Source organism: Sarcophilus harrisii, chromosome 3 (assembly GCF_902635505.1).
Source record: "Sarcophilus harrisii chromosome 3, mSarHar1.11, whole genome shotgun sequence".
Taxonomy (NCBI): Eukaryota; Metazoa; Chordata; class Mammalia; order Dasyuromorphia; family Dasyuridae; genus Sarcophilus; species Sarcophilus harrisii.
The window spans coordinates 457,684,068-457,828,246 of record NC_045428.1 but is presented as its reverse complement, the minus strand read 5'-3'; the positions used below and the strand labels follow the sequence as shown (position 1 = coordinate 457,828,246).

The window sequence follows — 144,179 nt, the reverse complement described above, 5'->3', positions numbered from 1 at the left end:
GGATAGTTTACCTCTCAGACCTGTGGAAGGGGAAGGTCTTTATGACCAAAGCAGAACTAGAGATCATTACTGATCACAAAATAGAAAATTTCGATTATACCAAACTGAAAAGTTTTTGTACAAACAAAACTAATGCAGACAAGATTAGAAGGGAAGCAATAAACTGGGAAAATATTTTTACAGTCAAAGGTTCTGATAAAGGCCTCATTTCCAAAATATATAGAGAATTAACTCTAATTTATAAAAAATCAAGCCATTCTCCAATTGAAAAATGGTCAAAGGATATGAACAGACAATTCTCAGATGAAGAAATTGAAACTATTTCTAGTCATATGAAAAGATGCTCCAAGTCATTATTAATCAGAGAAATGCAAATTAAGACAACTCTAAGATACCACTACACACCTGTCAGATTGGCTAAGATGACAGGAAAAAATAATGATGATTGTTGGAGGGGATGCGGGAAAACTGGGACATTGATGCATTGTTGGTGGAGTTGTGAACGAATCCAACCATTTTGGAGAGTAGTTTGGAACTATGCTCAAAAAGTTATCAAACTGTGCAAACCCTTTGATCCAGCAGTGTTACTACTGGGATTATATCCCAAAGAGATTATAAAGAAGGGAAAGGGACCTTTATGTACACGAATGTTTGTGGCAGCCCTTTTTGTAGTGGCTAAAAACTGGAAACTGAATGGATGTCCATCAGTTGGAGAATGGCTGAATAAATTGTGGTATATGATTATTATGGAATATTACCGTTCTGTAAGAAATGACCACCAGGATAATTTCAGAAAGGCCTGGAGAGACTTACACGAACTGATGCTGAGTAAAATGAGCAGGACCAGGAGATCATTATATACTTCAACAACAATACTATATGATGACCAGTTCTGATGGACCAGGCCATCCTCAGCAACGAGATCAACCAAATCATTTCCAATGGAGCAGTAATGAACTGAACCAGCTATGCCCAGAAAAAGAACTCTGGGAGATGACTAAAAACCATTACATTGAATTCCCAATCCCTATATTTATGCCCACCTGCATTTTTGATTTCCTTCACAAGCTAATTGTACAATATTTCAGAATCTGATTCTTTTTGTACAGCAAAAAAACGTTTTGGTCATGTATACTTATTGTGTATCTAATTTATATTTTAATATATTTAACATCTACTGGTCTTCCTGCCATCTAGGGGAGGGGGTGGGGGGGTAAGAGGTAAAAAATTGGAACAAGAGGTTTGGCAATTGTTAATGCTGTAAAGTTACCCATGCATATATCCTGTAAATAAAAGGCTATTAAATAAAAATAAATAAATAAATTTAAAAAAAAAGAAAGAAACCTATCTATATATACCACTCTCTTAATTGATCCCATTAAATAATGAATCCTTATTTCTTCTGTTTTACACATGTTCAACCACCTCAGATATTGGATAACTGATTTTGCTTCAGCATCCTCACATTTTTACTTTTATGTTTCATATTTATTGGTCTTCAACTGACCTTATCTCACCCTCTACTCTATCTACTCTTTGTCCTCTTTGCTAGAGACATTTAGTGGCTAGTTTGAGCAAAAGATCAGAGATTCTGGCACTTGTTTTAGGATAACTAAATTGTTCCTTCACTCCTCATTGCTCTATTAACCTCTTCATATTAATGACTGCTGGTTCTCCTGATAGTCTCACATGTTCTGTATGGCATGGATTGTACCAAGGATAACAAACATCTCTATCTATCATAAAAGGACCCATTTCTGAGACAGATGCCTTTGTATTTTTCCCCCATATGAGGAACATATGTAGCCAACATATTGTGTTTCCTTACACTGCATATTGTCAGCAACTTATATGGCCCACGTTTGAAGCCTGGGGCGTTTGCTTTTATCATGGAAAGACCACTTAAGACTGTAGCATGTGTATTTGTGACAAGTGGACTTGATTTATAGGAATAAATCAAGGGTCAGACATAAGGCACATGGGATGTCCATGTTCCTTGGCTGTATTTTGACTTCTGTTCATATGGACATTTCATACTACAGATTCCTATGAGTTTCTTCATTGCTAGTGTGAAGCACAGACTAAACAAAGATGCACAAAGCTGTGGGGCAAAGCTAAAACTGAGAACACAAATGTATTGCAAAGAAATACTGCTGGGAGCAGCTGTTACTATAATACCAAGTGCCACTTATTTTAATTGAGGGGCAATAAAATAATAATACTTTTAAAAAATGAGAGCACCTGTGTAGGAGGTTCTTGGATAGTTTCCTAGGAATGATGTAATGCGCCCCCCGTCCTAGACCCAAGATGTCATTTGTAACTAGCCCCAGTTTTGGCCAGCCATGTAATACTGAGAAACAACCAAGTAAATGCATTGTCCAAAAATTATCTATGGGTATGTGCATATATGACTTGTGGGTGGATATGGACCAGGTTTACCAGGTAGATAAACAACAACAACAACAGCAGAAATAATCATGGCAGTGATTGCTTAAAAAATCATATCCCACAGGAATTCAGGAACCAACACTGGTAAAAGGAAAAGCAAGGGATATTCCAGGAGTTTAGGAATTCAAATTAGAAATTCATGGGTTGGCATTCTGGGATCATAGAATTTAAATTAAGAAAGGTCATTCTGTTATTTATTGCTTTTTATTGTTGGGGAATTGAAAATCTAGACATCATATGACTTATGCTAGGTTGCACAAATAATGGCTTGAAGAGGTGGGAATTTTAATTCAATTCCTTTGATTCAAAATACTGTTCTCTTTCCATGACATCATTAGGGCAGATGAAAAACCTAAAATCTATACTGATTATAAATAATGCCAAAGTATTGGATTTGATCAATGTTTGCAAAGTTGAGGCAAACTCAGTCTTAACTAAAGGCTTTTTGATCTTTTCCTGTAAAGACACGAGTGGGTTAGAGCCTACAAGTTTAGGGTTAGGGAAGTAGAATCATTTGATTCAGAAGGAGACTAGAGAATAGCTTCTATAAAGAAGGGGAAATATATTTGCGCATGATATTTTTAGTTATAATAATCTTTTAGAAGACTAGAAATGGCTAAGAGGAATTATGTCCAAATACCTAGAGTTATTTTCCTTTTTCATGAGAAGAAATGGGGAACAGTAGAAACAACATAAGTTTTGAAGTCAGGGAACTTGTGTTCAAATCCTGGCTCACTCCTTATTTCAACAATCATGGGCAATCATTCAATCGAGGTTTTTTTTTTTTTTTTCTAATTTGTAACATGAGGTGTTAGAGTAGGTAACCTTTAAGATCATGTTTAGTTTTAAATCTATAATCCTATAATTTTTCTTCAAAATGTTTTTAATTCACTATTTTATTAGTCACCTATAATGTATGAAGCAGTGGCATAGATTCTGTTGATCATGTGAAGTATTTGACCCTGTACAGCAATGCATTTTTGCAGTTTTTCAAAAGCACTGTGCTAGATTCTAGTGATTTAAAAAAATGTGAATGACACAGATCCTGCTTTCAAGAAACCTACAATTTAATAGAGACCTTATGGTCTAGGATGTACTAGGGATACAGGCAAGCTTAAATCAAAGTATTCTTGAAAAGCATTGGAGATGAAGAAGTCAGTTTTAATAGGTGGGAAGAAAGAAAGTTACATTGAGTAGGTGACCCTGTTATAGATCTCCAGAAGGATCTCAACAAGCTGAGAAAATGTGTGAAGTGGGAGTAGAATGGGAGTAGAGAGGAGAATGTGATCCATGTCTGGGAATTCATGGAGGTAGAAGAACAAAAATCATGATAAGAGAACTGTTAGTAGTTCAGTTTGGTTGGGAAATTGTCTTTGTATGTGCTAGAAAGGTAAAATAGTGTCCAATTAATCAGTCTTTTAAATTATATAATTTAATAATAGAGAGAGAGAGAGACAGCATAAGAGAAAGGACTTCTGAAGTCACAAGTTTATACCTCATCTCTTCCTTTTATTCCCATCATTGTAACATCTCTCTTGATTCTGTTCCTCAGTCGCCCTTTTCACCCATTTAAATTTTTTTCTCTCCTGTATTTGTGGAATTATTTTTTCCCCCTTTGAGGTAAATTTTACTAGCAAGCTTTACCCACTGCTCTTAATAAAAAGACCATTTCACAAATCTGTTTAGATAAGGATTGCTAGGTCAATCAGGGTAACAACTTGGAAGAATTTCAGGTTGTTAGACTGTTTCCAAAATAGGTGGAAATGACACTTCAGAAAAGTTCCACAGATTTAAATGAAATAATTAAAGCAGATTTGGTGAGCAGAGGAGATGCAGATTTTGCTTTCCAATTTAAAAGACAATGATTTGAGCTCAAGAAACTGGATTGAAGACCTCAATACCTTTTTGGAGGAAGGGTAGGTCATATTAGGAACTCTCTATGACTATGGCTGGCTGTATGTCTATTTCTGACTATACTTATATACACATGCACAATATTTATATATACATACATATGTACACATGTAAGACACACAGATATTGTTCGATTCCATTGTAGGTACATATGCACATATGTGTATGCATGTATGTGGAGGAGCTAAATCTTTAATTTTCCTTGTATAAAGTTAGTACTTTTTCTGCAATTTATAGATTTAGAGAGTTGTGACCTATGGCTTGCCAAGGAGGCTCTGAGGCCTCAGATTATCTTTTTTGAGAGACATGAGAGAGAGAGAGAGAGAGACAGACAGACAGACAGACAGACAGACAAACAGACACAGATAAGAAAATCTTTATTTAGATCATCTGAAGTCAGATCGTGCAAGTATTTGACCCTGCAGAGCAATGCATTTTTGAACTTTTTCAAAACTCAAGATCTTAAGGAAGGCAAAGGGTCTTTAATTTGACAGATATCAGTTCCTTCAAGATGCTTAGGAAGGGAGAATGGGTGAGAGTGAAGGGTTAAGACAGATTGGGGAAGATAATAATTATGAGTTGATTGAAATGCCCGGAGTAGTATTTGTATTTGATACTGGAAAAAAGGAGAAGGAAATAAAGGTTATTGAGGAGAAGAGTGCTTTGATCAGAGAATTAAGAAGATCATAGGCCAGTTATGGAAAAATTGAATTGGACTGGGGAAATGTTAGAGGAGGAGAGATCAATTAGGAATCTATTACAATTGTTTGTGTGAATAGTGAAGAGCTGGATAAAGTTGACATATGTGTTAGTGGTCAGAAGGGGAGTTATGCGACAGATGTTATATAGATAGAATCAATAAGACTTGATAACTAATTAGATAACAGGAGGTGAAAAAGAGGACAGAGTCAAAGAGGATTTCCCCCCTTCTTTTCTGGTTACAAAACCATTTGATAATGTGATTATACAATGGAGGATATTCCACATATTTTTGTGGAGGTTTGGTGTCACCTAAGCTTTCTACATTTGACTTTCAAGTCTATACAAAAGATAAACATGTGGACAGGAGGTGATCAGAATTAATTTCATTGATATGAAAGCAAAATACTGAGGCTTGTCTTTGACATTATACCCTTTGACTTTCATTTTTGGATACATCTTTTTCTCTTTTGATATTGGCCCCCTTAGGGGTCCAAGCATCCTTCTCTGGATTCTTTCTGTCAATTCTCAATGTGCTAGAACTTACCCCGCTTGCCATCAAAATATATTTCTCTAATGCCTTAATCCCTCAGCTCTATGCTAAATGGTCAATATGCTATCTATACTATGTAGCATATTTATATTTTTGAGGAAAAAGAACGGAGTGGTTCTTTTGATACCTCAGTCTCAACTCTCAGGTGATTGTAGCAAGGTAGCAAAGGAGCTATTACCAGATGGATGGCCATACTCTTCACCTGTGCATAGGGTAGGGACCCTGGGTTGGATATGCACAAGAAATGGCCTTGCTTTCTCTCAGAGAGAAGTTATCAGGAGCAAAAAGATTCTGAGCTTTCTCTCTCTCCCAAAGGGGCTGAGCACAGCTGTCACCTGCAGAGTAAATGAGAGCTGCTATCAGCCAGAGGAGCGGTGACCTCCGATCTTACACGGAATAAAAAGAGACTGGGAACAAGCAGAAAAGCATAGTTTAGGGAAATACATGTAAATTGGATTCCCCATGGAAGGCAGGAACGGTCAGTGTTATTCTGGGTATTTATCTTCCTAACAGTCGTTTTTATCCTTGTCATGATAGCTGTATTTGTTAGTCACACTGTATTTGTCTTACTCTGGCTGCTTCACTTTGGGGGACGTGGTTTATTCCCCATAATTCTCAGAAGTGTTGTTTTTGTGATTTATTGCCTTTTGGTGTTTATCTTATTCTCCCAGTTTTACCTTTCCCCCCCTCCAACCATTGTCTTACATTTCAAAGTTTCACTTTCTATATGGCCCAAATTTGTCTTCTTTTCATATTTATTTCAGTATTTGTCTTGTTCTCCAGCATATGTTTTATTCTCAGAATTTATCTTTCTTATTTCAAGAATGTGTCTCAGAATATGGTCTTTTTCTTTTCCCTTCTTGGTCTTTATTTGTTTAATATTTTACATCTTTCTGTGTTCTGCTGTTAGCCCAGAATCTAGGCTTTGGGGGAGGGTGCTCTCTTGGGGAAAAAGAGGCTGCTAGCACAGCAGGTTGGAGTGTTTCTGGAAACTAGGATTGGGAGAAGCTGTTTATAAGTTATCATTCCTCAACTTTTTGATCAGGAGAAATGGGGGAGATGAAAGCTCTGGAGACTCATCATGATCTCTGCTTTACCTTAGAATAGCTGTGAGATTCAAAAAATGGAAGGAATGAATATTTAGCATGAAGAGGGTAAAAAGAGGAAGTTTTTGCTAAGGATATAGCTAGTTTTCTCATTTTTCTTATCAGCATTGCAGGGAAGGCAAGTAAACGTGATTCATTTATACTCCCTTTCTCCTTCCTGGATGTAAACTACTGTAGGTTTTTCACTGTGGATACATTTCTTAAATCTTCACTTTCATAGTTTCAATGGAGAAGCAGATCTATGTAGGAAAATGCAGACTTCAGTTGAAACATGTACATTTGGTTCTTTATTCATTGCTGGTGTTCTTTCCTAACTTGAGTTTTCTTTTAAAAGCATTCCCCTCTTGAGTTTTAGTTTGACTTCCTTTCCTACTAGTTTCCTTTCCTTTCCTACTGTCTTCTCCAAAACCCAACTTCTGTTGTGCTTATATGATTGACAAAAGGTAAATGAAATTTGGTCTCAGACACTTAACACTTCCCAGCTGTGTGACTCTGGACAAGTCACTTAACCTCTTGGGGAAAAAAAAAAGATAAATGAAATGGCTTTGGTTAGCCAATGTTTCTACCTCCATTTCTTTCCATTTTAACCTCATATTTCTCTCTTCTTAGAAGCTCCCTTTTCTATTTTTTCTTTGAGACTGAAAGCAATGAAACAATCAAGAAGGGGAGAATTGGTGAAATTATCAAAGAGCAAAGATATCTTCTGAAAAGTTTTCAATTAAAGCCAATTGAATGAAGAGAATAAAGTCAACTTCTGGGTCACTGTGGCTATGCATACCTAGTTTGGAGGGCTTCATTCATTTAGTTATTCTGTCTAGACTGGGATCTGAGATTAGCAACTGCTTGGTTCTGCTCTGGAGACATTAATACTAAGATGTCCTCAAACCAGAGTCTTGATGTTCCTTGGTTTTCAAAAGGCCTTCCAGGCATTATTAGACAGTTCAATCCCAAGTTACACGTGAGCTTACCCAAGGGACAGTTGTTAGAGAATTTTTATAATCATTCCAGATGTGGAGGTGATGTTCATGTCGTTAACACATCTGGCTGATTTTTTTTTTTTTTATCATTTGAGAGGTCTTTGACTATTAGTACCTGAATGTTGATTCTTCTGGTTAGAACCATTAGTCAATATTATTTAGTGAATATAATATCCCCACCTGAGATATGGGCCCTTTGTTAAAGATCTCTTCCCTTCTCTCCCTTCATCCTACACTCCATCTCTCTTGCTCCTTTTTTGGTTCTTCTTTCCTTTTCTCCCCAGTTTTCTACCTCACCCTTTTCCAAGAAAGAAACAAGGAAAAATCGTATCATAAGCAAAGAAGTTTCATCATACTTAGTACTCTCCAAGCTACCCAGTCAAAGGCTTGCTTCTCCAAATTTATTGTCTAAAGGTATTGTCTTGATCTCTTGGTTTAGGGATCAGTGCTATATCTCCTCCCCCGCATCATCTGTTAACTTTATCCCATTTTCAAATCCAGTTTAAAAATTTCCTCTAGGATCACATAATTCTCCACATATAGATTCTCACTACCATATTTCTCCAAGCTTAAATGCTTTTATACTCTAAAGTCACCTGCTTATTTCATTCTTTTCCTCCTTCTTTGTTTTCCTCTATGGAGTATTATTCACTTAGTATCTTTGTGTAGTTCTTTGTATAGATGCAGAAGGCATTATGGTAACATATCACTCACTCATAACAGATCAAGGATATGGCAGGAAGTCATTAGAATAGCATAAACCAAAGTGGTTTGCTAGGATTGGATTCCATGTCTCCAGTGCAATGTGCTTTTCACATTTGGTTGGATTGCTGTCTTTCATTAAATAAAACCATTCTTATAATCATGCCTGTATACCTGGAGCTAACTAGGTACTGCATGGATTTAGAATGGTCTTTGCTCAACAGTTCCTCTCAAAACTTAAGACATGCTAAGTCTATTTTGCTGAGGGGCACTGAGGTCTCAGGGTGGACAACTTTTGTTTCCTTAATGCAAGAAGCATGAATGGAGAACTGAGATCTCTGCTTTTCTCTCTGAGTTTTTTTCCCTCTGAGTGCTCACTCCCACTCAAAGATGATCTCTTGACCAACCACAAGTACCCAGTACCATTATACTCTCTCTGTGGTTCCTTTATATGACCTTACTCCAAAGATAATAATATCAACTATCATTTATATAGCCCTTTAAGGTGTAAAAGTGCTTTACATTAAATTACATTAAATTGTCATTAAATTGTCAATTTCATGAGTTAGGTAATGTTATTTCCTCCATTTTACAGGTGAGACAATAAGAAGTTAAGGAAATTTCCCTAGATCACATAACAGACAGGATTTCAATTTAACTCAGGACTTCCTGATTCCAGGTCCTGTGCTCAATACACTACCTCGCTGCCTAGGAGAAAAGAAAAAATGTGATGCAATTCATGAACAGTTTAGCATAAATTTGAATGGCTGTGTCAATTGATAGGGGAAGAGGGGTTGCATGGTTTTAAAATTGTGGAGTGGAAGGTTTTGATTTCTGCTAACGTAACTTTTGGCAATAAGCAATGGATTTTTAGGGGGCCAAAAGTTAAGAGATTGTGATGTGAAATCAGATATGTTGTTACCTCTCCCCCACATGTAAGTTAGATTCCACAGATTTAGTCTGAAACATTGAGGTCTGAGCTAGTGATACAACATGCTTGACAAAGTTCTTGTGGGGCTTGCTAGGTGACAGTGTTTTACTGTGACAATCTGCATGATCCAAGTGCAAATATGGTTTAATGTGGGAGGGGAATAAGCTTATTCAGATGCATTTTTTTTCTCTTTACTTCTTCTCTGACAGCTCCTGACAGTTGAGAGAATTTACCTCCTATAGTATTTATTCTCTTTCTTCCCCACATCTTCCATTATCTATTTTCTGGACTTTTTAATGGGTTTGGGGGTACTGTTTTTTTTTCTGACAATTTTCAGTACAATGGAGTGCTGATTTTCTTTTAACCAAGACTTAATCACATCAGAGTTTAGATTTTCCAAGGATTCAAAACTGGGACCTAGGGATATATGTGGACGGGCTTCATGTGACTGTAGATGGTTCAGGGGTTGAATTCTCACCTGCTAAATGGCAATCTCCAATTCATTTTTTTGACACAGATTAATACTTGGGAAACAAAATGGTACAATGCTAAGAGATCTGGATCAGGAGCTAGAGCACTTGATTTCAAATCTTGAATCTGTTACTTACTATAGATGTGACATTAGATGATTCACTTAATTTCTCTGTGATTTGATTTCTGCATTTGCAAAAAGAAAGGAATGAGAGAGATACAGACACTGTCCCAATCCTTTCTCGCTCTCTCTTTTTAGTGAGGCAGTTGGGATATGATCTTGGGATTGCCCAAGATCATATAGGTAGTAAATGTTGAGTGTCCTAGGGCAATTTAAATTCAGGTCCCTTGACTTCAGAATTGGTGCTTTATCTACTGTGCCATCTAGCTGCCCCCATAAGGTCACTTCTAAATACCAATTTACAATCCAGTGGCACAATCAGATGTGATTCAGTTTGATGTATCAAGCACCTAATATGTGCCAGATGATATACTAAGTGCAAGAATAAGAAAAAAACAAAACAAACAAACAAGCAAAAAAACAAACAACCCTTGTTCTCAAGGAGCTCATATTTTCCTGGGGGAAGGACAACATGCAAAAAGATAAGCAAATACCATATATTTATATATTTGAAGAACAAATATCAAATAACTAGAGGGTGACACTGAAAAATCAGGGAATTGCCTTAAGACTTCTCATAGGAAGTAGTACTTGAGTTGACCTTAGATCAACCTAGAGATTCCAAGAGGTAGAAATATGGAAGAAGAGTAGTTATGGGGGTTGCCCTGTAAAAGCTCAGAGATAGGAGGTGGAATGTCAGGCCAATTTGGTTGGCATGTAAAGGGCATGACAGGGAGTAATGTATAACCAGTCTGGAAAGACTGAAAGGCATTGAGTGCCAAAGAGAAGAATTTGTATTTTATCCTAGAAGTAATAGGCAGGCTTTTTTAACAGAGAGGTGATATGGTCAGATCTATGCATTAACAATATTACTTTAGCAGCTGTCTGGAGTCTGGGTGGGAAATGGCAGAGTCTGGGTTGTAGGAGTCCAATAAGGAAGCTATTGACAATGAGAGGAGGCAGAGCTAAGATGGGGAGTGATAGGAAACAACACAATGAGCTCCCTGTACACATTCTCCAAACATATCTAGAAAATATAGACCAAATACTAATGGGGAAATCCAGAAAATAAATCAGAGTGTTATTTGTCAAATCTGTATAGGCAGTCAGACAGAGAGTTCTGACAGTATTGGTGCTGAAGTAGAACCAGGATCATTGTGCAGGAAGAGATGGTGCTCCAGAGCAAGAGGACCCATCAGACCTATATTAACATTCCAACAGATCCATACAGGACACCGAGATGGTGATGGGTAAGAACTGTAAGCCTTCTTACCTATTACTCAGGTTCTGGTCTCAAACCCAGGACAAAATAAGAAAAGTTGGGGAGGGAGTGTTCTCAAATAGGCAAACCCTAGGTAATATATACTGAGAAAGGAAGTAGCAGCAGCTTTATAGCTCAGACTCCATGTACAGAGTAGGGTCTTATTCCCAACATCTATCTTAAGGGCAGGAATCCCAGAACAAATAGAGCTTTCAATCTAGTTGATTGAAGTAGAGTGTAGAATCTAGCAATACTTTACTCCTTTCCCGCCCCAAACCTAGGTCAGAAACTTGAATAGCACAGGTCAGGGAGGCAGCAATCAGACTTTACCCTGGATCAAAACACTTGAAAAGCCCTAAAGGCTTACAGGTCTCCTTGAAATCCAGGAGTAACCCAACACTCTATATGCCAAGAAAGTAGTAATAGTACAAGCAAAAGCATTCCCTTTAGAAGTTTTGCAAAGCCCAGTCATTGGGTCTGAAGTCAGAAAACAGGCAAATATACTAACAAAATCCTACCATAAAGTGATATTATGTTGGCAGGGATCCTTAAGACAGAAATGCAGAAAATGAGAATGATTCCAAAACATCTACAAGGGAAACTATATCTACTCAGAGAAAAACACAGCTTGGGAACAAATTCAACTAGAATTCTTAGAAGAGAAGAAGAAAGTGTTTTAAAAGGGAGAAATGTTTATTTAAATGAAGTGAGAGATTTTAAGGTAAAAATAAAATTAGAAATGAGAGTGATGGAAGAAAGAAGTAGAGAGGAAATCAACAATTTGGCATAAGAAGTACAATAATGAGATATTCATTTAAAGAGGTTTCTCAGAGTAGAGAGAAATGGACAAACTCAATAAATGTTGCAGAGGTAGAATTGAAAAAGACTTCTTAGTCAGAATCAGATTGTTTTGATGATTTTCAATTTATTTAGTTTGAAATCTGATACTGTGAGTTCACCTTGTTTCACATTTTTTTATTGATTTCCTTGATATTCTTGATGTTTTTTATTTCCAGATTATTTTTTAAAATTGTTTTTCTGCCTCAATAAAAAATTCTTTGGTAGTATGACTGGAATGTCACTGGATAAGTAAATTAATTTGGATAGAATTGTAACTTTTATCATATTGACTCTGCCTACCTATGAGCAATTAATATTTCTCTAATTTCTTAGATCTTTATTTGTATGAAACCTGTTTTGAAACTGTGTTTACATAATCCCTGGGTTTGTCTTGGCAGAGAGACTTTCAAGTATTTTATAATGTTTGAAGTTATTTTACGGGGAATTTTTTCCCTGTCTCTTACTGTTGGGTTTTGTTGATAATCTATAGAGATGCTGATGATTTATGTAGCTTTTAAAAAATGTCCTGCATGCAACTTTGCTGAATGTACTAATTGTTTCACCTGGTTTTTTGGGGGGTTGACTCTGCAGAGTTTTTCTTTATCATCTGCAGAGACTAAGAGGTTTGTTCCTCATTGTCTATTTTTATTCTTCAGTCTTGTTTGTTTTTTTTTTGTTTTATTGCTAAAAGAAGAATTTCTAATATAATATTGGATAATATTGATGATGAGTGATAGACTGGCTTCACCCCTTATCTTATTGGAAAGGCTTCTTGCTTTTTATTTAGATGCTTAGTTTTAGTTTTAGATAGATATAATTTACCATTTTAAGAAAGGATTCATTGATTACTTGCTAATGTTTTTTTTAAGAAGAATGGGTATTGTATTTCATCAGAAGATTTTTCTGCATGTATTGACATAATTATATGATTTTAGTTGTTTTTAAACTTTATATGGTAAATTATGCTTATAATTGCTTAATATTGATCAGTCCTGCATTCCTGGTATAAACTCCAGCTGTTGATAGTGTATAATATTTATAATATATTGATGAAATTTTCTTGCTAGTATTTTATTTTAAATATATATATTAATATTCATGAAAGGAATCTTTTCCTGCTCATCCTTCTCTTTTTATTCTTTCCTTACTCTGTTTTGATTCTAAAAACTATCTACCTTACTCTGTCCTCCCTTTTATTATCTCCATCCCATTCCCATACTTCTCTGCAGGGTAAGATAAATTTCTTTACCACGTGAATGTGTATAAATGTTTGCTCATTTTTGAAGGAATTCAGATGAAAGTATGGTTCAACCATTGCCCATACTTTCCACCCCCATTCTTCCCCTCCATTGTACAATGTCTTCCTTGCATTCTTCTTTTATGTGAGATAATTTCCCCCATTTTTCTCTTCCTTCTCCTTTTCCTCAGTGCATCTTTCTTTCTCCTCCATTCATTTTTTTTTAAAGATTATCCTAACCCAATCATCTCACTTTTCTGCCTTCTCTCTTGGTAGAGTCCTTCTAACTTTTAATGATAAGATTGTTAGGAGCTACATGTGTCATCTTCCCAAATAGGAAAGTAAACAGTTTAACTTTATTCAGTCCCTTATGATTTCTCTTTCAAGTTTATCTTTTTATGCTTCTCTTGCATATTGTATTTGAAGTCAAAGTTTTGATTCAAATCTGTTCTTTTCATTAGGAATGCTTGAAGGTCCTCATTTTCATTAAATGTTCATTCACTCTACCCCTAAAGAATTATATTCAGTTTTGCTAGGTATATGTATTCCTAGTTCATATGAATTCCAGGATATATTTCAAGACTTCCAGTACTTTAATGCAGAAGCTGCTAAATCTTGTATTATCCTGGTTATGGCTTTATGATATTTGGATTGTTTCTTTATGGTTGCTAACCATACTTTCTCTTTGACCTGAAAATTCTGGAATTTTGTACTATATTTCTGTGGATTTTCATTTTGGGACCTCTTTTAGGAGGTAATCAATGGATTCTTTCCATTTCTCTTTTACTGTTTAGTTTTTGGAAATCAGGAAAATCTCCTTTGATAATAACTTGAAATATAATATTTAGGTTATTTTTAAGTTATGATTTTCAGGTAGTCCAGTAATTCTTAAATTATTTCTCCTCAATCTGTTTTCCAGATCAGTTGTTTTTCCACTAAGATATTTCATATTTTTTCTATTTTTCATTCTTTGATTTTTAAAACAAAATATTTTTTTAAAAGGCAACAATCAGAATGCCATTTGAAGTGCTTTTGTTGTAAGCAGTATGAAGCTAATAAAATCAAGAAATGTTGTAGAGGCAAATTTGAGAAGACTTAGAAACTTGTTAGTTATGATGGAGTTAATATGAATATGAAAGTCAAAGATAATCTTAAATTATGAAACTCTGTGTCTAAAAAAAATGTTGAAGCCCTTGACAAAAAAAGAGAAGTTAGGAAGAAAGATGGGCTTGGTTAGGAACTCTTGGAAGAGGGGAGCAGGAGTTCTGAGAACTTTTAGAAAAGTAAAAAAACAAAAATAGCCTTGATAATAAATTCCCCTAGTTGGCAAATAAGTCCTTTCCACATTCAGTAAAACAGCTATAATTTGGACGAGTTGTAAGCCAGCCACCTAGACTTGAAACTGAAATGATTCTGGGATCTTACCTCACCTTCTCCTCCAAGAATGAAGCAATCATAAAGTTATTATGATTCTTTCCCTCAGCATAATATCTGTATACTCTTTTTATTTTTTATTTACCTCATTGAAATTAATATTGGCATCTTTCTTGTGCTTATTCAGTCACATCTTAGGTGGTCTATCTGCTTGAAATCTCTCTTCCCATCCTAGTACATATTTCCCACCATTTCCAGAGACACCTTACTAAGGTAAGAGTCATCAATTAGTCTACTTCCCAAAACTCTTTATGGCATTTCATTTCCTGTGAAATAAAATGTAAAACCCTTAGTTTGGCACTCAGGATCCTTCACAGTGGTGCTTCCATCTATTTTTCAGGGTTGTTTGGTAGAAAGGATGCTTGAACTAAAATCAGAAGCGAGCTGTGTTCAAGCTCTGCATACAATACTTCCTAGATGACAATGGAAGTCATTTAATTTCTCTTTGCTTCAGTTTCCTCATCTGTAAAATGAGGACAAGTTACCTCACAGAGTTGTTGTGATGTTCAAATGAGACATGTGTAAAACATGTTGCAAACCTTAAAATACCACAGAAATGTCAATTATTATTATTTCACGACATTGAGTTTAATTCAATTTAATTCAACAAGCATTCGTTAAATGCTGATTTATAAAAATATCTATGCTAGGCACTGGATCTCAAGGTCTACTTTCTCAGTGAAGCCTTTGCATATTTTAATAAAAGTCATTTTTCCCATACTGAAGTCTCTGAATGGACTCTATCTGATTTCTCCTATATGATTTTCATCATGTTAATGTTATTTTATTCATGGAAATCATTCCATCCCCCCAAAATTACGATTTTCATCAAGGCAGGATTTATGTCATTTTTTGTCCTTGTAGCTCCAGGGTCTAGCATATAACCTTGTCTTATGTATCGGGGGGATTCAAGAAATGTCAAAAATGTCTTTGTTGAGTTGAAATACTGATGGTCAACTCACTGATTATAAGAAGCATATCTTCTTCAGTTTTTTCCACACCTCTCCCAATAGCCTACCACAATACTTCATGTGATCTGTGAACTCATATAATTATTGTGAAATTTGGAGTATGGAGCATTTTAAAATAAATTAAGTTTTATCATCATCAACCACTTACTGAGTACCTGTTAAATGTAGCACATGAAGGGCTAATATTTTGGGGTCCAAAAAGACACAGATAAAGTTCTCATGCTCCAATGCCTTAACTACAGAATTAGAGAGACAGAAGAATACACATCGTAGAATAGAGTATTCTTGAAGGCAAAACCCCGTTCAGTTATTATATTTCTATTTCCAGTACTGGAATGGGGTTTTATACCTCATAGAAATTTATCAATGTTGAATTAAACTGAAGGAATGTACAAAGAAAATCAACAATAGAAGGCAACTGATTGTTGATGACTATAATTAGTGAGAAAGTTCAGAGGAAGAACCTAGGATGAAGGTTTCTGGGAGATGAATTTTGAGCTGGGTGTTGAAGAGATGGCAGGCCTTGGATGAGAGAGAGGACTGATTGAAATCTCAGAAGCAGGTATGTGCATGAAGTAAATGGGGAATACTAAATACTAAATAGATCTAATAAAAAGATCCATTTTGTTTGGAGGGTTGTGTAGAAGCATAGTGAGTTATAAGGTTAGATAGGTTAGGCAGAACAAGATTGTGCACAGCTTCAAATGTCAGGTTAAAAGATTGTTCTGTAGGCAATTGAGAGCCATTGCAGGTATTTGAGTTTGAACTGGAGTTTGGGATGTCAGATTCAAGAGGAGGGGCTGTTTAAAGCAGTGTTTATTTTCAAGTACCATAATTTGGAACTAATTACTCAAGTATTTATAAGATGAATATTTGAATGTCATTTGCATGCAAAAAGATGCAAATATTTTTAAAATTATTTGTTCCCTTAAGCAGGTTAAATATGCTCCTTTCAATCTTGCAAATATTATGCATTTGCTTAATAAATTATTTTTAGATGGAATCAAAGTTATCTGCAGCCTAGTCCATGTTAGGGTCATCACTGATTCTGCTTCGTTAGGTAGAATCCTGACTTAGGGATTTAACTACTATGGAAGAAACCAGGATTTTAAAATTATAGAAATTCTGCCTCATTAGGAATTAGGAAAGATGAGTTTTTGATTTCTCTTTGGTATTAACTAGTTGTAGAATTTTGGATCCATCACTTCTTCTTTTGATCCTTACACCCTATCTTTGTAAAATTGGTGGTTGGATATGATTTCTATGGATCCTTCCATGCCTAATATTCTATAACAATTGACACTTGTTTCTTCTTACTAAGTAATGGTTTGCAATTCTTCTATTTCTCTGCAGCTAGGGGACCACAGAAGCAAATGCCCTGCCTCTATCTTTCTGCTTCTCTGACAAACCGTGGAACATCCAAGATAGAAGCTTGTCTTTCTATTCCATCAACTGTGAAGTGGCAGACATGTGCCACAGGCTCACAAATATCTCATTGAAAATCTCTGAAGAAGCCCAGCACCTCATAATGGTCCCATTCTACTTGCTGCCATCTCTGATATTTTCCAACTAGTTAGATACAGATTCTTCTTCCCCATTGACATTCCCCCCAAATCTCTTCAGTCCATTCAAGGCCTTCCTTTTATATTTCATTCTTAAACTTTTCACCCTCATTAAATTAAGCTCCATTTTTGGCAAAACTCTGCTCCTGGGGGAATTCTTTAAAAGTCTCACATGGAGATGAAATAAAACATTTCTTCAGCAAGTACCACAGAAGCAGAGCTTGTCAGCATTAAAAGACATAGAGAACAGAATTATGCATGTACTGTACCTGCTTTTGTTTCACATTCTAAATGGCTCTCTCTCTCTCTCTCTCTCTCTCTCTCTCTCTCTCTCTCTCTCTGTTTTTCTCTCTCTTTCTCTCTCTCACACACACACACACACTCATACAAACACACACACATATACACTCAGCAGGGAGGCTAGTTTGAAATCAGTAGGTATCCTTAAATTTTCTCAGGTTCTCAGAAATACCTCATTAGAAATCTATTCCTTGTCCAGCATTGGAGGGTGAGAGTGAGTAGGAGATCATATCTCCCAGACAAAAGTGTAGCCCCTTTATTCAGTCATTCAAACTCTCTGATGTCTTTCCTCTGTCTGGATCAGTTCTAGCTAGCGATGTCTCTAAGGACTGGCTCTTAAAGGTCTGACTATTAGAATACTGCTATTTACTCTCACTCACCATCATGCTTTCTTATTTCTTGGGTCGTTTTTTTCTTCACTAATAACTATGATTAGATCACTGGATTGGTTAAACTTAATCTCTTTTATTTATTGCATTTTTTCTAACACATACATTTTGTTATGACAAAAATTATTACTCAGTTTTTATAGAACTGTGCCTTTTATAGAACAATGCCTTATTATATGATAAAGACAGTGACAATGTCTTTGACTTAAAATAGGACAGTAACTAGGAGGTATGCTGGTAGAGCTTTTAACAATCAGTTCTTGGAGGATAGAGAGCAGTACATCTGACATATTTTAAAGTTTACCTCATATTGTCAGCATTTTTCCATTGTTTTCGTATATGTAGACAATCAACAAAACAATAAACCATACCTTGATTAGTAGCATTTGTTGATTTCTGAGGGGTAAATGCTAATACTGGAAATATAACAATTGTTTTTTGCAAGCTTTACAAGACAGCTTCAGCATACTCCTGGTAGGAGAGATTGGAATACTTGTAGTTAGAGTTCATTTGAATTTCAGACTATTTGTTCATATGTTATGACTTCTGTATCCAGCCATGTTGCATGTTTTCTGTTGCACATGAAAGATCTTAGCTTCTTTCCTTGTCCTGAAGCTCATCTGTCAAGTCTAACCTCAATTACCACTTATAAACTTTTTAGGCCTTGAAAGCTGGGAGGAACTTTAGAGAAAACTGAGTAAGAAGATCAGAGTTCTATAATTGGAAAACACATCTGAGTCTATCTAGTGTAAATCTTCATTTATAGCTGAGGAAATTGATATCTAGAGAACTTAAATGAATAGAATGATAAGTATCCTAGGTTTGAATTCATCTCTTTTGATTCTGAGTTTTTTCTTTCTACTACTTTCCTTGATGGGTCTGTGAATTTGAATATTGCTAAAATTCCCCTACTTTCTGGCGGTCAGTAAGATTAGAGCAAAAAAAAAATTAGAGATGGCATAAAAAAGAGAAAACAAATGATAAATTATTGGGAAAAGAAAGGGATATAGGTGAGAATTAAATTAAAAAATCTTTCTATGCCACTCAGAGATAGAGTGAAACTTATGCATAGTTGAAAATAGAGTACACTTATCCTCCTCCTCCTCATCCAATAATTTGCATTCTACACTCCTGAAAACAAGTATCTATTTTTTTTAAAAATAGAAGTATTCTTGATAGAGGAAACATATTTAGTTATTAACAGCCAAGTGTGAATTAGTTTATAAGATTAAATTTATTCTTCAATAGGAAGAAAAGAGGCATCTTGAGGGACCTGGGTACCTGAAAGACACCCTAAAATGCAAGATATGGTTACAGAAAGGTGAGTAAGGGTAGAATTACTTTTTATTCTCTCTCTGTGTGTCTCTCTGTGACTATGTCTCTGTCTCTCTCTGTGACTATGTCTCTTTCTCTCTCTTTTTCTATATGTATATTTTCAAGGGATTATTGAACCACTAAAGAGTTTTTCAAGTGTCTTTAAAAAGAAAAGAATCTAATTAATGGAAACCCTTTTAGAGTTGGGGTCTGATTTAGTCCTTAGAGCTAAATTCTGAGTCAAAAAGTTAAATAAAGACAAAGAACTGTGAAAGATGAAGAAAGAAATGTGTAAGCTTTAAAGCAGGAAATCTTGAGCACTCTACAAAAAGAAACCAATGTGCTGTATGTAATTTCTCTATCCATGAGAAGTTCTTTTATGATGGCAGACAGATACCCATGTTCCATCCTTGCTCCACAGTGCAGATGCTGTCATGTTTTGTACAGATTTGAGGTACAATGAAACCTGTCAGCAATGAGGTATGCTGTGCAGAGGAAGGTAGCACCCACTTTTCCAAGCAGATCTACAAAATTAAGTAAAGACCATGGTCAGAATAAATAATAGATCCAGAGAAGAATTAATAAAGGAAGCAAATTCAATTCAAAAAGCATACATTAAGCACTTAATATAAGCTAAATGTTAAGTATGAAAATAAAAATTGAACAGTCCCTATGCTCAAGAATCTGAAGATAAATCTGAACCTGGTATATTAGTCTCTAAGGGGAAAAGACAGGCATAAAATTCACATATCATTAGCTTAAAGTCCACATGCAGCCCAAGATGGAAGTCTGATAATATGGGTCCTTTCTTAGAATTATATTTATAAATGATTGAAGGAAATGTTAAATTTTAGTTAGAGGTAAATGAAAATAAACACGTGACTTTTTTCCCATTCAAGGTCATGGACTCCCTAAATTGGACACAGATGCTTTCAGTTGTATGGATCCTAAGTTAAGAAATTATATCACTATTGATCAAAGAAATACAAAGTAAGACAACTCTGAGGTACCACTACACACCTGTCAGATCGGCTAAGATGACAGGAAAAGATAATGACAAATGTTGGAGGGGATGTGGGAAAAGGGGGACACTAATACATTGTTGGTAGAATCGTGAACTGATCCAAGCATTTTGGGGAGCAATTTGGAACTATGCCCAAAGGGCTATAAAACTGTACATACTCTTTGATCCAACGGTGTTACCACTAGGCTTATATCCCAAAGAAATCTTAAAGGAGGGAAAGGGATCCACATGTGCAAAAATGTTTGTGGCAACTCTTTATGTTGTGACAAGAAACTGGAAATTGAGTAGATGCCATCAGTTGAGGAATGACTGAATAAGTTATGGTATATGAATGTAATGGAATATTATTGTTCTAAAGGAAATGATCAGCAGGATGCTTTCAGAGAGACCTGGAGAGACTTATATGAACTGATGCTAAGTGAAGTGAGCAAACCCAGGAGATCATTATACATGGCAACAGCAACATTAAGTGGTGATCAATTCTGATGGACCTGGCTCTTCTCAATCATGAGATGATTCAGGCCAGTTCCAAATTCTTCAGGTGATGAGAGCCATCTACACCCAGAGACAGGACTGTAGGAACTGAGTGTGGATACAACATAGTATATTCACTTCTTTTTGTTGTTCTTATGTTGTTTATTTTTTCTCATTTTTTCTTTTTTGATCTGATTTTTCTTATGCAGCAAGATAATTGTATAAATATGTAAGCCTGTATTGGATTTACATATATATATTTTGCCATGTTTAACATATATTGAATTACTTGCCATCTAGGTGAGAGGGTGGCGGAAAGGGGGGGGGAATTGGAACACAAGGTTTTATAAGGATCAATGTTGAAAAATTATCTTTGCATATGTTTTGAGAATAAAAAGCTTCAATAAAAAAGAAGTGATTCAAGGTAATTCAATAGACTTATGATGGAAAGAGACATAGGCATCCAGAGAGAAGACTATGGAGATTGAATGTGAATTACAACATAGTATTTTCACCATTTTTGTTATTGTTTGTTTGCTTGTTTTTTCCCTTTTGATCTGATTTTTCTTGGCCAGCATGATAAATGTGGAAAAATGTTTAGAAGAATTCCACATGTTTAACTCATATGAGATTATTTGCTGTCCAGGGGACGGGAGAAGAGGAGAGAAAGGGAGAAAAATTTAGAACACAAGGTATTGCAGGGATGAATGTTAAAAATTATCCTTGCACATGTTTTGAAAAACAAAAGGCTATCATTATTTTTAAAAAGAAAAAAAAGAGAAAGAAACACTATTTTACAATGTGCTAAGCACTTTGATAAATGTTAGGGACATAAATGAAAAAGAAGACAGTTCCTGTAAGCTCAGTAAGCTCATCTTAGTTAGGAGAAAGAATCACTGGAAAAGTTTGGGAATCTAGAGTCCTGGAGGCCAGAGAGCAAGTTGGTAGAGCAACATGCAAGGTTTGGTGGACTTTTGGGAGTAACAGGGTAGAAGATGCTTAGAAAAAGACACTTGGGAAGGGGTTGTGGGCCCTAGAATTGGAGTGGAGTTTAGAGTTACCTTAGGGAGGGGCAGGTATCAAGGGTGACCATCCAAATGGAAGTGTGCACAGTGCTTATGTGGAACAGAGCAAGAATTGTTGGGGTAGAGGAGGAGAAAGGTTCCTCAAAGCCCACTTTTATTTTGTCACTGATTATCTTCTGATGGTTTTATCCAAACATAGGGATCTACCAAAACTGAAGCATCAAACAATTTACTCTGCAATAGGAAGACAATATTATAAATTATTTTTGTGGTTAGTATTGAAGAGATTAAGTAATAGATAGAAGTAATATTGTAAGGTGGAAGTTTGATTTTTATGGGCAGATTCCCTATTCTCTAGGAGGACCTGGTGCCAAGAGAGTAAGGTAAGAATCTAGTTATTGGGAAACTGAGTAATGGGGCATTTCATTAATGGTAAAGGTAGGAACCAAAGGTACTGAGGAATGAAGGTTAGAATAGGTCTATCTGTATCACAGAGCCAAATCTCTTTAAATTCTAACAGAATAGAAACAGTACCACACAGTGTCAGAACTAGAAGCACTCTTAGAAACTACCTTGCTTAACCCTTTCATTTTATAGATGGGGAAATTGTGTCCTGAAGATGTAAAACTCCTTGACTTGAAACTTCCACTGAGTAAATGGAAAGAATTAGGCTTAAATTCACTTCTCCTGCTTCTGTAAGTCTAGTGTTCTTCCCATTACATCACACTGATAATTAACATTGGCTTTAAAAATCTGGGACAAAGCTCAGTCTCTTAGAGGAAGTTGAATGGCTTCTTTCTCACAGGGATCCAAGGTGACCATTACAAAGACCAGACATACAAAGATATTCAAGCCTGATCCACACATGCACAGCATGACCTTCCATTTGTGCTCTTTGTCCTCTCAGGGAATGAGGGGGGACAATAGCAACATCCCAACAGTGGTGCTATAAGAATTGCTTAAAATTCCACCAGCCTGTCACGAGAGTAAACTTCTTGCCAACTTAAAGAGAAGCACAATGGAAAACAGTTTTGATCAAAGTCTGAATCTCTTTGTGGAAGGCGTTTTCTCTGCAACGCACCCAAAGGCATTTTGTAAAATAGCAGCAGTCTCTGAAAGGAAAATGTGTTAATAGCATACAGTTTGAGTGTCATCAGCTCATTCCCAGAATGGATTTCTCGTTGAGACAGACGCCTATCAAATTGGAGAATAGAGATGAATTCAGTCACATATTGACACTTGATGGACCTAAGGTGTTTGAATGGCCTGGATTTAATGAGAGCTAGCCCATATATCATCCTAGCTGTTTTTAGCTTCAATTAGCTTCCTAAAAGTGGTGAAGTGATAAAATCATGCTGAAGGAATGACATGATTACTGGATATAGTCCTATTCTTTCTTGGAACTTGCTATGATATTTATCATATCCGACAAATATTTATTAAGTATCTACTATGTGCCCAGCACTATGTTAAGTATAGTTGGAGAAACAGGGTGTATCAAACAGAATCCAGATCCTCAAGCAACTTATAAATTTTTAAGAAACAAAAAGTTTGCTCCAGTAGAGAAAATGCTATATTTGCAATCAGATTACTTGCCTTCAGATCCATCTGGCCTTTGACACTTAATAAATGTATGATCTGAAGCTTTATCAGTCTCAGTTTCTTCATCTATAAAATGAAAGGATTGCACCAAAAGATTTCTCAAGGCTCCTTTCAGGACAAAATCTATAAAAATATGGAAAACAACTAATCAGAAGATACAATACACTTTGTGTCAAGGGAAGAATAATTTCATGTAATATTTCATTTCTGGAAATTAGTCTGGTGTTTAAAATTATCAGTGCATGGGAGTAACAAACTTAAGGTCAATTTGGATAGAATTCCAGAAAATTAGAGGTAAATCCAGGATGAGAAGTCAGGTATCCTTAAGTTTGATCTGAACAACATGCCTTTAACCCTCATTTTCAAAAGCAGTTGATGTTCCTTTCTCAGCTCTGTTTTTTTGTTTTAGTCATTTCACTTGTGTCCAATTCCTTGTGAACAAATATGAGATTTTCTTGGCAAAGATACTGGAATGCTTTACCATTTCCTTCTCCAGTTCACTTTACTGATGAAGAACTGAAGCAAACAGAATCAAGTGACTTGCTGAGTGTCACACAAACTACTAAATATCTGGGATCAGATTTGAATTTATGAAGCAAAGTCTTCCTGACTCCAGGTCTGGTAATCTCATTCACTTGACCACCTCTCCACCCTTCTCAGTTCTATAGGATGGGCTGTTTACTTTCTGGAAGACTACATCCAGTACAGATTGTGCCTGGGTTGTCTCATTTGAATTCCCTGTCTGTAGCCAGCTTCATCACTCATTATACTTGACCTGCCCCCAGTCAAAGTTCCTCTAGGTAGGGAGAGTAAAATAGTTTCCAATCACTAGAGAATGACTGTCTGCATCAGTGTAGACAGAGCAGAAGCTCTGATTCAAAACCAGCTGTTGGAGAATTGATGTCTTCCATTTATTCCCTGGACAAAGAGGAACAGAGGCAGGACTGTTATTCCTTCCTCCCTTTACTTTCTGCCTTCCCTTCCCTCCTGCCATAACTTGTAAGGGCTTGCTGTGGGGAGATATTGGGCTAGTGTGTCTGGGTTGATTTGCTGAGGGACATGGCATGGAGATAGGGCATTTTAGCTCAGGAGGTGACAACAGAGGCATGTTGAGGAGTTGTGGTGGCGACATACTGCTGTCCAATGAATTTATCACAGGGCATCTTGTTCCTATTTTGAGAGAAAAGAAATGCTAAGCACCAGGCAAAGAGAGTTAATCTGTGTCCAGAGCACTTTGAAATAATAAAATGAAAGCAGGCTCACTGGCTCCTATCCATTTCCATTTCATGCTCTCAGAATCTGAAGACAGACCAGTGAGTTGGCTGGCATGCTTCTTTATTTATTTAGCTAGCTAGCTAAGTTAGTTTGTTCACTCTACTTGATGGAATGAATAAGACCCTATCAAAAGGCCCCTAGATCCTTTATCTGGGCAGGTCCTGGAACCTGGCACATTTCAGAGAAAGTCTGAATTTTATAGTCCAAAGTACATCCTGAGGCAAGCAGGGAGAAGCACTGATAAAATTTTCTCTTTAAGTGGACCTATTGTTCTAAAGCAGGCCTTTTGAATACAAAATCATCATAATTCTACAGTAACTATATTCAGTCAGAAACCCAAGTTATCATGTCAACCCTTGAGGTTATATTGTCCCTATTAAAAACAATCTCCTGTTCTTCACTAACTCTTTTTTAGGATTATTCTGCTTGCTGGACTTCCCAATGATTAAATCTTTTTTTAGTAAACTTCTTTAAGAATTTAGTCCACCAGTCAATGGCACGATTCCTGCTAAACTCCTTTCTAGGAATTTCGGGGCCTTATAGAATGGAATAGTTCTTTAGGAGCTAGCCACACCTTAATGGAGACTTCCTCCTTAATGGCATCTTTCCCCTGATTAATTATGAGTTCCTAGGGAACTTTGTTATTGTGTTTTAATTGCTAAAACTCCTTTTCTTTGCTAAAAACCCCATATGGATTTAGCCTGTTAGCAGCATAATAAAATCTGTGCATCTTGATTTGGAGATAGTGTAAGCCTACAAATTCTTTTGAGGCACTTTGTACTCAGCCATAACCCCAATATACTTTTGAGATCCAACACTCCCATATCCCAACATGCAAAAATAATAGGGAAAGTTTGGGTGTCCAGAAAGTTTGATTTTAAAAAGTATTGGCTCAGGTATTAAGACTAAATCTACCCTTAAAGTATATTAAGATTCAAATGCTGCTTGCATTATTTGGAAATATGGTATAGCAATTGGGGGAGGACCTGAGTTCAAATTCTGATTCAAATGGTTTGAAATGTAATGCTGGAGAAACTGAAGCAAAACAGAGATTAGAAGATTTTTAATATTTTAATAGTGGAGAAGTTGGACTGGCAAAGCCATACTAGCCAGCCAGCTTGGATGGAACTTGTCTCAAAGCATCGAGCCATGAGCAAGTAATTCCAGTGACTTTTATAGGGCTCCCGTGATTAGAGAAACAAAGGCAAGGGGAGGACAGGGAACTAGTGAGTGGAAATTCTAGGAAGGACCATAACATTTTAATTCTGACAGGTGGGGGTGAAGAAGATGGGGATGAAGAAGATCAGGAGACAGGAAGTCGGATGCAGGGGTTTGAGATAAGCCATCTGGAATTTTATGATTCTTTGGAATGCCAGAATGGCCAGAGCTCTGCAGCTCTAATTATCTCAGTCCTAATGTCCAGGAAGGGAGAATTGCCACCAGGGAAACTGAGGCAGAACAATCCAGAGAAACTGAGTCAGGGAAACTGAGGCATTATACTATGTACATGACCTAGAGAATATTGATTAATATCCTTTTCAGTTTCCTCATCTATAAAGTGAAAGTGTTTGGGAAACAGCTTGGCAAGTGGACAAAGAGCTGTGCATAGAGCCCAAAAGTCCTGGGTTTGAATCCCACCTGTTATTTATTATCTGTGTCACTCTGGGCAAGTCAAGTTACCTCATCTATAAGATGAGAGAATTGAATTCTTAGACTCATAAAGTTCTTTCTAGACATAAAATCCATGACACTATTATTGAATAAGAACAGATAGGTGGTGTTGTAGATAGATCATTGGGCTTAGAAGACTCATCTTCCTGAGTTCAAATCTGCCCTCAGACACTTATTAGCTCTGTGATCCTGGGCAAGTCACTTACCCCTGTTTGCCTCAGTTTCCTCATCTGTAAAATGAATTAGAGAAGGAAATGACAATCCATTCTAGTATCTTTGCAAGAAATTCCCAAAATGCGGTCATGAAGAGTCAGACAAGATTAAAATGACTCACAACAACAACAACAATAACAACAACCATGTTATTTTTAAAAGGCCTCTGAGATCTATTCAATTCTCAATTTATTATCCTTCCAGTTTGTATAATAAAACCCACTTTTTTTCTAAGAATGATAGCATTTGACTTCTTGTTTTAAGGATGTCACTGTGTCATTTTTAACAGGCTGTCAGGTGGGAGACTTGTTAGAGAAGAGCTGCCAAAGCTAATGGCCAAAACTGGAGTTCCCATTGCTGTCTTTGTCTGTCCAGATGTATTGCTGAGATTCAAGTCTCCTTGATCTAGGTATACGAGCTTTTGGTCTCTCAGGGGAAGAAGCATACATGGACATCCTGGACATCTTGTTTGGGGTCTCAGCTTCTGTCCAGGTATGCCTTGTACCTTCAGCTTTTACTTAACAGCCAAGGAGGAATAGAACTAGAAAAAAAATGAAATCTGAATCCTCCTTAATCAGAGCACTTGAAAAGACTTGACATGCAGTCATTGTGCTCCCAATTTATTACTACAACAGGACCACAGTAATGCTAATGAAACAGCAATCTGCTGAAACACAATAGGCTATTTATGGAAATGCAGCTCAGCTGGAGCAAGGGGAATACAAAAGGGACCTAGTCTGTAAAGGAAGGATGATTATGTTTCTAGGTTTGCTATTGTCCTGTAGTAATTATTGGGCCCAGAACAACAACAACAAAAAATAGTTTGAGGGAAAACACCCATTTTCTAAGTCCTTGGAAAATGGCAATGTGTATTGGGGCTTAGGTTTAAGCAATTCCTATATATGCCATTTCTTAAGGCTTTTATTTCTTTCATTTTTGGTATAGGAAAGAGGATGAAGAGAAGGGTAAAGGAAGCATAGGATTCTAGGTCGATTTGTTTTTCTGTACGAGTGATAAGTTCCCAGGGGAGAAAAAAAAACACACCTCAAACCTAAAAACCACTTTCATTTGCAAATATTTTTCTTCATAGAACAGGGAGGGACCTTCTGATTTCCCATATTTGACTTTGTTTTGGTTTATCCACCTGGAATATACATAGATTTATCAATTATAGTTAATGAGTTAAACTCCCTCATACCATGAAGAAATAGAAAAGAATAAATAGAAAGTGAAGTCACATAAAGCTGGTCAGGTTTAGAATTCAGTTCTTTCCTGTCTCCAACTCCTTTGATCCTCTTTTCTTCCCTTCCTCCCTTTCTTTTTTGGTATCTTTCTTTCCTTGCTTATTTGCTTCCTTCCTTCCTTCTTTTCTTCCAACACACACCACACACACACACACACACACACACACACACACACACACACACATACCCATAACCCCAACCCCCCAGGAAAACTGGGCTTGAGAACTTAAAATGACCCAGCAATCCCAACCCCCTTTTTGCACTCCTAAAAGACCCTTGTCTCCTTCCCTCCTGCTTAACATAAGGAGCACAAATCTCATGCAAGATGTCTCTCTTCCTGCCCTTGTCTTTCATATATCACCTTAACAAACAATTGCAAATATGTCAGATAAAGAAGTAGGCTAACCTGTTCTCTGGTTTCTTTAGATCTTATAAAAGGCCCTATATCCTTTTGTTTGAGACCATGCACTTTAGATGCCAATCCCATGTGGCCAAAGTTGACTTTAATAAAGTCTCCAATTGAAAATTAATATTTCTCAATTCATTTCCATATCTTGGCACAACACCATACATTACAGTCATTTCTAGATATCATATTAATTCTTTTTATCTGCCCCTTTCCCCCAGCTTTTCTTGGTATCAATGAAAAAAAGTCACAAAAAGCCAATCTCTTCAGAGACATGGATATGATAGTATATGCAACTTTCTACACATGTAGGTCTCCCAGTCTCTGAAATGAGTATAACTGTGCTGATGTCCCAAATTCATCACTTTTGATTTTCCATGAAATCTTTTCCTTTTTTTGATTCTTCTAAATTTACTTATGTTGTGAATAATCTCATGGTCACCCATGCTCAAAATCTAAAAATTTCATATCCTTATTACTAACCTCAACTGATTTGATTCATCTAATGACTCTTGCATCAAACACCCTCTTTCTTTTTTCATTGCCTGTCTTCCGATTCAATTCAACAAATATTTAGTAAGCACTTAATATGTACAGAATACTGTTGAAGGATTTTGGAGATTCAGGGATGAAAAAGATATGGTCCTTGATCTCAAATCAATTAGTCAATATTTATTAAGTATTTAGTATGTTCTAGGCACAGAGCTGGTTTTAGGAATACAAAGACAAAGGTAAAACAGCTTTTAAGGGACTGAGGGAGCATATGATCTAGCTAAAGGAAGCAAAAGATACATATATAGATAAGTTTAACATAGATAATTTGTAGAGATAAGCCATAGTTTCTGAGAGAAAAATGGAAAGGCTTCATATAAAAAGTGGTATTTGAACTGAAACTTGAAGGAAACCAGAGTTTCTCAGATAGGTGAAAAAGGAATCAGTTTTAGGCATATGGAACTTGTTCAGAGATATGAGAGAATAATGCATAAAGAACAGTCAGGAAGATATTTGGGCCATGTGATAGTATACCGGAATGGGAGAAATATGTAATAAGACTGGAGAGGTATGTTGGGACCAGGTTGCAAAGGGATTTAAGTTCTCTAAAGAGGATCTTAAATTTGATTCTTAAAATAACAGGAAATCCACTTGAATTTATTGTGTAGGGGAATGGCAGTGGGTAGACCTGCATTTTATGATTGCTTTAGTAGTCTTATGGAAGGTAAATTAAAGTAGGGAGATACTTGAGGGATGCTTCTGTAATAGTCCATATAAAAAGGTAATGTGCCTCTTGAGCTAAGGGGAGTGGCTGATTGATGAAGGAGAAGGGAAAGGATGCTGGTTGGTTGGTTTTCCTTTGTTTTCAAAGAAGACCAAAATTACATCTTTATAGTAGAGTTGAGTTACAGTGTGTCTGAATGTGGATGATCAGACCATTATGAACTTGGAATGCTCTGCCACAGGTTGGACGCAAATAGTGCATGTAAACATTTGGGGTAGCTTCTCTAACTTTGGCTATTTACTGTTTCTTCTGAGCTAATTTAATTCTGCTTTACTCATAGAACACAGCAACTTCTCTGATGAGTTCATTCCATGCTGGGGGTCCTGTGCCAGTGTCTCCCATGTCATAAAATTTATTCTAAAGTTCTTAAGAGACAAGAAAGTGTCCTTGTATCATTTTTTCTGACCTTCACATAAGCATTTGCCCTGTATGAGTTCTCCATAAAATAGTCTTTTTTGGCAAGTGTGCATTTGGCATTTAAATAATGTGACCAACCCAATAAAGTCACATAACTAATAAATTTCTGAGTTAGGACTTGAACTTATGTCTTTCTGATCTCAAGTTCACTGCTCTGTCCACACTACTTTTTACTTGTAGTACTTATATCACACAATTCTTAAAAACATCAAACGATCTAATCAAATGATCAAAAGCATGTAAAACTTAACAATATGTTACTTATTCAAGCAATCCATCAGTGGTGTGAGATTTGTCTTTCCCATGAATATTTTCTAGATTGTCACTGAACTTCTAAAATTGTGATGTCAGAATGAAAAATAATATTACAATATGTTCTGGTCAGAGAAAAATATAGGGGAAAAATAATATAATTTTGGATATTTTGCACAATTAAAATAGTCCAATATTCCATTAACATTCCCCCTGTCACCATTGTATCATATTATTGATGCATATTAAACTTTCTATCTAAAAATTACCAGCCTACCCTTAAAAATTTATATTTATCTATTGATATACACGTACATAACATATATTATATATATGTTCATATACATATATACCTACATATATAAGATATGTATGTTATGTATATGTACACCAATTTTTTTGCTATTGATTTTTTAACCCCAATAGAAAACTTTACTCCTATTGTTTCAGTTTATTATATTCATTTGTATTATATTTTAATCTGTAAACTTTTTTAAGGGGAGCATACTGCACCTGTAATCTTGTATATTACCTATTTCCTCACATCAGTTATGAAACTTGATAAGCATGCCATTTATGCTATAATATTAGTCATCGATCCAAATATTGCAGAAGATAAGACCAAATATAGAACCCTGTGGTGCTGCTTTAGAAATCAGTCTATTATGCCCCAGTACTCCATAAGACTCAGTCTAAATTGACAGCAATTGATTAACTTATTTTTTCCTTGTCAATTGAAGTAGTTCCAAATCTACTTAACCATGCTATTACCCAAATCACATTCTTCCCATTCATTCACAAAAATACTACAATAGGAATTAATTAAATGTCATGGAATTCCATGGACTCCATGGAATTCCATGATGTCCCTATATAGTAAGCCCTCTGAATAAAGAAAATGTTTAATTTGACATGATGTGTTTTTAAATGAACCTTAATAATCACAGTGTGGTTTTGGAAAGTAGAGTAAATAAGGACTATGACTTTGAGTCAGGAAGAGCTGGAACCAAATCCCACATTGATCCTTGCTAGGTGCATGACTATGGTTGGATCTAATAAACATTCTCAGCCTCAGTTTCTTTATTTGTGAAAAAGGAATAATCATATCAGTAATAAATATCTTATAGGTAAGATATTTGACAAGCCTCTAATAATATAATGCATATGAGATATATTCTTCCAACTCCCAATATTACTAGCAGACTGAGTCCCCACAGCATGGCTCTAGAAATATTCCTGAGGGATTGGGGATGAGAAATATTTTCTTTTTTATTATTATACCTTTTATTGACAAAACATATGCATGGGTAATTTTTCAACATTGACCTTTGCAAAAACTTCTGTTCCAACTTTTCCCTTCCTTCCGTCCACCCCCTCCTCTAGATGGCAGGCAGTCCCATACATGTTAAATATGTTAAAGTATATGTTAAATATAATATATGTATACATATTTATATCGTTATCTTGTTGCACAAGAAAAATTGGATTTAGAAAGAAGGTAAAAATAACCTGGGAAGAAAAACAAAAATGCAAGCAAACAATAACAGAAAGAGTATAAATGCTATATTATGGTCCACACTCATTTCCCAGTGTTCTTTCACTGGGTATAGCTAGTTCTGTTCATTACTGATCATTTGGAACTGATTTGGATCCTCTCATTGTTGAAGATAGCCATGTCCATCAGAATTGATCATCATATAGTATTGTTGTTGAAGTATATAATGATCTCCTTGGTTCTGCTCATTTCACTCAGCATCCCAGTTTGTGTAAGTCTCTCCAGGCCTTTCTGAAATCATCCTGTTGGTCATTTTTTACAGAACAATAATATTCCATAACATTCATATACCATAATTTATTCAGCCATTCTCCAATTGATGGGCATCCAATCAGTTTCCAATTTCTGGCCACTACAAAGAGGGCTGCCATAAGCATTTTGGCACATACAGGTCCCTTTCCCTTCTTTAAGATCCAGTAGTAACACTGCTGGATCAAAGAGTATGCACAGTTTGATAACTTTTTGAGCATAGTCCCAAATCACCCTCCAGAATGGTTGGATCTGTTCACAGCTCCACCAACAATGCATCAATGTTTCAATTTTCCCACATTCCCTCCAACATTCGTCATTATTGTTTCCTGTCATTTTAGCCAATCTGAGAGATGTATAGTGGTATCTCAGAGTTGTCTTAATTTGCAGAGAAATATTTTTTAAATTTTCTTAATCTTTAATTTCTAATCTCATGATGCCCCCATCAATTTTCTTTCTTATGTAATTATCAATTTAAATTAGACAGTCATACTTAGAATTTGGAAATAAATATTAATAATATCAGTATAGTTCTATGTAATATCTCTCTCAAAGTCTTTCTTACTGTATGTTGCCATTACAAAATTCAGGAGAAGTAATCTCAAGCTAAGAATCCATATTTCAAAAAATTCACAGCTCTTGGAAATCCTTTCACTGGAATTCTCAAGCTTGAGTGTGACATAGCTTTTGTGCTAGGCTCCTTATAGGAGTGTGTGTGTGTGTGTGTGTGTGTGTGTGTGTGTGTATGCCTTTTCTAATAATATTAAGTCCTGATACAGGCACAATGATGAAAATGATACAAATACAAATAATTTTGTTCTATGAAGGTCACAGGTCTTTCTCCAACCAAAAGTGGTGAGGTAGGGGAGGAAATTAAGGTGTTCTCCTTCCCCACAAAGTGCATTCTTTTTAGGAGCTATGCTGGAATTGTCTACCATTAAGCTCTCAGATGTTCACTTCCTAGATTCCAAATTAGCTCTCCGATTTTACACCAATCTCATAGGGCATGGCCTAGCACCAAGATGAAATGCCTTGATTGAATGATTGAACAATAGATGCTCAGGCCTTATTCATATCTAGTTCATACTCTGATTAATTGATTCAATTGGTATGCGTTCTTACCCACAGAAGTATTAAGGGTTATTGTTTTATCAGTAACTTTAAGGTAGGTGGAAGTTAGCTAATTGATTGACTCATGTAACCCCCTTACTCATATATCTGCAGGAATATGAAAACTTGAAAGCACTAGAGTGAGTCAGCATTATAATTATTACAACTACTTTTTTTAAGTACTCAGAAATTGCTCTTTTAATAATGTATTCTGGAATTTTGCCAAGAATCAATGAAAAATCAATGCTTGTAGTTTGATTTTTAAAAATTTTTTATCATTTATTATTTTTATCATTTTGAAATCAGGGTAATAGGTGTTCAGTCTCTATTTTAGTTCAGCAAATTTACCTTTCACTTTTTACCCTATACTTTCTCCAAAATGGATTACTCACTATTCCCTAAATTTGTTTCTTGCTTCTATACCTTAGATTACATTACTCCTTATATCTAGTATATAGATATCATTATTTCTACCTGTAGAAAGGTTGTTCCTGTCCTTTAAGGTCTAACTCAAATGTTATTTCTTTCATGAAGTCTTTCCTGACTCTCCCAATAAGGGTGTGATCCTCTTCTTCCCTTGAAATTCCCTAGTGCTTTGTATGCACATAACTCAATAGCATTTATTTATTATTGTGCATTCTATAATTATTTGTAGATTTGTACTTTTCTTTTTTTATTATTATAGCTTTTTTTATTTACAAGTTATATGCATGGGTAATTTTACAGCATTGACAATTGCAAAACCTTTTGTTCCAACTTTTCCCCTCCTTCCCCCCACCCCCTCCCCCAGATGGCAGAGTGACCAATATATGTTAAATATGTTAAAGTATAAATTAAATACAATATATGTATACATGTCAATACAGTTATTTTGCTGTACAAAGAGAATCGGACTTTGAAATAGTGTACAATTAGCCTGTGAAGGAAATAGAAAATGTAGGCGGACAAAAATAGAGGGATTGGGAATTCTAGGTAGTGGTTCATAGTCATCTCCCAGAGTTCTTTTGCTGGGTGTAGCTGGTTCAGTTTATTACTGTTCTGTTGGAACTGATTTGGTTCATCTCACTGCTGAAGATGGCCACGTCCATCAGAATTGATCATCATATAGTATTGTTGTTGAAGTATATAATGATCTCCTGGTCCTGCTCATTTCACTCAGCATGAGTTCGTGTAAGTCTCTCCAGGCCTTTCTGAAATCATCCTGCTGGTCATTTCTTACAGAACAATAATATTCCATAAAATTCATATACCACAATTCATTCAGCCATTCTCCAACTGATGGGCATCCATTCAGTTTCCAGTTTTTAGCCACTACAAAGAGGGCTGCCACAAACATTCTTGAACATACAGGTCTCTTTCCCTTCTTTAAAATCTCTTTGGGATATAAGCCCAGGAGTAACACTGCTGGATCAAAAGGTATGCACAGTTTGATAACTTTTTGAGCATAGTTCCAAATTTGTACTTTTCTAAATTTATGTTATTCATATTATTCTCCTCTAGGAACTCTGTTCTGGTTAAATTGCTCTGTTCTGTACCCTTCAAACCTGCACTATATTCTCTTGCCTATAAATAATATTAATTATATCTGTCATTTATATAGAATTTAAGGTTTGGAAAGAACTTTACATATTGGTCCCATTTGTTATCTCATTGTTATCCCTGAACTCTTGCTCATGTTATTCCCTCTATCAGGAAAGTCATTTATCTCTTCCTTTCAATTGTTGAATTCTAACTTATCCTTTAGAAGTTAAGTGAAATGTCACATTCTCCATGAAATTTTCCTTACATCCCATGGTCAGTAATTACTTTTCCCCTTGTGCCTTTTTGTACAATTCTTCCCCTTGGACCTTTATTTATAATGAATTTTACCTGTAATATTTCAGAATAGCACAGCAGCTAGATTTTCCTTTTGTTTTGCCTATTAGTTCATTCATTCATTCATTTATAGTTTTATTGATGCCTTTTAAAAACGTCATTTCAAAAGATATCCCTACTCCAACCTATCATGAAATGTTTATTTCTGAGTCCAAATGCAAAAATTAGGGGAAAAAAGTCAGAATAGAGAGTATGTCATTGTGTTAATAATAAACTAATAGATAATTAAAGTAGGAAGACATCCTAGGGTTCATAAATTGTAAGACAGCCAAGTAGTTACCAAAACACAAAATACTAAAAGCTCTGAAATATGGATACATAAAGGTAATATCAATTTTCACTCTAACTATAGAAAAATGACATCATCTCTTTACACTGCAAATTTTTAACTCAGAAAAAAAACAAGGTAAGCAATTTGATTAGTCTCTTAAGAGGTTCCCTTGTGCAAAGTTTAAAATCAATATATATATATATATAAAAGCAGGCAAACTTCACTTGCTGAGAAGGCCCAAGTACTGCAGCGCCCATCTGTCAGGTTGTGTCTGCCTCTGTCCATGTTCCATTTCTTTCCCCCATTCATTTTACATGCATTCTCTGTTGCTGCTATTTCCCAGGCCTTTGGCTAATGCAAGCAGTAGCAGCTGTGACCATCCAGCTCATGTCACTAATTAAATGGAATTTATGTTTCAAATTTGGAAACGAATGTTTTCCTGCCAAGGTGTAACTGCTATCTGAAATCAGGCAGCTGGACCTCCTTGCACAAGGAAAGCTTCAAATAATCTTCCTTCTGTTCCCCCTCTTTCTTTTTTTCCTATTTCTATTCCTCAATTCCTCTTCCTTTTTGCTCTTTTCTATTCTTCTTTCTAATATTCTTCTTGCTGCTCTTTTTTCCTTTCTATATTTTTTCTTTCATCCCTTTCTCTTGTTGTTTCTTTCATTTATCTTATTCCTCCTTCCCTTCTTTTTCTTCTTCTTGCCCTATTGACACATTCATCGTTATTGTGTGCCAAATTTGAGACAACTAGGTTCTGCCAAAATCAGTCATATATGGCCTCACTGACTTATCTCAGACAAATCATTTAACCTCTGATTGCCTCATTTTCCTTAACAGTAATAAGGGGATAATAAACACAACCTCCCAGGATTGTTGTTTCAGAATCAGATCAAATGAGATGCTATTTGTAAAGTGTTTAGCAGAATGCCTGACTCATAGTAGCTAATTTATAAATGCTAACTAGATATTATTGTAACCTCAGTTCTGTCTCAGTTTCCCCATCTGTAAAAAAGTGATAATAAAAGCATCTATTGCCAAGTGCTATTATGAAGATAAAATGAAATATTTATGAGCTCTTTACAAACCTTGTATTGAAAAATATTACAATTATAATAATAGCATTTATATTATGCATAATATAAATGCTATTATTATAATTGTAATATTTTTCTGTAGCATTTTTTAAAAAATCACAGAAGCTCTGCATTGAAAAAGACCTTGGTGACCATATATTCTTGTAACTAAGTTGCTAATCAAGCTTTTGCTGCTTATGTTCCATCTCAAAGCTGAACACAAAGTTCTTATATAGTATAATATTTCTAGCCCAAGTTTCCCTAGCCTTTCCTTGATGACCTCTAGAAAGGGAGAAGTTATTACCCCCTCAGGTAACTCATCTCATTTTTAGGTAGCAATAATTGTTAGGAAGCTTCCCTTACTTTCATGCCTCTTGGTGATTTTGCCACTTTGCTCCTAACTTTGCCCTCTGGCACTGAGAAAAATAAATATGACCATTTTTCCTTGTGACAGCCCTTCAAATACTCAAAACTTAGCTTTTATGTTCTCCAATCCTCCAGTTTTCTCATCTCTATACTTAAAATCTGGAGTTCCTTCAACTGGTCTTTAAATCCCCTGATATCAAGGCCCTTCAAGTATTTATCAAATGCCTATGCTATTAAAGGCATCAAACTGATCAAACCAATGTAAGAACTAAATATTCCTAAGCTTTAAGGAGCCTTCATTTTACTAAGAGGAGAGAGAAGTTTGTTCAAAATATAAACATATAAGTAAATCCACAGTGTATACAAAGTAAAATAATATTTGTGGGTTGAGGAGAATATTAACAATTGATGGGGGAATAAGAAAGAACTGAGGACTGCTATTAGCTTCCTGGGACCATAAATCCAGATGTGGTAAGAGCACCAGAAGGTATTGAGTCCAATTCCTTCATTTTAGTGATAAGGAAAGTGTGATCTGGAGAGGTAGTAACATGCTAAAGTCATATCAGTCAAAGAGATGACAGAGCTAAGTCTCCAGATCGTTGATTCCAGGCTCTCCTGGTGAAGGAAGTGGAATGTAAAATAATTTTTAAAGATAGCTAGGGATTTCCAAAGGTAACAGGAAGATATTCTAGGCATGAGGAGCAGCTTCTGTCTAGACTGAGAGGTAGAGATGGAATGTCCTATATGAGGAACAGTAAATGGGCCAGTTTGGCTGAAATATATCATTCACTGTGTAGAATAATGTATAATCATCCTGGAAAGATGAACTGGAACTGGAAGGAGAAGAATCAAACATGCCAAATGGAAGTTTGCTTTTTATCCTAGAGACAAGAAGGAGCTTCTCATGCTTTTGTGAGCAGGGGACTGACAAGAACATACCTGCATTTTAAGAATACCTCTTTGGCAGCTATGTGTAAGAGGGATTATAGAAAAAATAGACTGGAAGTCTCTGAGTCATCCTTTAAGTATTTCCCACCTAATTCTTTAATTCCTTAAGCTTCCTTCCTTAAATTCAGTGCTTTGAACTGAACATAATGCTCCAAATGTGGTCTGACCAAGAAAGAATTTAACAAGACTATCTCTAGTTCTGGACACTGTGTCTTCTTTTTAAAAAATCAATAAACATTTTAATGCTCTGTTTTAAATACTACTGTCACTCCCCAATGACCACATCCTTACCCTCACACTTATCCTCCCTCATAACAGGAATTATAGTTAAGCAAAATAGGCCAGCATACTAGTTTTGTCTAACATGCACATACCTTATCTGGCATCTGTAATACATCACCACTCTACCAGTAGAGGAAGATTATTTCATTAATTGTGCTCCAGCCTCATACTTGGTCTCTACAGTTATAAGAGTTTTAACAGCTTTTATTGTTATTTTCCATCACAACACCAAGGTCAGTGTTCTGGTTTTATTTCATTCTTGAAGTAACACAAGATCACCTGAGTTTTTTTTTCCAGTTGTCTTTTAAGCTACTTCCAGGAAAGGGACCCACATGTGCAAAAATGTTTGTGGCAACCCTTTTCATAGTGGCAAGAAACTGCAAACTGAGTGGATGCCCATCAATTGGAGAATGGCTGAATGTTATGGTATATGAATGTTATGGAATATTATTGTTCTGTAAGAAAAAATCAGCAGGATGATTTTAGAAAGGCCTGGAGAGACTTACATGAACTGATGCTAAGTGAAATGAGCAGAACCAGGAGATCATTATACACAGCAACAACAAGATTATACAACAATCAATTCTGATGAACGTGACTCTTTCCAACAATGAGATGAATCACGCCAGTTCCAATGATCTTGTGATAAAGAGAGCCATCTACACCCAGAGAGAGAACTGTGGGAACTGAATGTGGATCACATCACATCATTCTCACTCTTTTTGTTGTTGTTCACTTGTATTTTGCTTTCTTACTCATTTTCTTTCCTGTTTGATCTGTTATTTTCTTGTGCAGCAAGAGAATTGTATATATGTTTATACATTTTGGATTGAACATATATTTTAACATGTATAACATATATAGGATTGTTTGCTTTCTAGAGGATGGAGTGGGGGGAAGAGGGGGAAAGTCTGAAACACAAGGTTATGAAAGGGTCAATGTTGAAAAGTTATCCGTGCATATGTTTTGAAAATAAAAAGCTTTAATTAAAAAAAAAAAGCTGCTTTCAAACAGATTTCTGTTTCGAAGTCAGTTACTACTCACTGGTCTTTATTTTATTTTATACTTGTACAAGTCTTTTTGGTTGAACCCTTATCCAGGATTATGTATTTTCTACAGTCGTGTAGTCACAGCACTCTACAGGTAGAAGCAACCTTTCAAAACATTTACAATCTCTACTCAAATAAATCATGCTGTCTGCAACATCTCCTGCAAAGTAGCTATCCATTCCTCCTTAAAACGTTCAGGGACAAGCCACATGGAATGTATTATCTTCCTCTGGAGGGAATCATTTTTATTTTTGGATTCATCTAACATTTAGGAAATTTGTCCTTATTCTGAGCTGGTCTTCTTCCCTTTCACCTAGCTGTGTTCTCTGGGGCCAATCAATGGCAATCTCATTCCCCCACTATACAACATCATTTTATATGCTTAAATATCAGACAAGGTCTACGATTTCATTGTTAATGGGGAACTCCAGTTGAGGAAACGCCTTCTATCCATTCTAGTTGATATCTTCAAGAGTTGTCTGTAGTCATGAGAAGTCACATAACTTGCCCTGTCCAAAGAAGGTCTAGAACTCCGGTGTTCTAAAATCAGTTCTCTCTTCTGTTCTGAATGAATGCATATGACCAGGAATATTTGAAAGTTAACATCATAAGCTACTGAGTGAGTTTGTCATAGTGGAGAGACACACAAAGACTGTGACCAAGATTTGCCTCAGATACACTATAGTCAAGTCACTTAAAATCTCAGTGCTCCAGGCAATCATGATTGGCAGCCAAGGTGCTGATGTGCATTGGTGGAAGGAGTTGCCTTATGGGAAACTTTGTCATTATAAAATCAGAATGATAAAAAAATAAAAACACATACAATTATCCCTATCCAGGAAGATTCCAGATGGATAGTCTGAGCACTTCTCCACAGAGTCTTCCTCGGGTGCTTCGTCACACCGATGAGATGACACTGAGTCTTTGGAAGCTATGCCAGCAGATGGCAAACTCTGGCATGATCTGCCAGTTTTGTAAGTCTTGTGTACAATCCTGGCATCGGATATGTGTCTGTTGTCTGAAGTCCAGTCTCGCTATGTTTGGGGAGTCCTCATCAGAACATTGGCTTTCTAATGAAGAAGTGTGGAGGTCACAGTTACTCTGAAGAAGCTGTCTACTAAGACAGGAAGGGAATATCCAGGCTGGTTAAGCCATAGATCTTTTGTTGAAATATTGAAATCAAGCTAAGGAATAAAACCTCAAATGAATAATCAATAAAACAGTTGAAAACAGAACTCAGGGCCAGATGCTGCCAGCCCAAATCTCTCAATGCTGGATTCTAACCATTCCATTTTACTCTCCCTTGAACTCTAAAGTAGGGTTCCCCGATCTTGTTACTGGTAGACCTGACTCAGGTCAGTAACCTATTAGCTTAACTTTGATGGTGAAATGAAATAAAACATTCCTATTCAATAGTAAACAAAGGGAGGGTTTTTGTTATGTTTGTTTGTTGTTAACAATATCATTGAAAGAATATTCTATAAGGAAACAGCAGCACTTACTTTGGGGAGAGAATCCCTATATCTCAATACCATTTGGTCTATATGACAAGGTATGGTGACTTCTGGGTCTTAAAATATCAGCCAAGTCTGAAGGACTCTAATTGCACATGGGTAGATTTTTTACGCCCTTATGGCCAGAAAGTAATTTAAATATGGTCATATTCAAGGGAGGCACGTTTTTATGCTTCCTTACTTCAAGTGGACCAATCAGGTGTTGGGGAAAGCTTTAGTACCTACCTCTCAGGGTTATTGTGAGGATAAAATGAGCTATTAAGTTCCTAGCAAAGTGCCTGATACATAGTAAATACTATTGTTATTATTGTTATTATTATTATTGCTTATAATAATGTTTAATTATTTTTCCAAAGAAAAAATAGCCCAACTCTTACTGGGGAAATTAAATAAATGAACCTTGGTAGACAGTGTTTTTTATCACAGTTACTGATTTCCACTCCCAATAATGTCTTTCTTCCCTAGATTCTCTGCGTACAATGATTGTTTTTAATCTGATCCCCTATCATGCTTATTTGAATAAAGTTGGGCACAATATAAACTGTTTTGTATTTCTCTTTCTTTTTGTTAAATAGCATTTTCAATTATATGTAAAAACAATTTTAGATATTCATCTTAAAATAAAATTTTAAATTCTAAATTTTCTTCCTCTGTTCCTCCCTTTCTTCTTCCCTAAGATGGCAAGCAATTTAATATAAATTATATATATGCAATCATGTAAAACATGTATCTATATTAGTTATGTTGTGAAAGAAGAAACTTAACAAAAGGAAAAAAATATGAAAAAAGAACTTGAAAATAGTATGGTTCAGTCTACATTCAGACTCCATCAGTTCTTTCTGCGTATGTGGATAGTATTTTTCAGTATAAGTCTTTTGAAATTTTTTTGGAACATCGTATTGCTGAGAAGAGCTAAGTCAATCATAGTTGATCATAGCACAAAATTTTTACTGTGTATGGTATTCTGGTTTTGTTCACTTCATTTTGCATCAGTTATGTATTTTCTGGTTTTTCTGAAATCATCCTTCTTGTCATTTCTTATAGCATGATAGTATTTCATTATATACATATACCATAATTTGTTCATTCATTTCCCAATTTGTGAGTAGCTCCTGAATTTCTAATTCTTTGCCACCAAAAAAGAACTGCTATAAATATTTTTTGATATATAGGTCCTTTTCCTTTTTTTGATTCCTTTGGGATACTGACCTAGTACTGATGTTACTATATCAAAAGATATACATACACAGTTTAATAGTCCTTTACTCATAGTTCCAAACTGCTCTCCAAAATGATTGGATCAATTTTTAACTTCATCACTGCATCATCAGAGTCTCTTTTCCCCCACATTTCCAACATAGATCATTTCCCTTTTTTTGGTCACATTAATCTATCTGATAGGTGTGAGATGGTACTTCAGAATTGTTTTAATTTGCATTTCCCTAATCAGTAGTGATGGATCATTTTTTAAAAATATGATTATAGAACTTTGATTTCTTTATCTGAAATCTGATTGTTCAACTCTTTTGACCATTAATCAACTGGAGAATGACTCATATTCTGATAAATTTTACTCAGTTCTCTACATATTTGAGAAGTGAAGCCTTGATCAGAGATACTTGCTGTAGAGATTGTTTCCCAGCTTTCTGCTTTCCTTCTATTCTTGGTTGCATTGATTTTGTTTCTGCAAAACCTTTGATTCTCCATTTTCAATCTTGTAAAAATCTCTATGCCTTATTTGGTCATAAATTCTTCCCTTCTCCATATAACTAACAGCTAAACTATTCTTTGATTTCCTAATTTGCTTATAGTATCATCCGTTTTTTTCCCCTAAATCCTGTACCTGTTTTTGACCTTAGTTGTGGTTTAATTTGTTTTATATGTCAAAGTCATAAATCCTCAACCAAGCTGCAAGCTTCTTGAAGCTAAGGTCTATGTCTTTTTATTTTATGTTCCTATTATTGTCTAATACAGACTTTGGGGTAGGCATTGAATGAACATTTGTTGCATTCATTTATTTTTATTCTTTTGAACTTTAAAAATTAGGGTTTCTTTGCAGAAAAAACAAAACAAAATAATTAGGAAAAAAACCCATACCAAAACCCATAGACCAAAGGATGGTAATTTTATATTATAAAACATCACCCAGGTAATAAGTCTACAAATTTCAAATAATTTTCATAGAAAATATCTTTCAACAAATTTTATATGTTTTCATGTACAAATGAATTATTGTACCTTATCTAAAGGAGGGAGCAGGAAGGGACATTGAGAGAACAGCTTCTTGGATATAACTATTTGGAAGGAGAGTAGAAACAGAGGGCAAATCCTATCTTATTAATAACTATGACAAATGGTTTGTAACTGCTTAAGTCTGGATATATCTTCTAAATCCCCACTTCCCAGCTAATGGACTAATCCATGACAATTAGTTGTATTTAGTAACTTATATAATTTATGTGCCTTTTATTTCCACCTTATAAAATGATTCAATATACCCATTGCTGCAGCACAAATACTAGCTTACCAACTTGTCTGGGCTGGGAATAATCTAAGACTTCCTCATAGCTGCTATTATCTGTTGCATTCACTTTAAATGAATTAAATTGAAATGGATTAAACAAAATCACACAGAAGGGGGGAAGAGCAAAGTGAGTGTTTCTCCCTCAAAGATAGTTTTCATTCTTCTGCTGCCCTTGATATCTACGATGATCTCCTGTGACTCCTGCTTATGTAGTATATGTGTTAGGCTTTAAATAGAGTATCATGGGAATAACTCCTTTTAATAGAGAGTTAAAAGCACTTAAGATACCAGTGACTAAATGCACATCAAGTATTGTGTCTTTGTTGTGTCTTCTCAACAGGCATTGCTTCTTAAAACTGTTCTGATCATAATTTGCTACAAAAGTTCTTTTATTATGTGATTGTTAAAAGTCAGATTTTTTGAGGGAGAAGATGAAAGAAATATGAGAATTTGTTTTCAGAGACTGGGCTGATTCCTAGAGTCCCAGGAAACCATTTCAGAATTTAAGGGAGGTAAAAAGGGATAAGACAGAGAAAGGGTTATCATCATCATCATCTTCACTTATCATTATCAATCACTATTACTCTCTTTGCTCTCAGCATCTCAGGAAAATTTCAGAGTTAGCCATAAGATTTTAGAATGAGTAGAATTGGACAAACTCAAAACTTGGATTAATGAGCCTATTTGCCTTACTCTAGATAGACATTCAAATTGTAGATATTTAAATGTAGACATATACAAATTTAATTGCTGAAGTTTTCTATAGAAGTAAATATTCTGACTTTTTTAGGTCACTTGTATCAATATTAAAGATCTTAGTCAAGTAGTTCATCCTTATATATAAGTTAATCTTTTTTGTTCTCTTTTAAGGCAAGATTTCAATTTGTCACTTTTCCGTTCCAGCCTCTGTTTAATTTTGTAGAAGAAGGTGCCAGTGAGGCATCCTTTAGTAATTTGCTAAAACTTTTAATTCTACATTCGGGAAATTTACTAGATTCTCTCATCTTAATGAGATCTCTCTCATAAAGTTTTAAAAAAATCAGATTGTATGAAAAAGTTCCTGTATATGTGTGTTTACATATCTAGGTGCTATCCTAAAAGAACCAGATATTCACAGATTCTATGGTCGGTGATTATTTATTTTAGGTTCAGTTTCTGCCTCTATAGAATGGGTGAAAATTGTCAAGTGTCTTCATGGACCAATGGATCATGGATGCAGAGCTGAACAGGACTTTAAAGATCACCTAATTGAACCCTTTCATTTTACAGGTGAAGAAAGGGGGACCTAGTACAACAAAATAACTTGTCCAATATACAGATAGGAGGATTCCAAAGTATGTCATATTCCAAGGTATGTCATATTTCCTGTATCCATTTTTTCATTGTATCATGTATATTTTGAGTAGAAACAAGTCATCACTTAGAAGCTGCTGGTAGAGTACCTACTATGTGCAGAGCAAAAACCTAAACATTCAGAGTGGCTTTCCAAAACCCTGAATCTGGATTGGGAGGTATTATGCATATAAGTACAAGGTCCTGTTATCAGACATAAGACATCATCATTTTAATACCAAGAAAATCTCACCTCCAAGACCTGACACAATTTCCTACTAGGTTTTTTTTCTCCTGTTGAAAAATTGAGCACATTCTTTTTCTCATGACATTTCATCTACATCAAGTTGTCAGAAAGGTGTAATTTCTTCTAGGTGTGTGTATGAAAATAGATAGGCTGCTTTTTCCTTGGGGTCATTAGCACTTACCTATTTTCTGGATCTGTGGTTTGCTGAAAGCAACAATGGATGACATTCACAACCAGAGCAACTGCCTATTCTTATTGCCTGGGACCATCTAGCTTTTAGTGGTCATTCCTTAGGATGTTCAGTATCCTGACTTCATCACCTTAGCCTGACTCCCTTTTCTTAAAAAGGACTCACCAACTTCTTAAAATATTGCAGAACTTCTAAAAGTCAAGTTTTAGCCAAAATACAATTCCACATTGCCTTGGCTTTTGAGAATGAGTTCTAAGTGGCAATAGTGAGTTTGACAGGGTTTTGCAATCTTCCTGGAAATTAACAGGAAATGAATCATATTTTATTACTGACTTTTATTATAAAGTTGGAATTGTGATTCCTCAGAGTTGGAGGGAGATAGAGAAATACTCCAAAATATATCAATGATAATATAAAAATATTAACCATTTGAGTGGGAGATATTGTGGAACATAGGAAAACTCCCCAAAGAACAGTACCATTTTAAAAGACAGGATTTAAGAAAAAAAAATAGGGTCACTGATTTGGAGGCAGAAAGAACATTTCAAGTCATCTGTCTGAACTGCTCATCTTTCACATTCACCAAATAGGGTCCAAATAAGTAAAATAACTTGCCCAAGGTCAGATAGGTGACCAGCAGTGAAGGGCAGTTTGGAACCCATATATGATGGTGATTATATCTAGCACTTTTTTTTCATTCTACTCCATAGCTGAAAAGAATGACCTTAGATATTATGGATCCTTTCAACTTAATATCTTGGAAGATACTAAGGGAAATGATCAACCATTCAATTTGCAGCCACTTAGAAAGGCATACTATATAGCAGCCAGCATGGCTCAGTAGAGAATAAATCATTCTAGATCAAAGTAATTTCCTCCTATGATAGAGTGACAGACCACATAGACAAAGAAAAAGTGATAGATGTAATCTATCTTGATTTCAGTAAAGCTTTTTATTCCTGCCTATATTACATTCCTGCCTACAATCAAGAGAAATACCATCTTGGCAATTGAATGGGTGAACAGCTGATTTGAAGACCATTTTCAAATTATAATTAAATAATTTTGCATCAACCTGGTTGTCTCAGATATTAGTCCTCAGTTTTTATCTATTTAATATGTTTATTGATCACCTAGATGAAAAACACTATATCAATAATATGTAAAGAGGACTCTAAAGTAAATGGGGTGACTAATCTTTTGGGAGAATAGAAATGTTTAAAATGACATTAAAAAATGTAAATTAGGTTGACTTTCAATAAAAATGAGCACAGGTGATTCAATTCCAAGTAACAAAAGAATTTAAATTCAAATTCAAAGCAGGGAAGAATTGGATGCCAAAAATATTAAAGAAGAAAAAATAAAGAAGGGTTAAGTTATTTACTACCTGGGTGATTTTGAGGAAATCCCTTAATATCTCTGATTCTCAATGTCCTTTTATATTGGAGGAAAAGTGAAGGGAATGTGTATGCTTTAGGTGCCTACTGTTTGCTAGGAACTGGCTATAAATTGTAAAGCAAAACACTTTATAATTGTTATCTCATTTGATCCTCCCAACAATTCTGAGGGGTAGTTGCTATTATTTTTCTTAGTTTCCACTTGAGAAGACTGAAGCAAATAAAAGTTAAGTGAATTACCTAAAGTTATACAACCTTGTGATGTCATATTTGAATTCAGGGCTTCCTGACTCCAGGCCCAAACTACTCATGATACCACCAGTCTGGGTAAATGAAATTAGAAGATTGAATTAGTTGGCATTTAAGGTTTCTTTGAAGCTGAAATTCTAAGATTTAATGATCCTTTGACCAGAGGGACCACAACTTAATGTTATTTATGGAAAGATTGTAAAGTACCAAAAGATGAGAAAGTATTGTGACATTTATTTTATATCTTAACCAATACTTAGTCCAGAGCTTTGGAAATATAGTAATATTTAAGAAGGGCCTTTGAAATCAATGAAAAGTACAGTGGGTTGAAGTATGAGTATGATCTATCTAATGTATATGTGTGTCTACTGTAAGATAGGTAGATCTGCTCAAATAATCCAAATACAGCTTGTAGATATCATGAATAGATGTTTAGGAAATCTGACATCACCAAAATTACTATTTTCTCCCTTTAGAGGAATAAGAGAAAAATAGTAGATAAGTGCTTACTTTTTGCTTTGCCTATCTCAAGACAAGAATTTGTCTATCTCAAGACCAGAATTATGTCTTTTCCCATCAAATATTTCTGCTTTGAGATTATGAATCTGATATGGAACAAAAGCTACTAGTTGCTAGCCCTTTGATTTACCTCTCAGATTTAACTCCCTTCTTACCACATGCTGAGTACACAAAAAGCCATCAGAAATAGTAAATAGCCAGCAAATTCATTTATCCATTAAGCAGTTAATAGCTATTGAGGAATTTATACAGAATAGGACATACCAGAAAACACATGAGTGAATAAGTATTTTACTAGGAATAAAAGAAGAGTTCAATTCAAACTGAGAAATAGGATCTGATCCTGCTCAAGAAAAAAAAAATCTCTGAAATCTCTAGTGAGGCAAGCTAGACGTCAAGAACAGAGATAGGAGATCCATGAATATGGAAGGTCCATGGCTATGGAAAGTCTGTGGGGGACGCTCATATCTCATCTTTGGGTCCAAGGTTTTTCTTAGTTCAATTTTGATTTAGTTGAATCAGAATTTAATTTTGATTGTTTTTGATTGATAAACTTTCCATTTACAGTCTTGTGATTGTTGTCTATAAAATTTCTTTTTAATCTCTTCTTACATCATTTCTTTCATCAGTTCAGGTAAGTCTTTCCATACTTCTTTATAGTCATAATTTCTTATAGTGTAGTAATAGTCCTATTATATTTACATGGCACAGTTTGTTTAGCCATTTCCCAAATGATGGACATCTGCTTTGTCTCAGTTTTGTTTGCTATCATAAGAAGTTCTATTATAAATATTTTGGTGTTCAAGAGAATTTCCTTGTTTTTGATGATTATTACATCCTTCTAATAGATATGGGTAGCAACATGAATCAAGATGATAAACCTCTTATTTTTCAGATATTAAGTTCTCCAATTTGATATTTGAGACTGTGTAAAATGAATGTGAACATAACCACTTTATTAATGTGTTTATCAAAAACAACAGACACACACACATATATATGTATATTAACTATCCTGCTTGAAATGAAGCCTCATGAAGATATCCCAATAACTTTAGAAAGACTCTAACATGCTTTTCTCAGCATCAGTGGCATCCTGGAAAGAGTATTGTAATTAAATTCAGAGAAGCTTGGTTTAAAGCCAAGCTCTGCTACTGACTACCTTTGCTCTCTTGGACAAGACATTTAATCTCTACGGGCCTTAATTTCTTCATCTATAAAAATGATTGATTTGAACTAGATGATCTCTCCTAGAAGTCCTTTTCAATTCTAAAACTATGATACTAATGGCAAATCTTTCTCATACTTCTGAAGAATAGCCTTCACTGAAAAGCAGTGATTCTCAAACATTTTGGTCTCAGGACCCTTTTATAGTCTTAAAAATTACTATGAGCCTACTTCTCTCCAAAAGCTTTTGTTAATGTGGGATTATAACAATCAATATTTATTGTATTAGGAATTAAAATACCTTGTGAATATCATTATAAAAGCAGGTTTGACTTCGTGGATTTCTGAAAGGGATTCAGGGACCTCAGAAATCTCTGTACCATCCTTTGAGCACTGTAGGTATGACCTGGAATCAGTAAGAGCTGGATTCAAATAGTTTTAATGTTATTTATGTGACCTTGATCAGGCCACTTGGATTTTGGAAAGCAACTAGGTCTCACAGTGGATAGAGTACTGAAGTTAGGAAGACCTCAATTTAAATCTGTCTTAAGATACTTGGCAGCTAAGCTGAACAATCACTTAACTTATTTGCCTCAGTTTCCTAACTTTAAGTTAATAATAACTCCTTCCTCACAGTTTGTTGTGAGGATCAAATATTTGTAAAACATTGAGCACAGAACATGACAAATATGGAAACATGTTTAGAAGAATTGTACATACTTAACTTATATTGGATTTCTTGCTGTCTAAAGAAGGGGGTGGAAAGAGGGAGGGAGAAAATTTTGGAACACAAGGTTTTGCAGGATTGAATGTTAAAAACTATCTTTGCATGTATTTGGAAAAACAAAAAGCTATTATAACAAAGTATTGAGCAAAATAGTGAGCATATATATATATATATATGATATGATGATACTAAAAAACTATTTGTAACTTTTCAATGTTTTTAATTGTTAGCATTATTTGGAAAGATAAATGGTATGGTAAGTAGAGCACTGGGTATGGAATTTGGAGTCCTGGGTTCAAATCTACCTCAGATTCTCAATAGCTATGTCACAGTGAGCAAAACATACTTTCTTTAAATTTCAATTTTCTCATTTATATAGAATGGTGTTACTAAAATTTAGGCCATCTACTTTGTAGGTTTGTTCTAAGGAAAGCAGTTTGTAATCCTTGACGTGATAGTTGTTATTGTTTTCTGGCAGGAAAGTGCCTATGAATGGGAGCCATTGGCTAGCTCTGATTCATTAAAGACAGTGAATGCTTCTGACAGGGTAGCTAGGTGGCAAAATGAGTGCCAGACCTGGAGTCAGGAAGACCATATTGCTGAGTTCAAATGTGGCCTCAGGCAGTTACTAGCAAGTCACTTAGTGCAGGTTGCCTCAGTTTCCTCATCTATAAAATAACTGGAGATGGAAAGGGCAAACCATTCTAGTATCTCTGCCAAGAAAATCCCCAATGGGATCACAAAGAGTCAGACAGGACTGAAAACAACTGAACAACAACAACATTTCTGACAAGGGCTGGTGGATTCTTATAACTTTGGTTTTTAAGGTGCTCTTTTTTTATTATAGTAACGTTTTATTGACAGAACCCATGCCAGGGTAATTTTTTTAACAATATTATCCCTTGCACTCACTTCTGTTCCGATTTTTCCCTCCCACCCTCCACCCCCACCCCTAGATGGCAAGCAGTCCTATATATGTTGAATATGTCCTAGTATATCCTAGATACAATGTATGTGTGCAGATCCAAACAGTTTTCTTGTTGCACAGGGAGAATTGGATTCAGAAGGTAGAAGTAACCCAGGAAGAAAAACAAAAATGCAAACAGTTTACATTCATTTCCCAGTGTTTTTTTTTTCTTCCTTTGGGTTAAGGTGCTCTTTCTTGATGGATTCTGCAGTTAATGGTTCTCTATTGTTACCTGTTGTGGAAATCCCCTTGAGGCACTGGTTGACTCAGTACCATACCTTGTAAAAAAGTTCAATAAATATGTGTTGATTTGATTTAATTTAAAGTTGTGAAGCAAGTGCTAGTTCCTTACATTCATTACAATTGACACAGCCATTGACTACCTTATATACCCTTCTTGCTCATATTTATCACACAGCCACACAGGCCATTTTTTTGGGCAGAGTTCCTAGACTGCTAGATCAAGAGAATGCTATGACACAGTTTAGTCAATTATATTCAGCAAGCTTTCATTAAATGTCTACTGTGTATAAAGCATTCAGGAAGGTGCCAGAGATACAAAGGCAAAGCCAACATAGACTCTTTTGTCTAGAATCTTACTTTTTTTTTTTTGAGATGGGAAGGGGTATAATGTGCACAGATGATTTGGGGCAAAAGAAAACTGCAAAGAATGGAGAAAATCAGAGAGAACTTCAAAGATGAGGTGATTCTTGAAAGAATTCAAACAGGAAGAGTTATGAGTGTAGCATTGCTAGTATGGGGAAGCAGGAAAGAGTAATTTGAATTCTATAGGGGAAGATAAAGTCTTGGGAAAAACTAGCTAATTCTTCATCCTTTAATTCACTCAGGTTTGCAACCTCAGAATCATCCTTAATTTTTTGTACTCCTTTATTGCTGCCATTTCCCTTATAGTCAACTGACTTTCAATATTACATCCATCTGTACAACATCTCTCATAATTGTCCTTTTCATTAATGAGCAACACTCTATTTCAGATCTGGACCACCTCTTGTCTGGAGTTTTACAACAGTCTTCTACTTCTTTTGTCTTTTGAGAAGCTGTTCTCTGTTACCTGATTCTCATCTGTGGCTCCAAGAAGCTGTTGCATGTAGCCACTCCCCAGTAAAACTGTCTTGGCAGATGGACTAATCCAGATGAAAAGGTAAAAAGGCCTCCCCTGTGGTGACTGGGATTTTCGTTTTTAAGCAATAAGCTTCTGGTGGAATGGGCAGACAAGAGCAATTCATTACAATGGCCATGAAGATAGCTAAAGCAGGCACTGTGAAGCTCTTAAGGTCTTCTACTGCATCCTGGGCCATTGCCAGTCATCCTGACTTTTGTCTTGCCACTGGCTTTCAATGACTTTTTTTTTATTTTTTTATTTACAGGATATATACATGGGTAACTTTACAGCATTAACAATTGCCAAACCTCTTGTTCCAATTTTTCCCTTCCCCCACCTCCCCTAGATGGCAGGATGCCAGTAGATGTTAAATATATTAAAAAATTGAACACAATAAGGTATCATGACCAAAACTTATTTTTGTCAAAAAAGACTTAAAATTGTACAATAACTTGTGAAGGAAATCAAAAATCAGGTTATAAATATAGGGATTTAAATTCAATGTAATGGTTTAGTCATCTCCCAGAGTTTTTTCTGGGTTGTGTTCAGTTCATTACTGCTCCATTAAAATATTTGGTTGATTCGTTGCTGAGGATTGGTCCATCGAACTGGTCATCATATATTTTTGTTGAAGTATAAATGATTCTGGTCCTGCTATTTTTACTCAGCATCGTTCTTAATCTCCCAGGCCTTTCTGAAATTATCCTGTTGGCATTTCTTACAGAACATAATATTCCATAAATTCATACCCAAATTTATTCAGCCATTCTCCAACTGATGGACATACATTCAGTTTCAGTTTTTACCACACAAAAGGGCCCACAAACATTCATACGGTCCCTTTCCCTTCTTTATAATTCTTTGGGGATATAATCCCAGTAGTAACACTGGGATCAAAGGATATCGTTTGATAACTTTGGCATAGTTCAAACTACTCTCCAAAATGGTTGGTTCTTCACAACTCTACCAACAATGCATAAATGTCCCAGTTTTCCCGCATCCCCAACAATCATCATTATTTTTCCTGTCATCTTAGCCAATCGCAGGTGTTGGTATCTTAGGTTGTCTTAATTTGCATTTCTCTGATTAATAATGACTTACATCTTTTCAAGACTGAAATGGTTTCAATTTCTTCATCGGTTGTCTTATCCGACCATTTTTTCAATAGGAGAATGGCGATTTTTATAAATTGGAATTTTATATATTTTGGAAAGGGCCTTTATCAGAACCTTTGACTGTAAAATATTTTCCCAGTTTATTCTTCCCTTCTTTTCTGCATTGTTTTGTTTGTACAAAAACTTTTTCGTTTGGTATAATCAAAATTTTCTATTTTTGTGATCGTAATATCTCTGTTTCTTTTATAAAGACCTTCCTTCCGGTTTGAATTAAACTATCCTGTGTTCCTCTAATTTAATAATTTATTCTTTATCCTAGGATGAACCCATTTGACCCTTGGTGTTACGGTTTAAGTATGGATAATTTGTTTCTGCCATTTGGTTTTCCAATTTTCCCAGCAATTTTATCAAACAGTAAATTCTTATCCCAAAGCTGGGATCGGGTTTTAAAGACTAGGTTGTATTTGTTGACTGTTTTTCCTTGAACCTAATCTATTCCACTAACAACAACCTTTCCTTAGCCAATACCTGTTTTGGTAAAGCCCTCTATAATATAATTTTAGATCTGGTACAGCTAACCACCTTCGTTTGATTTTTTCATTAATTCCCTTGAAATTCGGCCTTTGTTTTTCCTTGAAGTTTGTTGTTATTTTCTAGGTCATTAAAATAGTTTTTTGGGACTCTGATTGGTATGCCCTAAATAAATAGATTAGTTTAGGTAATATTGTCTTTTATTATATTTTGCCCCATCAAACATTTAATATTTTTTCAATTGGTTAGATCAGACTTAATTTGTGGAAAAGTGGTCTGTAATTTTCTCAAAAGTTTCTGATTTTCCGCAGAAGATTCCTAAATATTTTTAAATATCGTAGTTACTTTTTTTTTTTATTTTTTTAATTTAATAGCCTTTAATTTACAGGATATATACATGGGTAACTTTTACAGCATTAAAATTGCCAAACCTCTTGTTACCTCTTACCCCCCACCCCCCCCTACAAAGGCAGGATGACCGTGATGTTAAATATATTAAAATATAATTAGATACACAATAAGATACATGACCAAAACATTATTTTGCTGTACAAAAAACAGACTCTGAATTATTGTACAATTACTTGTGAAAAAATCAAAATCGGTGTGCATAAATATAGGGACTGAATTCAATGAATGGTTTTTAGTCATCTCCCTTTTTTTCTGGGTATGCTTTCAGTTCATTCTGCTCCATTAAATAAATTTTGGTTGATTCGTTGCAGTGGCCTGATCCATCAGGACTGGTTTATATTGTTGTTGTTATAAACTCCTGGTTGCTCATTTCATACATCGTTCGTTAAGTCTCTGGGCCTTTCTGAAATCATCCTGTTGGTCATTTCTGAACAAATTTCCATAATTTTCATATACAAATTTATTCGCCATTCTCAACGTGGACATCCATTCAGTTTCCAGTTTTAACCACTAAAGGGCTGCCACAAACATTTTGCCTGGTCCCTTTCCTTCTTTTAAATCTCTTTGGGAATAATCCCAGTATTGGGATCAAAGGGTATACAGTTTGATAACTTTTGGCTGGTTTCCAAACTACTCCCAAAATGGTTGGATTCGTTCCAAACTCCCAAAAATGAATCAATGTCCCGTTTTCCCATCCCCTCCAACAATCATCATTGTTTTTTCCCGTCATCTTTAAATCTGACAGGTTTGTGGTATCTTAGAGTTGTCTTAATTTGCTTTCTCTGATTAATAATGACTTGGGCTTTTTCATATGATAGAAAATTTTAATTTCTTCATCTGAAATTTCTTTCATATCCTTTTAATTTTTAATTGGAGAATGGGCTTGATTTTTAAAATTAGTTAATTCTTATATATTTTGGAAATGGGCCTTTATCAGAACCATGAAAATTTTCCCAGTTTTTGCTTCCCCTTCTTTGTCTGCATTGTTTTGTTTGCCTTTTCGTTGTATAATCAAATTTTTTTTTTGATCATAATGATTCTAGTTCTCTTTGGTATAAAACCTTCCCCCACAGGTCCGAGATAAACTATCCTGTTCCTCTTTTTTTAATTTCATTCTTTTCCTGGTCATGAACCCATTTGACCTTATCTTGGTGTACGGCGTTATTGGATCAATCTGTTTCCCATATTGTTTCCAACCCAACTTTTATCAAACGTGTTCTTATCCCAAAGCTGGGATCTTTGGTTTGTCAAAACTAGGTTGCTATTTTGTTGATGTTTTTCCCCTTGAACCTAATCTATTCCACAACAACAATCTATTCCTTAGCCAATCCAAATGTTTTGGTAACTGCTGCTCAAATTTATAGTTTTAGATCTGGTACAGCGTATTTATTTTTTTTATTTTCCTAAATTTTATTTTTTTTTCCATAGAACTTTTTGTTATTTTTTCTAGGTTTAAAAAGTTTTGGGGTCTGTTGGATAGCTAAATAAATAAATTGTTTATTATTTTCTTTATTAATTTTGCTCCTATCAAACATTTAATATTTTTCAATTGAGATCAGACTTAATTTGGGAAAAGTGGTTGTAATTTTTCTAAAGTTTCTGATTTTCCCTTGGGAATAAATTCGATTTTATATTATCAGTGTTCTTTGGAATTTTTTTCGACTGTTGGTTTTGTTAGTGATATATAAGAATGTGATGACTTTTGGGTTTATTTTTAACCACAACTTTGCTAAAGTTGTGGTTATTTCTAATAATTTTTTTAGAGAATCTCTGGGGTTCTCGTATACCATCATTCATCGGCAAAAGGTGATAATTTGGTTTCCCTTTGCCTATTCTTATTCCTTTAACTTTTCATCTTTTGCTAAATTCCGTTTCAATAAAATAAATATAACGGTGATATGGGCACCTTTTTCCCCAGATCTTAAAGGGAATGGTTCGTTTGTCTCCATTACAATTGATGCTTTTGGGGTTTTAAATAGATGGTGCTGATTATTTTTAAGGAAAAGATTTATTCCTTATAATTTTTTGGGGTGGATGTTGGTTTATCGCTTTTTTCATCTTTGGATGATCAAATTTTTGTTAATTTGTTATTTAATTTATTGATAGTTTTCCTAATATTGCCAGGAAAACATCAATAATTCCTTTAAAACTTTAAAAAACAGTGTATAAATCCCAATATTTTATCTTGGAGATGATTTTCTGGTCTTTTGCTAATATCTTATTTAAGATTTTGCATCAATATTCGGGAGTTGGTCTATAATTTTTCTTTCTCTTTTTCATACCGGTTTTGGTATGTACCATGTCTGTGTCATAGAAGGAATTTGGTGGACTCTTCCCTATTTTATCAAAATTTATATACTTTGGGGCCAATTGTTCTTTAAATGTTTGGTAAAATTAATGTAATCCTTCGGTTGGGGTTTTTCTTGGGGATTGTTTAATTCCTTTTTTTTTCTGAAATGGGTATTTAAAAATTCTTCCTCTGTTATCTGAAGTCTATTTTTTGGAGGTAGTCATCCATTTCATGGGTTATCAAATTTTTAAAAAGTTGGCAAAATAACTTTTTATTTTCTAATTTCCTCTTCATTGGTGGAAAGTTCTCCTTTTCTTTTCTTAATTTTTTTCCTTCCCTTTTTCAATCAGATTTGGGCTTATCATTTTATTGGCTTTTCAAAAAACTTTGTTTTTTTTAGTTCAATGTTTTTACTTTCAATATTTTAATTTCTCCTTTTAATTTTAAATTTAATTTGTATTTGATTGGGGTTTTTAATTTGGTTTTTTTAGTTTTTTATTCAACCCAATTCATTAATCTTTTTCTTTTCTCTGTTTTATTCAAATAAACCCAAGGATATAAATTCCCCTTAACCCCGGTTGCATCCCAAAATTTTGGTATGATTTCCATCATTGTCATTTCTTAGTGAAATTATTAATTGTATCTATAATTTGCTGCTTAAACATTCTTTAAGATGAGTTTGTTTCCAATTACTTTTGGTCTATTTCCCAATTTTTGTTGAAGTAGTTTTTTGATCGATCAAAAGAAAGCATTTTATTTCTGCTTTCTTTTTTTTTGGTCTTTATGTCCTAAATATGGTAATTTTGAATGGTTCCATGAACTGCTGAGAAGTAAGTTATTCCCTTCTTCTCCATTAATTTTCTCCAAAGATCCAAATACCTAATTTTTTCTAATATTCTAACTTCTTTAATTTCTTTCTTATTTGTTTTGTGGTTTGATTTTTTTAAAGGGGCAAGGTTGAGATCTCCTATACAGTTTGTTGTCTATTTCTTCTTGCAACCCTCTTAATTTTTTGGAAGGTGGATGATACCACTTGGTCATATTTTTAATATTGATATTGCTTCGTTGTTTATCACCCTTTAGCAGGATTAGTTTCCTTCCTTTTCTTTTAATTAGATCAATTTTTTACTTTTGCGTCTGAGAAAGGATGGTTTCCCCTTTTTTGACTTCCTGAACATAATAGATTTTCCCAGCCTTTTACCTTTTCTCTTGTATCTCCTCTTTAAATGTGTTTCTTTAAACAACAATTTGTGGGGTTCGGCCTTTTGAATCTGCTATCTCCTCCTTTTGGGAATTCATCCCATTCCATTTACGTTAGAATTACTAAATTTGTTTTCCAATTAATAACCCCAGTTGTGTTTTTTTTTTCTTTAACCCTCTTTCCCCTTTTAAACTTATGTACCCTCTTGTAACACGATGCTTCCCTCTTTTAACCCCTCCCCCTTTCTTTTCCTTCCCCCGCCCTTTTTCCCCCCCCCTTTTTAAAAAACCCAAAAAATGTCAATTTTCTTTTAAACCTGATAATAAGATTCACCCGTGTTCCTCCCCCCAAACCCTCAGAATGATGTTTCCTTTTCCCTTTGTGGGTTGGTTCCCTCTTTTATCCCTCCTTCCACCTTTATTCCCTTATCCCTTTTCATATCTACTTCCCTTTTTGTTAATATCAATCTTTAATGTTTCTTTTCTATTCCCCAACAAAAACAATTCTGTTAACCTTTTTGCATTTCTTGGGTTTTTGGTTGAGCAAATTTTTGTTTAGTTCTGGTTTTTTCAGAAACAAAATGGAATTCATTTTTTCTTAAATTCCATCTTCTTCCCTGGAAAATCTCAGCTTTGTGGTGTTTATTCTTGGCTGCATCCCAAGTTCTTTGGTTTCGATATCTATTCCAGGCCCCTTTTTTAATGTAGAGGCAGCCAGATCTTGGGTGATCCATTTGTGGCACCTGGTTTTAAATGGTTTTTTTTTTGCTGCTTGTAAATTTTTTCCTTTTGTTTTCTGAAATTTGGCCCAAATATTCCTTGGGGTTTTTATTTTAGGGTTTCTTTCAGAAGGTGTTGATAATTCTTTCAATGCCTATTTTACCTTTGATTCTATTTAATCTGGGCAGTTTCTTTGATGTTTCTTTAAAAAGCTAGGCTTTTTTTATCTTTTTTGGAAAGTCCAAAATTCAGTTATTCTCCTAGATCTATTTTCCAAGTCTGTTTTTGTAGATAATTTGGTTTTTCCAGTTTGTCATTTTTTTGGTTTTTTTGACTGTTTTTTTGTCTCAATGAATCATTAGTTTTATTTGTTCAGTTCTAATTTTAAAAATTATTTTCTTCATTATTTTTCTTCTTTCTGTTATGTCCAATTGAGTTTTAAATGATTTTTTTGGTCTGTGGTTTTTTCCATTTCACTAATTTTTTTTAGTGAATTATTTTCTTTCAATTCACAAGATCCTACTTTCTTGAGTGTTCTTGTCTTTTCAATTCCAAGATCCTACTTTCTTGCGGTTCTTTGTCTTTTCCAATTCCAAATCCTCTTAGTGAATTCTTTATTTTTCAATTCACAATTCTTATTTCCAATTTTTTACTTTCAATTCATTTCAGGAAGTTGTTTTCTCTTGAACTTCTCTTTCCTTTCCCATTTTCTTCCAACCTCTTTTGAGACTTTTTTGGTTTTTCATAGAGCATCGTAAAAGGCAGTGTCATGTTTGTGGTTTGAGGTCTCTTCAGGTTTGTGACCTGCCTTTTTCTATGGGTCAATCGTTCTTTTTCTCTTTTTTATTCATTTTAAAACCTTTGGGGTGGGTCTCCTAGGCAAGGGGGTTCCCAAGCCCTTGCAGGCAGGGGGATGTAAAATTCCTCCCGGTATGGGGTGCCTGGGGGTTTTTTCCCCAACAGGGGTGGTTGCTGGCCCAGCACCTTTGTGGGCTGGGTGGGCAGCAGCCTCGGCGGCCGGGGGTTTTGAAAGTGTCCTGCCCCAAGCCGGCCTCTTTGGCCCAAAAGGCCCCCAGCCAGATTGAGAAACCCCCGAACCCTCTGCCCCCAGGTCCCTGCCCAAGGAAAAAACCCCCGAAGCCTTGGGGGCCCCTGGTCTTCCACTTTCGGTTTGAGCTCCCTGCTTTTCCTCCCTTGCTTCCCCCCCTGGCCCCGGACCTTTTGGGGCTGCACTTGCGGGATTGTTCCCTTCTTTCTTTAAATTTCAGAAACTTTTTTGGCTGATTTTGGGGGGAAAAACTTGGGAAAGCGCGTTTTTCTTAAAGTTTTAATCTTTTGAAGAAATAGACTTTTGAAACCCTCATATAATTTTTATAAAAGTGAGAGACTTTTAAAAAACAAGGGGCTTTCCTTTTCAAATTCCCTTTTCAATTTTCTTTTAAAAAAGGTTTGATCAGAAACTCTTCTTTAAACTTTATCCTTAATAAAAAGCAAACATCCCGGTGGATTTTCTTTTTTCTTTTAAACCCAAATTTTTAAAACAATTTTCTTTTTAATTCCATTTTATTCCCTAAACTTGTCATTCCATCTCAGAAAACTGAATGTTAAAGTTGGAAACTCAATGATCATTTGATCCAACACACACATGAAAAGACTCTCCAATTTCTAAGGAGAGGGAGCAGATTATCTTCTACCCCCATGTCTTTGTTTATTCTGTCAAACACACTCTTCTTCCTCACTGCTTCCTCTTTCTCACATGAAGACATGACTCTTCTTAGCATAGATAACCCCCTTCTTTACATGACTGACCCTTCTCCAGCCTATTTTCTTTAGCAGATGGTGTCTGTTATCACCTCTATTGTGTCAATAATCTTTAGTTTCTGTTTACTGGCTGCTTCTCTATAGCTTACAAACATACCCATTTTTTCATCCCCATCTTTTAAAAAGAAGCCCTTAATTGATCTGTTCACCCGGGCTAACTATCATCCTATTTCTCCTCCATTTCACAGCTAAAATTCTTGAGAAGGACATATAAATCAATACTTCCACTTCTTTCCTTTCATCGTCTTAACTCATTGTAATCTGGTTTTCAACTTCAGTATTCAATTGAAACTACTTTCTCTGATGATCAAATTGAGTAGTCCTTTCAAAAACCTTTAACTTTTTTACCTCAATGAAAACTTTGACAATGATGGTCACTTTTGTTAATACTTGATTCTTTCTAGGTTTTCATGACATTGTTCTCTCCTGGTTTTGCTATCTATCTGGCCTTTTTTTCCCATTCTACTTTGATGCATCTGCTAACCAGGCTCTGTCCTGGGCCCTCTTCCCTTTGCCCTCTATAATATTTCCTTTGGTGATTTCATCAACTTTTGAATTTATGCAGGCGATTTTTATATCTATTTTCCAGTTCTAATATTTCTGCATGCTTTCCAACCTTACATCTTAAACTGCCTATGGTACATCTTGAATTGGATATATCATAGACATCTTAAATGCAACATTGCAAAACTGAACTCCTCATTTCCTTTCTCCCCAAATCCTATCCTCTTCATAGCTTCCCTATCATTGTTGATGTATCACCACCTTCTTATCCTTCTCACTTTCTCCTTCACTCCTTGTATCTAAACAGTTGCTAAGTCTTGTTCAGTCTACTTTCACAACATCACTATATGTACAGGCTTCTTCCCTCTGATACTACAACCCTGGTTCAGGCCCTCCTCACCTCATCCTGGACTATTGCAATAGCTTACTGGTTGTTCTCGCTGTCTTACATCTCATCCTACTCCAGTCCATCTTTCCCTTAGCTATCAAAGTTATCTTCCTAAAATATATGTCATCTGTCTATTCAATCAATCTAATGGCTTCCTCTTACTTCCAGGGCAATATAAAAATCCTTAATTTATCTTTTAACACATTTCATTACATGACTCTTTTCTATCTTTCCAATTTCCCCCCTCCTCAAGTAACCTGCAGTATAGGTGACATTGGGTTCTTTAAAGTTCCTTTCCCACAACATTCTATTTCTTTTCTCAGGGCATTTTCATTGCTCCCTTTGCCTGAGGTTTCTTCCTTCTTATCTCCATCTCCTGATTTCCCTGGCTTCCCAAATTTGATCTTTTTTGGCTCTCTTTACCTTTGGTGCTTTACTATAAGATTACCTCTAATTTATCTAATATATATCTTTTTTTTTGTACTTATGTATTTTCATGCCATCTCATTAAAGTGTGAGCTTTGTAAAAGAAGGAACTGTATTATTGTTTTTTTTCTATCTTTGCATTATCAGTGCTTACACAATAAATGCGTATTGACTTGATATTTTTGGACCTTTTCCTCTAATAATTCTGATGTTCCTTCAAGACTCATCTGAGATGTCACCTGCTACATGAAGTCATTTCTGAACTGTGTTTCAGAAAGCAACTAGGTGGCACAGTGGAGAGAAGGCTGACCCGGGAGTCAAGAAGTCCTGTGTTCAAAAATCTTCCTCAGAATTTACTAGCAACGATGATATTTTTAAAGTGTTTAATACACTGCCTGAGTGGATGCTATGTAAACACTAGCTATTGTTAGTATCAATTATTTTTTACTTACTTCATGTTTCTAATTGTTAATACCTATTTGCTTATTTCTGAAATGATGATGTATTTGCATATTTAGAAACTATGGTGATAGGGAGTAATGATGTAAGGAATCAGTTATACTCCATGATTATAGTTTTAACTTCAACCCTTCTGTTTGCTACTGGTTCTCCACCTAATAATGTTCTCTACAATATTCTCAGATATTGGCATCCTATGACTACATTTGTCTTTGAATACTCAGATGTATTTCTATCTAAAAGACAATTTTATGGAAAACTCAAATAAAGTGAGCACTCACATGGAAGTCAGAAGAACTGATACAAAGACACTATCAAAATCTCTCTGAAAAACTCTGGAATTGATTATGGGACACACTGGCAAAGGACTGCCCAGCATGATGTGCCTGCATCAAAAAAGGCATTGTACTCTATGAGCCAAGCAGAATTGCAGTAGCTCAAAAAATGTGAGATGTACAAATTTAAAAACATCTTCACTTCAAATGTTCATGTGGTCTATTTGTGCCTCACCTGTGACAGTCTTCTGAACTCATCTAGTTAGACCTATGTAACTTGACTCTAATATAGTAATATTATTTTTGAAAACAATCAAAACTATACATTAGAATTGCTTATAAAGTAAATTTTTAGGGATGTTTTTCATTCTTGTCTTTGTATCATTACTTCTCTAACATAGTACTTGTGCAGTGTAGGTAAATAATAAATTGTTCTTGAACTGAATTGAAATGAAAAATAAATATATTTCAGAGAGATGTTCTCAGATGATATTGACAATTATAATACTGACTGGCATTTATGTTACACTTTAAAATTTATAAAAGTGATGTCATTATGTTATCTCTTTTCATCTTTATAATGTCCCATCTGTGAAGCAGGTGCTTTCCCCCCACCACTCAAATTTTTTTTTTTAATGAATGTGGAAACTGAAGTTGTGGGAGATTAACTGATTTTTCCCAGGATCACATAATCAATAAATGTCAGAGGTGAGATTTGTGCTGTGATCTTCCTGCCTCCAAGGCCAGTAGTGTGTTCACTGCTCTACTTAATGCCTCCCTGGAATAACATATGGCCTGGTTTTCTTAGTGAGGGCTTCTTTGTGTTAATATTGGCTTTGGTTGAGACTCATTACTTTTTGTTGGATGAGGATCAGTGTTGTCCCTATTACTAAAAAAGTACTTTTTATAGTATCTTGTCATTTTCATTTCATTGATGTAGAAACTGAGGTTCAGAAGAAATAAAGACTTTCTAAGTCATGATAATAAAAATAATGTACCCATGAACTCTTTGTTCCTAGAGCAGGAATCTTCATTTCCTAACTTTAGTAGGCCACTCTAATTTAAAAATCTAGTTTATTTCTAAAATTTATATATGTATCTTTTTCTGGAGCAGACCTTTCATCTATCTGTATATCTATCTGTCTATCTGTCTATCTATCTATTTATCTATCCATCCATCCAAGCTGTCTTTCTTTCTTTCTTTCTGTCTGTCTATTTATCTATCTCCACCATTATCTATCTATCTATCTCATTCTGTCTGTTATCTATCACTACCTATCTACCTCTATGTATTCTATTTATCTTTCTTTTTCATTATCTACCTATCTACCTTATTCTGTCAGTCTGTCTGTCATCTATCACTGTCTATCTACCTCTATGTATTCTATCTATCTCTGTCATTATCAATCTACCTATCTACCTCATTCTATCTATCTATCTGTCTATAAATCGGTGTCTGTCTCTCTCTCTCTCTGTAATTATCTATTTACTATCTACCTCATTATATCTATCTACCTATCTATCTCTATGTATTCTATGTATATCTATATATCTATAAATCTGTCTCTTCATTATCTATATACCTATCTACCTCATTCTATCTCTCTATCTATCTATCTATCTTTCTATTTTTCTCTCATCTTATCCCAAGCATAAGTTCCCACTTCCCCTATAACCCCTTACTCCAACTATACTTATTTGCACAAAACTCATGTGTCTGGACTAAATAACAAATTCCCTCCTCCCCCAGATGTAATTGTCACATATGTTCTTTATGAATTCATAATGAGAGCCTAGAACAGATGGCACAGGCTTAAAATGACTTATACTACTAGCAATGCTTCACCATAACAGGGCGGCTATAGCATCTGAATACACTATTGGGAGCAGGCATAGGTAGCAAGGTCTAGCCTGCCTTGGTGAAGTGCCTATAAGGGAGGCTGCCTAGCATTGACATCCCATTTAGCTGTCTCTCTGAACAGTGTGCCTTGGAAGTCGACCAGCTTCCTGGGCTTTCCCTGCAGCTCTTGTACTCTTAGTTCAGTCTTCTCTATTCTAGAGAATTCTTGTTTGTAAGAACCAAAATAAATGCAAGAGATTGGGCTTTCTTATGAGCTTTGGGTGTTGCGATCTCTATTAGTTATAACTTAGCTATTGATAATTGATATTGATGAAATTCTGAAGATGGAACATTTTTTCCTTAATACTTCTCATTCCATTTTCAGTGTTCCTGCAAACTCCCACTTCCTTCCTCTCCTGACCTCAAACAAAATGAAATAAAACTGAATTCCTCTTCAGGCAGTTAAATAACATAATCCATAAAATACTGACTTTGGAGTCAGGAAGCTTTTTGCTTTGCTGAGTTGTTTCACTTGTGTCTTACACTTTCTAATTCCATTTGCAGTTTTCTTGGCAAAGATACTGGAGTGGTTTGCTATTTTCTTTTCTAATTCCTTTTATAAATGAGAAGAGTGAGACAAATAGGGTTAAGTAACTTCCCCAGGATCACACAGCTAATAAATGTCTGAGGTAGAATTTGAACTCAAGAAGTTGAGTCTTACTGATTCTAAATGCAGTGCTCTATCTACTGCCACATAACTGCCCCAGAGTAAGGAAGATCAAAGTTCAAATCTTGCCTCAGACACATACTAGCTGTATGACCCTAGGTCTGTCAGTCAATCTCTTCTTACCTCAGTTTTCTCATGTGTAAGATGAGGATAATTATAATACTTACCTTCTAGGGTTGATGTAAGATTATATTTGTAAAGCACATTGTAAATCTCAAAAATATATTAATATAACTGTATATGAATAACAATCAATAGTAATTATTCTTCAGGGTTTTCAACTAAAACAACCCACTGAGTCTTAAAACCTACCATTATCACCTCCTTGACATTGTGCACTTTAAACTACTTTATACTGTATATTGATAACTGATAATAGCTAAATGAGTTCTCTCTCTCTTAAGGGGCTTTTAATATTAACAGAGGGTATTTGAAGGGAAAAAAGGTCTCATGAATGAATCATGAATGTTAGAATTTAAAGTAATGAAGCCAACAGAAAAGTAAGATTATTACTATTACTATTATTATTTTTCATTATTATTATCTGGTGGGTTAGTTGGAAAGAGCAGTAGATCTAGAATTAAAAACTTTGTGTCCAACTCTGAGATCTGCCTTTTAGTACTTGGGCCCCATTGGCAGATTACATAATCTTATTGGGGCTCAGATTCCTCATCTATTAAAACAAAAGCAAGTTTGTAGAAATATAACCTCTAAGATCCCTCTCAGTTCTTTGAACCTATGCCTCTTCTTCTTGGGTCTGTTAAATCACATCAGGTGGGAACTTTCTGCTTTCCCCATGAATAAAACTGCCCCTCAACATTTAATCCCCAGGCTCTTTGTGATGTGATAGCACTTACTCTTTAGAGGAAGTAATAGATCTCATTAGGGATGTGAAAAAGAATGATGACTTATTTTCTTATCTGGATAATGTCAAGATGGTGAGTTAGACCACTAAAAATAGTTAGCCCTACCTCTATATTCCCAGTTGATAACTGCTATAAACAGACACTGTAAGCTCACTCAGATATTGTAATTTATCCCCAGTGCCCTCCCTTATGAGATATTATATTATTTAAGTCATCAAAGAGAAAAAGCTTATCTACTGACTTTTAAAAAAATCTTCCTTTTTAGATGTCTTTTGTGAAACAGATCTTTTTAATTATTTTAAGAACAGAATATTAGAGAGAGAACAAATCCAAACATTTAAAGAAATTAATTAATTTAAAATAGATAGCATGGTGCAATGGAAAGATTAGTGAATCTGAAATCAGAGGGCTGAGATCAAAATTCTGCCTCTTGGAAAATGAGAGAGCAGCCCTGGATACATGATCCTGTAGGTTTTTTCAGATTCTAAATCCACTATAATCAGGCTAGGGGGATGATCAGTGACTATTAAGGGTATATTGTCTGTCCCCCTTTAAACTCTAATGCCCTTTAATTTTGGAGATTTCCTTCTTGTCAGACAGTCAGTACATCCTGTAATTGTTGGCAATAAATGTCTCTTACCAAACCACATGCTAAGAAATTGTTAAGTTGTGGTTCCTTGTAAATGTGTACTACTATAAAATCTGTGTGCTTGCTAGTAAGGTTATGTTGGTATAATTAAAGTGTAAATGAAATCACCTGGTACTAATGGGATGTCTATATTATAAAAATTCTGAGAATTCATCTTATACCAAAAAAAAAGAAAGAAAAAACTAGATAAATATTGGTCCCCTAAGAACCAATATGGTGTAACCTAAAGAACATCAGATTCAGTCACAAAATATAGATACAGATCCTGACTCAGACACTTCTCAGCTGTATGACTTGAAGCAAGTTCTCTTACCTTTTAAAGCCTCCCTTTCCTTATTTGCAAAATGAGGACAATATTTGTAAAACTTCTTTAAGAGACGGTGTTGTATAATCAATAGATACCAACCCTCAGGGACAGGAGACCATGGGTTCAACTCTAACACATACTGCCTATTCGACCCTTAGACAACTAATTCACTTACTACTTGGTGCCTTTGTTAGTTCTCTCAGATTGTGAGTTACACAAAGGTCCTGAATTGCATTGGAAGTTTTTCATCCAGAGCTACCTAGCCCTTTGAAATCACAGGTCCAGTCCTCTCCATAGGGAAGTTATATAGATGGTCCTTTAAGGAGAAATATAAATATGGGTGTTGTCATTAGTGGAACTGAGATAATTTAGGAAAAATAAGTGCCCCTGTAAGAATTTGCCCAATATCCATGTACTATTTCACTGTTTGAAAGTTGATGTTTCCAAGGCTATGGTACTATACAGTACAATAAATTCAGTTACCATTTTCACTACAAAGATTCAGGGGTCTTTGGTGGAATTTGGAAAATTAAGGGTAAAGGATGTTGAAAACCAATCTTTTTCGATGCAAACCAAATCTGGAAGTTTGAGCTATATAAGGAAATCAGTTTGATTCTGCCACTATTTATTGAATGCTGACTGGAGGAGCTAAACCTTGTTTCTGGTGCTATGTGAGGAATAGCCTTTGGCAAGAAAGAATCAGAGATCACAGGTGCTTCTTGGGACTTCCTATTTGGAGTTTTTGTCTTTCTATAAGACTAGTTACAATTGCTTTGTCTGAAGAAATTGGACAGCTCCTGTTTCCTCCCTAGGAGTACTCAGGTACTCCTGACCCTCTTGGCCTATGTGCAGACAAATGGCTTTCCCCCTTGAACAGTAGAGGGTAGGTTAGAATATTACCAAAAGACCTTTTACTAGAAATCAAAGGGAAGAAACAACAAATACAAAAACCTAAAACCAGATGAATTTATATAGCTCTGAGTCCGTATCCTAACCTAACAAATGTCTATGTGTAAATGCAGGGCCAATATTATGCAGAATATGGAAGTTGTCTGTATTATAGCATTTTAACAAAAGCAACAGAAAGACCTTTTCTTTTTTTTATTATAATAATTTTTTATTGACAGAACCCATGCCAGGGTACTTTTTTTTTTTTTTTACAACATTATCCCTTGTACTGACTTCTGTTCTGATTTTCCCCCTCTCTCTCTGCACCCCCTCCCTAGATGGCAAGCACTCCTATACATGTTAAAGAGGTTACAGTATATCTTAGATACAATATATGTGTGCAGAACCGAACAGTTCTCTTGTTGCACAGGGAGAATTGGATTCAGAAGGTATAAATAACCCGGGAAGAAAAACAAAAATGAAAACAGTTTACATTCATTTCCCAGTGTTCTTTCTTTGGGTGTAACTGCTTCTGTCCATCACTGATCAGTTGAAACTGAATTAGGTCTCTTTGACAAAGAAATCCACTTCCATCAGAATACATCTTCATACAGTGTCGTTGTTGGAGTATATAATGATCTCCTGGTTCTGCTCATTTCACTTAGCATCAGTTCATGTAAGTAGAAAGACCTTTTCCATATATTCAGGAGTTTCTATGAAAACTTTTGGCAACATACTTATTTCTTTGTCATGAACTCAACTCTGTTAAACATGCCATAGTGGAAAGGGTCCTAGCTAATGAGCCATGAGAAAGTTTGTATAGCATGTTAAAGGAAAACTAGCACATTCATGTGAGGACTTGATAAGCCCTTTTCAATGCTGATCATCTACCTTGTCTCTCCATTTTGCCCATGGCACCAATAATTTTAGCATATGCAGCAGCTAAATTTGGTAAATCATCTTGGCAGACAGACTAAACCAGGATGAAGGTAATTGATAGACCTCAAACAGATCAATAAATTAGGAGGATGTTTGTTCCAAGTATGTGAAGACTTTCCCAGAAGAATGGGTGGAAAAGAACAATTTGTTCCCCTGGCTATGAGAGAACCTAATACATAAGGGAATATTTAGATCTTGGTCAGACATCTAAGATGTCAAGGTCATCCACTGCATTCTGAGTTTTTCCTTGCCATTGAATTTTGATGACTCTGGAAGAGAAAGTGAAGCTTTTGACTTAGTAGTACTCTGTCTTATTTAAATCCAGTTCACTCAAAAGTCAAGACATCTGATGATGTAAATGATTCTCTTTGAAAAAGAAGGACAAATAGCAGCATTAACAACAGTCTCATAGAAGAAATACAAATGCAGATACAGATACACATACACAAATATAGACAAGTAAATGTAGAATAAATACAAAGTAAATTGAATATAGTCTTATAGAAGGAAAGGCATTAGGGATAAGTCACAACTTCTTTGGGCTTAAGTACCCTTAAATGTAAAATTTAAAATTTTCCCAAATATAAAATGAGATGATTTGCACCAAATGATCTCTAAGATTTTCTACAGTTCAAATCCCATGAAATTCTAACTGAAATTCCCAATTTTAAGTTCCTGTCCTCTAACATTACTGTGTTATTATCATGTCATCACTGAGGAAGAGATTGGAACAAGAGGCTTAATGATATGTGTTGGAAGACAGTGGCATGTTGAAAGAAATTGTTGTCCTGAAATTTATTTATCTATGAAATGATGGCGTTACAATAGATGGTATTTTTCATTAACAAATACTGATAATCTTTTCAATTTATAATGGGGGCTTATTTTCCCCCAAAACACAACTTTTATTTTACTTCTGGTAATGGTAAAGATCTAATTTCCCCAAATCCATAGTATTTAAAAACACAACATATTATTGAGACTGCCCTTAAGAAGATTACAATTTCCTGGAAATATTGCTTGAAAAGAACAATCAATGATCTTTTAAAAGATCAGTTTATGCATTGATCACTATGACTGGTCTCACTATTAAATTCTCAAAAGTATTATTTAAAAACAACCTATTTTCTTTCTTTTTAAAGAACCAAATGTAAAAATTTATGAATAAAGGAAAAAAAAAGAAAAAACCCTCTAATCCAAGGAGAATGGAATCAAAGATAGAAGCCAGTTAAAAAGTTCAACTAGAACAGTATAATAATGGAAACATCCTTTGACTTGGAGTTGAATTCTAATCCTATCTCTGCCTCTAATTTCCTATATGAACTTGGGCAAGTCACTTAGCTTTTTCATACCTAGTGTTCTATAAAATGGGAAAACTTTTGAGTTTGATATATGACTCTAAGTGCATTTGGGGGCACAGACATATATTTCTTTTTCAACTATGAAATGTGGTATTTGAAAGAAGGAATAAGATGTAGTTGGTAATGCAGAAACATAAGATTGGAACAATATATACAATGTATTTTGTTGTTTCTTAGAATTTTTTCATCTATATGTCACTTCAACAAAGTGCATTAATAAAAAATAACCTCAGAGAATTTGTCCAGCTACTGAACAAATAAAAATCCAAAAGCTCTTATTTTTACCATAAATGTGGATGAGTTCAAGGTTGTGTTACTATAATTTTATATCAACCCTTTGTTATTTTCAATGTGTTTTCACATATACTTCAGTTTTTTGACCCTTGCACAATCTGATAAAGTAGGTAGTCTAGAGTAGCATTATTCCCATTTTATAAACTCAGAAACTAAGTATCTTAGAGACGAAATGACTTTTTTTAAGGTCATATATTATGAGGTAGAAAAGCCAGTATTTAAAGCTAATATTTTTTTACTTTTTTCTAGATTTTCTTTCCCTTGTCAATTGAGACAGAAAGAAGTTTAAACATAATAATATTCTCCCATAATAACAAAATTGCATTGATTTCCATCTTCTCTTTCTTGGTAATCTTCCCAGCTTTTAATTTTTTTAAATCTTGTTTGTGTTTGCAGGGTCTTCATGGATTTTTTTCCTTCTCCTGTTAACATCTAATTTCTTCCTATTAATATCTACTTTCAGGAAAGAAAACTATGAACTCATTCATGCAAAGGTATAAATAACCCTTTCCAGGGAATATTTATATTTTTACAAAAATATATATATTGATGCCAAAGTCAAGTTTCTACTGTGTGGAAGGTTTTGTACTAAAACAATAAAAGCAACAACAAAGCTCTAATTGTGGACTTTTAGGTGGGATAGAAGGATGGGATTGCCTTCTGCTCTTGAATTAATTCACTAAATGTGAATAATGGTACTTCTAACAGAAAAAAATTACCAGGGATGAAGGTTTTATAAGAAAACATAATTATTCTGTGTTGGACTTGTTGAGTTTGACATGTAGCATTTAGTAGTAGATGTCTAATTGGCAATGGGGTAAAAAAAAACAGGGATTAAAAGAATTATTTGGTTTGGATACATAGAATGAGTAGTAAATAACTTTAAGACTGACAATAACAATGATAGGACAGATGAAATTACCTGGAAGAGAAGGAGAGCCTAAAAGGATAAATTTCAAGAATGCAGACAGTAATGGAGAACATGAATAACCTAACCAGAGGTCCTCAAACTTTTTAAATAGGGGGCCAGTTCACTGTCCCTCAGACTGTTGGAGGGCCGGACTATAGTAAAAACGAAAACTTTGTTTTGTGAAGCTTTAAATAAAGAAACTTCATAGCCCTGGGTGAGGGGGATAAACATCCTCAGCTGCTGCATCTGGCCCACAAGCCATAGTTTGAGGACCCCTGAAAGCAATAGGAACAGACCATGACTGGGAAAACAGACTAGAAGAACTGGAAGTCAAAGTCACAGCAATGCTGAAAGAAAACATATGAATCTAGATCCCTGTGTAGATCAGTTGTGGAATAACTGAGGAGAGTCCATTGTCTTTTGGACAGGTTTCTCAGGTATTGAAAGTTCACTTCCCCATTCACCTCAATAGATCCACCAACTTATTCCACCACTCAGTTTTTTTTTTTTTATTTTTTTTTCTTGCTGTATTGGAGACCAATTTCCAGTAATAAGTCAATCCTCATATATAGCTTCTTGGAAGACAGCAAGCATCTTGCTCCTCCAAAACATGCCAGCAAATACAAAGTTACTCTACTTCCACTTCCCTGAACTAATCAGCATTGCAGAGATTAGTCATTGTATCCTCTGGATAAGATATTTCTTTCCTTCCTGCCATTTCCTTGCGTGTTATTCCAGAAAGGTACCATGATGTAATGGAAAGAATTGAGATCTAGGATCAAAAGATTTGAGTTTAAATCTTGCCTTTGATACTACTTGTGTAATGTTGAGTAAGTAATTTACTCTGGACCTCAAAATTTTCATTTGTATAATAAAGGACTAGATCACCTTAAAGTCCTTCCCAGCATAAAATATTTGGTCATTCTGCTTTTTAGGCATGTTTCCCTTGCCTAGAAACTGAGGCAATATACTTAATATATGTTGACTTATTTCATACAGGCAAAATTCTGAACAATCACTAATGAAATGGCTCAGAAAGAGGTGAATATGAGGTTTTAGGGCACTTGATAAAGGAGGAAGAGTAACCTGTTTTATTGTTACTCTTGCTTTTTACTTTTTTTCCTCCTTTTGCAATTTTTTTTTCAATCAACAGTGTTTATAGCAATTGAGGAGAGTCTTACTTAGCCATCATCTTTATTTTACACTCTAATGTACAGTTGAGATAACTAGCTTTGGGAGACAAACTGGGAATTGCTGGGTGGCTTCAGGGCTGGCCAGAAGGAAGCTGAACCTAGGTGAACTCTTCAACAGCCCCAGGTTACAGTAGCCTCAGAGTGACAATTGCCTGAAGTCAGAGACAAACGTCCATCACAATCGATTTTCTTCCAATCGCAAAACTTCCTGGTCTTGCACTAAGTTTCTTCCCACAAATCTCAAGCCTGTTTTGTAGTTAGAAGTGGAGGGGTTTGAGAGAAGTGAAGTTCTAAAATGATATGACTACATATTCAGCTGTCTCTCCAAATGCTGGCTAAATGATTCTTTTTAGGAGAGTCGCACTTCAGGATGATGTCACACATCCACAGGGCTGTAGTTACAGCTGAGATGGCACTTCCATTATAAGCCCCTATTTTCAGGTGCTCATAACAGCCTAGGGTGTAGGGAAAGAGGCACTTTAGGGGTTGAAATTTCTCATATTTGTTCTTATCTTGGAAGTGAAATTCTTATTTTGAAAGTCTGGCCAAGGATTGAGTTGAGGTCCATGACTCACCATCCAGCATTAGCTTTGGTTCTTCAGGTGTTTATTAGGACCCTACTATGTGCAGAACTTTGTATTAGACGCGGGAATATACAGAATCTCAGTTCTCATGCAGTTTATTGCAATCCTATAACAATAAGATAATGGGACCAGGATTTAAATTTGCAGTAGAAACTTCACTGGAATGGAATATTATTGTATTCAAAGAAAAATATGATACATACAGAAAAACGCAGGCAGACATTTAAGTGATACAAAGTGAAGACGACCCAAGGAATTTATTCACACAAAAGCTACAGTAATATAAATGGAAAGAGTACCAACACTAAAATAATTGAAACTGAATACTGTTAAATCATAATAATTAAGCTTGTCCCCAAAGAAGAGATATAAAAACATGTTTCTCTTTCCCTTGCAAAGGTGGGGATCCATGGATGTATAACATTGCTTAGGATGTAAGATATTTTTGATGTGTTTATTGAGTAGTGATTTTTTTTTCTTTTTACCCTCTTATAAAAATCTTCATTACTATTAGGGACGGTTCTCTGGGAAGGGGTAATTGGAAGAAAATGAGAAAAACTGAAAGATTTCTAAAAGAGATGTTAATGAAAAGAAATCACACCAACTTTCTGTATTTTACAATAGACAAATTACTAAATTTGGAGTCAGAGGAAGAAAATTTGATTCCTATATCTATGATCTCAGGAAAATCATTTAAATTAGAACTATAGGTCCATAGATTTAGATTTGGAAGGAACCTTAGAGATAATTTAGTCTAGTCTCTTGATTTTACAGATGAGGAAACTAAGTTCCATTGAGGTCATTTACCTCAAGATCACAGAGTAGTAATGGCTTTTCTTACTCTAATTCAATCTACTATTTCATCTAGGTATTTGTTTCCTTTTCTTTGAAATGAGTTTGAAATAACAATCTCAAAGATTCTTCTTTGGGGACAAGCTTAATTATATAAGTAAAATGTCTCTTTGATATCATTGAGATATAGCAGTTACTCATCCAGCATTTTTGGGTATTTTTGAAGATGGTGGGGGTGGAGAGACCTCATAGGCTTCTCATGACAATGATGGGGTGCAGCTTCTAGGAGAAATATAGCAGTAATTCTGAGTCCCCCCTACCCTGACCCTACTTGTGGTATTAATAATCAGTTTTTCAATGATCCTAAAGTCTCCCAGGCTTAGGAATAAATATTGTTGACTGCTAGATAACAATCCATTGGTCAGTGATTGTAATGCCAGAGAAACTGAAGCAGGAGAGAGATTAGAGAATTTTTAATATTTTATTAATTGGTAGAGCCTAATTGACTGGACAGGAGTCTCGTCTCAAAGTATCCAGTCAGACAGAGATTAGAGATCAATTCAATAGTTTATTAAATAGAGAGATATACTGAGACCAATGGATCCATGTTGGTCCCAGGGCTGGACAATACTGTCATCTCAAAGAATCCAGCAATGAATGGGAGAATCCCAACTCCTTAAATACCTTTTACAAACAAAGAAATAGGGGAAGAAGCAGGAAAACTTCTTCACAGAGCCATTTGGTTCTGTCAGGATGGGGAAGCCATAAATTCTTACTAAAAGCCAGAGTCAGGATGTCTGAGTAAACAGAAGTAAAGATGTCAGTGAGGTATCCGGGATAGTCTTATCTCTTGGAATATTTTAGAAGTATAGTGTCACAAATTCCTGAGAGCAGAAGGAGCCAGAAAATCTAATTTCCCCCCTTATCTTGAGTCTTACATTAGCAATTTATAACCTTAATGGACCAGAGGGGGTTTTACAACTAAAAGGATGAGGCAGAATAATTAAGGAAACTGAGTCAGGACAGTTAAAGAGAACTGTGGCACAACATGACAACAAGGTTTCCAAGACAAATAGTGAAATGCATACCAGACTACTCGTCAACCCACTTCTAAACCATAAATTTAAATATTGAGGTGCATACCAGAGCACTCCTCAGTTTTACTTCTAAGCCATAAAACTAGCATGTCAGTGACATGAAGAACTGAATCTCTCTGTCTTTTCCTACAAATTTACCTTCTTGTTCCTGGTTCTTTGCTAAACCCTTTTGGAACTTAGCCCACTTCAATCATCATTACAATTACAATAAACTTTGGGAGATGGGTTCAAGCCTGAAAATTCTTTTGAGACCCTTCCATGACCCCAACATTTTGGGGTCTCCTTTGAATCTCAAAAACATCACCATGGTCTTTATAATTCAGTTCTCCAGAAGCCCTATTAATCCCTGAGTCTTGAATGGTTTTCCCTTAGAGCATCATCTTATTTTTACTGTTTCCCAGATGCTGCCAGAGAGTTCACCAAATGCTAGGAGAGAAGCAAAGACAAAAAAATGATTCAATTTATTTCATCACTATTACTACTTTCTGACATCATCATCTTCATGGAGTAATGGAGAAAGCACTGAACTTGAGGTCAGATGGCAATGATGAGCAATGAGGCAATTCAGTAAAAGGCTCTCCCCTCCTTGTGGCATCATTGTGATATAAGGGGAGATGTACTCCTAAGAAGGAAGTAAAAGCAGTGGACCAATGAAGAACCTACTAGTATCATAGTAACCTCAAATGAATGTCAAGAGCAGGAGTAATTTGGGGTGGAAGGTATAGTATGAATGAATGATTGAACCAGGCTATAGTTGTGGAAAAGAAAAAAAGTTGTGAGATATCTTATTCTAGAACATTACTTCTTTAATACCAAAATAGATCAGGGTACTACTGGGAAGGGAAATGGAGGAAGCACAGGAGAAACTTTGTTCCATACATGGAAAATTTCTTGAAATTGTAAAATGTTGTAGAGAAAATATGTAGCATGAGCTTGGGGGAGAGACCAGTTGAGGATGGGAGACTATATAGGAGAGGTATCTATAAGACTGGTCTTTAATTGCTTATCCTGTGTTATCATGGTGATGAAGATGGGCATTATAGTTAGAGGTTGTGTCTCATATTATTACAGATTCACCAAATGACCTTCTTTGAATCTAGGAAATTTAACAGTTTTAAGATTTGGGATGTTGAAATTGTATTTGCCGAAATAAACCCTTGATTTCCTATTCCTATGGAGGAGGATCCTATTTGAGCTGGGTTTACTTTAAATAATGGACATCAGGAGATAAAACCTTTTCAAAGAGCAGTTACTAGAGTTTTTAACTCATTTATATAATCATTAAATTGAACAATTCAATTCCAACAAATGTTTTGTAAGAACCTACTATTCACAGCTATTCAAGTATATTCCAGGGTTAAAGAATTTACTGGAATCAGGTTGTTAGTCCCTCTGGCTACAGCTAACCCCTGGAGCAAAACACTAGACCTCTATGAGATTTGGATTTTTCTTTATTAGGTGGAAATAAACATGCCTAGATAAAGATAAAATTCTATTGTTGCCATACTCATTTCTAAAACTAAATTTTACTTATTGATAGATATTGTTGGTTCTCTCTTTGGATTGCTCTATGTCACTAACATATTGACCTTGAAAACTTCTTTAATAAGAAGATAGCTTGAGAGGGAGAGGATATGAAAAACCAATCGGATCTAACATATATGTCCCTTTAATTTTTCCTGCCTTACTATTATTTAAAATGATATTAGAAGCCAGCACATGTATGGCATATTGTACATTTCATTCCTTTGGACAACTATTACTTTTTGTTCCCCTATTACCAATGATACTTTTCCTGTGAATGGAGTTCCTTTCCCATCAATTTTCAAATGGATTTGGATTTTGAAAGATCTTCTCGGCTTTTGTGATTAAATCCAGCTCAGGATTCAAAAAGCAGGCATTTTGTTCATTGAAAAAATTAGCCAAAGCTCATTCCATTATAGTCAATCCTTTTTGACCTATTTAAGGGACAATACTCACAACAGCTTGCTCCAAAGGACACATAGGAAGAACCAACCAGATTCAGTTTAATATGCCTACTCTCCATATCCTTATACTAAAGCTTTTTCAACATTTTTTTTTTCTTAGCGAGCCCTGCTAGATGCAAGCTTGACCTCACAATTTCTGAAGAGTGGTACATTAAAATAAAGGGAATGAAATCAGATAGCAGTTCTGGCTCACCTTGAAGGTACTGGCTGCTCCCATCCATGTGACCTTGAAAATGTTAAGCGTGCAGTCTGAAAGCAGAACAAGAAAAATGTCCCATTCTCTAGTGATGTCAACCATTACTCAGCTGAGAGTGCATGCACACACACATATACATATGAGCGCACACACATAAACACAAACACACACAAAGGTAAGAGAGAAGAAGAAAAAGAAGTCTCAGAGGAAGCTGGCTAAAAATGACTGAATGATTAGATAAGGGGGAAAAAAAACTCCAGGAATGTCCTTTCCACACCACTCTTTAACTCCCAGAGTTGGAAAACACAGCTAATGGTACAATTGTGATTTTGGGGAAAATAGCATTTGAAATAGGAGCAGAAGTGTGTGTGTGTGAACAAAAAGTCTTACCACCATCTGGCAAAATACCTCCTTCTTCCTTCCTCTTTTCCACTTCTTCGACCTCTGCTGTTATCTCTAGATTTATCAGCAATACTAGATGGCTTTTTCACATCAGTAAGCACCTTCCAAAATATAACAATCAAAACGAATCAGAAAAAATAAATCAATGTCCACAAACAAGTGACCAATTTTGGCAAGTACAATTTATTCATAAGAGCTACAGTGCACAGGGGATTCTCTTGTCTTGCATCCTCAATGCCCTTAATTTAGATACCAATGCAATTGAGCGACAGGTGGCAGCAAAAATGGGAAGACATGCATTGTTCCTTTCTGCCAGCTTTGTTCCCTTAATGCCTCTGATCGCCCTCTTTTTTAATCTCTGAGACCCATTTTCTGTCTGAATTCTAAGTGATTGCTATCCTAATTAATTAAAGATAGTAATTAAAAGTGGAGCTAGCCTGATAGTAGGGTTGAGGAGAAGCCTCCATTTATATTGGTATGATCATTGCTTCCACAGATGTTTGATGCATCCTTTTGATTGTATATATCATCACTCTACAGGGGTTGTAATCACACACCAAGAGAAATCATTTTAGCAGAAAGACCTCTGCATTTCTGCTCTGAAGATACTCCAGGATTAATCGCATATTTTTATTTCCTATATACCCAGTTTTCTATCTGCTGTTAAAGATATTCTGTTTAGAACCTCATTACCCCTCCCCTCCAAGTCTTGTATTTCATTTATATTTGATAAGTACTCTTCCCCTGACCTGTTTCCCACCTTCTGCTCTTGTAAATGCATTGTCCTCTCCAGGTATGAAGCCAAATGAAGTATCCTTGATAAAGGGAAGAGGCAGGATGGCAAGTAGGAAGGCATGAGAATATGAGAATTGTAGATTGAAAAAAGAAGAGAGAGAAGAACTGAGAGATTATTGTTTACAGCTGAGGGTGGGATTCTGGGACTCTAGGCTAGAAAACATATCAGAAAAACATCCTCTAACAAATAAACAAGAGCTCCTAGTCCTGAAAACACTGAGTGCATAATTCTATTGGCAATAATTAATTAACAATAATAGTTTGTACTTAGAGCGCAGCTTTCATCCAAGAACCTCAAAGCACTTCACAAACCATGCTTAATTAAACTTCCCAGCCCCCCTGTAGGAAGGTAAGCATATATTAATTGCACCATTTTCTAGAACTGAAAAGCAGACACTGGGAAGTTAAGTGACTTGTCCAGTGGCTTGTTATTTGCAAAGCCAGCTCAATAGGGAAGAAAAAAGCTTTCAGTCAGTTGAGTCTGGCTCGTGTTTTCATCACCTGAAATGGCAGGCAGTGACCTGTTGGAGTGACCAGTGTGTACTGTCAGTAATTAGTTGCCAACCTAACACAGAACCTGCTGTGTGTTCAATTCACTCTTCTCTTCCTTTCCTACTGTGGTTTTGCTGGCTTTCAGCCTCTTATCTGATACAGAGAATCTCTGCTCCTCAATCCTGGAGCAAGCTGGGAGGTGAACTCTCCTACACAGACAGTATTTAATTTGTGATGGCTTGATGGGGTTAGTCACCTTGTTCTTTCCTGTTGCGTGCCACTGTCCAGGCTCTCGCTAGAGTTTCTTTTGCTGGTACCTTGTCATCGGGGGTACTGATGGATGGGGATCCAGAGCGACAGGAGAGAAATGTGCTTGTCTCTTTGGGTGTTTTTCACGTTCTTCTTTGCTGCTCATCCTCCCTCTCACCCCAGCCCTTGGTTGGCGGTTTTTGCTGCACTGCCTCGCAGGCCCCCCAGATGGGAAGGAGGAAAGATTAGCACTCTCTGGATCTCATGCCAGTGTTGTGTGCTGGATTAAGCTGGCAGAGAGACTCGAACAGCTTCATCTTCAGGAGCCAGGGAGGTTCTTTCAAGGTCATTCAGCAAGGCACACATGTTTTAAGTTCCCACAGGATAAATGCTCAGGGGATACAAATATTATTTATTCTGTTTCCCAGGTTAGTGTGGGTCTTATTTTACTGTTTTAAAGTAATGAATTAAAAAGCATAATGCATATGGGATATCCATAAGTCTATGAATATCTGAAACCTCCCTGAATAAAGTCAGTCAGATTCCTAGAACTTAGGGACCATTAGGCTGAGTATCAGGTAACAGCTTCAGCCTTCATATCCTAAGAAAAATATAAACATAGGTTTCATATAAAATGTTTGATTCCTAGGGAGGAAGAAGAGCCTCACCCTGAATATGTAATATAAGGATAAGATGAATGGTGGAAGATACAGCTACAGCAACATTCAGCGATTATTCTTTAGGATAATTCAAATGAACAAGTGAGTTAAAAGTGGAAGTCACCTCATGTTTTTCCCTACCCCATATCATTTAACATAGTGATTCTCTTAGTTTTCCTTTATCTAATGATCTGAATGTATTTTACAAATAGCAATGCATTAAGGTTTGCAAGATCTCAGCAAAACAGGAAATATACCATTATCATCAATCTTCTTTGTTTTGTGAATATGTTTAAGGGTTGGAAGGCCAAAGCAGAGAGCTGTGGAAGAGATGGTGTATAGAGTGGGGTGGAAGCAACAGTCACAGTTAAAACTGCATTGTTGTAAGACCTGCAGACACTCTGAAGGAGAAGGCCCTTACTATATTTTTTGTGTCTGTTCTCACATTTTTTAAAATGCTGAAAACCTACATCATGAGTTTATTGTGAGGATCAAAGAAGATAACATGTATGAATGTGCTTTGAAGATCACAAAAAATGCTTGGCAATCTTAATATATTCTCATTATTTTTATCATTAGCCACTAGATATCACTACTGGCCAGCAACAATTCTCTCCATAAGGGGATATTGTGATCACTGCACAAAAAGATGTACTGAACAGAAGAAATGTTGTTGAAGCTTTGAGGTGAGTATCCTGTGAGGACATAGATATTCCAGCTTTTAGTCCCTGAACTGATCTAATTATATTGGACACACTCTTCCACCCATTTACTAAACAAACATGCCCTGAAAGCTCATTTAAAGCTGTTTCACAAGACTACACACCGAATACCCAGGTGCAGAATATTCAGAAGCTGGGATAGCACCCACTCACCTAAGGGGCACCAGAAACAAAATGGTTGCCCAGGAAATGCTTAGGACAGATCACATGACAGTTTTAATTAAAAATGTAGAGTACTCATATAAGTAAATACAGAAATAGCATTTCAAAGAAGTTCACTTCAATATGACTGAGGAGGAACTCATCCCCATGGCCTTACCTGGGCCCACCTATTTAAAAGCAATCTGACAATTTGATAAAATTATTAGAGAATAATAGTGTGAGTTGTCAGATAGCCACGTGAAAGCAGGAAAACCAGAATAAGGAGTTGATAAAAAAAGAAAAAAATTGGAATTTCAAAAGTGAAGAAACATGCAGCAGCAGAAGACGATGATGATGATGATGATTGTGATGGTGATGATAAAATCCTCAGAACCTTCATCAAGTTTGAGGTTAGGGAATACAGAATCCTGGACATTGGCTTTCTAGAGATGATGGTTGTCCCCTTCACCATAAATGAATATTCTATGGTGGGAGTGAAGACCCTACATTCATCACAAAATAATTAGAATGCAATTGCTTTTGCTTTTATTAGCTGACATTAAAGAACCTAAAGTGCATCACAGGGATAACATGTTGATTAAGATATAGCCTTAATGTAATGGAGAGAACACTGGGTTTCAGAGAATTCTGCTCTAGGTCTAGCTCTGTCACTGATGCCTATGACCTGAAATAAGTTATTAATAGCTCTTGACCTCAGTCTCTTCATATGTAAATTTGTAGAGATTCTAGAGTATTGCTTTTTCCATTTTTAAGATGAGGAGAAAAACAAACTACAGAGAGGTTAAGTGGTGAGCTCAAAGTAAATCGATGAAAGTCACTGCAGAGACAAGTTTGTGATCCAGGAATACTTTCTCCTAATCAATTGTATTGGACCACTCCTCCCATTCTTCCATTTCTCACTTATTTGACAGGATCCAAGCTAACTTCCTTTAGCCTACTTCTCAAGGTTCACTCTTTTTATCCCTCTCTTGTCCAAGAGGTTGTATATAGATAGTCAGCTAATCATAGATTTCCATCAAGAAATCTGTACAAAATAAAAAAAAAATAAAATTCATATCAATGCTAGTGCAGGCTCATGGAAATCACACAGCTCTCTGCAGCTGCACAGAAACTGGGCCAGAATTGCCATCCAAAGAGGCTTCTGAAAATGCCAGCAATAATATCCTATCACAGTGTCAGGTCTGGAGGTTTTCACCTTGCCACTTGCAAGTTTTGTCCAGCTGCCCTCAGGGTTTACTCAGCCAATGAAAGACCTGCAGGAAGATGAGCTATTTAAAATCTGTATCTTATTGGTTGTATTTGGTAACTAGGATTTTCAGGAGAACTGGACAGAACTGAAATTTCTTTTCTGATCATTATGTTACAAATACACTGAGTATGTAATTTTTTAAGCTCAGTATTCTTTATATCCTAATTTATCTCTGGGAACTAAACTGCTATTATTTCAATTATAGCCAGCTTTCCATTATTTGTGGTCATGGGGTGAAAGAGTTGGGGGCTGGGTAGCACAAGGAGAAATCACAGGATAATGAAAATCCACAGATTTGCTTCATTAACTTGTCTCTCTACTCACTCAATTGTTCTTAGAAAGTCTGTCCCAACATAGCAACTTAGTCTAATTTAGTTTGTGCTTCTCTTTGCTATCTATCAACTACTTTCAGGTGGAGGTGCTAATGAGCAATGAAGTAGCTGGAAATAAGGAGGTGAACAAGATAGGAAGGTGAAGCCAAGAGATTGAATAGTAGACACATTGGTTTATATATTTATCAATTACTAAGGGCTGGGTATAACAGGGATGTCTCTTGGAGAAGTGATCACTTTCTATATAAAGTCACAGAGTGAAAAAAACTCAGTGAAAACACAATGAAAATTCTTCTCTAAAGGATAAAAGGGGAAGGATTGGTCTGCTAACTTCTCTGATGAGCACTTACTGAAAACTACATATTACTACTTAGAATCCCAGGCAATAATTATTAGAGAAGAGTTTAGCCTGAAAGCAGAGGAAAGAGAGATGTTGGTTTATGTTGGTATATTCTTGTCCTTGAGGTTAAATTCTCTGGTAATAGGATGGTAAAAATCTCTGGACTAAATGGATAGGAAGGATTTTGAAATCCTGTCCATTTGATTATAGAAAATCCCACTTAAACGGCTGCTCCAAAGATCAAAATAAGGCCATTCAAATTCCTTTACCTATATTACTGTGATCATTAAAATAGATGAATTTTTAAAAGATATAATTAGATTTAATTGCCCAGTCAACAGTGCTGACATTAGAAATCAGACATAATCTGAAGGTTTGAAGAGCCAGGGGTAGCCCAGATAGGGATAACTTTTTGTATCCTTTTTGCATTGCCTTAGTTTTTAGCGAGTTCTCACGGTTGTAAGGCCCCTGGTGGTGACAGCTGGTATTTTGAAAGGCAGTGTAGTATAATGGAAAGAGTACTAGGTATAAAATTGTGAGACCAAGGTTCAAATCCTTATTTGGAGACTTCCTAGTTCTGTGATTTGGGGCCTGTCATCTCTTCTTTGTGATTCTTTTTTCTTTTCTCTATGAAATGGGAATAACACTTGAACTCAGAAAGGTGTTCTGGGAAAGTGCCTTGTAAAGCTAAAGGTGATCTATAGATGTGAATTGTAATTATCTGTGAAGTGATTTCTACTCTTCGTTGAGAAAATGTGGTTTTTCTGATAAGACTTATGTTCAGAAAACCTGTGCAACAGGAAATAGCTAGAGGCCTAAGTAAATTCACTTTTTTTGGTGGTAGTTTTTCTTTTATAGATGGCAACTGGACAGAGGGTGGACAGTGGGGGCTGGGTCTGTGGGAATTAGGGAGGACTTATAAAATTTCAAAAAGTCAGAGTTTGAAGGGGTCCTTAGGAAATATCTAGTTTAATCCCCCAACTTCACAGAATTTTACCAAAAATTGAAGTGATTTGATAAAGGTCACAGATCTATGATAGCAGAGCCTGCACAAATCTTTTGACTTTCATCCATTCTAATGATTTTCATTCTAATGGCTTCAAGTAGAAATGGAGTGAGATGTTCTTTGTTCCCTTTTAGTACCCATTATTATTGTGTTTTAGGACACTGGAAAAATCTTCCCAGATAAGACACTAAATCTTTCCAGTTCCGTGGAGGAAGTAGGGAATGGGAACTATAAATGATTAATTCTGAATTCTCCTGGTTCACCTCCCTTTGACATGGATTTTGTCAGATTTAAATCTACTTCCTTAGGATAGAAATAATTGGATAGAAAATATACATGCCTCTTCTGGGGGCAATCATATATGAGGCCCTTGGAGCAGGATGAGCTAGACTAAATGAGATCCAACATTGTACTGCCTGAATTATAGCTTCCTCTGGCATTCTAAACCCTTTCAGTGATTAGTTTAATGCTATTTCTGTTATCCAGAATCTTGAAATGCTCCAATTACTGAATCAGTGTAAATCAGGTTGTGCTTTGGTATTTCTTGCTCCAACTTGGGTTCAGCTATAGCTCTTGCCAGTGCCAATATGTGTTCCTGAGTCTTGATAAGTTATGTTCTTTATTGGGAGGCAGCGTAATGTAGGAGAAACAACTGAATTTAGGGACTAAAGATCTAGGTTTGAGACCCAACTCTAGCATTTATTAGATATATGATTTCTGACAAATTAGTTTCTTGTCATCATTGGTAAATCTAGAGCTAGAAGGAACATTAAAGTTCATATAAATTAATCTCCTTACTTTACAAATGGGGAAACTGGGTCTCAGAGCAGTTAAGTGACATGCCCAAAGTCAGACAGGTATTAAAAAGAAATCTGAATAGCAGTAGGAATAGCAATAGGAATATTAAGTCACATGAGTACAATGTTAGTGATTTTTCCACTGAATCACACTACCTCAGTGTTCATATCTGAAAAATGGGATAGTTGTTATATCTACCTTACAGGGTTCTTAGATAGGAAAAAACTAAAACCAAAACCAAAATAAAGCACTTTAAAATGTAAGATATACTATAATGTGCATCATTAACATTTCCCTTGACCTCCTGGCTTATTCTTGCCTGGAAAGGAATTGGTATTTCTGTTCCCAACATTCCATCCTGCTATAGTGATCCAGGCAGCTCTCACATAGGCTCTGGTCTCAGGGCCAAACAAACAAACACAAACCTCTTAGGGAGATTGTGAATCAATTCACCTCCCTTTCTCCTTGCTCTCCTCACCTATAATTGGGTGACTACTCACCTGCCTTAAAAATGCATGGGCACAAAAGATGAATGAGAGTTGAGAGCTAAACTCACTATTACTATTCTATTCAGCCCTTTTGTTTATTTTCCACAGAAACTAAATAATGGATCTAAAGTGTTAGCTATTATTTTAAAGAACTGCTGATAAGTCATAGAAATCTTTGAAAAACATTCTCTTTGGATTCATGAATCTACTTCAGATGCAGCCATTTTCTTCCCTTCTCCTGGATTCTTTTCCTTCTTTTCTTTTCTTCCTTTCTTTGTTTCTTCCTCCTTCTGTCCCTGCTTTCCTCCTTTCTTCCCTCCCTTCTTCCCTCCTCTCTCTTCCTTCCTTCTTTTCTTTTTCCTCCCTCCCTTCCTTTCTTTCTTTTTCCTCGCTCCTTTCCTTCCTTCCTTCCTTCCTTTCTTTCTTTCTTTCTTTCTTTCTTTCTTTCTTTCTTTCTTTCTTTCTTTCTTTCTTTCTTTCTTTCTTTCTTTCTTCCTTCCTTCCTTCTTTTCTCTCTCTTTTTTCTTTCTTTTTTCTTCCTTCCTTCCTTTCTCTCTCTTTTTTCTTTCTTTCTTTCTTTTTTCTTTTTCTTCCTTCCTTCCTTCCTTCCTCTCTTTCCTTTTTTCTCTCTCTCTTCCTGTCTATCTCTACTTCTTTCTCTCTCCCTCCTTTCTTTATTTTGTTCTTTTCCTTTCTTTTTTCCATCCTTTATCCTTTCCTTTCTTTTCCTTTTTCCTTTCCTTTCCTTTCCTTTCCTTTCCTTTTTCCTTTCCTTTCCTTTTTCTTTTCTTAACAAAAAGCCTCTTGTGGGAAAGACATTATTTTCTGCTCAAGCCTGTCATTGACATATACACTGAGCTGGAGCTATTGCACTTAGCCTGGAATGGTTCACTGGGTATAAAATTCATATTCCTGACTCTCATTCTAGGCAACATGGTATCTTTCTAACATGAATACTTTTCTTACCCATAAGGCTTTCTTTCATCTTTTGAGGCTTGTTCAAGGTTACACAGTAATTTCATGGCCCCATTAAAATTACAGATCTCTTCAGCTTCCTAGTCCTTTTGGTTTAAGGATGAGGCAAGGCTATTGATGTATTATATTCAAAAGGAGGATCACAATACTACTCTGTCCATTTATTTAATCAGAGAATTTTCATGCAGAAGAGAACTGAAAGAACATCAAGTCCAGCCTTTATGGATTCATTTATGGATTAGAAAACTGGGTCACAAATGAGACTAAAATAGCATAGTCAAGATTTTAGATCTGGTCTCCACTGAAGTGTTCTCTATAACATTATTGTGAGATGTGATATTTATTTGGGGGGCAGGGAAATTTGGTTATGCTTTATTTCGAGTAATTAACTTATACTACTAGGTACCAATCATTTTATAGAAATATAGAAGACACAATCCCTACTTTTTGTAAACTTAAAGGGTAAGAATTAAAACTCAAGAATGCAGCCTAGAATAGTGGGAAAGAGTAATACCTCTAATATTAGAAGAATTGGGTTTGAATTCTGAATTTGTTAAGTATTTTCTCTGTTTCTTTGGACGGGCCACTTAGAACTATCCTGGTGCTTAGTTTCCTTATCTGCAAATTAAAGGAACTAGATTAGATGATCTCTGAGATCTAACCTATTCCCCTAGCTTTAAGTTCCTATATATACTACCATGACATGTCTTGTTCTCAATTTCTTTATATATAATTTTGAGGAATTAGATTTGATAATAGAGTTTTTTCATCCCCATTTTCTATGAAATACCTCTTCCCTAGTCTATCCCTTATTCTGTTCCTTCTAGTATACAATTTTTGAGAAGGGGGAAGGATAGTAAATTAGAAGTAATTGGCAGAAAGGGAAGTTCAAGTCAGTTCTAAGTCTCTGATGGAAATACATCTTTTTTTCTTTGTTCCCTAGTGGCAACTGGGAAGAATTTTTAATTGGAGAAGAGGGGAAAAGGACAGATTGTCTAAATTCTTTTCTACCATCCAGTTATTGAATAAAATCCTTAATATGTATTGCCTTGCACATAGTAGGCATTTAAATGCCTGTTGATTTACATTGCATTGGGTACCTGCTGCAGAGGTCCAAAAGTATAAACCTTTCAAACATCTATGACTATATCATTCATTGTGCCTGAAGGTTTACTTTGGTTTTTAGAGATAGAATTACTGGCAATGGTACAACCTAGTCAAAAATTGACTGGATCTCTTGGATTTTATAAATAAAAGATAATTCAAGATTACAAATGAAAACCAAGACATCTTCTTTTCTTTTCTATTTACTGCTGTGGTCTCTGTCTCTTTGGGTCAGACCATTAAACAGTAAACCTGGGGCTGGGTTCCCATGGTTTGCCTGGATGGATGAAATGACCTGGGGGCTGTTTTCTGTTTCAAACCTTAATGATGAAAGGCTTTCACAGCAGACCCAAGGTGAATTTCCAACTAATTTGTTCATGATCCAATCCATGGACTGACAGCTTCTGTGAAACTCCAATCCTACCTTTTAATAGCTGCTCTTGGGCACTCCTCACTCCACCAAATCTAATATGTGTAATATACTGTGGTCAGTTTTCAGAATTGTGCTGACAGTTGATGAGAGAACAACACCAAAGAGGGAGAAAGAGAGTAGACATTCTTAGCTTTCCTGGTACAGTCATGTACATTCCTACCACCTTGGTATCTGTGCCAGGTATCTTTGTCAGACCTTTGACTGGCAGAAGAGGATTATGAAAGGAACAGGGATGAGGAAGAGGGTCTGTGGGAGAATTGACTAGAAATAGAGAGCTTTTTAAGTCACTATTCAAGTGTCAGCTATGAATCAGCAGTTCATTTTACTTTGATTCTTTAGGGAAATATCTTTCAAGCAGCCAGATTCTTGTTGACTGCTGCCCAAATAGGTTTATTTGGGATAGGAATAAACCATATGGCTTGGATCTCCTCTGAAAGGAAGAGATGTTCAATTTTTACTTGGGTTCTGGGTATTCCTTAGGTATTCAATAATCTTCTCCAATGCTAAGTCTGTCAAACATCAGGGAATGGAGGAAAAAGTGTCAGAAGCAAATTATCTTCTAAGAGAGTAAGGAGAGACCTGGAGTGGACATTGTTTTCACTCCCTCTCCCTACTTCCTTACACAGACACAGATATGTGCCTGAAGGTAGACACTGTTTCTTTTTAAATTAAAATTTTTTCAATCAGCAAAAAATTACTTTTCTTTTCTATTCTCCCAAATGAAAAAGAGAGAAAATAAATTCTTTGTTACAAATACACATAGTCAATCAAAACACCTTTCTGCATTAGCCGTATTAAAAACTATGTCTCAGATGTAGTCTGACTCTTACCTCTCTATAAGGAAAAAAGTGTCATGTTTGATCATTAGTTTTCTGGGTTCATGGTTGGTGACTATATTGATCAGTCTTTTTAAGCCTTTAAGAATTATTTGTCTTTACAGTATTGTTGTTATTGGATAAGATGTTCTTTAGCTTCTGCTCACTTAACTATGAATTTTATCAAACAAGTCTGGATTTTCTCAAACCATCCCCTTTATCCCCTTTATCATTTCTAATACCATAATATGATTCCTTCATATTCATATGCCAGCACTTGTTCAGTCATTCCTCAATTTACCACTGTTCTAGTTCTAATTCTTTACCACCACAAGAAGAGTTATGAATATTTTTGTATATTCTTATTGAAAGTTTGTTTTACTTAAGACAATTCCTCCTTTAATCTACCTTCCAGCAAACTTCCCTTTTTACTCTTTCCCTTCTATTTCCCTCTTTAATAAAATCTATTTCTGTACCCTACTGTGCATACTTGCATTTTCTACTTAAGGCAGTTCATAGGAGGGTGAAATTCTGCCTACCTCTTTCTTCCTTGTTTGTCAAGGCTTACATTTGTGGATCCAGATTATGAGATACTTTTCCCTAACATCTTCCTTTTTGCCTTTAGTATATTCCTCTTCCCTTCCCTTTCCATTCTTTTGAGATCATCAAGATATAACAAAACATTACCTCTATGAGCCTTCATGATGATGGATTCAGAGGGGATTCATGTATCATCTCTATATTAGAATGTAAGTGGGTTATCCTCATTTCTTTTGATAGTTTGTTCATGCTTACTTTTTAATGTTTCTCTTGACTCCTAGTTTTATATTTCAGAGTTTTTATACAACTATAGTCTTTTCATTTGGAATGCTTGTGATTCAGTTATTTTACTTGTATCCAACTCTGTGTCAGCATTTTGGGATTTTCTTGGCAAAGATACTGAAGTGATTTGCTGTTTCCTTCACCAGCTCATTTTACAGATGAGGAAACTAAAGTAAATAGGCTTAAGAGACATACTGCTAATAAGTGTTTAAGGTGGAATTTCAACACATAAAGATAAGTATTCCTGATTTAAATCCAGGGGTCTATCCACTGTGCCATCTAGATACCCTCAGGATTACTTGGAATTCTTCTATTTCATCATAGTAACTTTTTTGCCCCTCTAAAATTTGTAGAATGTAGGATTTCTTTAATGTGAAGTAGCAAAGCTGAGTATATTATTCTAGGTTGTTGTTCTATATTTTTTGCCTTTGAGAATATTGTATTCCAAAATCTCTATTTCTTCGTAGTGGATATTAAATTGCATGTGATGTTGAGTGCAGTTTTTCAGTTCTTTTCTTTCTTTTTGGCTGCTTGAAATATTTTTCTTTGATCTAGAACCTCTGGGTTTTGAGTATATTGTTCCTGGAAGTTTTCATTTTGGTATTTCTTTGAGGAAATGACTGATGAATTCTTTTTATTTTCACTATTCCCTCTCATTCTAAGAAATCTGGATAAGCTTTCTTTTAAATTTTTTTGAAATATGATAGGTAGGCTCTTTATTTTCATCATGGCTTTCTGATGGTCAAAAGATTTTTAATCCCACCCTCTCCCACTTGAACTACTTTCCAGTTCAGTTGTTTTTCCTCTAAAAAATCTTACATTTTCTTATGTGTTTTCTGTCTTTTGATTTTGTTTTTATATTTTTTCTCAGGAGTCTATTTTTGGGGGGTGATTGTTACTTTTGGACCTTTGTTTCTAAGTTGGTAATTCCAATTTTATTGTAACTCTCATGTTTTCCATTTTCCTCTAGTATATGTATGTATATATGTATGTAATGATATGTATATCACAAAATTTAACTCCTAAAAAATCTTATTTTATTTCTTCTAGGAATTCTAGTTGAATTTGTGTCCAACCTAAGTTTTCTTTGTGGCTTTACTCATAACTATTCTGGAGACATTCTCTTCTTATGGGTCTGTGTCTTGAACATCCTTACAACCATAATAAATTTTATATAGAGAATCTTTTATTTTGCTTGCTCACTTTTCCATCCTGCTTCCTAACTTCAGGCTTTATGTACCATTCTGCCTTTGTCTCAGTGCGGGCTATTCTGTTTTCATGAAATCAGTGACATAATATTTCAACACAGGTAAGCTCTTGTAGGAGCTTAATAAATACTTATTGAATTGAATTTTTTAGGAGTTCCTTTGAATAGACTGACCTGTGAACTATTTCCTATAATTGCTTAACGTGTTTCAAATTTCATCATTCTACCTTTCCAGTCCATTTCCTCATGAGCACTGACATTTAGCAGCAGACAGTCGGCAACCGGTAGCATGTGGACTTGTACTTATAGCTTACTTTCTACATGAAAGATGGCTACTAGATCTGTTTTTTGAAGATGTAATAGTTTGGAAGACATATAGGAGATTTCACAGAAGAACTGGCCTAGCCATTCAGTACTGAGAGTAATAAGCTTTTATCTGGCATGTTATAGCCTATTTGCTCTAAACTGAAATACTCAGCGATTAAAACAAAAGAAAAAACTTAGTTGGAGAAGAAAGTGACAGTAAAGAAAGAAATCTAGGATAGCATTAGCTATCCTAGGATAGGACCCACCCTATAAATTAGAATATGACTGAAATTTGAGAGAAAAAAGATTTATCTTTTCATAGGGATGCCACTAGGACCTCAAATGAAATAGACTTTAGATGTTTACAGGTGAGAGCATTCAGTTTGGGGCTTGGTATATTCTGATCCTAAGATCTTAAGAATTTTCCCAAGGTAAAAGGATGGAGATCTTATATCCATCATTACTACATATATGGGGATGGTAAGAAGGGAATGCAAAAGATATCTTATCAAGGAGACTTTTGGGATTTTAGAGGGCAGAGGAGCAGGGTTTTGCCTATTTGATTAAGATGCTAATAGTTTCTGTCATGGAAAGTTCCAGACAATTCCAACAAAAGGAAGGATGACATACATGTTAGCCGGTCAGAAAAAGTAAAGGCCAAAAACACAGGAAAAAGTGAGTCCAAAAATGACCTAATAAACAAACACATTCTCATCATTTTGAGTGGAACTGGCAAACTAACCTTTAAGATCAAAGCTCAAAGGCTTTCTCACTTTCTCAACAGATGATAAAAGAAAATGTTTATTTTCCTTTGAGAGATATTCACCCTAAACCTATTGGGGACTAGAGGTCATTTATTGGAAGAAAAAAAAAAAGGTTTAAGAGCCCAGATTTGAAATCTATTGGGAAGTGAGGGTAGGAAGTAGTATGGTAAAATGCTTTGAATGCAACTATACAGCTTCCTGAAGAACTCATTACTTCCACTTGAAATTCTGATGGATTCATTTCAAAGGGTTTATGCATAGTGACATTAGATAAAGGAAAGTGACATTATTTCACAGAAAAGTGCTGCACTGAAGACAGATCTGCTACTCACTCTGCTGATAAATTTCATACCAATAATAATGGCAACAACTCACATTTATATACCCACGTTTTATGGTTACTAAGTGCTTTTCATATATTACCTTAGTTGATCCTCATTATAACCAGGTAGAGTTCATAGTACAAGAAATAGGTCAAAATGCATTGGGTGCAAAGTCAGAGAATCTAGATTCTGATTCTAGCTCTGTAACTTATATAACCTTGGATAAGTCAATTTACTTCTCATGGGTTCAGTTTCATTATTTGAAAATTATAAGAATTGAACAGCATGACCCTTAAAGTTTTCTGTAGTTCTAAATTCTGCAACCTTTTTTCCCCAAGACAACTGGGATTAACTGACTTGCCATGGATCATATAGCTAATAAGTGTTCGAGGCTAGATTTGAACTCAGGTTCAAATCCCTGACTTCAGGACTGGTTCTCTATCCACCACACCAAGTAACTACTACAGTGATGCCTTTTAGAGATAATAAAATTGAAAATCAAAATAGCTGAGTTATATAGATAGGTTATGTAGATAGGAAGTGGTAGAGTTGGGACTTAAGTAGAAGTCTCCTGTCTCTCAGCTAAATGTTCTTTCCATTATACTAGACTCTTAGCATTTTTGTGGTTTGGCAACTCATTTTTGCCCTAAAGAGGTAAAGAAGACATAGATCCCCAATATCTGATGACACTTATGGTCATGGTCTGAGATCTCAGTGCAGCTGGATTCCCAACTAAGGGCCCTTAGATCTTTTTGACTCCTGCAGCCCACACTGGTTTTTCTCAACAAATTTCTGTGGGTCTTGGAATAATTACCACACAATTGTGTCCTTAATTATAACCTGTCATATGTTTGCAGAATTGTTCCATGAGTATTAGGTTTGCCTCCTCAAAAGACTTCGAGCTGGAGGTAATTTTTCTTTTCTCAAACCTCGCAGAAATTTATACCTCTCCTATTATCATATGATACTTCATTTTTGATTATTGTCATTTGTACGTGTCTTTTCTCCCTAGTAGATTGTAAGCTCCCCGAGAGAATGGATTGTGTTACTCATTTTCTAAATTTCTAGGCCACGTGTAGTTACTTGCAAATAATGGATAAGTAATTAGTGCTTGTTGAATTTAATCATAAGTTGCTAGAAAAATGAGACTGTCTTTTACTCCTATTGTTTATATATACAGTGTCTAATGCAGTTTTTAGTATATCATTGATACTTAATAAATATCTGCTGATGCGCTATGTACACAGTAGTCACTTACTAAATTCTTGTTTAATTGAATTAGTTTCATAGTGTCTTTCTCTTCCTTAGCAACTCAAGTAGAGTCATAACCATTTCTTCATGCAACAGAACAGTTTGCTCAAAACTTGTCTGAGTGGTTGGGATCAGACACAATTCCGTTTTGTAAAGAGAAAATGTAACCTTAATGGGTCCTACCCTCTCCTTTTCTTTTTTTGAAAGATGAAGTAGATGCTTCATTCCCTTGAAGATGCAGTAGGCAGCAAATAACCCTAGGGATTTGAGAGGTATTATTTGGCCACTGGAGGGCTCTTATATTTTTCCATGTAATGCAATTGAAACCTATTCAGAATGACTAAATAATTAATACCACACTGAACAAAGTGTGTTTCCCAGTTCCTAGCATGGTTTTTATAAATGCAAAACTTCAAGAATACCAGACTTAATTTACTGTATATTTTGCTTCTTCAACAAAAACATGAGATGAATAATTTCTGCACATCATGGCTTTACATTATTCCATAAATAAGGCATCGGTTTAACATGATTTTTTATGTATGCAAAGCTAACATGATTAGACTGGTACAAAGCTCACCAAAAAAAGCTAATTTTAAAAAAATGACTCATGAAAAATAGGGATGGAGACCAAAATAGAGAATAGAATCTCAAAGGGAACTTGGCACCTGGATGCTGAGTAATGTTCCAGTGTGGGCTGGTTGCAAAGCTCTCTCAAGAAACCTGTGGAGCTTGGCTTTCCAGAAACAGAATAGAAATACCAATATTATATATGAAATGGTTGTCTATCTTTATATGAGTGATATGTCTTACTAAATCATCTGGTTTGTTCTATATAGATCACTGAATGATGTTACCCTAGCTCATAGACTTTGATGACCAGATTTTCCCATAGACTCAGCTCTTCAGAATTCATACAGTCATTTGCCTAAACGTTTTCCTTTCACTCCCCCTGCTCAGCCCTCCACCCACATTATATTTTAAATCTTGAAGAGCTTGGAAGCCTAACTTCTGATATTCTGGGACCCTGAGTTCATTTGGTTCTTTGGTTTCACAGAAATTCTGCTTTGACTACCACAGATTAATGATAGTTTCTAGATTTCAATGCCTTACATTCTTTATCCTATAGCTATACCTTTGAGACCAAGAGATATTTTCTAGGATTTATTCACAGTGAGAATAGTAATATAAACATAAAAAAATAGAGTTGGAGATAATTGAGAGAGAAAAGAGATGAAAATTGTATGGTATAACTTGTATTAGGCAGCTGGGTAGCTCAATGGAGAGAATGTCAGGCTTGAAGTCAAGAAGACTTTTTCTTTCTGAGTTCAAAGTTAGTATCATATATTTATTCTCTGTATGACCCTAGGTAAGTCAGTTAACCCTATTTGCCTCAGTTTCCCTTTCTGTATGATGAGATGGAGAAAGAAATGTCAAATCACTGCAGTATCTTTGCCACAAAAACCCCAAGTACGGTTTGGACATGATGGGAAATGCTGAATATCTACAACAATAAACTGGATAGGACCCAAACTTAGCAAAAATGTAGCAAGCAAAGTTGTTTTACAGAAGCAGCATTATTTAATCAAGAACAGATCACTCCAAATGAATCATATATACTTTTTGGAAATGTCAATGGAAATGGAAGATTATAGTTATGATATAGATGTAGTTTAGATGTTGGTAAAACATTTCACTGATTTTCTCATTCTACCTTTATTAAAATATGGAAAAATGTAGACTACAGAGTAAAATATAATTAGGTGAATTCAGAACTATTGAATGACCAGAATTAGAATAGTCATCAAAATTCTATTGTCCATTTTGAAGGAAGTATCCTGTGGAGTGCTCAGGGACCTGTGCTTCTTGAATAAACTGATAGCTTAGTCTTAGGAAGCTTTACTTTCATCAGTGACTTCAGTAAACTGATAGCTTACTTAATCAAATTTATCATTAACCTGGGAGTGTCATCAGTGACAAAGTCAAGGTCCCAAATGATCTTTAAAAAATAATTATTGGATCATTTATTGATCAGAGTAGTCAAGTCTTCCACAGTTGAACATGATTACAATGTTGTTGTTACTGAATACAATGATCTATTGGTTCTTCCAATTTTGAATCATTTCATGTAGATCTTTCTATTTTTTTCTGAAACCACACCTTTGTCTTTTTCATAGCACAATAGCACTCTATCACAATCATATGCCACAATTTATTTAGCCATTTCCCAACTATTGAGCATCTTCTCAATTTCCAGTTCTTTGCTACAACAAAAAGAATTGCTATACATATTTTTGTACATATAGATTCTTTTCCTTTTTTCTTTAATCTGTCTGGGATACACATTCAATAGTGGTAATGCTAGGGCAAAGTAGCTGCAGTTTTATAGCTCTTAGAGTACAGTTCCAAATTGTTCTCCAGAATGGGTGGACCAGGTCACAACTTCACTAAGTGTATTAGTATACCTATATTTCCTCATCCTCTCCAGCACTTTTCATTTTTGATAAGTGTGAGGTATCAGAGTTTTAATTTGCATTTTTAAATCAATAATGAGTTAGTGATTCAACCATTCTGGAAAACAATTTGGAACTATGCCCAAAGGGCTATCAAACTGTGCATACTCTTTGATCCAGCATTGTCTCTACTGGACCTGTATCCCAAAGAGATCATAAAAAAGGGAAAAGGACCCACATGTGCAAAACTGTTTGTGGCAGCCCTTTTGGTAGTGTCAAGAAACTGGAAACTGAATGGATGCCCTTCAGCTAGGGAATGGCTGAATAAGTTATGATATATGAATGTAATGGAATATTATTGTTCTATGAGAAACGACTAGCAGGATGATTTTAGAAAGGCCCCAAGAGACTTACTTGAACTGATGCTAAGTTAAGTGAGTATAACCAAGAGGATGTACTCAGTAACAAGAATATGTGATAAACAGCAAGGATAGAGTTGGATCTTTTCAATAATGAGGTGATTCAGGACAATTCCAATAGACTTGTGATGGAGAAAGCCATCTCCATCCACAAGGAGGACTGTGTGGACTGAACGTGAATCACAACATAGTATTTTCACCTTCTTCTTATTATTATTCACTTGCTTTTCTTTCTCATTTTTTTCCTTTTTGATCTGATTTTTCTTGTGCAACATGACAAATGTGAAAATATGTATAGGAGAATTGCAAATGCTTAACCAATATTGTATTGCTTGCTATTTAGGAGAGGGGGTTGGAGGGAAGGGAGGGAGGAAAATTTGGAACACAAGGTTTTTCAAGGATGATATTGAAAGCTATCTTTGCATGTATTTTGAAAATAAAAAGCTATTATTAAAATAAAAAATACTGAGCTAGAAATGAGTCAGAACATTTTTTCCTCATGACTACAAGTAGCTTTGATTTCTTTTTTTGAAAACTGCCTGTTCTTAAGCTTTGAACATTTATCAACTGAGAGATGGCTTTTATTTTTATAAATTTGACTAAGTATCCTATAGATTTGAGAAATAAGGCCTTTATTAGAGATACTGTAAAAATTGATATTACTTTATTGTCAATGTTGTTACCTTTTTAACAAAATGTAGTTTCATGGATTATCTATTTTTACTTCAGTCTATTTTTGTTTCTCCTTTGTCTGAGGTCACGATGGCTACCTTTATCATTTTTACTTCACATGAAGAATAATAGATTCTGCCTCAGCTCTTTCTTTTAACATTGTGTGTGTCTCATTTCAAGTGAGTTTCTTGTAAACAATATGTTATTGGATTCTGGTTTTTTTTTTTTTTTCATTCTGCTATTTGCTTCTGTTTTATGGGTGAACACTCCTATTCACATTTACACTTATAGTTACTAACTGTGCATTCCTCTCTATCCTATTTTATTGTGTTTATCCTTATCTCTCTCTCCTTTTAGCCTGTCTTTCCTCAAAAGTCTAGTTTGCTTCTGCATACTGCTTCCTTAATCCTCCCTCCCTTTTATCTTCCTCCTCTTCCATCTCTTATTTTTCTTATTTCCTTATTGGGTAAGACAAATTTCAATACCTAAGTCATATATGTGTATATATATCTATATCCATATCTATCTGTCTATCTATCTATCTATCTATCTATTCTTTCATCTTTGAACCAATTCCAGTGAAAGTGAGGATCAAGCATTATCATGACCCATCCATTTTCCCCTTTACTAGAAAAGTTCTTCTTTGTGTACTTCTTTTATGTTTGAAAACTTAACCCAGTCTACCTCTCCCATTTCCCCCATGAATCTCTCTTGACTCCATCCTTCATTTAAAAAATATAATAAAAATATCACCTTAATGTATTCCACACTCATTCATACTCTCTATCTGTATAGATTCATGGTAAAGTTTTTAGGAGTTAAATGTATCATTTTCTCATATAAGAATGTAAATAGTTTAGCTTTATTGAATTTTTTATGGTTGCTCTTTCATGTTTACCTTTTTATGGTTCTTTTGAGTCTTCTGTGTGAATGTCAGTTTTCTATTCATCTTTGGTCTTTTCATCAGGAATATTTGAAAATCCTCTGTTTCATTAAGTGTACATTTTTTGCCAGAGGTAATTTTTTTTTGTAAACCTAACTCCTTGACTTTCAAAATATCATATTCCAAACCCTCTGTTTCTTTAAAGTTGAAACTGAAAAATCTTGTGTGATTCTGACTGCGGCTCTATGATATTTGAATTTTTTTTAGCAGTTTGCATATATTTTTTCCTTGATGCACAGGATTTCTCCTTGACCCACACTATAGTCCTGGGATTTGGCTATACCATTTCTGGCAGTTTTCATTTTTGGGATCTCCTTCAAAAGATTACTGATGGATTCTTTCAATTTTGATTTTACATTTGGGATCAAAGATATCAGAGTTTTACTTGATAATTTCTCAAAATGTAATGTCTAGTTTCTTTCTTTAATCATGGTTTTCTGGTAGTTCAACAATTCATAAATTATCTCATTTATTTTCCAGATTAGTTTTTTAGTGAAATATTTAATATTGTCTTTATTCTTTTAACTTTGTTTTTGTATTATTTCTTGATACTTCCTGTAGTCAATAGCTACTATTTGCCCAATTCTAATTTTTAAGAAAGCATTTTCTTTAGTGAGATTTGGTATCTCCTTTTCCATTTGGTCTATTATGCTTTTTAAGGAGTTCTTTTCTTTAATGAGTTTTTGTGTCTTTTTTGTCATTAAAGCAATTCTGTTTTTAAGATGTTATTTTCTTCAGTATTTTTTGTTCATTTACCATTCTGTTAATTCCCTTTTCATATTTTACTTGGATCACTCTTATTTTTCCCTCAGCTTTTTCTCTACCCCTCTTATCTCTTTCTTTACTTCATCCAGGAAATTCTGTTTTTCTTCTGTTGACCTAGGATTTTTCTTTGAAGGTTTGCTTGTAATTCTTTTCACATTGTTGTCTTTTCCTGAACTTATGTTTCAGTCTTTCTTGTTATCATAGTAGCTTCGTATAGGGAAATTCTTTGTTATTTGTTTGTTTATTTTACTAGCCTATTTCTTGACTGAATTTTATGTTAAAATTGGACTCCTACCTTTATAGTCACCACTGGTGCTGCCTCTGTGTGAGCTCTGTTCTGGCTCTCAGCATCACAAAGTTATCTTGACCATTTCCTATGTTGTCTTAGGCTTGAAAAATGTCACATTCTGACAATGTGTACATATATAACCATATACATAATAAATATAAAGTGAATGCAAAGGAAGTTAGATATAAGATAGTTAAGGAGGAAGAGCAGTAGAAGTTGGGAGATCAAGAAAGACTTCATGTAGGAGTCAAAACTGGAACTGCATTTAATGGAATAGAGGAAGTATCTGAAATAAGAATGAAGAGGGGATGTATTCTAAATATGCATAATGGCCAGGTGCAAAAGTAGAGTGCTGTGTGTGAGAAACAAAAGGAAGGTCAGTTTGATTAAACTATAAAAGAGAAGAAGGGGAATAAAATAAAATAAGCCTGAAACAATATGGTAATGGAAGATTGTGAAGGATTTAAAAACTAAAAAGAGCAATTTATATTTTATTCTAGAAGCAATAGTGAGTTACTGGGATTTATTAAACACGGAAAGATGAAACAGAGATAAGTTAGGAAGCTTTTGCAAACACTTTTCACCTCTTTACTAAACCACTGCAATGGCCTCCTCATAAATTGCATTGACTTTTTATTTCAATTGTTAAGATATCATAACTGTATACATAAGGATAAGAGTAGGACAAGGAACTGGGGATGATGCTGAAACTCTCTTATTGGGCATCTAGGTGGAACAGAGGATACAGTGTTGGGCCTCGAATCAGGAAGATCTGAATTCAAAGCCTCATATTCACTAGCTGTGCAATTCTGGGTGAATCATTTAACTGCTTTTTGCCTCAGTTTCCCCATAAGTAAAAAAAAAGGAAAAAAAATGTTACTTACTTCCCAGATTATTGTGAGGATCAAATTTGATTAGAATTGCCCAGCATATAGCAGAGTGCCTCTTACATACTAACCATATAAATACTAGCTATCTATTGGAGTTCTGTGATTTCCTATGCCTTAATCCAGGCATAATTAAGAGCTTGATTCCAAATGATGTTAAAGGCCACTGTCAGCTGCCAGTTTATGGATATTTAGCTATCTGTAATGGATCCAAACATTGGAGGTTCTGGTTTCTACCAACTTTCCTAAAACATGTGGTTTAGAAACAGACATATAAGTCAATTATTATGGCAAGTGTCACTGCTTGGAAGGTATTTTTATTTCCCTCTCCAATCCATACTCTCACTGTGGGACAATGTTGAGGTTAAAATGTCTGCCTTGGAATCCTTCCAAGAAAGGGATTGTCTAAGGAACAATGGTGAACTGTGTGTGAATGCCATGTTTACCATCCCTGGCCATACGGTTCTCAATACACCAAATAACATAGTTTTACTGTATCCCTGAAGACTAAGAGGAATAGGAGAGAGAAAATTTAAATGATCAACAGGTGATAGTACTACCACAATGGGCTAGGAGATAATGAACACATAGAAGTCGCCTTAGTAGAGAGTTCTGTTTGTGGCTACAATAATTACCAATATTTCAAACTCCAGAAAAGCCTCATCCCATCCTTGCCCCAAGAAACAAATATGCTACTTAGAAACTGGGAAAATGCTAGAGGCATTTATGTGTTTTGACATGCCTGAATAAAAATAACCACCTCTTCCTTCCTATCCCCTCTTTCCAGCCTCTTCTCACTGCCACATCCCTCAGTTTTTCCTCTGCTCCATTTTCCCCTCCTTTGAAGATGCATCAGGTCTCAAGTTCAGCTTAATCCAACTGCTAGATGTATTATTCATTTCTACGCTTTAATGATGTGATAAGGTTTCTGGAAATAGGAAAAGGCTCATTAAACTGTCATTTGAATATAGATCACACCTAAATTCTAAGGAAGACAAAGTCTGCCAGCAGAGTCTGAATTTGCCTTCCCAAAGCTGCTCTCTGCAAACCAGGAAGGCAGAGAGAGAAGCATTTCAAAGGCGAGATCCCTTAGATTAGAGTCTATTCTTGATTTATTCTGTAATTAACAATAACTCACAAACAGAATGAGGGAATCAGAGAGACAGGAAGCGAAAAAGGGCCAAATGAAGAAAGAATTTGGGATGTCATATGTGGCGAGATGCATGTTCTGTCTCTGTCAATGATCGGTGTTTTGATCAGACAGTGCTTGAATGAAGGGAATATGTGGGGATTTTAATTTGACTCGCATGACTTAGGACATGACATAGTCCTCGGTTGCACAGATTCATTTACATTTGTTTAAAAACTTTGCCAGCACATTTCTCCCTCCTTCTGTTTGTCTTTTTGTTGGAAAGAGATAAGGGGGAAAAAACAGAAGAGCTGTTCAACAAATAGTGTCTGGGTATGTGAATATTTTTTTGGTCCCGTTTTGGTAAATTATGTAGGGTTGGTAAGGTTAAATCACAAATATGGGCCTCTATTTTCCCAATTCTAGTTCTTTTGGAGGATCAGAATACAATCACTTGTCTGCAGGTACTGATTGACATCAGCCAAGTATTCCATAGATTGGGAAAAAAAAATCTAAGTGTCATGGAAAACATGCCCTTATATAATCCTGCAAAGGACTAATAGGAGGAAAATACTGCAGTTTTTTTTTATTTCAGTAAGAAGAATAGCATTGGTATCAGTGGGAGATTCAAGATCAGGGATACAGTCTATTGAGAATCCCTACATCATATTTCAGTCTGGAATTTTTCTATGAAGATGAGAAATAAAAGATATCATGAGAGAAATGTGCAATATAAAGATAAGCTAGGTTGGATATAGTGAGGGCAAGGGATGACAGTTGGAGAGCCAGAGCATTCCTTTGGTATCCTTGAGATGGAGGGAGAAATCAAGGAAGACCTGCTGTATGTTGAGTGGATTTCATGTGGTGAACTTGTGGGAGAACACATGGGATGAGTGATTCTGTATAAGTTTGATCTGCATCCACAGAGGGAATGTATATATCATAAAGTTTTCAGATATATTTAGTTGTTGAAATGTGATTATATTCCTATTTTAAAACAAACAACTAATATTTACATGATTAGTGTATATGTATGATAGAGATAAGCCTACTTTAACTTCTGGCATGAAGACTAACATCTCTCTATATCTATTGCTATTACGGACATAACTCAAGATCTTTGTGTTGGAATTATCATAGACTAATCAGACTGAGAGGTTGCTTATTTTTTTTTCCATGCTTATCCCCTATTTTCCTTATAGGGTTTCTGCTCTACTAACTAAATCAGAAGATTATGAGTAAGGGGTCTAATATTTGAAATTATTCTGTGATAATAATTGTATTAGAAGTTAAAGGAAATTATAAGAAGGCAGATTTCCATATATAATAAGGAACAATTTCTTAATGATTAAAATTCCCTGGAGTTGGAATGGGCTTCTTTAGAGAAAAATGAATTTCTGATCAAAGGAGATCTTCAAGTTAAAGTTGGATGTCCCTCTGTCCCATCCTTGTAAAGGTCCCTTGTAAATAGTATTTATGTTTTGGTTTTGAGTTGGAATAGTTGATTTTTGAGATTTTTTCAAATATCATAATTAGAAGATATTGAGACAGTCTTCTCTAGCTGCTAGGAAGAGGATATGTGTGTATCAATATTTATTTTACATTATCACAACTACTAGTTGGGATTGTAAAGAGATCAAGAAAATATTCCTATGTATATGAGAAATTTATCTATATGGGGGAAAATAGGGCACCATGGGCAAATTTGCAATGGAGAGAGATATTTGGATAAAGTTCACAGTTTAACAGAAGGAAAGAACTAAATCCCAGGCTGTTAAAGAAATTGAAACTTATCTTCAGTAATTTTTTTTTCTTCAATAATTTTCTTTAATTTTTTTTTATCCCTTTCTTCCTTCCCAGTATATTTTTGGTACAAGTCTCATTGTTCTCATTTTTCTGTGTCCATCTGTGAATTAGGAAAAAGGAAATCCACCTGTGGTAATTTATCTCAAGTCAGATGTTAATTATTTAATGTCTTATCCCTGGATAGGGCTGGGAGATGTCTCTCTATATAAAAATAAGCTTGTGGGAACCAATCATTGCTTTAACCAAAGGATATTATCATAAGCTAATAATATGTCAGAGTTCTAGGGGAACTTAAGAGAAAAAAAATCCAACCTCTCCATTAAATGGAAGAGTAAATTTGATTTAGAAATGTTAAACTGATCTAAATGTCCAAGGTTGCATAGCTAGTTTGTGAAAAAAGCAGTGTATTTACTCCCATACCAATGTTCTTTTTCCACTATGTCACATTGGAACCCTTAAACAAGTTTAAGGTACTTTATCATCTATGTAAGGGAGAGATTTTTACATTTACCAGGTAAGAAACATATCCCACAAATCTATTTTTTTTCCTGCTGAAATGGTGACTTTGTAATATAGAATGTACCAAGTCTATGTATCTACCCTCTACTAAAGGTACATCTTGGACAAGAGCTATATGTAAGGGCATGAAATCCCAAGCACAGTAAAATAGATTTAGGACATGGACTCCCCAGTAGTGAAATACTTATTTTGATTGGAGATGAAAATATTGATTGGATGCTGTATAGGCCAACAAGTTGTTATAACCATAGTCATTGTCATACCAGAAAATAATCTAGATTGGAATGTCCTTAAGGATAATAGCAATGTCAGCATCAAAGGTAGAAGAATGGGTTCCACTGTTAGTAACAGAATATAACTTGGTCTTCTATATAGCCTAAGATGCTTTTCAAGGACTCTGATAATGCTTGTTTGACCACTTTCTTGCCATCATATTTGGCAAGTTTTTATAGAATGCAGGTCACAAATGTAACAAATCCAAAAGGTGTTGAATTAAACTTTTAGGAATGACATTTTGGCTATAAGAATGGATAAATCATGTGAGAATATGATCACTAACTGTAATTAATGTTTAAAATGACCTACCTGCAAGGGTATAGTGTTAATTGACCTTTTGAAGTCCCTTCAAGTTTTTATTTTTTGATAATGGATGTGAACCTATCAGATGAGTAGACAAAATGCTACACAAGAACAGCTGTATGGAAGCCATTGATTTTGGTGTAGGAAAAAGTGAGAGTACAATTATTCAGTAGGTACTTTATACATTCCTATTATGTACAAGTTACTGTGATTAGTATTCTAATGGCTATGAAGAGGAAAAAGATGTAGTTCTTTTCCTTGGCATCTCAACTTTAACATTTACAAAATAGTCGATCAACAATTCAGTCAAAAACATTTATAAAACACTTATTAAATGTCAGGGACTGTGCTAAGCACTAGGGACACAAAGAAAGACAAAAGATAGTCTTTGTTCTCAAAGAGCTCACTGTCTGATGAGGAAGACAGCATGCAAGAAAACCAAACAAAGTGAAAAGGAAGACCTATGAACAAACTGGCTTTATACAGGATTAGTTGGAAGTAATCAACAGGGGGAAGACATTAGCATTCAGGGGGATAGGAAAGGTGGGAAGGCCATTTTGACAATTGAGGAGAGGATAACTGGAGGAGGTAAAGACAGAAAGACTAGTCATAGACCATTGCAATAGTTTCAGCAAGAGGTAATGGGAGTTTACACTAGAGCAGTGATAGTAATACCAGAACATCTATGAGAGATGTTAGAAAGGTAAAATGGACAGGGCATGGCAATAAATCAGATATGATGGAGTGAGAAAGGCTGAGTTGTTGAGAATACTGCTTAGTGATAGGCCTGGGGGACTGGGGTGATGGTGGTACTCTCAACAGTTATAAAGTAGTTAAAAAATGAGGAGGGTTTGTGCAGAAATATGAGTTCATGTTTATTTTTAAGATGTCCCTGAAACATCTGCTTGGAGATATTTAATAAGCAATTGGAGATATGAGAGTAGAAGTCAGCAGAGAAGTTAGGGTTCAATAAGTAGATTGAGAATTATTAGATGGGGATAATAATTAAATTCATAGAAGCTGAAGAGATTACTAAGTGAGAAGTTATGATAGGGACAAAAGAAGGAGACCTAGAACACAGCCATGGAAAACAACCACAATCTACATGAAAATCTAGCAAAGGAATTATCAGCTAAGTAGCAGAAGACAGTGTTATCATGAAAACTCATAGTAAAAAGGGAGTATCAAAAACAGGGTAATTGACAGTATCAAAGGCAACACCCATTTTGAGCCAGGCACAGTGCTAATAATTTTATAAATGTTCTATTTGATCTTCACCAACAATGTTGGGAGATAGGTGCTATTATTATTATTATTCCCATTTTATAGATGAGAAAACTAAGCCATTTAGAAATTAAGTGAGTCCCCTAAGGTCAAGCAGATAACTTTCTGAGGCTGGATTTAAAATTGTCTTCTTTACTCTACAGCCAGAATCTTATATACACAGTGCTACCTAGGTGGAAGATAAAAATTGAGAAAAGGGCATTAGTACTGGCCAATAAGAAATCATTGATAACTTTTAGAAATAGCAGCTTCAGCTGAATGATAAATTTGGAAGTTAAACTACATAAATTTAAAAGAAAAGGGGCAATTAGGTGTCATAATGGATAGAGCAGCAGCCCTGAAGTTATGAGGACCTAAGTTCAAATCTGGCCTCAGATACTTAACACTTCCCAGCTATGTGACTCTGGGTAAGTCACAACCCCAATTGCCTCAACAAATAATAATAATAAAGAAAAATAAAGAAAAAAGCATAGACATTTATTGTAGCTGGCTTTCTCAAGGAGTTTATCTACAAAAGAGAAGAGATATATAGAATGATAATAGAGATAGAATGGTCAAATAATAATTTTTTTTTACTATGGGAGAGACATGGTGAATTGCTAATTAAGTTATGAAAATAAGGAAATGGGGCAGGAGTTCCCAGCTCTTTTGGTACTCATGGGAAAAGACCACAGTGATAGCAAGAGGTACATCTGTAATGTCACTTTAATGAGACATAGAAGGTATAAGGGAGAAATGGCACAGAAAGTAAAGAAACAAGTGGCAGGAGTGATACAAAAGTAAATGGCATGGGTATGAAGATAGACATGGAATAATGAAGGAAGGCAGGTATTTTGGGAAGAGAATGAAGAGGGGGAAATACACAGAGCACTAGTCATGTAGCCATAGTTTAGATTTAGGAGCACTTGTTAGCAGACCTGATGGAGATGGAAGATAGCTGGGGAGGGGACAACAATTTGAGTTCTCATTTTTATGGTATTTTTTGAGGGAGAAAGGCTAATCCTTATCCATGCCATTTTAAGGTTAGTTCATTAACATAACCAAATTTCAGTCGGCAGGAAAGTTGTAAAGTTACCATAATCACTTCATCTCAAAGTTGTCAGCACCATTTGGTGTTTTGTTGGTTTCATTTAGTTAGTCCTGAATTTATCTGAGATTTACATATCAAAGGACCAAAAGGCCCTGATAGCAAAGTCTAGATGGTTTTCCTGATTTAGCACATATTTTTGGGTTAGTTAGTTAAGTTAGTTAGTTGGGTAGTTAACATAGAACTAATTATGCTCCTTTTTTCTGTAGGACAGTCTGTGTGTGACTTCTAGATGATTCTTTACTATCTTACATCTTGATATTTTTACTTTTAATTGACTATTTATAGATTTACTATTCTGACTGACAAGGGGGGAATTGTGGTCAGGGATACCAGACCAAGATAAGATTTTAACACAAATGTGAATGTTTGAGGCTGTAGTGAAGCAGACAGAGTGAAGTAGACAGAAAAGGGGGAAAAAAAAGAGAGGGGAAAGTGAGAGAGACACAGAGAAAGAGAGACAAAGAGACAGAGAGAGAGAGAGAGAGAGAGAGAGAGAGAGAGAGAGAGAGAGAGAGAGAGAGAGAGAGAGAGAGAGAGAGAGAGAGAGAGAGAGAAGAGAGAGAGAGAGGGAGAGAAAGAGAGAGAGAAAGGAAGGAAGAGGGAGGGGAGGGAGAGAGAAAAGAGGAGGAAGAGGAGGAGGATGGTTAATTGAGGAGTGAAAATAAAAGAGGGGGCAGGATGTAAGACAGGGTGGAATTGGATTGTTTCTTTATGTTAAGGGGATTGCCTTGGCAAGGAAAGGGCTCCCCGGTTTTGTGAGGGATAAAAGAGGAAATAGTGGCAGAAGACATCTGAGTGATGTGAGATGAGGAGGAAGGGAAAAGAGGAAGTTCTTAGCAAATGCTTCAATTTCTTTGGTAAAATATAAGGCAAAATTTTCATTTGAGTGGGTAGGGTAAAGGGATTCTAGGGAGATTTAAGGAGGTATGAAAATATTTGGAAGAGCTACTGTGGAAATTGGAATAGTGAGTTAATTAGTGAGTAATACAAGGATCATCTTGTGATCTTGTAGTAATGGGGGCCCAGCTGATGTTATATAATATAAATTTGTAGTGTGCCCAATCACCATAGTTTCATGATTTTCTCCAGCTTTATTAAGCAGCATGTGTGTAGGAGCAAAACTTCATATAGTGGAAATGATCCAAGACTGAAATTGGCAAGTTAAGTTCAGCAATACAATATGGATGCCAGGGACTCAGGAGAGGAGGATACCGTATGATTTACCAAGGGATCAAGATGGAAAGAAAGAGAGCATAACTAGTACAAAGATGATAGCCTGAGAAAGAACTAATATCCAAGATATTAGACATCATGATGTGAACAAACAATAGGGTCTGAGCTTGCAAGGCAGTGGAAGAAGTAGAATGACAATGTAGTGTAATCAGATAAGGACATTTCAGAGTTCCTGAACATGATTTCTAGATGATGGGACGTTCATGAATTTGATCATCTTTGTATGTGGCTCAGGTGGATTGGAGTAATGGGTCATGTAAAATCAGTTAAGAAGGCAGCCAAGGTAGTAGAGAAAAAACAGAGACTTGCTTGAGCTTTCCCAATTTCCCTTCCTGATAACTGTAAATGGTGTTGCTAAAGGAATTCTGGTGAGGTGGACCCCATAAAGGGATAGGGTGAAACAGTTTTCCTGATACAATTTAGAAAGATCATGGAAAAGGTCTGTCTGACTCAGGTAAAAGAATAAAGCCTAATGCAGGCAGCGAAAACCTCTAGCCTCCAGCACAGCAGGCCAGTGGCCAAGCCCTTGAGTCTTGCTGCAAGAAGCTCTCCTCCTGCTATAGCAGCAAAGGTCAACCTTAAAACTCACAAAGTATTCTGGAACAGAGTGAAAAACAAAAAAAGCAAAATACTATATGTTAGAAAGCTACCATAGGAATAGAAAATCAAAACACAAACAAAAAAAAAGGAATAATAACGTCAAAATTCCTGCATGTGAAACCTCAGATAGGCTCAAATAGAAAAATGAATTGGTCTCAGGCCCCTCAAAAAACTTAAGCTCAAAAAAGAAATTTAAAAAGCAAAGTTAAAAGTAGAAGAAAATTGGGAAAAAGAAATGAGAGTTATGCAAGAGTATCATGAAAAAAGGGTCAAAGGCTTGGTAAAGAAAGCACAGAAAAGGAAAAAGTTATACAAAAATTCACTGAAGAAAACTTTAAAAGAAAAATTGACCAAATGGAAAAGGAGATACAAAAGATAGCTGAAAATAGAAAATAGTTCTTAAAAATTAGAATTGGGCAAGTGAAAGCTAAAGACTTCATGAGGCATCAAGAATAAATCGATTAATAATAATAATAATAAGAGAGAGAGAGAGAGAGAGAGAGAGAGAGAGAGAGAGAGAGAGAAAACAGAGTGGAAATAAGGAAATAAGATGGAGGAAAATATACAGTAATCACAACTGTGAATGTGAATGGCATAAAGTCACATAAAATGGAAGCAAATAGCAGAATGGATTAAGAATTAGAATCTAACAATACATTATTTATAAGAAACACATTTGAAATGGAGACATATAGAGGAACGATAAAAGGATAGAGTAGAATCTATTTTGATTCAGCTGAAATTTTTATTTTTTTATTTTATTTTTTATTTATTTTTTGAAATTTTTAAAAACTGTAGGATTAGCAATCATGTTCTTAGACAAAGCAAAGCCAAAACTAGATTTAATTAAAAAGAGATTGGGAAGGAAACTACATCTTGCTAAAAGATAACCTAGACAGTGAAGGGATAGCAGTATTTAACATATAAGCATTGAATGGTATGTCATACAAATTTTTAAAGGAGAAGTTAAATGAGTTACAGGAGGAAAAAGAGAGTAAATTTATGCCACTGGGGACTTCAAGTTTCCTTTTTCAAGACTAGATAAATCTAAAAAACTTAGACATTAAGATAGTAAATAAAATTTTAGAAAGTTAGATATGATAGAGCACTGGAGAAAATTGAATGGGGATAGAAAAGAATGAGAAACGAGGAAACAAAACTATCACTCTTTGAAGATGATATGATGGTGTATTTAGAGAATCTGAAAAATTTACTAAAATCCTAGTGGAAATAAGGAAGGACTAGCAAAGTTGCAGGATAAATTCACATAAATCATCAGCTTTTCTATATACTACTAACAAAGTCCAGCAGCAAGCAATAGAGAAATTTCTTTTAAAAAAATAGTAGGCAATATAAAATACTTAGGAGTTTACTTGCCAAGAGAAAACCAGGAACTATATGAACATAATTACAAAACACTTTCCACAGAAATAAAGTTAGATTTAAACAATTGGAAAAAATATTAATTGCTCACGGGAAAGTTGACCCAATCTAATAAAAAGGACAATTCTATCTAAATAATTTTACTTAGTGCTATACAAATAAAACTGACAAAAAATATTTTATACAGCTAGCCCAAATCTTTTCCCACTATCCTAAACTGCCTCCATTAAAATAATTAAAGCTTTTTTTTTCATAGAGAAAGTAGGACTTGAGCCAGATCTTGATTTCCAAATTCTTGAAACACTGGGCAGACTTTTTAATTCTTATATTCTATTAATATTATTGAATGGCTATGAGTCATGGAATACTGTAGTGAAGAATAAAAAATAAGTATCACTCAGAATGGAATGGAGATATGCATGGGAGGTAGGAGCAGGCTACAGCACATAGCAAATAAGGGGATTTAGTATATCAGAGAAAATGACATCATTTTAAAAATGTACAATCAAAAATCAGCAAGACAGCCAAATAGTTTTCTTCAATATTCTTTAACTCTTAAACCTCAAGACAAAATCATGTCAGCTATAGAATAATTATAGTCAATTTAACTAAGTAAGATGACAGGGCCCTTGTTTATATTTGTTTTTGAAAAGGAAGGGAGGGAGAGGGGAGAAAGGAAGGGAAGAGAGAAAGAAGGGAGGAGAGAGAAAAAGGAGAGGGAAGGATAGTGGGAGAAAGAGAAAAGGAGTGAAAAAGAGTCAGAGAGAGAGAGAAAGAAAGACAGAAACACAGACATAAACACACACATACAGAGAGAGAGAGAGAGAGAGAGAGAGAGAGAGAGAGAGAGCGCCTCAACAAAAATCTAGCTCACGAGCAAATCAGAAGAGACCAATAAAAAGGGAAAGGAGTGAAACCTAAGAGAAACTGAAGCACTTTGAACAAGTATTATAATAGGAAGGAAAATGAAAAAAAAAATTAATTAAAAAGGGAACATTTTGAACTCCCTGAGATCAGTAACAGTGGCAAAAATTCCAGAATGGTTCAGTAGGAAAAAATACAACTTTAATAAAGAATTTTGGATTGAATTTAGTTCAGAAAGCAGAGTTTTCAATGATAAACACACACACACACACACACACACACACACACACAGAGAAACATAATATTAGAGTGAGGAAAATTGAATACAAGACAGAGAATCTCTGCATTTTCTTTGAGTAAAACAATAAGGTATTTGTGATGCCAAAATACTGAAGTGGAGGACTATTTGACAGAAAAAAAGCTGAAGGTCACAAAGTTAAGTATCATATACAGGCCAAAATGAGTAATCTTGAACAAAGAATTTGAAGAAATAATTCAAGGATTGAGGTCTTCATAAATAAAATTGAAAAGATTAACCCACTAAAATGCCAAAATTCGGCAAAAATATGAAACAATTTTCCTGAACTTTTGATTATAGACAATAGAGCATCAATTAAGAGAATTCAAAGCTTGAAAATTTTAAAAAATGAGGAGAAAAACCTTCATAAAGACAACTTAAGTAGCTCTGAATCATTTTGCACTTGAGAGAAATTATTGGAGATAAAGGAATATGATATTTCAAAAAGCAAAAAGGCTTGTGCTTCCTTAGAACCTGAGATTAATCATTATTATCATTAGTAAAATGACATTCATGAAAAGAAAAATGTTTGAAACATTCTTGACAGGAAAAGAAAAAAAACAAAGAGAAATGGACAGTTTATTTGACTTGGAAGCACTTCAAATAACATAAATGCAATAAAGATAAATAAGTATAATTATAAGAAAATATTTAAGAAGTAAATTCAATTATCTTCTTTTTATAGGTTATTACTTGAAAAGAGATTCATCAGTGGGGAGAGAGAATAATAGGGAAGGATTATCAAGAGACCAAAAGGACCAAATAATTTAAAATTGAAGGGGAACTTAAATAATTGGGAGAAGAGAAAAATGGAGAGTTGAATTAATTTTCTCTTGCTAACTTGAATAAATAGCTTTTATGAGTGGAATGATACTACAAAGGTGCATGGATAGGGAAAAGAGATCAGATATGGAGGGGAATAGGGGAAGGGTTAGGACAAGTAATCCCAAAGGTTTCAATGCCAGTTTAAACTATTAACTCAAGATATTAATTTATTTAAGTTTTAATAGCTTAGTCACTTAGAGACACTATGGGGCTTATGAAGCTTAAAAACTCTGAGACTTTTGGGGCACCCTGTAGAGTTTCTCAACAAGAGGGTAAAGATAGAGGATGAATAGAGTAAGTGTACTGGAGAGGTAAAGATTGAGGTGGAGGACTGCAGAGGAATCTCACTTTATTTCTTTATGAGGGAGGGAAAGGGAATAGATATTTATTACTTTATTATATATATAATATTTATATTTATATTATTATATTATTAAGTGCCTACTACTATGTACCAAGCATTGTGCTAAATGCTTTACAAAAAGGATCACATTAATCCTCACAACAACCCTGAAAAATAGAAGCTATTATTAGTCCCATTTTACAGTTGAGGAAACTAGGGTGCAATTTCTGTCTCAGGACAAGTGACTTGTCTCGGTCATGTAATTAGAATGTCAAAGGCTGAATTTAAACTCAGATCTTCCTGACTTTAGGCGTACATATGTCTGCAGCAAGAAACAACTAGGGGGTCAAAGTGGAAAGAGACTACATGAGAAAATATGTATACCTGTTCTGAGACAGGAACTTTATAAAGGGTTTTGTCCAAGTGGATTTGCACATTGAGAGAATACTTTCTCTAAGAAAGGGTTGTACTGGTATGAGCAGAATTTCATTTAAGAGAAGGGATGTTTTTTGTCCTTAAGAACAGCCAGTACCTCTAATAGTAAGAAGAACTAGAAATTGTGTAACATGACCTTAAAAATGGAAATGGTTAATGATAAAGGGTGGGGTTTAAGATTAGGTCTCAGGATTTGAAAAATCCTAATTGATTTCTATCACACAAGGCTGTTTCATCCAAGAGTCCAACATCCAATTCATTTTCTCATGAAAATCATATTTTTGAGACTTTTTAAAGACATTACATTTTTAAGACTAAAATACAGCAGGAAAAGAAAAAGAGAGAGGAGAATGGGGTAAGATGTACAAAAGCAATACCTTTGTTAAAATAATGGGTAAAACAGGAAGTTAAATCCTTCTACTTAAAAACTTAACCTCTCTGAGGGTCACAGAGATTCCAGAAAGTATTCCACAATAACATTTTATAAGTGTTGAATGTGGAAGTTGTTGATATTTTAAATGTTTCCATATGCAAATTTTTTTCTGGGTCTTAATCAGAGAATAAAAGGCCAGTAGGAAGTGGAGCCAGTGTTGTAGGTGTGCTGTTGGCTATGTATGGTATTTCATTACACTCATCTATAGATTATAGGTGGTTGGGGAGTGAGAAGGAGAGGGCAGAGTGTGCAGTGCATTCTGAGTTGAAGAGTTCTCATTAAGGAATAGAAGGTAGATTTGATGGAAAAAGTAGACCAGAATCAGATTGTGGAGGACTTTGAAGGACAAACTGAAGAGTGTGGATTTTATCCTGTGCACAAAGTAAAGAACACAGAGGATGTTTGAGCTTATTCGGTATAGAAAGAAAGGATCACAGAGCCAGGGAGTTGCATTGTAAAATAAGCCATGGACGCAGAAAAGAACTGCAAAATGTAAAGAATGGAGACAGAGGAACTAGTCAAGAAGCTATGAGTATCATCCTGACATGAGGTAAATTGGTCTGAAATAGTAGATGGCGGGTGCCTGGCTGTCTGAAGACCACTGGGTGATCCATAGTGTCACTGCTGCAACATGATGGGTGTAGGCACTGGAAAAGAAATTAGGAAGGATTATGTACTTCTCAGAGGAGGGGGTGACCAAACCTGAGCCAACAAGCCACTCTGAACAGAAGGAGATTCTGCAGATGGAGGACTGAATATATGAAATCCTGTCAGAGTTTTCCCATAAACTAATTTCTTCAGGAGATAAGCTGGTACAAAGTCAGTAACTAAAAGGGGAAAAAAACAAAGACGAAAAAAGGAAAAAATAAAACATTTGAATAGGGTAAAGGAGTTTGAGAAAAGGGAGATCTCTCATCTGGTAGATTCTGGAGTCCTGATGTGCTTCATGGAATCAGAACTGTCTGTTTCTCCCAATCTCTCACAACTTCTTTATCTTTTAACCATTTTTTCCCTTCAAACTTAACTCTGCCACTTCACTGAGGATTAACTAAAGGCCAAGTTTGACATCCTTAATCCAACTATTTCTGAGTTATCAGAGAGAAAAAAAAGGCACAGGGGAAAATATTGCTTAGAGCATTAACCCTTAAAGAACCAGATGGACGATAGAGATGGTGACTATAATTCCCACCTGATTATTCTTAGACACATAGAACCAAAATGTTTTCTTGAAGGAATTTGAGGTCATCTATCCTAAATTTTTTTTTCACTTTTCAACATCACAGTTTCATTCACTATAATATTGAATCTCTATGCTCTCTTCCAATTTTAATATTGGGTAAGGGTTTTATAGACGAGGAGTCAGAAGTCCAAACATGTAATGCAGCTTTCCTAGGGTCCTTCAACTTTTTAATTCTCTCCTTTCTTACCCCACTCTCCATACTGTTCATATACAGCAACACTGGCCTGAGAGACATTCCTGTGAGCAAATAAGAATGGGCTAAGTATATTCTCTTTTGTCTCCCTAGAGTCTCTTGTTTGGCTCAGCTGTCTATAGACACTTGAGAACTGTGTTTATTTATATTGTCAATAGGACTGATGGGAAGAACATTTTTATAATGTGCAATCTTGGTGAGAAGGACAAGATACATCAGAGAAATTTCTTTCAACTGTGAATAAGCCATCAATTCAACAAATATTTATTGCATGCCTGCAGTATACCTGCCTTGGTGCTAGACTCAGTGGGAGATTCAAAAGAAATATAGTATGAAAATAATCTAATTCTATACAAAACTTATTTGATATAAACATAAAGTTAATTTCCTTCTTCTTCTTTATATGACTAGAATCATAACAATGCTATAAATGGAAGGGGAAAACATTCCCAAAGGAATGTACCTATTCTTGAAATAGAATAAAAGAGGAAATACTTAAAGAAAGGAAAAAGGAAAAAATATTAAAATGTTAGAAATATGCATGACAAGACAATAGAACATTACAGAATTCTTCACTGTGTACACTGTCATTTTAAATATTTAAAGGTAATTGAAGGTTATGATGTTTTAATATTTAAATTTTGATAAAGAGAAAATAAATGTAGGATATACTACTTAATGAGCATAAAAATGGATCGAGGAGAAAAGTCTTACATATATGAAACAACTGAATGGCAGCACAAGCTAAAATATAATCATTTTGGAGTTGTTCTGACCCCCTATAACCCTTTCTCTAACTATTAAGCCAGAAGGTCTCTGCCTATAAAAATTACAATCTGTTTTTAGGAATGTGTGCACATTAATTATCTGGAAGCAGATAGATGTTGCTAATGACAAATATGTCTTATGTTTTCATTAAGAAGGCATTACATTATAGGCCTTCAAAAGTAATTAAATTTCATTTCTTTAAAATTAATGCATAATTCATACATTTTATATATATATATTTTTACTAACTGAAATTCATTTAAAAAATCTGTTCTTAGAATCACAGAATCTTAGAACTGGAAGGAACTTTTGTAGGACAATGAGATTAACTATATCTGAAAAAAAAATTCCATGCACTGCAGTGTTCCTTAGACTTGCTTGTGTCATAGACCCATAGGACCATGTCTTCTCAGAAATGAATAAAATGAAATATATAAGATTACAAAGGAAACTGAATATTTTTAAAATTGTTGAAATGTCTATTAAAAGCATACATTAATGAAGCTAGATTAAGAGTCCCTATTCTAGCCTAATAATCTCATTTTAAAAAGAACATAAGGCTCAGAAAGGTTGAGCAAGCTGGCATAACAGTTAGCCAATTAGAGTTGGAATCAAGAAGACCTGAATTCATATACTACCTCAGATGATTACTACCTGTGTGGTGACTCTAGGTACGTAATTTGACCTCTCTCAGCCTTTTACTTCAGTCTGTAAAATAGAAATAATAATCATACTTGTCTCACAGAGCATTGTGAGAAGATGAGAAAGGAAACGAATTATATTGAAATTCAGTTATCACATACAGTAACTGAAATAGTTATCAAAATACATTTTTTAAAAACGTTTAGGGAATCTTCATGAACATAACCACAATAATAATATACCCCTGCTCTGCAACATACCTAAACAGTCATCCAAACTTTGCTTAAAGACTTTTCTATCTCTTATTTGTCTCTTTAGTGAAAGTATGCTTCTGGCTTCTAAATTATGTTCAAAAGTATTAGTACATAAAATGCAGCTGGATTATAGCTCTCATTGGCCTGGTCCATCTTTTTCTTTCTTTTTCTGTTATGACCACCTTCGTCTTCCATCACCTCTTCCTCTGTTCAGATACTACAGCCAAAATGGTTGCTATTTCTTGGACCCATTTTCAAATTTAGATTTAGGGAAATTGTAAGTGATGGGGGGAAAAGACATAGACTTCTATTCTAGTGGAAATCAGTTCCCTAAGGCCATTGAGAACCAAAATAGAATCCATTCAAATAAGTTTTGAACAGGTGCCAGCCATGTCATGTTTTGGGGCACCCTGAATGCTTTTGAAATCATAGGGACGTTAGAGTATTCAATTCAGTGGTCTATAAAGGTCAATTATCTAACACTCTCATTTTACCAATGCTTATTTGTCTTAATGTTTTAAAGTTACTTAAATGAGATGTTTATGAGGACTGTCCTCTCCATAGTAACATCATCTGCATCTCCAGTATAATGTCATATCCCTTTATGCTAATTCTTTATTTTATTGTCAGTCAAGGTACTAAGTACTACTGATATTAGATATTGTTAATGGTTATATGCATTTTTTTGTATACGCATATGCTATATCATGAAAATTCAATAGGAAAGTGAATTCTATAAATAAATCTCATTACATGATGACACTGTAATTTCCTATCATTATCCCAAGTGCAGCTCAAATATGGTACAGTTTACTGTATAAAAGAAAAAAGGCTTAGGGATGTTTAGATGAGCTTATGGATAGTGACAGAAGGAACCACAGAAGGTAGAGGTCATCCTTATGCAGAGAATCCTTATAAACTTAAGTGTTCTGCTGATATTTTTCTTGCTATGGAGTCTTGAGTGGAGGTGGGGGTGGAGAGAGGGAGGCAACCTGTCCTATACTTCATAAGGTGAATTTAAGATTATTGGTAAATTTCTACTTAACTTTTATCTTAACCCCACTCTGGTTTTTACCTATTCTCTACCTTATATTTTCAAACCCTACAACTTTTCAATCTGTTCCATCTCTTATCTTAATGTGGGCTTTTCTTAAATCTAGCAAAAAATAGGCTCAATCTTCATAAACAAGCAGCAATAGTATTCTCTCAGATATGAACCATGGTTTTTTTTTTTGCCACTCTGTGACTGTTACCAGCACTAAATAGCAGCAAATCAGGCAGTACCATATGCTGTATTTTGTATGGCAAGGGAAGGGTGAAGAAACAGGCTGGGTCACAAAAGCAGTAGAAGTCACAGCTCAATCTTTTCTTCAAGAGAAATAGAAATGGTGAAATGGTGGTGATGAAATAATTAGCTAACTAACTAAATATGTGTATTATCTGTCTGCCTGTGTCTGTGTGTATAATAAAGAAACTAAGAACTGATAAAAATGAAACTTACAAATCTGTGTAAAAGAAATAAGAAAATCAGGAGAATCACATATATTGGATTTGGGTCCTATCTCCAGAGGCTGTAACTTGTCCAGGGTCAAACAATTAGTAAGTGTCTGTCCTCGTTTAATGGCTGTGAATAACTAGTAAAATTTTCAATGTTAATGATGACTAAAATTTATATAAATGCTTTTAAGTTTGCAAAGATGTTTACATGTATTATCTAATTTGAAATGCACAATTCCTTGTGAAGAAGATGAAATGAGTATCCTTATTTTACAAATGAAGAAACTGAGGCTATCTCAGTAACTTGGGTAAGATGATAGATGTAGTACATAAGTATGTTTCTTAACATCTGTCTTCCTCAGTTTTTTCATCTATAAAATGGGGATGATAATAGCACCTATTTAACACCAGGAGTCATTGTAAGCATCAAATAAACTGATATTCATAAAGCACTTTGCAAACCTCATGAAGTACCTGAATAATAGTTATTATTATTAGAACAGTATTTCTTCTTCTTTTTTTTTTCTTTGCTGAGGCAGTTTGGGTTAACTTGCCTAAGGTCACACAGCAAAAAGTGTTAATTGAGGCCATATTTGAACCCAGGTCCTCCTGACTTCAGAACTAGTGCTCTATCCAATGCACCAACTAACTTCCCAAGAACAGTATTTCTTAACCTGGGATCTGTTGACTTTAAAAAAATATATATATTGAGCATTCTTTCAATATAATGGATTTCCTTTATGATCCAATGTATCTTATTTCATGTATTTAAAAAAGACTATTTTTGAGAAGAAGTACTTAGGCTTCACCAAACATAAGTGGTTATGAAATGAAAAGGATAATCCCTGGACCAGGAAATATTTTAGATCCCTCTTGTCTCTGTCATCTGTAATTATATTACTGTGTGGTATAAAGAAAGGCTGTTTATTAACAGGTGAATAGTAAGGCCATGTAAGAATATACATAAGAAAGAGTTCTTGGAGGAGGTGACTTTTTGAGCAGGACATAAAGTGAACAAGGATGTATCTCAGATGAAAGAAAGCAAATTGAACTCAAGGCAGTCAGTATTGGAATGCTCTGATAAAGGTGAAACTGCTGGAACCTAAAATGTGGTCAAGATGGACAGGAAACAGAATCTGGCTTCAAATTGTTTGCTTGACTCAGAACCAGCATTCAGTTAAAGATTAGGATAAAAAAGACTTAGTTTCATTGGCAAACCAATAACAGGCTTTAGGATTTCGCTTTAAAACATTCTGAATAATCCTATTAGCTGTGGAGCAAAATGGGGTTATTTTAATGACAGAGTATATATGTATATTTCTGTCTATATAGTTTCTCTCTGCCAAGGTCTCAAGGAGATTAACCACACCAGCTAAAGTCGATCCTCTTTGTGGAACTCATCCCTCTCTGAGAGGAAAGAGAAGGGAGGGTACGGAAGAGCAGCTTATTCTGTTCCTCGGGGGTTAAGTCTGCCTGATAAATGCCCCAGCTCAATACCCTGGAAAGAAATTGTGACTGAATGGCAAGGGTCCCCAGGACAAATTAGGTCATATATGGTCCTGTTCACTTTGAGGATTTTGGGATCCCTTTGCACCTGCACTTTAGTCCATCTCACTACTTGATTCACATACATCATAGATATTTCTCACAGACTCTAAATTTCAAATCCATAGTTTATCTTTTCTAGATGCCTTTTCTATGGGGTCCCACTGGGAAGTAGAATAAAGTGAAAGATGTTATCTGTTTGAGATATCTCCTGAGGCTTGCTTGGTTTGTAAGGACACGGTGCTAAACTGACTCACTGGGGAAACCTCTTAGAGGGGAAAAATACACACACATTCATAGACACACAGACATAGACACTCACAGGACATATACAGACACACACATTTGCATAAAATAGCCTCAGGTTTCCAAAGAAAGAATGTTGCTACTAGACTTTGTTTAGTTATTTCTTAAATGTTAACTCCTCTTTCCTTTAATTCTAAGGCTGATCGATCCTCGGGCATGGAGACATGGATGCTGGAATAATAAAGAATACTGCATTCATTCAAAACTGTCACTTCCATCTCTCTGAGTTACTTGCAAGGATTAGACATGTTTGCTACCAGAAATATCTCTTGTATATGTTATTATGACTCATGCTTTCTTGAGTGATATTTAGGACTTGGCAAATCTGGTAACTGGAATCCAAGGGAGGAGATAAACACGATGGAAAGAGATACAAGGTCAAAATGTACACATAAGGATGTATATCTTAACATATGTGGGACAGAAGCTAACAAATGTGCAGTGGATAGTATGCTGGATTTAGAGTCAGGGAAACCTATGTTCCCCGAGTTCAAATTTGGTCTTAGACACTTAATACTTGTGTGACTCTGAACAAAATGATTTAAAACTGTTTGCCTCAGTTTCCTCATCTGTAAAATGAACTGGACAAGGAAATGGCAAATCCTTCATGTATCTTTGCCAAGAAAATCTAAAATGTAGTCATAAAAAGTCAAAAAAGTTCACGAGTGAATAACAATAACCAATGAGCATATATAGTGAGTAATGGTATATTATTGGACAACAGAGCCTGTTATACATTTTTTGTACAAGTAAGAGAGGCAGTATCAAGTAGTAGATAAAAAAAAAGGAACTCCAAAGTCAGGAAAACCTGGTTTCAAGTCCTGTTTCTGACACTTTCTGGCTGTGTGGCCCTGGCCAAGTAACCGTCTCAGTGCTCTAGGTAAATTTTTAAGCAGAATACTTGCTTATCTACTTTGACCAAGGAATTTTTGTTCCAGAGCGACCTCTCTACATTGATAAAATCATAAGCCTAGACAGATAGAAATCCATCTCTATTTCTCTCTCTCTGTCTCTCTCTGTCTCTCTGTCTCTCTGTCTCTCTCTCTCTCTCTCTCTCTCTCTCTCTCTCTCTCTCTCTCTTTGTCTCTCTCTCTCTCTCTTTGTCTCTCTCTGTCTCTCTCTCTCTCTGTCTCTCTGTCTCTCTCTCTCTCATATGATTCAAATAGGGTTTTGAAATTTTAGTAAAGCTGAGAAACAACCTTTGCTTTTTTAAGGCTGTAGGGAAAGAGTGCAACGTTTGCTAGGTCTTACCAAATTGGAAAGACTTTTAGATTGAACTCAGTAAGGGACAGTGTTTCTGTTGGTTCACAAACCAGTTGAGATAATGATGGTGGTGATGATGATATTGATAATAATAATTAGCATTTATATGACTCTTTAAGTTGTACAAAAACTTTATATCTTATTTGATCATCAAAATAATCCTAAAAAGTAGATGCTATTATTATCCCCATTTTACTGACGTGGAATTAGTCAGAGGGTCCTACAACTAGCATGTGTCTGAGGCAAATTTCATTTCAAATCATTGTCTCCATGTTCAAAATTCTAGTCACTGTATCACATGACTGCCTTTGTCACATCAACTATATAAAGTCCTATTTTTAGAAGTTTTGCAAGAGGCAGACAATTTTTTAGCCACAACAAATGACAAAAATTATACCTACTAAGGCAAAGAGGATCATGATTTATATTTGTGATAGTGTTAGTGGGGCACACCTACAAAATAATGGATATTTGATATACCTAAAATGCCATCATAGACTTAGAACAGTAATATTATAGGTCATTGAATCGAATCCCCTCATTTTATAGTGGATAAAACTGAGGCTGAGAGAGATTAAGGACAGAATTATGATGTGAACAGCTACATGGTATCGTGGACAGTGTCAGAGTTGGAGTCAGAAAGACCTGAGTTCAAATCCAAATTCAGACCCTTACTAGCTGTATGACCCTGGCAAGTCACTTAGCCCTGTTTGCCTCAGTTTTCTCATCTGTAAAATGATCTGGAGAAGCAAATGGCAAACTATTCCAATATCTTGTCTAAGAATACCCCAAATGGAGTCATGAAGAGTTAGACACATCTAGTACTCTTTTAACTGTTTTAAAATTTGTGAATAATTTTGTAAATCAGATGTTTAATTTATATACTGAAAAGTGTGTTTCCTTGTCCTTTTAAATGAGCAGGTACAAGTGTGGCTATTGGAGAGCCACATATGGGTGATGACTTCTTTCAGCTGAGTTGACATCAAAACTTTTAGTCCTTTTAGATTAAATATTTTATAGAAACTGTTGCTATTTATTCAACTTCAATAATTGGACAACTGTTTAGAAAAACAATAAAACAAACATCCCAAATGAAGAGAAAATCTTATCCCAATTCATTGCCTTTTAAACAAGGTAAAACAAAATCAAATAAAAGAAAAAAATGATTATTTTCTTTGTCCATTTCCAGGTCTACTTGCTTGAAGTTCTATTAACTTAGTCCACATGTATTTTCCTTCTTCCTTCCTATTCCTGCCCTCCCTCCAATCTAGTTTTCATCAGCATGTGCACAATTTTGGTTTTGCTGAATTAATTCTATTTTACCTTTCAATTTTTGGGGGTATTTCATATTTATATTTGTTGTTGATGATACCATAATATCCTATTATATTATCAAACCATAATTTATTCATTCTTTCATCAGTTGTTGGAAACTACTGTTCATCAGTAGTTTGTTTGCAATTGTTTACCTTTACAAATATAGCAGATACAAGTATTTTTTGGGCATAGATAGTTGCCCTTTTTATTTTGGGGATGAAATGCTAACAATGGAATCATTGGGTTGAATAAACATACACACATACAAATACATATAGTCTGGTATCTGAATCAGGTTCTTTAAATCATAACTCAACAAACAGAGGGAGAATTGTGTGTAACAGGATAGAAGAGAGTTGGAGAATGTAGCTTTTTTATCTTTTATTGATCAATTCTTACCTACAGGAAAAAAATAAGATCAAAGGTACACCTAAAAATATCTTCATCTAGAGTGCTTTTTTAATCTTATAGAAATCTGAAATATTCAGCTCACCTGCTTTTTAAAATTGAGAAAAAGTAGATTAAAAGCATTAAATGCAATATTAACAAATGCTGAAAAATATACTACAATTCAGTATTATGGTATAAATGTTCACAGGGAAAGGTGGTGGTTAAAATACAATATTGAAAGGGAAGAGAAGGAAGGAACTAGAAAAAGGCAAAAGAAAGGGGGAAAGGGGGAAAAAGAAGAATAGAAAAGACAGATGTATAGAAAAAAGAGCAAAGTAGAACCCTAAATAAGCAAAAGAGTAGGAGCCAAAGAAAGAGAAGCTATGTGCATTTCAAGGTTAATGTTTGGGGTCATGCTGTCATTCTCTTGAGCTATGAGCTTGTACATATTGCCATCTTTCAAATGTCTAGCTTTACTTTATGCTTTCTCCAACATTGCTTAATGTTCTCTGGTTCTTAAATTAAATCTGCAAATGAAATAAGCAAAATCCCACCATGGCGTACTTCTTGGTGCGCATATTATCCCAGGGACCAGATGGAATGAAGTCAAAGGCTGGTCTCCAAGGTAGAGGTCTGACACCCCTGAGCTAAGGAAATAGGAAGATCTGTCTGCAGCTAATACATCCCAAAACTGAAGTCGTCCATAAAGAACTGGAGTCTAAACTGGGTGTAGGCTGAAGAATGCTTGGAAAGTAAGTGGTCCCTAGACACACTCCATCTGGTGGTCTATGGGGCCCAGCTGTACTCTACTGTTCCAGATTCAATAACAAGAAAGCAAGCGAGAACAGTTATTGTTTCTACCAAGGCAGAAAACAAACAGCAGGACCAGCAGAAGTTTCGCAGCAGAGCAGTCTAAGAACTGCAAGTTGTTGCTTAGATGTTATTGATTGAGTGCACCTGTCCATCTTCATTTTAAACTGTGTGCTTGATTGCTGGCAGGTTTATAGGATTATGGGTTTAATTGGCTGCCTGTGTTTTACTAGATGTAAGTGGAATTTATGACTGTGGGGCTTGTGGTACCCAGGTTTACCTCAGCCATCCCTGCCCCTGCTGGGAGATCAGAGACATGGGAGCCAATAAGAGAGAGCCCTCAGGCTGGCATGCCGAGGAGACTCCTCTGGGGCTCTGCGGGCCGACTGGGGGTCACACAGAGAGCAGACAGAACGAAAATTGGAGCCAGGGGCTTCCGCTACACCCGAGAGCACCCTTGACTCTCTGCCCTCTTCTGAAGCAAAATTGAGGCAGTAACTGATTTTCCAAAGAAATTATTGATATTTTGTTAGATCCTGAAGTGTTGGAAATACAAAGCAAACTGCTCAGGCTAGGAATGAGGTCTGTGTGAAGACCTTTGTAATTCTCATTGCTCTAGCTAAATAATTTGTTGTTGTTTGTCCTTCCTTCTCAAAGAGGACCATGAATCAGGGAGCTGACTGATGCCATGATGTGCAAGTGAATTGGATATAAGTGAGGGAGGCTGGGCAAGGTCACCTGCCCTATTTTCCCCTCCAGAGATATCTGAGTCCAGTGGCCAGCTAGAGATCAGGGTGACTGGAGATGGCCCTGGATGAAAAGGGAGACTTCTGCCTTTTAAGATAAGATCTTCATCAGGTCTCAGTTTGACTAAGGGCACACCCATTCAGTAATTAAGGCTAATTAAGAAATGAGGGTAAGGATTCCCTCTTTCATTTAGGCAAAAAAAGTTTAAAAAAATACATTAATGAATTAATGAATCCAGAAGGAGAAGACCCTCAGGGTGTCTGGCCAGAACAGAAATGACTGCTCTCTACATTCAATCTGAATCTATCAGGAGCTAAACAATGACAAAATAGGGCTTGGTCAAGGATTTATTGATGGCCAAGGAAAATCAGATTGGCTTTGGTTTAAGACCTGGTCCTCAAGAAATAAATCTAGGCAGGAAACTCCAAGATCTCTTGGGCAGGTTCAGAGGAGCAAAAGAGGCAAAAGATGCTCTTAAGAGCAAGGGTATATTACCCTATCTGGAGAGAAGGAGGGAAGGAGGGAAAGAAAGAAGAAAGGAAGGAATCAAGGAAGAAAGGAAGGAAGGAGGGAGGGAGAGAAGGAAAGAAAGATGAAAGGAAGGAAGCAAGGAAGGAAGGAAGCAAGGAATAAGGGAGAGATGGAGGGAAGGAGGGAAAGAGGGAAGGAGGGAGGGAAAAGGGAAAGAAAGAAAGAAAGAGGGAAGGGAAAAAAGGGAGAAAGGAAGGAAAGGAGGAAGTAAGTAAGAAACTGACCAGTTCCAGGCCAGCTTTATTCAAAGAGGTTTGTTTGTTCTTCATTCTGGAAGAGAACCATGATCTCAGGGAGGTGATGCTATGACATGCTAGTGAGGAAGTCGCCCTTCCTCAATTAAATCTAATTCAGCTAAATAGTTAGAAGCATCTCTTTAGTGGTTGAAGACTGCCAGACTAGGGAGTGAAAATTATTGATCAAGCTCTTTCTTGTTGTTGCTGTTCCATCATTCAGTCATGCTCAACTTTTCATGACCCCATGGATCATAATGGCACACCAGGTCCTTCTAACCTCCACTATCTTCCTAATTCAATCATATTCATTGCTTCCATGACATTATCTAGCCATCTAATTCTCTGCTGCTCCTTTTTCCTTTTTGCCTCTAATCTTTCATCAATATCAGGGTCTTTTCTAATGAGACCCGTCTTCTAATTATATGATCAAGCTATTTAAACTTCAGCTTCAATATTTGTCCAGCCAATGAATAATCTAAATTAATTTTTTTAAAGTATTGACTAATTTGATCTCCTTGCTATGTCAGGGACTTCCAAAAGTGTTCCCCAGAATTTAAAAACGATATCCATAAGACTTTATATTTCTATGACACTTTTAAAGTATGTTGAAGTATTTTCATATCTATTATTTCACAGAACCACATAATAAAGGATTCTGAAAGGGATCTATTCCTACCTGAACAGACTTCTTTCTACATATTTACTAACAAATTGTCATCCAGACACTGTGTGAACATATCTAATGAAAAGGAGCTACCTATAAGTAGTTCTTGAGGCATCCCACTCCCTTTTTGATCATCTGTACCTGTTAAATCTTTTCTTACATCACATAATTTTCTTTTACATCACATTGTCTCTGAACTCCTCCTCTTTCTTTTTGCCAGCTGCCTTGCCACCAAGAGTAGAGACCATCCAATACAAGACTCAACTCTTTCAACTCCAGAAGGAATGCTCTGGTACCACAGAAAGTCTGATTGTTAAATGCTTCTTATGTTGACGGAGAGAGAACAGAACCTGATTTTAAATCATGCTTCTAATACTACCTATGTGGCATTTGGCAAGTTGGTTCAACTCCCTGAGTCAGTTTCTTCATATAAAATGATTAAGTTGGACTATGTAGTTTCTGAAGTCTTTTCCAGTTCTATATCTATGATCCTATGATTTAATTGCTGAATCTAATGATCTTTTCTGAGTTTCTACTATCTGACACCTCTGAATATCCCTTCTTCCTGGCTACTCACATCCTTAGCTTTCCAGAGACTATTCTCCTCTGGTTTTCTTCTACTTGTTTTAACATTCCTTTTCAGTTTCATTTGTGGAATTATCATCCATGTCTTTTGTCCACAACTATGTGTGCCTCAAGGCTCTTTCTTAGATCTCTGCCCTTCCCTCTCTCCTCCCTGTGTAATTATTTCTTTGAAGATAACTCCCAATTCTATATTCCCATGACTGATGAGATCCAATTCCAAATCCTTAGCTGCCTATTGGACTTCTCCAACTGGATGGTCCTTAAGAATCTCAAATTCAATGTCTGGAATGGGATTTATTAAATCACAACTCTATCTCAGTCTTCTAAATTCCATTATTTCTATTAAAGGGTCTACAGTGGTTCTCAAAGTCTGGTCCAGAGCATTCTGGGAATCTCTGAAATCCTTTCAGAGAGTCTACAAATTCATAATTAGTTTTTATTTTTAATGTGATCAATAGCTATAACTATAAACCACATAAACAAAAACTCTTTGGACAGATCCTAAATCATTTTTAATAGGATAAAGATATCGAGAACGAAAGTTTGAGGACCACTGGTCTACACAGTCTTCCAGTTATCCAGTTTCACAACATCAGAGGCATTCCCAACCCTTCACTTTACTTTACTCTCCCCCCACCCATATTTAATCAGTTGTCAAATTCTGTTGATTCTAACCACTACAATGTCTTTCCTATCCATCCTTTTCAGTCACCACTCAGACTTATGCCCTTACCACCTGTCACCTGGAGTATATCAACCACTAGCTAATTAGATCCTCACTTCAAGTCTCTCTTCTATCCAATACACCCTCTATATAGCTGTCAAAATAATCTTAGAATCAAAGAATAGTGGATTTAGAGTTGGCAGGAACTTTAAAGGTCATCTTGTCCAAACTTTTTATTTTACAAATGAGGAGATGGGGCTTCTAAGACTGAGTGACTTGTCAAGGTCAGATATGTTTTAAGTAGTAGAATGAGGATCCAAACTTATGTCCTCTGAATTTAAATCACATGCACTTTCTATTGTACCACACTGTCTTCTACTTCTTAAAGGACCAGTCTAACCATAAATACTTTGTACAAGAAGGTTTAGTGACTCTATATTGCCTCTAGAGTAAAATACTCCTCCCCCATTTTGACATTTGAAGGCCTTAAAATTTTACTTCTGCCTACATTTTCCAGGCTTATTTTACATTACTACTTTTCATGTTCTCTTTGTTTCAGACTACCTAGCCTTCTTGCTATATTACCTGAATTTGATATGTCTATTACTTATCTCTGTGACTTTGATATATTTTCTCTTCACTCTTCCCTCTTAAAAAAACAGCTGGTAGTCCAGTGGTTAGATCCTTGAACCTGACTTTGAGTTTGAAAGAACTGAGTTCAAATATAACTTAACACACTTATTAACTCTGTAAGTCTGGGTAAGTCTCAACCATAGTTTCTTCAACTATAAGATGGGAATACTTATAAAACCTACCTTCCAGGGTTTTTCTTAGGATCAAATGAGATATTTGTAAAGCTTTTAGGACGGTGCCTGATACATAATAAGCACTAAAATGTTATCTCTTAATATTTTTATAATCATTAGATTATTTTAAGGCTCCATTCATATGTCAAGCTTTTCTTGATCCCCCTAATTGTTAGTGTTGTCCTTTCCTCAAATCATCTAGTATATACAATTGGCCTTTTTATTTTTCCTTTTTGTCTTTGCACCCTTAAAATCTAACAGATTATGTGGGATGTAGTAGGTATTTAGTAAATGCTTCTCTGGGGCAGCTAGGTGGAGATGGATAGAGCACCAACCCTGAAGTCAGGAGAATCTGAGTTCAAATTTGTCCTCAGACCCTTAACACTTCCTGTGTGACCCTGGGCAAGTCACTTAATTCCAATTGCCTCACCAAAAAAAAAAAAAAAAAGATGTTTCTCAGATGGAGTGTGGTTGGTGAGATATTGTGCTATAATAGAAAACCCACAGGCTCTGTAGCCAGAGGACCTGTAACCAAATACTGCCTCTGATATTTGTGTCCTGTGGGACTTTGGACAACACTTTTAAACAATTTTTGGTCAGCTTCCTCAACTATAAAATGAGTGTTGGATTAGATCTGGGATGTCAAACACAACCTCTGAGCTACATTGTTCATTGAGGTTTAGAATATTCATAAGTAAGACCCAAATAAAGTTAACTTATAATTGGAAAATATATAACAAAATAAATAAAAATATTATCAAATCTAGAAAATATTAAGATGTAGTTTTCTAAATCAATTGGTACTTGCAGGGATCCTTCTATTTATTTAATGATTCCTTTTCTATTGGACCCTGAATTAGATGTTTTTTTGGGTCGGGTTGGGAGTGGTAGTGGTTTATTCTTCCTTCTCCTCTCAGTGAAGACAACTTTTTTGTCTCGTTCCCCAAGTACAAATGTTCATATGACTTTGCCCTTAGAAGAAAAGAGAGCTAAACAAAAGTTTAAAATGTCATATATTATCATCACCCTACCCATCTGTAAATAGAAAGGTAGATTGAAAAAATACATAAACAAAACATTTATTAAACATAAACTATGTGCCAGGCATTGTCTAAGTACTAGAAATAAAACTTTAAGTCAAAAAAATAATTCTTACTTTCATAGAACTTATCTTCTAAGGAAGGAAAATAACATATTAAAAAGCTCAGGAAAAGAGGATGGGAAGAATACCTATCTAGGAGCAAATCTTCAAGTGAGGAAATGGAAAAGATCAGAGTCAGGAGTAAAAACAAGAGAGATGTGCTAGCAGTCCACAAAATGGTTGCTGGAGAAAGAGGTTTCCTAATCTCAGGAGATGGCCACTGGGATGGAGGTATTTCCAGAATGAGAAGGATTTTAGCAAGTAAATAGAAAAATCTGAGGGATCAAGAGTGGAGAGGGGAGTAAAGTTGGTGCTGAATGTTAAATCACCTATACTGTTGTTATTGTTTGTCCTTTGTCCTCAAAAAAGATCATGTCATCAGAAAGGTGATGGCATGACTTGTAAGTAAATGGATTTAAGAGAAGGAAGACTGGTATTTGTATTCCTTCTTTAGTTCTTTATTCCTAATATGTTTCTAAACCACCAATAACAAACCTTTTTTGTTGTTCTTAGTATTTATCACCAATCTCAACTTATTTGAAATATTATACTTTTGGCATAATTCTTAAAGGACTATTATTCTTTCCTGTATTCATCCAGCGTTTGTCCTTGCTTCTATTTTCATATCTTTTTTTAAAAAATCTGAGTTTTCTGGTGACTTCTTTTTAGATAGCTCCTCTTTTTCTTTCTCATTGTAATAAATTATTATTGTGTCTTCAGAATTTCATTCTTACAAGCTGAGTTTTTTGTTTTTTTGTTTTCCCTTTAAAATATACCTATACTCTGTAGTAAACCTTTTGACATCTATATTTTCCAGACCTAGAGCACACATCAGACTATATCCAGCTACCCTTTCCTTCTCTATTATGAGTTCTATGTTGAAGTGGTTACATGTTTCCCCAGATACTGTCATTTTCACTTCAGGAATCAATTCTTCCTTGTTGTTCAGAATGAAGTTGAAGACAACTGTTTTCCTTTGTTGTTTCTTTCCATATATTGAAGAATAAAATTCTCATTAAGACAAATCACACATTTATCAGCTGATTTGCTTTTAGTTGAAAGAGTTTGCCAGTGCATATCCAGATAGTGGAAAGTCCCATCTCTGCAATATTATGTTTTGGTGCCCGATTTGTGATTCCTTGCTCCCACTTATCCCCTCCAAATTCTTTCTACTGTTTCAATGGTCTGTCATAGATTACTTTTTCTGTTTTCAATTCTTTTCAATTGAACACAGAAGTCCTCCAAAATCTTTCTCTTCCCACTTTCTTAAGTTTCCTTTTATGAGTAAATATTTTAAATATCCAGTGGTATTCAATTACCTTTTTATTATATGTTCAGTTTATTTTGCCAAATTCCTTTCATGAATTCCATTTCACCAAGTGTCAGTGATATCTTGGGGATCAAATTCACTCTTTCCATTAAGATATCTAGTTCACCCTGCTTATTATGAAGGACATTTCTTATTTATATGAGTGAGGCCATGATTTAGGTATGGTAGTTATTTTTTCTATAAAGCTTTTTATTTTCTAAACACATGCATAGATAGTTTTCAACATTCACCCTTGTAAAACCTTGAGTTCCAATTTTTTTATTCCTCCTTCCTCCTCACTCCCTCCCCTAAATGGCAAGTAATCCATTATATGTTAAACACGTGCAATTATTCTATACATATGTCTAATATTATGCTGCACAAGAAAAATTAAATTAAAAAGAAAAAAAAGATGAGAGGTAAAACAAACAAAAAACAAGCAAACAACAACAATAAAAAAAGTGAAAATACTATTCTGTGATCCATACTCAGTCCCCACAATCTTCTCTCTGTGTGCAGATGGCTCTCTCCATCATAAGACCATTGGAATTGGACTGAAACACCTTGCTGTTGAAAAGATCCATGTCCATCAGAATTGATCATCATATAATCTTGCTGTTTCTGTCTAAATTGTTCTCTTGGTTCTGTGCATTTCATTTAGCATCAGTTCATGTAAGTCTCTCAAGGACTATCTGAAATCATCTTGCTAATTATTACTTATAGAACAATAATATTCCATAACATTCATATAGCATAATTTGTTCAGCTATTCTCAAACTGATGGGCATCCTCTTAGTTTCCAGTTCCTTGCCACTACAAAAATGGCTGCTATAAACATTTTTGCACATGTGGGTCCTTTTCCCTTTTTATGATCTCTATGGGATACAGGCTCAGTAGAGATATTGGGATCAAAGAGTATGCACAATTTGATAGCCCTTTAGGCACATTTCCATATTCCTTTTCAGAATGTTTGGATCAGTTCACAACTCCACCAACAAGGTATTAGTGTCCCAGTTTTCCCACATCCCCTCCAACATTCATCCTCATTTTTCCTGTCATCTTAGCCAACCTGAGAGATTAGTGCCTCATCTTAAATTGCATTTCTCTGATCAATAGTGATTTAAAACATTTTATCATATGACTATAAATGATTTTAATTTCTTCATCTGAAAACTGTTCATATCCTTTGACCATTTATTAATTGGAGAATGACTTGTATTCTTATAAATTTGAGTAAATTCTCTCTAGTATTTTATAAATGAAGCCTTTATCAGAACCCTCGATGCAAAATTTTTTCCCAGTTTACTGCTTCTCTTTTATTTTTGTCTGCATTGGTTTTATTTGTATAACATCTTTTTAATTTAATATAATCAAAATCATATATTTTGCACTTTATAATGTACTCTGCTTTTTCTTTGGCTATAAATTCCTTCCTTCTCTGCAGATCTGAGAGATAGACTATCCTTTGTTCTTCTAATCTGATTATAGTAACATTCTTTATGTTTAAATCATGAACCCATTTTGATCTTATCTTGGTATAGGGTGTTAGGTGTGGGTCAATCCCTAGTTTCTGCTGTACTAATTTCCAATTTTCCTAGCAGATTTTTTTCACATAGTGAGTTCTTATCCCAGAAGCTGGGGTCTTTGTGTTCATCATATATTAGATTACTATATTCACTGACTATTGTGTCTTGTAAATCTGACCTATTCCACTGAATGCTCTATTTCTTAGCCAGTACCAAATGCTTTTGGTAATCACTGCTTTATAATATAGTTTTAGGTCTGGTACATTAGGTCAGGATTTTTCATCAATTCCTTTGAAATTCTTGACCTTTTGTTCTTCTAGATCAATTTTGTTATTATTTTCCCTAGCTATATAAAATAATTTCCTTGGAGTTTGATTGGTATGGCATTGATTAAATTAGGTAGAATTCTCATTTTTATTATTTTAGCTTGGCCTACCTATGAGCATTTGATATTCTTCCAGTTGATTAGATATGACTTTATTTGCATGGAAAGTGCTTTGTAATTGTGTTCATATAGTTTCTGACTTTATCTTGTCAGGTCGACAACCAAATATTTTATAATTTCTCCAGTTATTATAAATGGAATTTCTCTTTATATCTCTTGCTGCTGGACTTTGTTGGTGACATATAGAAACGCTGATAAATTTTATGAATTTATTTTGCATCCTGCAACTTTGCTAAAGTTGGGAATTGTTTCTAGTAGTTTTTAAGTTGAGTCTCTAGCCTCCTTTAAGTATATCATTGTATCATCTGCAAAGAATGATAATTTGGTTTCCTTATTACCTACTCTAATTATAGTGATTATTTTTGTTGGATTTATTGTTGGTTCATTTTTTGGATGTTGTCTCTCTTGGATCATTAACCCTTTCCTCAGTAATTTTTTCCTCTTGGGTTGCATATGATGGCTTTGGTGGTAACAGATTTATAATATTCAAATATATTAATCTCTCTCAAGTCATTCTTCATGAAGTCAAGTCAATTAGCCACTTGTTAAACAGATATTATGTGTCAGATATTATTCTAGGCACTGGAGGTATAAAGATACAGTATAAACATGAATGCACACACATGATAAATTAAAGGTAATATCAGAAGACAGGTGCTAGCATTAAGGGGGAACCAAGAAAATAATTTTGCAGAAGGTGTGTTTCAATTGAGACTTGAAGTTGAAGGAAGTCAAGAAATCCAGAAGATGGAGATGAAGAGAGAGACATTCCAAGCCAGGGAGAGGTGGCAGAAGTCAGCAAGAAGGTACAGAATTGAGAAATGGGGCATCTTGTGTGATGAACAGCAAGGATACTAGTTTAACTGCATCATAGAGTATGTAGAGAGAATATATAGAATATCATCATATAGTACACATAAAAAAGACCAGAAATCTAAGAAGAAGTCAAGTTATTAAGGGCTTTAAAAATTGAATGGCGATTTTGTATTTGAAAGCTTTGGGAAATAAATCACTTTGATAGTTGAATAAAAGAAAGACTAGAGAAGAGACTTGAGGTAGAAAAACAGGCCAGAAAGCTACTGAAATAGTCTAGTTGTGCGGTGACAAGGATCTGCACCAAAATTTTGGTATCTTCAGATGATAGAAGGAGATGCAAAATGTGAAATGTTACAATGGTGGAATTAACAGGATTTGACAAGAAATTTGATGTGGGTGGTGAACAAGGAGTAGATTATGTTATCTAGGTTTTGGGCCTGGATGATTGTAGAAGGTGATGGTGCCCTCAATATTTGTAGGATAAAAGAAATAAAAAGTTAATTGATCTAATTACTAAATTTTATGCTCTTTGCTTAATCTTCATTCTTTAATTTTCTATAACATTTCACATTTGCGACCCCACTCTCTTTTTGAATTCTCTTATATTCTCTGAGTTTTCTTGACTCTGCTATCTTTCCTTTTTTCTTCCCTGTCTGACTGCTCCTTCTTAGTTTTAATTCCTAGATCTTCAGTCAAGTAACTGAAAAAGTATCCTAAATTTCTACTCTGGTTTCTCTTTTCTCTATATGCTCTATTTCTTGGTGACTATATTAGTTTCCATGGGTTTAATTATCATCTCTATGCATATGACTCTAAGTTCTTTTTAGTCTGCTCCACTCTTTTTGAACTGGATGTCTCATAGGAGTCTTAAACTAAACATGTTGAAAATAACTCATTATCTTTCAAACAAAAGCCACCTCTCGGCTGAATTTAACTGTTTTTATTTAGGATACCAACATACTTTCTATCACCTAGATTTGAAATCTTGGAGTTATCCTCTTGCAAATCCCCCTCCCCCAAAAACAAACAAACAAAAAAAACAAACAAAAATTTTGCATTTTAAGAGGTCTCTATACACAAATTTATATCCTATCTTTAGATGTCATCTTCTTTGCTTTCTGGTCAGTTTTCAAATCTACCCTTATCAATAGAATCCCTTATCTTCAGCGGGACATAGTGATGATAGTACCCCCTGTGCTTTGAAAGTTTTCAGGGTTTTTGTTTTGTGTCATTTTTTATTATCCCCAAACCCCAGGATTATATGATGCTAATTGAGGCTTTCTATTTTCTTTCTGTTGATTCTATATAATTTTGCCCATATGAATTAGCTAAAGCAAATAATGTTTGATAACTATTACTCTTCTTTATATCCCACATACATTCCTGGGAAGACAGGAGATAACTTTGAGAAAAATAATGAGAGTTAAAAAACAAACAACCCCTTCTTCGCCTAGAATTTATATAGGGATTTACATCTTGCAAAGCACCATAAATATCTTATTTGATCCTTGCAATAACCCTGGGAGGTAGGTACTATTGTAATTCCCATTTAACAGATGAAGGAACTGAGACATCAGTTAAATAACTTGCTCAGCATCTCATGGCTAGTAACTACCTGAGGCAGGAAATAAACTTATATTTCTGACATTTCCACCAAGTAGATAAATAGTTGCTTTCATGCCTTTAAACAGGAAATAACCAATCAACCCTGCCTTTTTCCCCCTTTTCTGATCAATATAGGATGACTTCCCATGTGATGTTATATGTGTATGCGTATAAGCTTTGATTGAGCATGAGATGTTTCCTCCTGAGTAACTGAACTCCTCCTCTACAATAAAGCCAGCTATCTCATTTAACTTCAAATGTTTAATATTTTCTTCCCTTCTTTCTCTGTGTCACATTCTTCTACTCTTCAATTTCCTGACCCAGGTAAGGATTCTTTTCTATGTCTTTCTTTTTCTTCATTTTCCTCTTTGAAATATCTCTTTCATTTTTAATTGAAAAATGCATTCTCCTAGATAATCTGAAAAGTAGAAATACATTTCTCTCATCCTTCAAACTTTTTTTTCCCTCTAAGACCAAATTGTATTTTGTACAAAGATTTTAAATAATACTGCAGATATATAAAAATCACACATTCTCTACAGGCCACAATAGAATGTTCTTGACCTCCATATTTGGAACAAGATTTGCAGTCTCTTACATTATGTGGTAAATCTATGTGGTTAGATTTTCTGGATAACTATTGAAGAAAACAGTCTATCTGTAGTATATGAGGCTAGACATAATATAATAAGATTTCACCTCATTCTACCTTGACACTGATTAATTGGGATGACTCTTTACTTGCCTATGTTGTAGGACTTACGGTACTATTTGGACATTGAGATTTAATGCATTTAGCAAACAGAAACAGAACATATAAATATGTAAGACACATGACTATAAAGAGAAAACCTATTTCATTTCACATTACCACTCCAATCCAGATAAGATTTCTGAATATTAAGCTCCCAGGGTAAGAAATCTTAATTTTTAATCTTGACTCCATTACTTACTTTTTGTGTAATATTGGTTAAATCATAATACTTCTAAGCTTCAATTTCTTTGTATATAAAATATGAGGTTTGGAATAAATGATCTTTAAGATTGCTTCAAGTTCTTTGATCTCATAATGCCAAATATTCTTTGATTACAACCAAATGGATCTAGATCCATTTTCTAGGTTATGATGGAACACACACCAAATTTACTTATACATATGGTAATATACTTTATAGTTTTTTAAATTTTAATTTTTTTATTCACATAGAAAATAGAACAGCTGAACCAATGATTAGATCTGGAAGAATTATGGGAAAAATGAATTCAGTACTCTACTGTTTTCTAAGTCCAGACCAGTAAGTGTTTGCAGAACAATGACTTATTTTTCAGTAAGTTCTGTGCAAAGTGAAAAGTATTTTGGCATAAATCAGATTTATACAATATAATATCATAAGCTTAAAGTGGATTTGTAATAAGAATATTAAAGGTTATAATTAAAGATATTAGAAGAATCTGATCAGATATGTTTCAAAGTTATGGCTGTGACTAATTCTTAACCACATAAGGAGAAGAAAATACTATATAAGGTATAATATGTAACTTTGATCCCATGAAATTAAGAGTTTTCTAGCAAAATTGATGCTATTGGAACAAAAAGATAAGAGGTTGAATAGGAAAAAACAATATTTACTTCAGATATTTCTGATTAGGATCTGATATCTAAGAAATAGAGGGAATAAAATTATGCAGAGATAGAAAACATATATGTATATAAATACAAGAATAAATATGATTTTATATGCATACATGCACACATAATATATAGACATTATCAAAAGCAATTCTCCAATGGATTCAATAAAGGATTATGAATAACATCTACAACAAAAGAATCAAAAATATTATTTGCCATCTGAGAAATTGTGACAAATAGTTACCAACATGAACAAATTGACAAAGATGACAAATAATAAAAAAATGTTAATATGGAAGAAGTTGTGGAAAGATAAGTTCAAAAATGCACTATTAGAAGTATGAATTAATCTAACCATTCAAGACAGTAAGTTGGAATAATGCTAAAGAAGTGATTGAAATGTCCAACAAATTTATGCTAGAGAGCCTACTACTAGCCATATATTCACAAAGCCATATGTTCACATATTCACTCATAAAGTCATAGATAGAACAAAAGTTTGATGGTAGCACTTTTTGTATTAACAAAGAGCCTGAATCCAAGTAGACACTTATCAAATGGGGTATGGCTAAACAAATTGTGGTACATGAATGAAATATAATATTATAATATCCTAAGAAATGATCAGTATGAGAAATGGAAGGGGTAGTTATATGAACTGACCTGAAAATAAATAAACAAAATTGAGCAACAATATACAACGACTACAAAAAATGTATATGTAAAAGACATTCCTACCAAAACAATTTAAGTGTCATGGTGTTAAAATGTTTAAGCTTGGCCTCAGGGAAGAACATGTGTGTCTTTTCTCTTCCTTATAGACTCAGAGAGCTACTGCTGTATATCACTGCCAGATTCAGATGATACGTTAGTTTTACTGAAAATATTTTTTCTTCTTTTTTATAAAGGATGTTTCTTGGGATAGGAAAGAGGTATAAAAATAATATAATGTACAAAGATCATTTGAGGTAGTATGATATTGGAGAAAGCTTTGGATTAAGAATTAGGAGGTTTGTATAAAATTCCATCTTATACTCTTACAGTGTAATCTCAAGCAAGACATTTCAGTACTACCAATATCAGTTTTTTCTTCTGTAAAGTAAAAGTATAACACTTACCTATGCATACTTTAGGATATTCAGAAGAAAATACTTTTCAAACCAAACAATTCTATCTCAAGGTGCACTATTACTATCAACAATAACCTTTCCGCTCATTCATAAGATTAATTATAGCTACCTATAATCTATTCCTATCATCTTGGTTCTTAACTACCTGATACACTTATTCAATGTCAACTGGAAATATAAATCCTTCACTGAATACTTTTACTTTTATTTCATGTATGAAGATATGAAATTCTTCAATTTATTTATTTACTGAAAAATATTTATTGACACATGCAAAACTAAGGTTCACAAAATTAAAGAGAAAAGAGGAAACAGAAAAAAATAAACAAATTTTCTTTGATAAAGGTCTCATTTTGCAACTACATATGGAACTGAGCCAAATATATAAAAACATGAGCCCTTTCCCCACTGACAAAAGGCCAGAGGATATGACCAGGCAATTTTTATAAGAAAAAATCAAAGTTATGAGTAGTTACATAAAAAATATGCTCCAAATCACTATAGATTAGAGAAAAGCAAATTAAAACAGCTTTCAGTTATCATCTCATATTTATAATATTGAATAAAAATGACAGAAAAGTCAAATCACAAATACTGGAGGGGTTGTGGATACTAAGGTACTGTTGATGGAATTTGAACTAATGTAGATATTCTAGAGAACAATTTGGAATTATGCTCAAAGGACTATAAAACTATACATGCCCTTTGACCCAATACTAAGTCTGTATCTCAAAGAGATTGAAGAAAAGAAAATATGACATATTTATACAAAAATATTAAAGCATTTCTCTTTTTTAGTAATAAAATAATTGGAAATTAAGGGGATATCCATGAATTGTGGAATGGCTGAACAAGCTGGGTTATATAATTGTGATAGAATATTATTATGTTATAAAAAATAACAAGCAGGGCAATGTAATGGGCCAGAACTTTGGAGAAATGTACTTGAAACAAGGATTCTTACAACAAGGTGAAGACAATGGCTATCTAATTTAGCATGGTGATTAATAGTTCTCTAGTTCAGTATTATTGATTTAATTTTACAAAAAATAATGGTTCCCTAGTGACATAATGAATGGCTTATACTCAGTATGATGAATGGATTTAATTGTAATAGAGTATGTAAACTAGGGACAAACAGCCACAATAGAGAAAACAACCAGCCTCTGGTTGCTGTCCTATCTTCATCACTTCTCCACTATGACCAAGGACTCGGGCTGGTCCCGAGATCCCCCAGAGAGCTAGTCTGGACAGTATATTTTAATCCACCACATTGTGGGAGCTCTAGAGAGCAATAGTACATTTTGTCATCCCAACTTGGGGGCTCTGCAAAGCAGGACATTACATTGAGATCTTCTGCTGACTGGATGACTGGCTGAGACTGCTGATGCAGACTGGGAAACTGAAGGAGACAATAAAGACTTTGGGCTCTATTCCTAACTATTCACTTGGTGATTATTCTGCTGAAACCAAGGCCCATTCAGAGGACCTCCAGAAAGCTAATCAGAACATTACAGAACAATTTCAGGAAAAAAAGAGAAGAATTCTCTGAAAATATACAACTAAAGTGAATAGAAGCAGGAGAACATTATTCACAGTAATGGCAAGATTATAAGGATGATCAAATGTGAAAGACTTAGCTACTCTGATCAAGACAAAGATACAAGACAATTCTAAAGGACTGACTTATGATGAAAAATGCAATCCACCTCCAGAGAAACAATTGATTTACTCTGAATACAGATTGAAGGAGACTTTTAAAATGCTTCTTTTTTTGAGTGTTTTATTTTGCAACATTGCTAATATGGGAGGGAAAAGAAAAAATATTCATTGAGAATCACCTATATTCCAGATACTATTAACTACTATGGGAAACAAAATGATATAAGATGTGGTTATGCCCTCAAGAAGTCACATTCTGAGATATAATTCCTAATACTTGTTGCCTTGGTCTCTGGGTGAGTTAAAGAGGATGTAAAGTCTTCCTGGGGTGGCTTTATAAGGAAAGGACAGTGAGGAAGTTGCATTAAAAATTTGTTGATGAGCTAGGTTCTCCATATTTTCCATGAATAATCTAAAAATTGTTCAAAATCAAATTATCAACAAAAATTATAAAGAGAAATATTAAGTCCAAGACTGTGTGTCTTCCCTAAAAGAGGAAGCCTATTAAAAAAATCCAGTACAAATTCAGGTCAGCTTTTCTGTAGCAGGGGCTTGAAAAGGGAAGCTCTGGATGGAGAGAATATGAAGCCTTTGGCAATACTTCTTTAGGGGACAGCAGACTACACACTTCTAACTGCAAGCATTAAAACCTATGCTACTCTGAGCAAAGACAAATTGAGAGAGATCAAAGTTAGTAGTAGGATCCCAGGTTAACATAGATCATTCCATTCAAAAATGTGGGAAGAGTCAGCACCTTCATCTAGAACAAATTTCCAAGGTAGGAACTGTGACTGGATATATAAACAGATTACAACCACAAACAATATGAAAAAAATGGATCAAGACTTCCCAAGAAGAGTGTAACTCTTCCCAACTCCTAAAGAGAGTAACTCTATAGCAAGTAAAAGTAGAATCTTGGGTGAAAAAAAAATTGTTTTGTACAAGGACTACAAAAGTACAAAGAAAAAAAATGGAACAAGCAGCAAAAATTAAATTATAAATTAAATAAGAACTCCAGAAGCAAGAATTAAGAGAATTACTAATAATAGAAGAAAACCTTATGTAAGTAATGGATCTTTGAATAGAAGAATGGAATAAATAGAACTCAATGACACTATGAAACAATAAAATGTATTTTAAAAAATTGAAAAATAAATATAAGAAAAAATAATTTACTGTCAGAAAGAACTATTCCAGAAAACAGATGAAGGAGATAATTAAAAATTAATTATCTGAAAACCGTGGCCAATAAGCTAAATATTATAATTCAAGAAATTATAAACTTTTTAGATTTACTAGAAGTAAAAAAATAAAATTGTAAAAATCTTCCAAAAATCAATCACCAAATAGAAACCTCTAGAAATATGATAGGTAACATTTGGAGCTTCCTAGTCAAGAAAAATAATGACACATGCATTGAGAAAGAAATCATGCAAGTGTCAAGGAAACACAATTAGGGTTATGCTTGTCAGTAACTAATAAAAAAGAGATAAAATCTTAGAATGAAATATCAAAAGATAAAGATAAAAGTTTATCACCAAGAATGCCTTGCCCTATAAGAATGAGAATAACATTAAAGGTGGAAAAAACACTTTTAATAGAATATAGGGGTTTTGATCATTACTAATGAAAGGAGTAGAATTAATTAGAGAATTTGGCAACCACAAGAGTCAAGAGAAAACTAGAAAGATAAACACATGTAACTAATTATAAGAGGCTAAACAATCATAACTTACATCCCAATGAGGGGGAGAAGAGATATTTGTGACATCAGAATCTTAATGCCTTTTAGTTTATAAGGAAATTAAGACAAATTGAGTAACTGGGGTAATTTTTCTTCCATTATGATAACTTGAAGGGAAGAAAGAAAAAGAAGTTAAAAAGGAATTCTCTAGGGAAGGGAAGAAAGGTAGAAATTCCTATTTCATAACTGGTTATATGAAAAGAATATACAAACACTGATGAAGGTCTCAGAAGCCAAAAGAAGTCTGAACACACATTAATATATATAGTAAGAGTTTTAATATAGTGATATCTAACAAAAGGGAGAAAAAGTGAGGGACCTAGAAAGTGCAGAGAAGAACTTAATAGGTGAATCAAGGAAGGGACAGAATAGTTTCTCAAGCAAAACATACTTCAACCTTTGAAGATGGATAATAAATAGGAGAATTAAAGGGAAAGAAAGAAAGGTTAAGAAATTGTGATTAGCCTTGGAGGTAGGGAAAAAGAGGAGGGGAGGTTTGGAGAAATTAAATCCCATTGACTAAAGATCACTAATGTTAATCACAAATCACTTTCACCACCTTTCTTCTTTGAAAAGAAAAATTCTGAAGAGCAAAGACAGGAAAACATATAAAAGGTTATAATGGAGTGAAATGATCAATAAACAGAATTTGTGAACTTAATGGAATAAAATCATCCATTCAACAAAGGAATAAAAAATAACCATGAATGGAAAATATATAGATTTGAAATGTACACAATTATAATGCTTTGGGCAATCTAGAAAAAATAAGAATAGCAATAATCATCTCAGACAAGGCAAGAGCAACTTAAAAGATAAAGAAATTACATTAAAGGTGACATCAGTGATGAAATTATGCACACACATACCTATACACCTACATACACACCCACATACAAACATAGACACATACTGAATTGCATAGCATCTAAGTACTAAAGGGAAAAGCTAACTGAATTACAGTAAGAAATATAACACAAAATTATAATTGTTGTGGATCTCAATGTGTTCCTTTTCATACCCAGGGAAATATAACAAAATGCTAAACAAAATTCAAGTAAAAGTCCAAAATAAAAACTTAGAAAAACTAGAATGCTATATTTTAATCTTAAAGAATTGATAAGACAACATATTATAGGGGTATAGCCAAAATGGCAGTGTGAAACTGCTTGAGTTCTCCCAGAGTCCCTTGAAAGTTAAATAAAACCAAACCTCTGAATAAAGTATGCTGGGATGAAATCACTTTCCAGTTCAAGATAGATTGGAAAAAATTCAAGAAATGTTAATCTCACTGGGATGAAAAGGGTATTCAACCCAGCTTAGACAAAGTCTGGGAAAGCCAGTAAGAGGGCCTCAGTCACAGCAGATCAATAATTGAGACCCTTGGCTCAGTAAAGGAGGAAGTCACTAGGGTATCCTCTAGTCCCAGCTCAGAAGATACATTCTGGGAAAACAGGCTGTTTTTTTGGAAAGAGTGTATAAAGCTACATCTTCCAAACACAAGGAGCCTCTGTGCCCAAAACTAAGACTTAGAGCTACACAGGAGGCTTGGGACAGTACCCTTTTTACCCCAGGAGCAAAGCTTGACCATAAAAGGTTTTTAAAAAAAAGGAAACATTAAGAGAACACTAAAGAAAATGATCAAGAAACAGAAAAGAATCTTGATCATAGAAAGCTATTTTGGTGACAGGGAAGACTTTTGTCACATGAGAACAGGATGTCCACATAGGAAATCTCAAACACTGATAAGAATTGGTCTCAAGCCCAAAGAAACTTTTTGAAAGTGCTTTAAAAAAAACTTTAAAAGCAGATAAGAAATGAAAGGTATGCAAGAGAGAGTCAACAGATTGGAAAAAGAAAGCAATTCTTTAAAAAATACAATTGGCCAAATGAAAAAAAAATCCACTGAAGAAAACATCTTCCAAAGTAGAATTAGCCAAATGGAAAGAGACACAAAGCTAATTGAAGAAAATCACACATTAAAAACTATGAATGGGCAAATGGAAGCTAATGGTTCTTCTATGAGACATCAAGAGTCAGTCAGATAAACTAAAAAAACTGAAAAAAAAGAAAGAAAACGTAAAATACCTCATTGGACAAAACAGCTAACCTGGAAAATTGATCCAGAAAAGATAATTAAAAATTATTAGTCAAACTGAAGGCCATGATCAAAAAAGGAGTATGGATAGCATTCTTCAAGAGATTATCAAAGAAAACTGCCCTGATATTCCAGAAGCAAAGGGGGAAATACTCATTGAAAGAACCTACTGATCACCTTTGGAAAGAGATCCCACCAAGAAAACCCAAAGGACATTTTTGCAAAACTCCAGAACTACAATCTCAAGGAAAAAATACTTCAAACTGCCAGACAAAAACAATTCAAACATCAAGGAGCAACAATCAGGATTACCCAGGATCTGGCATCTTTTACAATAAAAGATCAGAGGATTTGAAATACTATATTCCAGAAGGCAAAGTAATTGAAGTTACAACCAAAAATTAATTACTCAGTGAGAGCAAGCATCATCTTTCAGAGGAAGTGATGGATCTTGAATGAAGTATGAGACTTTCAAAAATCTCTATTGAAAACAAAACAGAACTATACAGAAAATTTAATCTTCAAACACAGTACTCAAGAGAAATATAGAAAAATAAACAGGGGGAAAAATATATATTAGTTAAAAAAAATAAACTGTTTACATCCCTAGATGGAAAAATGATATCTGTAATTCTTCAATACTGTATCTGTTACTAGAACATCACATGGATGGAGAGGGTGGTTGTGAATGAACTCTGACATAATTATATCAAAGGAAAAGACATTAAGAAGTGAAAAAGGGCTATAGTGGGAGAAGAGGAAAGAGAAAATATAATGGGAGAGGTGATAGAAAATAAGATAGTGGGTGGAGTGGGTTAAAAAAACACTATGAAGCACAGGATGGAAAGAGAGAACAAAAGTATATAAAAGGGATAAAATAGGATGGAAGAAAATATAGAGCTCATAATCATAACTGTGAATGTGAATGGGATGAACTCAACCATAAAGCAGAAGTGAATATGTTGTCTACAAGAAACACATTTGAAATATATGCAGAGTAAAGGTAAAAATTCTGAAGCAGAATTTATCATGTTTCAGCTGAAGCAACAAAAAGCAGGGATAGCAATACTGATCTCAGATAAAGCAAAAGTAATAATTCATCTAATTAAAAGAGATAATGAAGGAAAATACATATTGATAAAGGGTACTATAAACAATGAAGTAGTAATGATATTAAATGCATATGTCCCAAAAGGTAGAGCATACAAATTCCTAGAGAATATATTATAGCAGTTACAGGAAAAACTAGACAGCAAAACTATATTAGTGGGGAACCTCAACCTTCCTTTCTATGGATCAAACAAATCTAACCACAAAATAAATAAAAAAGAAACTTGGGAGATTAATAGGATTCAAGAAACCTAGATAGGATAGACCTCTGGCGAAAATTGATTGGAGATAGAAAGGAATACATCTATTTTTGGAAGTAGATGGTACCTACACAAAAAGGGATCATTTATTAGGGCATAAAAACCTCACAATCAAATGCAGAAAGACTGAAATAGTAAATGTTTCCTTTTCAAACTATTATGCAATAAAAATATATAGTCAATAAAGGGCCAGGGAAAGACAGACTAAAATCAAAATGGAAATTAAATAATCTAATTCTGAAGAACAAGTGCGTGAAACAACAAATCACAGAAACAACCCATAATTTCATCCAAGGGAATTACAATAATGCTATCTCAATGCAATTGAGATAGCATACACAAACCTATGAGACACAGCCAAAGCAGGTGGGGTTTTTTTGTTTGTTTGCTTTTGTTGAGGCAATTGAGGTTAAGTGATTTGCCTAGTGTTACACAGCTAGGAAGTGTTAAGTGTCTGAGGCTGGATTTGAACTCACATCTTCCTGACTTCAGGACCAGTGCTCTATCCATTGTGCCATCTAGCTGCTCCTCAAGCAGTTCTAAGGGGAGAACTTTATGTTTCTAATTAACTATATGAAAAAAATAGAGAAAAAGGAGTTCAATGAATTGGGCATGCATCTAAAAAACCTAGAAAAAGAACAAATTAAAAAAAAAAACCTCAATTAAATACCAAATTAGAAATTCTGAAACTCAAAGGAGAGATTAATAAAATTGAAACTAAGAAAATTGACATCAATAAAATTGAACTATTTAATAAAATTAAGATTTGGTTTTATATAAAACAAAAATAAGACAATAGATAAATCTTTGGTTAATTTGATTAGAAAAAGGAAAGAAAAAAGCAAATTACAAGCATCAAAAATGAAAAAGGAGAAGTAAACACCAATGAAAAAGAAATTAAAGCAATAATTAGGAGCTATTTTGCCCAACTGCATGGCAACAAATCTGACGATCTAACCAAAATGGATGAATATTTACAAATATACAAGTTGCCCAGATTAACAGAAAAGGAAATACATTACTTAAATAGTCCCATTTTAGAAAAAAAAAAAAGAAATCGGAAAAGCCATAAATGTATTACCTAAGAAAGAATCTCCAGGGCCAGATGGATTTACAAGTGAATCATACCAGACATTCAAAGAACAATTAATTTCAATACAATATAAACCATTTGGAACAATAGGTAAAGAAGGAATTATTTCAAATTCCTTCCATCACACAAATATGGTACTGACACTTAAATTGAGAAGAACCAAAACAGAGGAAGAAAAGTACAGACCAATTTCCCTAATTTAAAATTTTAAATAAAATATTAGCAGAGATTACAACAATTTATCAGCAAGATAATATACTCTGACCAAATGGGATTTATACCAAGAATGCAGGGCCGGTTCAATATCCAAAAGACTATTACCATAATCAAAAACATCAATAAAAACTCAACATAAATGATTTTATAATCTCAAAGATGCTGAAAAAGCTCTTGACAAAACACAACACCCAAATATATTAAAAATGCTAGAAAGCATAAGGATAAAGGAAGCTTTCCCTAAAATAATAAGCAGTATCTATCTAAAACCAATAGCAAACATTATTTGAAATGGAGAGAAAGTAAATGCATTCCCACTAAGATCATGAGTGCAACAAGGATGCCTATTATCACCACTATTGTACTAGAAACATTGCCTTAGCCATAAGAAAAGAAAAAGAAATTAAATGAATTTGAATAGGAAATGAGGAAATAAAAACTATCAGTCTTTGCAGATGATATGATGATGTACTTAGAGAATTCTAGAGAATGATTCAAAACCTATTGAAATAATTAATAAATAAGAGCTTTAGCAAAGTTGCAGGATATAAAATAAAACCACCAATCATCAATATTTCTATATATTATTGACAAAACCCAGCAGCAATAGATGGAAAAAGAAATTCCATTTAAAATAACTGTAGACAAAATAAAATATTGTGGTGTCAACCTGTCAAGATAAACCCAGAAACTACATGAACAAAATTGCAAAACACTTCTCACGCAAATGAAGTCAGATCTAAACAATTCTCATGGGTAGGTTGAGCTAATATTATAAAATGACAATTCTGCCTAAATTGGTCTACTTGTTCAGTGCCATACCAATCAAACTGTCAAAAATTTATTTTATAGAACTAGAAAAAATAATAATAATTCATCTAGAAGAACAAAAGGTCAAGAATATCAAGAGAATTACTGAAAAAAAATATGAAGGATAGTGGCTTAGCAGTACCAGGCTTAAAACTATATTATAAAACAGCAATCATCAAAACCATCAAAACCATTGCTAAGAAATAGAGTAGTGGATCAGTGGAATAAGTTAGATACATTCAATACAATAATAAAAGCTTATAGCAATTTAGCATTTGATAAACTCTCAAACTCTAGCTTTTGCAATAAGAAATCACTATTTCACAAAAATTGCTGGGAAAACTGGAAAATAATATGCCAGAAACTTGGCATGGACCTACATCTCACACTTCATATGAAAATAAGGTCCAAATGGGTACATGATTTGAACATAAAGGATGGATAACATAAGAAAATTAGGAAAGCAACAGATAATTTACCTATCAGATCTTTAAAGAAGGGAAGAATTTATGACCAAAGAATTAGAAAATATTTTGAAAGGCAAAATGGACAACACAGATTAC

General features: G+C 35.0%; 1 long non-coding RNA gene across 1 annotated transcript; it reads left to right on the top strand.

Annotated features, from left to right (window-relative positions):
* Positions 1-73,980: 73,980 nt before the first annotated feature.
* LOC116422095 lies at positions 73,981-117,213 on the top strand. Its single transcript, XR_004232682.1, has 5 exons — positions 73,981-74,152; positions 75,522-75,621; positions 78,205-78,316; positions 78,794-78,900; positions 117,144-117,213. It is a non-coding gene; the product is annotated as an uncharacterized LOC116422095 (long non-coding RNA).
* The last annotated feature ends 26,966 nt before the right edge of the window (positions 117,214-144,179 follow it).